Source organism: Pristis pectinata, chromosome 6 (assembly GCF_009764475.1).
Source record: "Pristis pectinata isolate sPriPec2 chromosome 6, sPriPec2.1.pri, whole genome shotgun sequence".
NCBI lineage: Eukaryota > Metazoa > Chordata > Chondrichthyes > Rhinopristiformes > Pristidae > Pristis > Pristis pectinata.
Genome location: NC_067410.1, coordinates 107623990 through 107761177, shown reverse-complemented (window position 1 = coordinate 107761177; position 137188 = coordinate 107623990). Strand labels below are relative to the sequence as shown.

The 137188-nt window shown below is 43.6% G+C and overlaps 1 protein-coding gene across 1 annotated transcript; it reads left to right on the top strand.

Annotated features, from left to right (window-relative positions):
• Window positions 1-32964: 32964 nt before the first annotated feature.
• dhx36 (DEAH (Asp-Glu-Ala-His) box polypeptide 36) lies at window positions 32965-128886 on the top strand. Its single transcript, XM_052018192.1, has 25 exons — window positions 32965-33212; window positions 42374-42501; window positions 46077-46239; window positions 47739-47777; window positions 55357-55527; window positions 58427-58506; window positions 61634-61708; window positions 61878-62044; window positions 63729-63810; window positions 64048-64191; window positions 68548-68653; window positions 72374-72461; window positions 80886-80941; window positions 83218-83282; window positions 93847-93990; window positions 102709-102826; window positions 104617-104715; window positions 109220-109393; window positions 110718-110804; window positions 111163-111246; window positions 115665-115764; window positions 115889-115979; window positions 119805-119925; window positions 123192-123344; window positions 126852-128886. The coding sequence occupies exons 1-25, from the start codon at window positions 33018-33020 to the stop codon at window positions 127023-127025; spliced, it is 2904 nt and encodes a 967-aa protein (XP_051874152.1). The 5' UTR covers window positions 32965-33017; the 3' UTR covers window positions 127026-128886.
• The last annotated feature ends 8302 nt before the right edge of the window (window positions 128887-137188 follow it).

Below are 137188 nucleotides of genomic sequence, written 5' to 3'. Positions count from 1 at the left end.
TCTCCTCTCCTCCCCCTCCCATCCTTTATTCCATGGTCCACTGCCCTCTCCTACCAGATTCCTTCTTCTTCAGCCCTTTCCCTCCTCTACCTATCACCTCTCAACTTATTACATCTTCTCCCCCTCCCCCACCCACCTACTTACCCCCCCCCCTCACCTGGACTCACCTGTCCCCTGCCTGCGTGTGCTCCTCCCCTCCCCCCACCTTCTTATTCTGGCTTCTGCCCTCTTCCTTTCCAGTCCTGATGAAGGGTCTCGGCCCAAAACGTCGACTGTTTATTTCCCTCCACGGATGCTGCCTGACCTGCTGAGTTCCTCCGGCAATTTTTGTGTATTGCTTCAGATCTGGCCTATCAGCTTTATCCCAGCCATCACTGGCACATCTAGCATGGCCCCATTCATTTGTTTTCTTTTATTTTAAATAATATTAATTTTAATTAATGTTATTGTGCTTTAAGTGAATGTATTATTTTATTACATATATGTTTTTAAAAATATTTTGTCAAGTGCTTCTAAAGGCCTTTGATTATTGGAAATTGTTGGAAACTGTGGAAAGGTTTTTGACGTTGTAGCCCTTCCGGGTGGTCGGTGGGCACAGCCTCAGTCAAGGTGCCCGAGGGCACATCACCACTCTCGATCCACTGGGTTCATGTGTCATCTGCAGCAGCAAGACCGTGAGGTGGTAGGGAGCTGTGCAAGAGGTTCCTACAAAATACAGGTTGGGTCCAGTGAGATCCACTCCAACATTCAGGTTGATGACCTCTTGTCATAATTAATATTTTGGTGAAACTCACACTTTGGTATTGGTCTTGGTTTATTATTGTCACTTGTACCGAGGTACAGTGAAAAACTTGTCTTGCATACAGTTCGTACAGGTCAATTCATTACACAGTATATTGAGGTAGTACAGGGTAAAACCAATAAGAGAATACAGAGTAAAGTATCACAGCTACAGGGAAGTGCATTGCAGGTAGACAATAAGGTGCAAGGTCATAACAAGGTAGATTGTGAGGTCAAGAGTCCATCTCATCGTATAAAGGTATAGTCTTATCACAGTGGGACAGAAGCTGTCCTTGAGCCTGGTGGTACGTGCCCTCACTTTGGAGGTTTGATAGAAGGTCGGTGACCTCAAAACATTGTTTCTCTCTCCACAGATGCTGTCTGACCTGCTGAGTATTTCTAACATTCCCTGATCTTACAGACTGTGACTAATGTTAACTACAACCCCATTGGTGATGCTCCAAATTCCTACTGCAAGAACAACACAGCTGTCTGGGCTAACACATCAGGCACGGTAGTGCAGTGGTTAGCATAACGCTATTACAGTGCCAGCGACCGGGATTCAATTCCGGCCGCTGCCTGTAAGGAGTTTGTACGTTCTCCCCGTGATTCTGCGTGGGTTTCCTCCGGGTGCTCCGGTTTCCTCCCACATTCCAAAGACGTACGGGTTAGGAAGTTGTGGGCATGCTATGTTGGCGCCGGAAGCGCGGCGACACTTGCGGGCTGCCCCCAGAACACTCTACGCAAAAGATGCATTTCACTATGTGTTTTGATGTACATGTGACTGATAAAGATATCTGAAACCTTATATAAAAAAGACTGCTGCACTGTCAGAGGGGCATCTCCTAGATGAGATCATAAGCTGACACTCCTCTGAGATAGACATAAAAAGCTCCAGTGATATTTCATTGAAAGATCAACGTGAGGGGTCTTCCTGGTGTGGTGGATGTTGGTCATCTTCCACTGGATATATAGCACCAGAGTGGTTAAGGTGCTGGGCTCGATCCATAGTATCGATCTAGAGAATTGTTTGAATCTCAGTGTGGTTCCTGGTGAATATAAATTTGAGTAATAAAATAAAATTAGAATTCAAAACGAGTAACAATAAGGGTGACCAGGGAACCGATGAACTGCAGTAAAATCCTTGTTGTCAGCAAGGAAGTCTGCCATCCTTATCCATTCAGGCTTGTGTCTCTGAACTACCTCCTGAAATGTTCTTGAAAGTATCTCTGTTTAGGAGCAGTATCTCTGTTTAGGCAATAAGTGTCTACATCCAATGAATGGATAAAAAGAGATTGTAACAAAAGCAAGGCAAGTCGAGTTTATTGTCATGTGCACAAGTACGGTGAGGTACAGGTACAATGAAAATCTTGCTTGCAGCAGATTCACAGGCACATAGATTCAGACAACACACAGAACATAAATTATACAAGGCAGTGAAGAAAAAAGACTGTGCAAAACAGGACATTTCTGCAAAAAAAAAAGCCAAATCAGGGACAAGTCCATGGTAGTGCAAGAGGTGGTCCGTAGTGTTCTGTTGCTGAGGTAGGGTTAGGGTTGTGCAGGTCGGTTCAGGAACCTGATGGTTGTAGGAAAGTCGCTGTTCCTGAACCTGGTGGTGTGGGACTTCAGGTTTCTGTACAGGTCATCTGGATCTCATCTTGTTTCAGGGAGCTTACTGTAGGAATTTGGTGTCAGAAAACAAGAGTGGGGGTGGGTGGCTGTAAGAGAAAACTGAGTTTGTCCATCAAAACGAAATTTAAAATGGAGGGGAGAACTGTGAGCTGGTCAGCACACAAATGTAAAAGAGCAGCCAAAGATTCATAAGGTGGAATCCATTACCAAGTGCAGTGAACAATAGGTAACAAAATTTATTTTCCTCATTAATCAGTGACTGCATTGGAATCGATGGTAATTTGGAAGGACTACTAAACTGACATTTGATAGGTAACTTTGCCTCAGATTTTGATACGGATTCAGTGTCTAATTATGCCACCCAAGTTATACCTTCTATTTTACAAAGCTGCATTCTTTCCATAATTTGAGCTGCATTTTTTAAATTAATCTGTGGGTTCAGTCTTTACCATTCAGTGAATTTCTGGGTGTTCTGTTGTGAGTTACAGTTTGCTTTTGCTAGATTTTAATTTACCATTTTGTACAGGACTGTATTTAACATGCTGTGTCATTCAGCTACAAGTACTGTTTGTGCTGCTGCTGTTTTGACTACTTAAATGTATGAAATAAAGTGGAATATTTGAGTTTTCTCCTTTGCAATTTTTACATATCACTGTCAATGTTGGTGGCTTGGTTGCTCATCCAGGAATTGTAGTTATGCAGTCCAAAGGAGAAGATGATTGGAAACTGGATCCCACAGAAAGGGAGGGAGGAACTCGAATTTTCAGTGTAGCCCATGGTCTACTTGAAGGTCCACTCCCTGGCTTTGATGGCTCAAGGATGCAATAATTGGATTGACTGACTCTATATTGAATGTGCATGTGTGAGCAGCCTCATTTGTCCCACCTTCCGTCAACCTGAAGTCATCCAGACCCTATCGCTCAGGTCATAGCTTGCACTAAATCTCTCTCACCCTTCACTCCTGTGCTGACCTCCGCGGGCTCCCTGCATTGGTTTGACAGTGCCTCCATTTTACGTTTCTCATCCTTGTTTTGAAAACCCGCTACGGAACCCAAGGTCCTATGATTTCCACAATAATGTATCCTCTAACCCTGCCTCCTTGTTCAAACCCGAATTTAATCGCTCCACCATTAGAGGCATGCCCTTCGGCTGCCTAGACTCTGAGCATTGAAATTCCTCCTGCATCCCAAAGATGAGTAGGTTGGTAGGTTAACTGGTCACTATAAACTGTGTAGGTGAGTGGTGTAAAGTGGGGGAATTGATTGGAATGTGGAAGAAAAAAATGGGATTAGTTTAGGATTGATGTAAATATGTAATTTTAGCTTTCTCAACCCGCCCTGTCACCCTCACCAAACTATACACATGTAGCCCCCAGATCTCACTGCCCTTTCAAAATGCATCCTCTAGCTTATATTGCCTCTTCTTATTCTTCCCACTAATATCTAATACTTCATGTTTTCTCTGCGATATATGTTATCTACCACCTTTTGGCCACCCCACCAGTATGTCCATGAACTCTATTACTAACCTCTTCATGGTCCAATATGTCTCATCCGTAAAGTTGGAAATGGTCACCTGAACATTCAAGTTCAAGTCAACATTCCCTGGAATGCTCGTCCAATAATGTAACCAAAACAGCACTGTACCCATTAAGCAATCTGCCGGAGGAACTCAGCAGATCAGGCAGCATCTGTAGGGGGAAATGGACAGTCGACGTTTCAGGTTGAGACCTTGCATCTGGGTCCAGGTGAAGGGTCTCAACCTAAAATGTCGACTGTCCATTTCCCTCTACAGTTGCTGCTTGATCTGCTGAGTTCCTCCAGTAGTCTGTTTTTAATGTTCTAGATTTCAGAATCTACAGTCTCTTGTGTCTTCACTCTATCCACTAATCTACATCTGCCCTATTAATGAAATGTGTGAGAATGCAACACAGTTAAATGCATCAGAAACATTAAGCCAGCTTCAGAGAAAGTCTGTACATGTCCTTGAATAAAAGGTGCACAAAATTCTAAGAAAATTCTTTCCATATGAGTGTTTTGACTGCAAATCTGGCTTTGCACATACCTTAAGCTTCACATTACAGAACAAAAGTATGTGCACTTAATTGTTGGATATATTATTGTCACTAGCTTTTCAAACCAATTATGAAAAAAGAATGAACTATTATTCTGCAGCACACTACCAAAACAGCTCTCTGCTTGAATAATATTTTCTTCATTCTGAGGATTGCATAACTGGCAGATAACTTCAAGGTCACCCCTGAAAAGCTTATTTTTATGCCACTTACACCCTGGGTATGTATGCCCATGACAATAAACTTGAACTTCCTCCCATGATTTGAACTCCTCTTCTTGGTTGCCTGGGTCAGCAGTTGAGGGCTTTTACCACTTCAAGATGCATAATCTCGATTACCGAATTTGGGGCAGGCACAGTAGTGTAGTGGTTAGCGTAACACTATTACAGTGCCAGCGACCCAAGTTCAATTCCGGCCACTCTGCAAGGAGTTTGTACGTTCTCCCCACGTCTGCGTGGGTTTCCTCCGGGTGCTCTGGTTTCCTCCCACATTTCAAAGATATATGGGTTATGAAATTGTGGGCATGCTATGTTGGTGCTGGAAGCATGGCGACACTTGCGGGCTGCCCCCAGAATACTCTACGCAAGAGATGTATTTCAATGATGTGTTTTGGTGTACATATGACTAATAAAAATATCTTATCCTATCTTACTGTCAGAGTGTTGCATTATTAGAGCTGCTAATTAACAAAGTCAAAGTTGCGTTCATTGTCATATGCACAAGTACACGTGTGCACAGGAGAAATGAAAAACTTACTTGCAGCAGCATCACTGGCACATAGCATCAGATAGGCAGCATTCATCAGAAAAATATAAATTAAACATAACTTGTACACAATTTTTACAACAATGATCTCAAGTATAATGCCTTTTATAAAGTAAATTAAATTGGTAAATTGGTTTATTATTGTCATGTGTACCAACCAAAAGATTTTCACAAGAAGTCCATGAGATATTAGGATGAACAAAAACTGGTTAAAGAGGCAGGTATTGAGGAGAGAGAGGCAAAGGGGCAGGGAGGTGGGTTATTATGTAGTTATAATAAAGAACTACAGTTCCCAGTAGGCAATGCAAGGGGTCACAGGGGGGAACAGGAAGTGACTGTAAAAACAGAGGGAAAGCAAGCCAGTCAGTGTTGGTTAATAAAATGTTCAGATGTTAAACCCATGTGGGATATAGATCAGTTGCAGATACGGGCAGAGAAATGGCAGATGGAGTTTAAGGTGTTAAGGACTGTGGTAATGTTTAGGATTGTGAGGTGTTGTACTTTGGGAGATCAAATGTAAAGGGACAGTACACAGTTAATGGCAAAACCCTTAACAGTGCTGATGTAAAGAGGGATCTTGGGGTCCAAGTCCATAGCTCCTTGAAAGTGGCTGCACAGGTTAATTGGGTGGTAAAGAAGGCATATGACACGCTTGCCTTTATTAGTCTGGGCTTTGAGTTCAAGAGTCTGGAAGTTATGTTGCAGCTTTATAAGACTGGTGAGGTCACATCTCGAGTATTCTATTCTGTTCTGGTTGCCCCATTATTGGGAAGGATGTGGAGACTCTGGAGAGGGTGCAGAAGAGGTTTACCAAGATGCTACCTGGATTAGAGGGTATGTGCTATAAGGAGTGGTTGGACAAACTTGGGTGTTTTCTCTGGAAATCATGCAAGGCACAGATAGAGTAGACAGCCAGTATCTTTTTCCCAGGGTCGAAATGTCTAATGATAGAGGGCACGCGTTTAAGGTAAAAGGGTGTAAGTTCAAAGGAAATGTACAGGGCAATTTTTTTACACAGAGAGTGGTGGGTTTACGCTTCGCTTAAATTTGAGGAATTTTGGAGCCCATTTATTCAGTATTTCCATATGATGTAAGCAGACCTTTTTCAAATCCCTTTCATTAACCTTCTATTTGAATATAGAGGAGCGGAGCTAACGACATCATAATGTTTTTCAGCCGAAGAAATATCAGTCCAGCTTTTTTTTTTGAAGTTCTTGGTTTGCTTTTGTTTATTATTATTTTTTTAATTTTGGGGTTCTCTTTTCATATAATGAAATTTCTTTTCAAATTCTTTTGTACCATGTTCATTTAGTAAGAGATTGGGAGGTTCAGATTATATATTTTACTCCCTTGTTTGTATATGTCAACTGTTATTATTGTAATCCCGATCTCTTCGCACCGTGTGTATAATCACCATTGCTATCTGTATTAATTTGAAATTCAATAAAAAGCTTGAAAAAGAAAGAGAGTGGTGTGTGCCTGGAATGCATTGCCAGGGGTGGTGGTGAAGGCAGACAGCATAGGAGTGTTTAAGAGACTCTTGGATAGACACATGAGTATGCAGAGAAGGGAGGGATATGGTCAATGTGCAGGCAGAAAGGTTTAGGAGTCATTAGCTTAATTAGTTTAGCACAATATCATGGGCCGAATGGTCTGTTCCTGTGCTGTACTGTTCTATGTTCTATTTTCTATGTCTACTGTTGAAAGTAAACAGATTGGGTGATAATTGGATACTTTGGATTTGTGGAGATTTTTTGTGGAAAATATTTTCTACAATTCGGCAATTTTCTGTATTTCTCAATAGGCAGTGATATTGTAGCTAAACTGCAACGGTTAAGAGTAAAGACACGACTGGTTCTGAAGACCAAGCCCTCAGCATCTCAGCAGATGTTGTCTGGAGCCATGGACCTCTGTGTACCCAGTGATCTCAGCCAGTTCTTGTTATAATATGGAGTGAATCAAACTCACTGCTTCTCTGATGTCGGTGAGAGGAAGGAATCTCAGAATAAATAGAAATGGATTATCCAGTGAACACTGCTGAATGGTGATAATGGTTAGACTCATAGAGTCATACAGCACAGAACAGGCCCTTTGGTCCATCGAGTCAATGCTGATCATCAACCTTCCATTTGCATTAATCCTACACTAATCTCATTTTATTCTCCCCACATTCTCATCAACTCCCTCCTGATTCCACTACTCAACTACACAGCAGGGATGATTCACAGTGAATAATTTACCTACCAACCCACACACTTTTGGGATGTGGGAGGAAACCAGAGCACCCGGAGGAAACCCACATGGTCACAGGGAGAATGCGCAAACTCCACGCGGACGGCACCCGAGGTCAGGATCGAACCCGGGTCGCTGGAGCTGTGAAACAGCAGCTCCACCTGCGGCGCCACCACCCTGGCTGTGAGCGCAAACTGTCCCCATAAATATAGGCAACGGTGCCCAGGAGTTGACTATTTGCCAAATGTTCAAAGGAATCACATGTTGTAGTTGGGTAAATCAGAAGTTGTAGTTGTAGAATCACATGTTGTAGTTGGGTAGAAATGAGAAGTGACAATTCCTGAGGACCTTCTGCCAAAGGAACTCCCTCATTATAGAGATGAATTCTCTGTTCATCTCCTCACTATAAGATATGTTCTCTGCATTTACTGGGTCTTCAGTCCAAAGACCCGTCCGGTTCTGATTGTTCACCATTGCAAACCTGTTCAACTTTTAGAACATAGAACATTACAGCATAGGACGGGCCCTTTGGCCCACAATGTTATGCCGACATTTTATCCTGCTCTAATATCTTTCTAACCCTTCCCTCCCATTTCTCTATCATTCATGTAGCAAGACTCTTCCTGGTAAGACAACATCACCTTCCAAACCCCCCTCCTCTACCAGCTAGAAGGACAAGGGCAGCAAAAGCCCGGGGAACACCGCCCCCTGGAAGTTGCCCCTCAAGCCACACACCATCTGGACTTGGAAATGGATCACCATGCGTTCACCGTCACTGGGTCAAAACCCTGGAACTCCCTCCCTAACATTGTGGGTATACTCACACCTCAAACACTCCAGCGGTTCAAGAAGGTGGCTCACACCACCTTCTCAAAGGGAACTAGGGATGGAGAATTAAATGCTGGCTCAGCATGTGCATCCCACATCTTTTGAATGAATAAAAAAAAGAGGCTGTTCTATTTCCATCTTTGCCTTGCCAGGTTTCCTGCTCTCCCCAGCTGTGCAGAGAGTTAGAGATTAATTAAACTTTGCAGAGCTGTGTCCTTGAACATACAGGTGAAATATTATTTTTTGGGAAAGCACACATCTCTTCAGGCACTGTTCCAGGATGAAACTCTTGCTTCTACACTGTGTTTTCTTTGGGAATAAAGGAGCAAGAGAGGACATTCATCAATGGAATGAGGCTGATTTGTAGTTGAACTTCATCCATCCACCTAATCCCCTCATACCTGAAAACTTGTTGGGAATTTTTCAGTTGACATCCCTGCACCTCCTGCCCCTCCGCCTTCCCCTCCCACCGCCACACCAGGTCTCGGTGGTTTTTTTGAGAGAACGGTTTCCAAATTTACACTCCCCTTTGTTGAAGGATGCTCCTTAACACTGTAACACAAAAGGCCTGGCTTTTATTTAAAGATTCGGCCCTCCAGATTCCACTCACCGTTGAAGTAGTCGATATCTTCTCTAAATCATCGTAAATAACTGAAGCCGTCACCCCCTGAACGCAAACTTAGTTTGGGGACGTGGGGTGGAAAGTGTTGCACAGAACAGGACAGTGGAACAGATTCTTAAGTCAGTTTACGGCCGAGGAGGAGTCTGTGGCCAGGAGGAGACAGTGTATTGTGTACATACAGAATGTGAGAGGTTGTGGCCTCTATCTGAGTATCTGAAGGGGCTGCTCCTCAAGCTTTGTCTGCGCTTCAGCCCCATGCTCCTGACCTTCATTCACCTGGTGTTGGGGGGGGGGGGTGGGGGTGGGTCGTTTGGGGGAATCTACTGGCCGGTTTGTTCCTGGGCCTGGTCAAGGTGCCCATTCGTGGGTACGGGCAGCGGGCATTTGAGGGTTCTGCCGAGTTGATTGCTTGCTCCTCTTCTGGGGTTACTTCCGTGCCCGTGTGTCCCTGGAGATGGAGCACATGGTATCTGTGTTATTCTGTAGTTATAATAAAGAACTACAGCTCCCAATAGGCAATGCAAGGAGTCACATGGGGGAATAGGAAGTGGATGTAAAAAGAGTGGGAAAGCGAGCCAATCTAGTGTCGCTTAATAAAAATTGTTCCGATGCTAAACCCACGTGAAGTTTGTCTCTTGATGAAGAAGTTGGTGTGAGGTCTGAACAAGGAGAGAAGATGACTACTGTGTGCAAGTGAGAAAGAGACTCAGTGAATACGAAAGAAAAGCTGTAATAAGACAGAGAAAAAGCCGGCCGGCGTGGCGAGGGAGCACATTGTTCCTGAAGTTCAGCAGTCACCGGATTTGCCGAGAGAGATTCAGGTGAGAGGCCGAGAGTTCCTGTTATGGGTAAGCTAAGTCCTCCCACGCCTGTGCAGTTTTACTGACAATCTACCTGATAATTGGAAATGCTTCAAACAGCGATTCAATATATATTGAGATGCTAGTGGAGCGGGAAGGAACGATGAAAAATTGGAAGTGTCTATTTTTCTGCATGTGATTGGCGAAGATGCTTTGGACATCTATAACAGCTTTCAAATTGAGGAGACAGCTTTTGAGTTGGGCACTTTGATGAAAAAATTTGAGAACTATTTTATCCCAAGTGAACACATCACTTTTAAGAGATATATTTTTTTCCTGTGACCAGAAACAAGGTGTTAGATTCAACCAATACTTAGCTGAACTTCACACACTGAGTAAGTCTTGTGAATTTGGAGATTTGAGAAACTCACTAGTTAAAGACAGAATAGTTTGTGGAATTCCAGATAATGGACTCAGAGAAGGACTGTTGCATGAAAAAGATTTGACCCTGGAAAAGGCAGTGAATATGTGTAGGTCAGCAGAAACCACATGAGCACAAGCTAAGGAGCTGCACAGGGGAGACACAACAGCACATGCTGTGAAAACACAGAAGCAGCACACAAAGCATTTCTGAAAGCAACAGCAAAGCAAAGAGGAAGGGTCAAACAGCAAATGCAGCAGATGTGGAGGTAGACACATTCCAAAGATGTGTCCTGCTTATGGGAAGTCCTGCAATAGCCGTGGAAAGAAGAATCACTTTGCAAGGTGCTGCAAAGCTGGGGCTAACAAGAGAAAGGTGCACGCAGTTGAAGAGGAAATGGAGGAATTATTTGTGGATTCTGTACAGACTGTGGCTGCTGGTAAAACAGAATGGATTGTTCCAGTAACTGTGAATGAGACAGTAATTCCATTCAAGCTTGACACCGAGCTCAGGTCAATCTGTTATCCATGGATGATTATAAGACTCTCACAGTAAAGAGTAAGATTTACCCTGTGAAGTTAAAAGTGACAGGCTACACTGGAGAGAAAGTTCCAGTAAAAGGGGGCTGTATGGTGACCTTTAAGCACAAGGGGCAGCACTTAAAATTACAGTTACTGATTGTAGAAAAGAGAGTACAGCCAACATTAGATCTGAGTGCATGTGAAAAGCTCAACCTAGTGAAAAGAGTTTTCATAGTAGCTTCACATACCAAAATTGACCACACAACACTCATGGAAGAGTATGCAGATGTCTTTGAGGGGCTCGGATGCTTACCTGGTGTACACAAAATTCACATAGATGAGGCAGTGGCTCCTGTTGTCCATGCATGCAGGAAAGTTCCGTTTCAACTTAGAGATAAACTTAAACAAGAACTAGCACCCATGGAACAGATGAATGTCACACAGAAAATTGAAGAATCAACAGATTTGGTGAGTTCACTGCTCATTATGCAAAAGAAAAATGGAGCATTGCGGATATATCTAGACCCAGGAGATCTCAATAAAGCCATCAAGAGAGAGCATTTTAAATTGCCAACACAGGAGGAGATCATGTCCTGGTTTTCAAGTGCCAAATGGTTTAGTAAGCTTGACGCATTGTCTGAGTTTTGGCAGATGAAGCTTGATGGGGCAATTTTGAGACTGTGTATTTTTAATGCACCACGGGGAAGATATCACTACCTTTGGCTGCCATATGGGATCCTGTCCGCACCTGAAGTCTACCATAAAACCATTCACATGATTTTTGAGGGCATACCTGGTGTCGAGACCATGATGGATGACATCATTGTCTGGGGTCCACCAAGGGGGGACATGATACTCGACTGAGACAAGTGCTTGATGTGTCAAGGAATGTCAATTTGAAATTAAATGAAGAGAAATGTGAGTTTGGTGTTAAGACACTGATCTTCGTAGGAGACGTCATATCTGAAGAGGGAATGAAGCCTGACCCAAGAAAGACGTCAGCCATTGAAAACATGGAGAGGCCCCAAAACAAAGAGGAGGTGAGATGTTTCTTAGGGATGGTGACTTACCTGGCTAAGTTCATCCCTCGATTGTCAACAGTGTCAGCACCACTTAGGTCACTACTCGAGCAAGAAGCTGAATAGATTTGGTCTCATGAGCAAGAAGAGTGTTTCCAGATGTTGAAAAGAGTCCTAACTGAAGAGCCAGTGCTGAAGTTCTATGATCCAGAAAGGTGTATCAGGATATCAGCTGATGCGTCCCGGCACAGCCTTGGATCAGTACTACTGCAGCAGCATGATGGCACATGGCAACCTGCGGTCTATGCATCAGGGGCTTTAACAAGTTTGGAAGCCAACTATGCACAGATAAAAAAAGAGCTTCTCGCCAGTACATATGCATGTGAAAGGTTCCATCAGTACATCTATGGGCAAGCTAGTTAAGTGGAGGCAGACCATAAACCATTGGTCTCAATTATGTCCAAACCACTGAATGACTGTCCCATGAAGATACAGTGCATGTTGATATGGCTGCAGAAATATGATGTGAAGATGATCTACACACCGGGAAAATATATGTTTGCTGCTGATGCACTGTCTTGAGCAGTTGAGAAGACAGAAAAGAGTGACCAACAGGTTAATGCAGATATACAGGCCTATGTTGACATGATTGTCACCTCTCTTCCAGTATCTCTGGATAGAACAGAGCAGATTAGGAAAGCAGAGCAGATGAAACAATGAAAGTACTCAATGATACAATACGGAAAGGATGGCCAGCAGCAAAGGATGACCGTCCAATGTGTATTTGGGATTATTGGGCATGCAGAGCTGAACTGTCAGTAGTGAAAGATATGGTCTTCAAAGGGAACAGGTTTGTGATTCCAGTGTCATTATGCAAGGAGATGCTCCTGAGGAAGTGAAGGGTTAAGAAACCATACCTATAACTGGCAAACAAAATATATATATATATGCATTTATATTTCTTTAGCAAGGACAAGCAAGCTGCTGACCCACTATTTAGGTTGGAATGTTAAGTATGTTAACTGCCTTTGTTTCGGGTAACGAACCATTCCAATATGTCAGACGGTGGTGATACTGAGTGTAATTAACAGCGAGGTGAAGACTTGGTCTGAACAATGAAGGGTGATACCTGCCTTTGAAAGCCTTGATTATAACTCAATTATACTAAGACAAAAAGTGTGATAGCTGTCTTGGGATCTCTATAGCTTGACTGAAACTCGTGGCGCTGTTTGCATGGAATGTGTGTGACAATTCCTGTATAAATGTCTGTCTGCCCTTTGTTCGGAGAGAACTCGGGATGCGACTCTTAATGAGTGCTGAAGAGAATTCTCCTAGCGGTGCACTGCTAATAAAGGTATTTATTCGAATCGACCTTGTGGCACTGTGTTATTTACAGCGGACAGAACGGGAAAATTGATTTTGGGACGACAATTTGGCGAGCCAGCCAGGAGTCCAAGACGAGGTTTCGGAAGCGGCGTGAGCGACCGACGGGGATAACGGCCACCTGAGACGGACGGGCCCACAAGGTACGATTCACCTTGATCCCTCTCAGGCAGTCGGACACCTGATCGATCCCTTCGCTTACCGACAATCCTCTGACGGACTCCTCGCGAACCTGTCCGAGTGCCACAGGTAAGGAGGAGTTCGAGTCCCCAGTTAAGTTCATTTCTGTTTGGGGTTCGAGTCCCCAGTTAAGTTAATTTCTGTTCAGGGTTCGAGTCCCCAGTTAAGTTTAAGTTAATTTCTGTTTGGGGTTCGAGTCCCCAGTTAAGTTAAGTTAAGTTAAGTTAAGTTCTGTTCAGGGCTCGAGTCCCCAGTTTTGGGTTTGGGATTTTAAGTTGTGAATTTCAAGGTTTTGAGCTCTAAGTTCTGAGATCGGTTCTCCAGTACTACCACCCTGCCTTAGACCGGTTCTTAAGAGGGGAAATCCCCCACGGGAAGGTCAGGAACCTGAAGTGGGTGAAGGAAAGAGACCAATCTGATAGGTAATCGCAGCGATTCGTACCGTCCGATCAGGTAGAATACAAAAATGGGACAAACTCTTGATAAGTCTGGGTCCAATACCCCACTATCTAAGTTATGTAAAGACGATCCGAAGAACGAGAGTAACTTCCGTAAATTATCAGCATGCCTCAATAAGAAATTGGAAAACAAAATATGGCCATTGGGGGCAACTTGGGACGTAGATAAATGCCTAAAGGCAGAAAAGGCAATTTGGGAGCGGAATACAAGGGAAAAATGGAAATTATTAATGTCTATTTGGAGAAAAACGGCCGAAGACCTAACAAATAAATCTAAGCAGGCTAGCTGGGAACATAATGCACGCAGAAGGGGAATTAGTGTGTGTGATGAACAGGGAAATCCTAAGAGTTGGGAAGTCCTGAAGTCTCAGTGCGGAGACCAGGATGCTGAAAAGAGCAGAAGGGAGAGAGGAGAGGTAAATGAAGTGTATAAGGAGAAGAGCAGAAATAAAAATAAAAGTAGTAAGGATAAAGTGGAAGTACCTCCCGACATGTCTGGCGTGCCCCTGTTGTTCCAAAGTAATGATACGGACGAAGAGGAGGAGGATTGGATGGTCCGATCCACAGCCCCTACTTACTCCCTCGTTTCATTGCCGCCCCCATATAATGCGGCTAGCCCACCAGCCATCTCGCCCTTACCACCAGCGACTGCTAGCCAAGTCCCGCCCACAGGACAAGTCCATGGCCCTATTGCATCCCAAACCAGGATGTGGCTTAGTCGAAGGGAAACCCCACAGACGGGTGGCTCTAAGGCCACAGACAAACGACAAAGCTTTTTGGCAAGGGACGATCCTTCAATAGATTCTCAGATGGACACTGACTCTGATTCTACCACTGATTATGGCGACCCTACAGATCCCAGACATTTGGGACCGTTTCTGTTCACTTTACGGTACCTATGCGGGGGAAGATGCCTACAACAGAGGCAATGCCTCCCCCCAGTTTAATGCCCCCCTACTACAATGCATCCCTGCGGGAGTGGCCTCAGCTATCCGCACTCGACAAGCCATGAGGAGGGCACTCGACAAGCCATGAGGAGGGCACTAGTCCACTTCTGGAGTAACGGGCGCGATACAAAAGCCACAAAGGTAAAACAGGAAATGGTGCAGAGACCCCCTCAGCCCCAACCTTCCTACTCCGACAATACAGGCTATCAAATGGAGCGGCAATTTTGCGTTCCAGAAGGGGTTGACTGGTCCGGTAAAGGATACCCACTGTACCCCAATGACTTAAGAACCCCAGTGTATGGGCCCCCCTGTGGACCACCACCACCACCCTCTCGTAATTCCCTAGGACCCATGGGGATATGAAAAGACCGGTGGCATACTACTCCACTCGGCTGGACCCAGTTGCAAGGGGACTTCCACCATGCTCACAAATGCTTCCAGCTATTTATTCCATAGTAACAGCAGCCTCCAATATAACCCTGCAACAGGCAGTGATGGTTTATTCCTCCCATACCGTAACGGCACTCTTAACCTCTCACCAGACGCAACACCTTACCCAGGCCCGCTAAAACAGATATGAGGTAGCACTCCTGAATAACCCACTCCTCACTTCTGCCTACTGTACGACCATTAATCCTGCCACCTTCCTAGAGGCCCCACCTGAAGATCTTGCGGACCCACCTCATGGCTGTCTAATGCGTAACCACCTTTTAACTGCACCCCGCCCGGACCTTTCAGATAAGGCCATCCAGTCAGCCGACTTAAACCTGTACGTCGACGGTAGTTCCTACATTTCTGAACAGGGCACCCACCTTAGCGGCTATGCTGTGGTAAACGACTCCCAGAGTGTGGAATCTACATCTCTGCAGCCCCCAGTCTCTGCCCAAAAAGCAGAACTCTTTGCCCTGACCCGAGCTTGCATTTTAGCCAAGGACAAAGTAGCTAACGTCTTCACTGACTCCCACTATGCTTTTGGAGTTGCCCATGATTTTGGCCAACTCTGGGCACACAGGGGATTTCTGACCTCTACAGGTAGCCCCATACAGAATGCGGCTTATGTAAAGAACCTCCTCCAAGCCATCCTCCTCCCAAACAAATAGGCCATCATTAAATGCTCCGCTCACCTTTCAGATGCCTCCCTCATAACCCAGGGCAATAACAGGGCAGATACAGAAGCGAAATTGGCAGCATGCCAGGGGTCTAAAATCGTTTCCACAATGGAAAAACAAGTAGTTGTTTGCAAGCCAAAGATAGCAACGCCGGGCACCCCAGACATGGTCACTGTGCAGCACTTACAGGGGGACGCCCCTGACTCAGAAAAACAAATGTGCAAGGAGCACCGGTATACGCACTCCGCACTACATGGCCTCTGGGTTACTCCAGTCGGTCAAGTATGTATACCTGATTCTTTGTTACCAATGCTTATTGACTGCCTACATTCTGACACCCACCTTGGCAAGGAGGGAATGAGTAACATTTTATTACATACCTGGTGGCACCCCAGATTGGAGGAAGCAGCACAAGGCAAAATACGGTCGTGTTTGATATGCCAACAAACCAATGCTGGGAAAGGGGTGAAGTGCACCCCAGGCAAAACCCCCTTGCCAGGTGGTCCTTTTGAATGTATACAACTCGACTTTATTGAATTACCGCGTGTACATTGTTACAAGCACTGTCTTGTTATTGTTGATGTATTTAGTAGATGGATTGAAGCTTTTCCAACCACCAACAGTAAGGCCTCAACGGTGGTAAAGTTATTGCTTACAGAGGTTATACCAAGGTTTGGGGTACCCCAATGGATAAGTTCAGAGGATGGCCCCCACTTCATAGGGAAAATAAATAAGGAATTGTGCGAGGCATTGCATATCGAACAGCAGTTCCACTGCACCTAGCACCCTCAAGCAGCGGGTGTAGTAGAGAGAGCTAACAGCACCCTTAAGAATAAACTAACCAAATTAGTGTCAGAGACAGGTCTAAACTGGTTGAAGGTTCACCCCTTAGCATTATACCATATGAGAATCACCCCCCACTCGGCCACCGGGGTATCGGCTGCCGAAATCGTCTATGGGCGTCAGGGAAGAACCCCATGGGACGCCACCACCCAACCCCCCACACAGGTTGACCCTAATATCATGGGGGATGAACTACAAAGGTATTTCAGACAACTTACGTCCTCTTTAAAGTTTCTTCATTCGCAGGTGGAGAGTGCCTTTAAACCACCTGAAGGGCAGAACATGGAATTGCTTGTCCCGGAAATCGGAGATTCGGTACTGATACGGGATTGGGAGCGCCCTAGAATGGGACCTCGGTGGAAAGGTCCCTTCCAGATACTACTCCAAACACCGACAGCCGTGAAAGTAAAAGGCCAGGAACGCTGGATTCATCCGAGCGACTGTAAACGATGGCCACTGGAGGAAAGATAATACTTTTTAAATTCGGACTCCTCACCATTACCAGTACTCTTGTGTGGGTGTTAGAGGATAATTTGTTTTACAAAATACATATGCAGCTACATGGGAATTGCACCGTTTGTTACCCTTGGCAGAGTCAGTGGAAGGCCTTTTTGTAGCCATGCCAAGCTGGACCCCCAGTGTCCTCTTAATGTATGAATTTTCAAAAACAAAGTGTGTTGGACAGATGGGAACTTACAGGAGGGTGCTGCCGGGTAAATGCTTGCAAGGAACAGTAACAGGACCTAGTAGTACAGCCCACCGCCAGTCCTTCACCCACTGTTTCACCGGCATAGGGTGGGGTTGTGGGCTAGCGATTGTACAGCATCCGATAGCATGTGCCGCCACTACGTGTACAGAGAGGAATTGCGGGTTTAAAGGGGGATGGTTTAGCTGTGAGTGCGCTGCCACTAGGCATGCTACGTTACTTGCAGGAGAGCGATGGGTTTGTGGAGAAGGGAATGGGACCCACGTGAGATTGTCTAATGTATCCTTAGAATGGCTAACCAGGGAGAATTACCTGAGGGAGCATGGGGGAAATGTTGCTGGGATCTCTTGGTATTCTCAAATGCCTAGTCCACGGCAATCAGGAAATGTAACCTGCTACCGGGCTAAGGAAGGGTATGTGTTCCTCTTCAGTGGCACTTTAGTGGCACCACAGCCACCCCCACTCTGCCAGCCTGGTTTGCAATAGGAACGATCGGGCCGGTCACGGTCCCCTGCCCCCAGAAGGCTCATGTCCGACGAAGACTTGTAGTGTGGTCAGTTAGTGAGGAATTCTGTGAGGATTGGAGGGATCCTATGTCATTGGGATCTCCCCTAGCATCGTTAGGCCATGGATTCCTGAGTACTCTCTCTCTGGGGGGTTCGGCAGGAACTATAGCCGCAAAAAACCGGAACTACCTTATTTGTGGACTGGCTGCACTGGGAAACAATACTATGGAGGGCCTGAAGGCAGTGAACCGGGAACTGGCAGAGCTTCGACTTTATGCCCAGTAGACCCGGTATGCTGTGGACTACCAGCTGGCTCAGCAAGGAGGAGTATGTGCTACAGTTGGGGACAAATGTATCACCAACGTGAGAGATGAGTCCTACAACATCTCCCATGCCATTCAGGACATTCAGACGCAAGTAGATAGCTTTAGACAGGGATTTACAGGAGGGACAAGTTGGTTGGGGTGGCTGCTAGGAGGGTCGTGGGTATCATACCTGCTGCATGGAGCTGTGGGACTAATAGTGATTATAATAGTATGCTGTGTGGTGTTGGCCTGTCTAAATACCTGTTGCAAGGTCCTTACTAATGAGCTCTTGGCCCCGTTCTCAGCGCCGCTCTAGTTTATCATGAAATGATAAAAAGGAGGGAATGAGGAAGTGAAGGGTTAAGAAACCATACCTATAACTGGCAAACAAAATATATATATATATGCATTTATATTTCTTTAGCAAGGACAAGCAAGCTGCTGACCCACTAGTTAGGTTGGAATGTTAAGTATGTTAACTGCCTTTGTTTCGGGTAACGAACCATTCCGATATGTCAGACGGTGGCGATACTGAGTGTAATTAACATCGAGGTGAAGACTTGGTCTGAACAATGAAGGGTGATACCTGCCTTTGAAAGCCTTGATTATAACTCAATTATACTAAGACAAAAAGTGTGATAGCTGTCTTGGGATCTCTATAGCTTGACTGAAACTCGCGGCGCTGTTTGCATGGAATGTGTGTGACAATTCCTGTATAAATGTCTGTCTGCCCTTTGTTCGGAGAGAACTCGGGAAGCGACTCTTAATGAGTGCTGAAGAGAATTCTCCTAGCGGTGCACTGCTAATAAAGGTATTTATTCGAATCGACCTTGTGGCACTGTGTTATTTACAGCGGACAGAAGGGGAAAATTGATTTCGGGACGACACTCCAGAAGATACACAAAGGGCATCTTGGGGAGGAAAAATGTAAACGTAGAGCACGTGAAGTGATGTACTGGCCAAGAATGAACCAAGACATCAGTCGGACCACTGCTTCATGTGAAATATGCCTTACCTACAGACCAAAGCAGCAAGCAGAACCACTTACACCACACCCTGTACCAGACAGGCCGTATTTCAAAGTTGGAGTGGATTTGTTTGACTGTAATGGGAAGAACCATATTGTCGTAACAGACTACTTTTCCAATTACCCAGAGGTCGCGACACTGCAATCAACATCTAGCAAAGCAGTTATCATGTTCCTGAAAGCTGCGTTTGCGAGGCATGGAGTTCCATGTGAGGTGGTATCAGACAATAGTCCACAATTTTCGAGCTGTGAATTTGAATCCTTTGCCAACATTTGTGGGTTTTGACATATAACCTCAAACCCACATCATCCAAAATCTAATGGCCTAGCGGAGAGTTCAGTTAAGGTGGTGAAGGGCCTCACAAAGAAAGTGCAAGATGGACGAGAGGGTTTCCGCAGAAGTCTAATGATTTACAGAAGTGCGCCACTGCAGAACGGCCTTTCACCAGCCCAAATGCTGATGGGTCGATACATACGCACTAACCTTCCAATACGTGAAAACCTGTTGACACCTGAAGGAGCACATAAGGTCAAACAGGCTAAAGAGGAAGGGAAAGAAAAACAGAAACAGAATCACAAGACAGTGAAAAGCCGACCAGTCCTGAAGCCTGGGGATCAAGTGCGAATCCGAGATCACGATTCTGGCACATGGTCCATGCAAGGAGTTGTGCAAGAGGAAGCAAATCCACATTCATACCAGATCCAGACAGAGTGAGGGACACCTCTGAGGAGGAACTGCGTGGATCTACGACCACAAGCTCCAACCCATGGCTGTGACCCGTCCCCTGTCAGTACACCAAAGGGGCCAACATATGGAGAAAATGAACATGTGAACCAGAGTTCCCAGGAAAACACCAATAGTAATGCAGCAAATGAAAGCAACACACCTGCGAAACCAAGTACCAGACCAAAAAGGACCATTAAACCACCTCAGAGATTGATTGAAAGCTGCTGAGTGGACAAGGGTTCTCAGCAGGTTTATAGGGACAAAGTATCGCATTTGGTTTTCTTTAAAGGGGAAAGATGTATTATTATGTGTTATTATGTAGTTATAATACAGAACTACAGTTCCCAGCAGGCAATGCAAGGGAACAGGAAGTGGCTGTGAAAAGAGAGGGAAAACAAGCCAGTCTGTTGTTGGTTAATAAAATGTTCAGATGGTAAACCCACACGAAGTTTGTCTCCTGATGAAGAACAAACGTAACAGGAGGGAGGAGGAGACATCCCAGAGGATCGATCAAAATGGCCAAACTGAGGCCGGACCAGAAGGAGCAGAGAACTCTTGGAACAGGTGGCGGCTGCCGAGAGGGAGTGGGATGAAGACAGAGAGGGATTTGAAACAAAGGATGAGGTATCGAACTGAGGCTCTCTCTGATTTTTCAGGTGAATATAAATTTCCACCAGCTCATAACAAAATTCTCCACCTTTCCTTCCTCCTTCCCGGAGTTTATATTTTTGAAAACCTCGTTTATTGCCCGTCAGTTTGGATATTTTGTGCCACCTTTAGCTCTGGAAGGATCGTTAATGAACTTGCAAGACAATATCTAATTGCAAATTCCACTTCACCCTGCCAATTGATCCTGGACTTTTTGGAAAATTTGGTATTTGCATTACAATGACAAATATACTTAGCTACTTTGGTAAGTTGGTAAATTGGTTTATTATTGTGACATGTACCGAGGTACAGTGAAAAACTTGTCTTGCATATTGTTCATACAGATCAATTCATTACAACAGGGCATTGAGGCAGTATAATGTAAAATAATAACAGAACGCAGAATAAAGTGTTACAGTTACAGAGAAAGTGCAGTGCAAGTAGATAATAAGGTGCAAGGACCATAGCAAGGTAGATTGTGAGATCAAGAGTCCCCTTTTTCGTACTAGGGAGCCATTCAATAGTCTTATATCAGTGGGGTAGAAGCTGTCCTTGAGCCTTGTGGTACGTGCTTTCAGACTTTTGTATCTTCTGCTTGATGGGGGGGATGGGGAAGAGAAGAGAGAATAGGCAAGTCACCTCATGGGTAGAAGTTCCCAGGCAGACAAAGAAGGAAAATTCAAGGATGTGCTCAAATCTTCCTTGAAGAAATGAAAAATCCTCACTAACTCCTGAGAATCCCTGGTCCACAACTGCTCTGTGCTCTGAGAGAGGCATTCAGGATGAGAAGGGATTGAGAACCTCAAGGTCATACATAGGGAGCACAGACATGCCCCGCTTAAACAGGAAAAGGAGCGCACCACCACACAAATGACTCACCCAGCTACTGCAACAGCCACCTGCATGCCCAAGTTTACATTGGGGGATCGGCAGTGGACAGAGTTAGCAACTTTAAATTCCTGGGCTTTAACATGTTGGACGACCTGTCCTGGGCCCAGCACACAGATGCAATCACAAGGAAGGCATGGCAGCGTCTTTACTTTCCTAGGAGGTTAAGGAGGTTCGGCTTGTCACCGAACACTCTAACAAACTTCTGCAGATGTACTGTTGAAAGTGTCCTGACTGATTGCATTATGATCTGGTACGACAATTTGAATGCACAGAAATGTAAGAAACTGCAGGGAGTAGTGGACTCAGCCCAATACATCATGGACACATCCCTCGCCACCATCGGTAGTATCTACAGGAGGCGCTGCCTCAGGAAGGCAACATCCATTATCAAAGATCCCCACCATCCGGGCTGTGCCATCTTCTCACAGCTACCAGCGGGCAGGAGGTACAGAAGCCTGAAGTCCCACACCACCAGGTTCAGGAACAGTTACTTCCCTTCAGCCATTCGGTTGTTGAACCAACTGGCCCAACCCTAATCACTGTCTTCAGTATAGTGACACTATGACCACTTTGCACTGCAAAGGACTTTGTTTATCTTTTACCTAAATGTGTTCTTTCTTATATAATTTTGTATTATTTATGTTTAGTTTAATGTTTTTCTTGTGAATATTGTGTCTCTGATGCTATGTGCCTGTGATGCTGCTGCAAGTAAGTTTTTCATTGCACCTGTGCACACTGTACTTGTGCATGTGACAATAAACTCAACTCTGACTTTGACCTCCTGCCTCGTCTGTGGAAGAGTCTGCAATTCCCACTTTGGCCTCATCAACCACCTCAGAACTCAGAGAAATGGAGTGGAAGTCAATCTCAGTCCCTAGGCACTGCTGATGTCGGAGAGGGTTCAGAGGAGATTTACGAGATGATTCCCGGAATGAAAGGGCTTACGTATGATTAGCGTTTGTCGGCTCTTGGACTGTACTCACTGGAGTACAGAAGAATGAGAGGGGACCTCATAGAGACATTTAAAATGTTGAAAGGACTGGACAGAGTAGATGTGGCCAGGCTGTTTCCCTTGGTGGGTGAGTCCAGGACCAGAGGGCACAATCTTAGAATTAGAGGGTACAGTTTCAAAACAGAGGTGAGGAGAAATTTCTTTAGCCAGAGGGTGGTTAATTTGTGGAATTCCTTGCCAGGTACAGTAGTGGAGGCCAGATCATTGGGGGCGTTTAAAGAAGAGATAGATAGATATCTAAATAGTCGGGGTATCAAGGGATATGGGGATAAGGCTGGAAATTGGGATTAGAATAGTTTTGTTTTCCTTCCCCCCCCCCATTTCTCATTTCTTTTTCTTTTTTCCCTTTTCCTTGGAGCAGACTCGATGGGCCGAATGGCCTACTTCTGCTCCCTTGCCTTGTGATCTTGTGCACAATATTGCTTTCTGCAGATTGGTCAAAGTCGAGTTTATTGTCACATGCACAAGTCCATGTGTACACAGGCGCAATGAAAAACTTACTTGCAGCAGCATCACAGGCACAGAGCATCACATAAGCAGAATTCACAAGAAAAGCATAAATTAAACAAATTATACACAACTTTTTCAAGAAAGAACACAATTAGAACAAAAAAATACTGGGTCCATTTTAGTGCAAAGTGATCAAAGTGGTCACGGTGTTTGCTATACTGAGGTAGTGATTCGGGTTGTGCAGGTTGGTTCAAGAACTGAATGGTTGAAGGGAAGTAGCTGTTCTTGAGCCTGGTGGTGTGGGACTTCAGGCTTCTGCACCTCATCGTTCCCTGCTCATGTGGCTCACAGTTTTCCTGCATTACAACAATCACTGCATTTCATTGGCTGAAAATGATATCTGGAAAGGGGTGTTATAGGTGCTATAGAAATGCAGGTCTATCTTTGCACATAGCCGTGCTAAGAAATGGGAAGGGTTTGCTGAACTACCAATTGGTGATATTGGAAATGCGTACTGTTTGCATATGTAAAGTATGGTAAAAAACATGCAAAAGGACTGGCCATTCAAGCATTCACAAGAAGTTTGGAGTAGGTGGTCATAATTTACATCAGCAACTTTCTCATAAATGAAAGTCAGAAGAATAGATAATTTAATGGCTTTTGCAGAGCAAAGAGAAAAATCCAGGAAAAAATAGAACTGAAAACATTGCATGGATCCAGGAATAATAAATGCCTGATCAATCAACCTCTTCAAAAACTGTGTAGGAACGCTATAACCCTGAACTCCCTCCGCCTCCGGCCCTCTTGGGCTTCTGACCTTCCTCCACGTTTTCAATAATACACTTACTGAATATTAATGCTGTTCCTGACTGAACAGTTTCTCCAGGCACACTGCAGATGATTGACTGAGCAGTCGAAATTAGAATGAACAGGTTTATCATTGTAGTGCTGGGGTGCATCTACATGCATGGACATGCTGATTTTATTGTAACGTCTTGTGGTGTGAAAAATAAAAACCCACAGATCCTGGAAATCTGAAAAATTTGTGCTTGGAAAGACATTGACCTGAAAGGATAACTTTTGTTTCTTTCACCACAGATGCTGCCTGACCTGCTGAGTCATTTAGTCTGTGTGCTTTGTATCTATGCAATAATGACACTGACTGGACCTTGATGGGTCAACATGTAAATTAATTGAAATGTAAAATGGTGGAAATATTCCTCAGGTCAGGCAGTATCTGGTCACCCATATCCCTCTAAACCTTTTCTATCCAAGTACTTGTCTAACTGTCTTTTAAACATTGGAATTGAACCTACCTCTATCTACCATTGCATGCAGCTTCCTAATTCGCCATAGTCAACAAGGATGTAAAGAACAAACATGCTTCACAACAAGTAAGAAGCTTACCTGTGAAGCCACTGTAGCGCTGGGTATGGCAGCAGTTTGAGGCTTTGGCAGCTTTGGTGAAAGTAGCAGTGTTTGAGAGGGTCCTGTGCAATGTTGTGTGTGTGTGTGTCTGTGTGTGAGTGTGAGTGTGTGTGTGTGTGTGTGTGTCTGTCAGTGTGTATGCGTGTGTGTGTCTGTGCGTGTGTGTGTCTGTCAGTGTGTATGTGTGTGTCTGTGTGTCTGTGCGTGTGTGTGTGTCTGTCAGTGTGTATGTGTGTGTGTGTGTGTGTCTGTCTGTGCGTGTGTGTGCGTGTGTGTGTGTGTATGTGCGCGCACGCACTAGTATAGGTAAACAAGACAGCTGCTTCATCTTCATAGATTAAGAGGACAGTAATTTTTAACAAGGACATAGTACCCTTTGCTTCATATAGAGATGATCTTTATGGCCAATATTATCACAGCTGTGAATGAAGGGTGTGCAAAAATGCTCAACGGTGCAATACAAGAGACCAAGAGAGGCAGCACACTTGGTGACCCAGTTTCAATCCCGACCTCCGGCACTGTCTGTGTGTAGTTTGTTCATTCTCCCTGTGACTGTATGGGTTTCCTCCGGTCTCCTCCCACATTCCAAAGGCATTGGGGTTGGTAATTTAGTTGGCCACTGAAAATTGCCACTGGTGTGCAGGTGGATGAAAGAATCTGGGGTAGTTGATAGAGATGTGGGGGGAATAAAAGGATTAGTGTAGATGGCTGCTTGCTGGTTGATGAAGATTACTGGGCCAAAGTGCCTGTTTCCACACTGTGTGGAGACACAAGGGACTGCAGACACTGGAATCTGGAGCAACAAACAATCTGCTGGAGGAGCTCAGTGGGTCGAGCAGCATCTGTAGGTGAAAGGAATCATTGACGTTTCAGGTCGAAAGCCTGCATCCACCCTGTGTGACTCTAGGATTCTAAAACAAACCTCTTAATTGAAATTGGACTGGAGATACAACACCAACTAATTTACATCTACCTTAAAAACTAATGAATGTAACCTTTGCTGATGTGTTAAAGGAATTAAAAGACCACTTTAATTTTAGATACCTAGAAATAACTGAAGGCTACAAATTGAGAATGTAGATTCAGAAGCTCATCGATTCTACTAGCTATCAAGTTGGTGAAATGAAGGACTTTTCTATTATGCTGCAACTTCATTGAGTTCCCTAATAGAGCCCTACCATGTCGGTTGATTTGTGGATTGATTTATGTGATGATCTGGTCCAAATTATTCTGAACCTGAGTTGGCAACATTGCATACCAACAGAACTGATTGTGGACTTCAGGAAGGGGAGATCGGGAGAACACACGCCAGTCCTCATTGAGGGGTCAGCGGTGGAAAGGGTGAGCAGCTTCAAGTTCCTGGGCGTCAACATCTCAGAGGATCTATCCTAGGCCCAACACAGTGATGCAATCATGAAGAAGGCACGCCAGTGGCTCTAATTTGTTAGGAATTTGAGGAGATTCGATATGTCATCAGAGAATCTTACAAATTTCTATAGGTGTATAGAACATAGAACAGTACAGCACAGGAACAGGACCTTCGGCCCACAATGTTGTGCTGAACGAATTACATTAGTAATAAAATGTCCAACTAAACTAATCCCTTCTGCCTACACAATGTCCATATCCAAACATTTCCCTCACATTCATGTGCCTGTCTAAGAGCTTCTTGAACACCCCTATCGTATCTGCCCCCTCCATCACCCCAGGCAGCACATTCCAGACCCCCACCATTCTGTGTTAAAAACTTGGCCTGCACATCTCCTTTGAACTTACCCCTTATTACCTTAAATGCATGCCTTCTGGTATTAGACATTTCATCCCTGGGGAAAAGATACTGGCTGTCTACTCTATCTATGCCTCTCATAATCTTTTAAACCTCTATCAGATCTCCCCTCAGCCTCCGCTGCTCCAGAGAAAACAACCCAAGTTTGTCCAACCTCTCCTCATAGCACATACCCTCTAATCCTGGCAGTATCTTGGTAAACCTCTTCTGCACCCTCTCCAAAGCCTCGACATCCTTCCTATAATGGGGCGATCAGAACTGAATGCAATACTCCAGATGCGGCCTAACTAAAGTTTTATAAAGCTGCAGCATAACTTCCTGACTCTTGAACTCAATGTATTGACTAATAAAGGCAAGCATGCCATATGCCTTCTTTACCGTCCTATTAACCTGTGTAGTCACTTCCAGGGAGCTATGAACTTGGACCCCAAGATCCCTCTGCTCATCAACACTGTTAAGGGTCTTGCCATTAACAGTGTGCTGTCTCTTTACATTTGATCTCCCAAGGTGCAACACTTCACATTTGGCCAGGTTGAACTCCATCTGCCATTTCTCTGCCCATACCTGCAACTGATCTATATCCCACTGTATCGTTTGCCAGTCTCCTACGCTATCCACAACACCACCAATCTTTGTATCATCTGCAAACTTACTAACCCACGCATGTACATTTTCATCCAGGTCATTTATATTCATCGCAAACAGCAGAGGTCCCAGTACAGATCCCTGAGGAACACCACTAGTCACAGACCTCCAGCTAGAATATGTCCCATCGACTACTACACTCTGTCTGCTATGGGCGAATCAGTTCTGAATCCAAACGACTAATTCACCGTGGATCCCATGCATCTTAATCTTCTGATTAAGGGACCCCTTCTGAGGGACCTTGTCGAACACCTTACTAAAATCCATGTAGACAACGTCCACAGTTCTACCTTCATCAATCACCCTCGTCACCTCATCAAAAAACTCAATCATTAGTAAGGCATGACTTTCCCTGCACAAAACCGTGCTGACTGTCCCTAATTAGGCTATGGTTTTCCAAATGCTCATAAATCCTATCCCTAAGAAACCTCTCCAGTAACTTCCCTACCACTAACATGAGACTCACCAGTCTACAGTTACCAGGATTATCCCTGTTTCCCTTCCTGAATAATGGAACAACATTAGCTACTCGCCAGTCCTCTGGGACCTCACCTGTTTCTAGAGAGGATACAAAGATGTTGGTCAAGGCTTCAGCAATCTCATCTCTTGCCTCTCTCAATAACCTGAGGTATATCCCATCAGGTCCTGGGAACTTATCCATCTTAGGTGCTCTTTAAGAGACCCAACACTACCTCCTCCTTTATCTTGAAATACCCTAGCATATTAGCATGCTCCACACTGATCCCCCATCCTCCGTTCCTTTTCCTTGGTAAATAGATATATATTTAAGATATTTATTTATTAGTCACATATACATTGAAATACACAGAGAAATGCGTCTTTTTGCATTACTGAGAGTGTTCTGGGGGTAGCCCGCAAGTGTCACCACTCTTCCGGTGCCAATGTAGCATGCCCACAGCTTTGGAATGTGGGAGGAAACCGGAGCACCCGGAGGAAACTCACACAGACACAGGGAGAACGTACAAACTCCTTACAGACAGCAGCGGAATTGAACCCAGGTCACTGGCGCTGTAATAGCGTTACAGTAACTGCTACACTAAAGTACTCATTAAGGACCTCTGCTTACAAGCACCTGTTCCCTCCTTTATCCTTGAGTGGTCCTACCCTCTCCCTAGTTATCCTCTTGCTCTTGATGTATGTATAGAGTTCCTTGGGATTCTCTTTAATCCTACTTGCCAAGGACTTTTCATAGCCCCTCCTGGCTTTCCTAATTCCCTTCTTGAGTTCCTTTCTGACTTCTTTATAACCCTCAAGTGCTTTGTTTGTTCCTAGCTTCCTAAGCTTTACATCCTTTTCCTTTCTCTTCTTGACTGAATTCACCACCTCTCTCGACATCCAAGGTTCTCTTATCCTGCCATCCTTGTCCTTCCTTCTTACTGGAACATACCTGTCCTGTACTCTTTGCAGCTGGTCTTTAAACACCCTCCACATGTCGGATGTGGACTTGCCCAAAAGCAGCTGTTCCCAATTAATTCTCCCTAGTTCCTGCCTAATGCTCCCGTAATTTGCCTTGTTCCAATTTAATACTCTCCCGCAAGGCCCACACTTATCCTTATCTATAGCTATCTTAAAACTTAAGGAGTTGTGGTCACCGTTCCCTAACTGTTCTCCCACTGAAAGGTCGGTCACCTGGCCAGGCTTATTACCCAACACCAGGTCCAGTACGGCCCGTTCTCTCGGACTATCTACACATTGATTTAAGAAACCCTCCTGGATGCATTTAACAAATTCTGCCCCGACTAAACCTCTTACACTAAGGAGGTCCCAGTCTATACTAGGGAAGTTGAAGTCCCCCATGACAACAACCCTATTAGTTTTACGTCTTTCCCTAATCTGCCTGCATATCTGTTCCTCAACGTCCTGGTGGCTATTGGGGGTTCTATAGTATGATCCCATCAGAGTGATTGCACCTTTCTTATTTTTGAGTTCTACCCATGTAGACTCAGTGGACGAGCCCTCCATTATGTCCCCTCTGAGTGCAGCTGTGATATTGTCCCTGATTAGTCACGCAATGCCACCCCACCCCCCACACTTTTACCTTCGTCTCTATCTTTTCTAAAACATCGAAACCCTGGTTGAAAGCACCCAGGGGAAACCCACACGGTCACAGGGAGAACACATGATGGAAAGCATTCTGATTGGTTGCATCACCGCCTGGTACAGAGGCTCCAATGCACAGGATTGCAAGAGGCTGCAGAGGGTTGCAGACTCAGCCAGCTCCATCACGGGCACAACCCTCCCCACCATTGAGGACATCTTCAAAAGGCGGTGCCTCATGAAGGCAGCATCCGTCATTAAGGACCCTCACCACCCGGGACATGCCCTCTTCACGTTACTACCATCGGGGAGGAGGTACAGGAGCCTGAAGACCCACACTCAATGATTCAGGAACAGCTTCTTCCCCTCCGCCATCAGATTTCTGAACAGTCCATGAACCCACGAACACCACCTCACTATTCCTTTTTTAATCACTATATTTATTTTTATAATTTATAGATTTTTACATCTTTGTGCTGTGCTGCAACCACAAAACAACAAATTTCACGTCATATAAGTCAGTAATAATAAATCTGATTCTGATTCTGAAGAGGCAGGTTGTGAGTGGTGCCAAAGTAAGACCTCTGTACAACATAAGGTCATGGGAGCAGCAAATGTTCGATAGGCCAAGCTCGCACTGTGGATGTTGTATGAAATGATATCAAATAAGTGAAAGAGGAAGAAGAATAGGAAATGCATGGTCTGCCAGTTATCCTTTCCCAAAATTGGACTACTTTTTAAAGCAGTCCTTAAACTGTGTGCATTCAAAGGTAAGCTGTGAAGTCAATGCTCAGCAAACAACAACAGAATGCAGAATATAGTGTTACAGTTACAGAGAAAGTGCAGTGCAAGCAGACAATAAGGTGCAAGGCCCATGACGAGGTAGATCTTTATCGTGTAAGAGGTCCATTCAAGTAGGATAGAAGCTGTCCTTGAGCCTGGACATACGTGTTTTCAGGCTTTTGTGTCTTCTGCCCAATGGGAGAGGGAGAGAAGAGAGAATGACCAAGGGACCACACTTGGTTAGACCACACTTGGAGTACTGTGTCTTGTTCTGGTCGCCTCATTATATGAAGGATGTGGAAGCATTGGAAGGGGTGCAGAGGAGATTTGCCAGGATGCTGCCTGGATTGGAGAGCATGGATTACGAGGAGAGACTAAAGCTAGGGCTTTACTCTTTGGAGAGAAGGAGGATGAGAGGAGACATGATAGAGGTATACAAAATATTAAGAGGAATAGATAGAGTGGACAGCCAGCGCCTCTTTCCCAGGCCACCAATGCTCAATACCAGAGGGCGTGGCTTTAAAGTAATGGGTGGGAAATTCAAGGGAGATATCAGAGGGAGGTTTTTCACCCAGAGGGTGGTTGGTGCATGGAATGCGCTGCCTGGGGTGGTGGTAGAGGCAGGTACGTTGGTCAAGTTCAAGAGATTGTTAGATAAGCAAATGGAGGAATTAAAAATAGGGGGATATGTGGGAGGAAGGCGTTAGACAGTCTTAGGCGTGGTTTAAAGGTCAGCACTACATGGTGGGCCGAAGGGCCTGTATTGTGCTGTGCTGTTCTATGGACTCTTTCCTTATATTTTATGCTGTTAAATCATTTCCTAGAATTATCCTGCCAACGTGGTTGAAATTTTACAAGGAATAGATCAATACTTATGTAATTGGGAGGATGTCTTGATATCCATGTGTACTGAAGTGGAGCTTCTTCAAAATCTGTTGGGGACGGGGCAAAAGACATCATACAGGGACAATGTAGAATTAAAGAGGAAATGTGCTTTTGCAATACAAGGTGTTTATCTGGTCTAAGGTTTGATGCACATGTTTTGCAGTATGGAAAAGCAAAATTACAAGCTGTTGTAAAGGTTTCAAGACCAGAGAGTGCGTCTGATGTTTCTACTGTAATTATTGTTATTATCATCACATAAGACAATATGTGTAGTAGTTAGCGTGACGCTATTACAGCTCCAGCGATCCGGGTTCAAATCCGGCCACTGTCTGTGAGGAGTTTGTACGTTCTCCCCGTGTCTGTGTGGGTTTCCTCCGGGTGCTCCGGTTTCCTCCCACATTCCAAAGACGTACAGGTTAGTAGGTTAACATGGGTGTAATTGGGTGGCGTGGGCTCGTTGGCTCGGAAGGGCCTGTTACCGTGCTGTATAAATAAAGCTTAAAGTTTAAAAAGTTTATAAATGACAATGCTAATTCTTATAGGTAGGGCTTTAGGAGTTAATTTATGTGGTTTTGCTGTACTTGGGTGGCACAGTGTTACAGCGGGTAGTGCAGCTGGATCACAGCTCTGGCAACCTGGTTTCAATCCTGACCTCTGGCGCTGTCTGTGTGGAGTTTGCACATTCTCTCTGTGACTGTGTGGGTTTTCCAGGGTGCTCCAGTTTCCTCCCACATCTCAAAGACGTGCTGGTAGGTTAATTGGCCACTGTAAATTGACAGTAGAAAAATCAGGGGGCGTTAATAAGTGTATATCTTTGTGTATCTGTGTGTGCATTTGTATGCTTGTGTTAAAGTTTTCATGTATGGGATTCAAATCTCTGCTCCCTGGTGATTTCTGCATGGGGTTTGAACCAGAGATCTCCACAGGTTTCCTCTAAAACTAGTCCTGCAGTGGGATCTATCCAATACACCTGCTGAGTCTGCTGGGATTATTCCTGCAATAGGATCTGTTCAGTTCTCCCCACTGTGCTTGGATTGTTCCTGAAGTGGAATCTATCCAAATGACGCTGCCGATCTGCACTGGTATTATTCCTGAAATGGGAATATCCAGTAGACCCTACAGGTCTGTGCTGGGATTATTATATCCCCCATTCCCTGCTGGTCTGTGCTGGTAATGTTGTTATATGCCCCATTCCCTGCTGGTCTGTGCTGGTAATGTTGTTATACCCCCCATTCCCTGCTGGTCTGTGCTGGTAATGTTGTTATACCCCCCATTCCCTGCTGGTCTGTGCCGGTAATGTTGTTATACCCCCCATTCCCTGCTGGTCTGTGCCGGTAATGTTGTTATACCCCCCACTCCCTGCTGGTCTGTGCCGGTAATGTTGTTATACCCCCCCATTCCCTGCTGGTCTGTGCCGGTAATGTTGTTATACCCCCCACTCCCTGCTGGTCTGTGCTGGTAATGTTGTTATACCCCCCCATTCCCTGCTGGTCTGTGCCGGTAATGTTGTTATACCCCCCCACTCCCTGCTGGTCTGTGCCGGTAATGTTGTTATACCCCCCATTCCCTGCTGGTCTGTGCTGGTAATGTTGTTATACCCCCATTCCCTGATGGTCTGTGCTGGTAATGTTGTTATACCCCCATTCCCTGCTGGTCTGTGCTGGTAATGTTGTTATACCCCCCATTCCCTGCTGGTCTGTGCTGGTAATGTTGTTATACCCCCATTCCCTGCTGGTCTGTGCTGGTAATGTTGTTATACCCCCCATTCCCTGCTGGTCTGTGCCGGTAATGTTGTTATACCCCCATTCCCTGCTGGTCTGTGCTGGTAATGTTGTTATACCCCCCATTCCCTGCTGGTCTGTGCTGGTAATGTTGTTATACCCCCATTCCCTGCTGGTCTGTGCCGGTAATGTTGTTATACCCCCCATTCCCTGCTGGTCTGTGCCGGTAATGTTGTTATACCCCCCATTCCCTGCTGGTCTGTGCCGGTAATGTTGTTATACCCCCCCATTCCCTGCTGGTCTGTGCCGGTAATGTTGTTATACCCCCCACTCCCTGCTGGTCTGTGCCGGTAATGTTGTTATACCCCCCATTCCCTGCTGGTCTGTGCTGGTAATGTTGTTATACCCCCATTCCCTGATGGTCTGTGCTGGTAATGTTGTTATACCCCCATTCCCTGCTGGTCTGTGCTGGTAATGTTGTTATACCCCCCATTCCCTGCTGGTCTGTGCTGGTAATGTTGTTATACCCCCATTCCCTGCTGGTCTGTGCTGGTAATGTTGTTATACCCCCATTCCCTGCTGGTCTGTGCTGGTAATGTTGTTATACCCCCATTCCCTGCTGGTCTGTGCTGGTAATGTTGTTATACCCCCCATTCCCTGCTGGTCTGTGCTGGGTCAGTTCCTCAGGCAGTGCCGGTGACGTCAGGCAGTGAGGGCAGAACTGTCTGTGACGCCATCAGCGGTGGACGGGCGGCCGTGACGCCATCGGGCGGCGCCGGTGCCGGGCGGCGTTGACTGGCGACGGCTCCGGGCGGCCTGGGGATGAGTTCGGGTCACTGGCGGGGCGGCGGCGGCGGCTCCTCGGCCGCGGGGGGCTGGTTCGGCCCGGGGGGCGGCGGCGGCGGCGGCGGCGGAGGGGGCCGGGGCCGGCACCCGGGCCACCTGAAGGGCAAAGACATCGGGCTGTGGTACGCGAAGCGGCAGGGCCAGAAGAGCAAGGAGCAGGAGCGGAAGGAGGTGAGGGGGAAGGGGGGAGGGAGGGAGGGAGGGAGGGGGGAGGGGTGAAGGGGGGAGGGGGAGGGGTGGGGAGGGGTGAAGGGGGGAGGGAGTGGGGAGGGGTGAAGGGGGGAGGGAGTGGGGAGGGGTGAAGGGGGGAGGGGTGAAGGGGGGAGGGGGAGGGGTGGGGAGGGGTGAAGGGGGGAGGGAGGGGTGAAGGGGGGAGGGGGAAGGGGGGAGGGGGGAGGGGAGGGGGGAGGGAGTGGGGAGGGGTGAAGGGGGGAGGGAGTGGGGAGGGGTGAAGGGGGGAGGGGGAGGTGAGGGGGAGGGGTGAAGGGGGAGGTGAGGGGGAGGGGTGAAGGGGGAGGTGAGGGGGAGGGGTTGGGGAGGGGTGAGGGGGAGGGGTGAAGGGGGGAGGGGTGATGGGGGAGTGGGGAGGGGAGGGGGGAGTGGGGAGGGGAGGGGGAAGGAGGCGGACGGGGCCAAGGAGAGGGGAAGGGGGGAGGAGGGGGAGGTGAAAGGAGGGGGGAGGGGGAAGGCGGGCGACGGAGTGGGGGGGAGGGGAAAGGGGGAAGAGGGAGGGGGAACAAAGGTGGGGGGAACGGGGATGGGGAGGGGAAGGACCGGGCCAAGGAGGGGGGGAAGGGGAGGGGGCAGGGAGGTGAGGGGGAAGGGGAGGGGGGAGGCGGGCGACGGAATAGGGGAAAGGAAAAGGGGGAGGAAGGGGGGAGGGGGAACAGGGGGATGGGGAGGGGAGGGGGGCAAGGAGGGTGGAAGGGGAAGGACGGGGCCAAGAAGGGGGGATGGGGAGGGGAGGGGGCAAGGAGGGTGGAAGGGGAAGGACAGGGCTAAGGAGGGGGGAAGAGGGAGGGGAAGGGGAGGGGGAAAGGGGGGCAAGGAGGGGGGAGGGGAGGGGGCAGGGGTGAGGGGGGAGGGGAAGGCAGGTGATGGAGTGGGGGGAAGAGGGAGGGGGGAAGGTGGGCGATGGAGTGGGGGGAAGGGGGAAGGAGGGGGAGGGGGAAAAGGGGGATGGGGAGGGGGGCAAGGAGGGGGGAAGGATGGGCCAAGGAGGGGGGGAAGGGGAGGTGGAAAGGGAAAGGAGGGGGGCAAGGAGGAGGGGAAGGGGAGGAGGAAGTCGGGTGATGGAGTGGGGGGAAGAGGAGGGGGAAAGGGGAATGAAGGGCGAACAAAGCTGGAGAGGGAACAGGGGGATGGGGAGGGAAGTGGGCGGAAGGGGAGGCAGGGCGGGGCAAGGCGAGGGGGAGTGGGTGGGGGAAGGGGGAGAAGAGAAAGAGAGGGGGAGGAGAGATGGGGGAAGGGGGAGAGGGAAGAGGGGGATGGATGGAGAGGGGATATCCTCTAAATATTTAAATGCTGTTAGAATATCTATCTCCATCATCCATTCAGGCTGTGTGTTCCAGATTTTAACCACCTGGATGTAAACAAAGGTTTTCAAGTCTTCTCTAGATCTTCCATCCCATACAGTAAACCAACAGCTCTGATAAGGAGAAAAAAAATTCTCAAAATATATATCCTATTTTTCCCCCGATCTGTTTTGTATCACTTAATTGTCTCAAAAGAAAACAAACCCAGCCTATTCAATTTCTCCTCTAAACTGAAAAGCTCCATCGGGGGCAACATCCTGGTGAATCTCCTCTGTGCTCTCTCCAGTGCAGTCATGCCCTTCCTATAGTGTGGCGACCAGAACTGCACGCAATACTCCAGCTGCGGCCTAACTGACATTTTACAGTTATATTATAACCTCTCTGCTCTTGTATTCCATGCCTCAGTTGAAGAAGGCAATTAACTATCTACCTGTGAAGAGGGAGAGAAACAAAGGACTGCAGGTTCTGGAATCTAGATGAAAAACACGATGATGCTGGAGGAACTCAGCAGGCCAGGCAGCATCTGTGAAGAAAAGCAGGTGGTCAACATTTCGGGTCAGGACCCTTCTTCAGGACTGAAGATAGGAAAAGGGGAAGCCCAATGTATAGGAGGGAAAAGCAAAGCAGTGATAGGTGGACAATAGAGGGGAGGCGGGGTGGGCACAAGGTGGTGATGGGTAGATGTAGGTAAGAGATAGTGATAGGCAGGTAGGGAGAGCAGATCCACTGGGGGATGGGTCAAAGGTAAGGAGAGAAAGGGAAAAAAAGGGGGTAGAAAAAGAGAGAGAGGCTTGGAAAAGGAAGATGATAAGCGGGGTGGGGATTACTTAAAGTGGGAGAATTCAATGTTCATGCCACTAGGCTGCAAGATTCCAAGACAGAAAATGAGGTGCTGTTCCTCCAGTTTGTGCTTGGAGGAGGCTGAGGACTGACTGACATATATATTGGGCTTCCGCTTTTCCTAACTTCAGTCCTGAAGAAGGCTCCTGACCGGAAACGTTGACTGCCTGCTTTTCTCCACGGATGCTGCCTGGCCTGCTGAGTTCCTCCAGCATTATCGTGTTTTGCATTTATCTATATGTGCTGCTGCTACCTTTGGGGATTCTTGGATGTGGACACTCATACTTCCTAGAGTCCTACCATTCATTGTGCATATCGTAGCCTTGTTATCCTCCCAAAATACATCAACTTGCATTTTTCTGGATTAAATTCCATCTACTATAGCTCTACCCAACTTATCAACTGATCACTACTGTTCTGCAGCCAAATGCTGCTCTCACGATCAACAATGCCACTGATTTTCATGTCGTCTATGAACTTAGTAATCGTACATTCTACATTGTTAATGTATATAACGAAAAGCAACGATCCGGGGTGCAATCACTGGGGCACATTGGTTATGTGTTTTCATTTGCACAAATAATCTGCCACCATCAGCCTCTGCCTCCTATCACCAAGCGAATTTTGGATCCAATTTGCCCTACATCCTGAGGGCATCAGTCTTTCGGACCAATCTCCCATGTGGGATCTTGTCAAAGGCTTTGCTGAAGTCTGTGTTCTCGACATCAGCCACACCATCTCCATCAACACACGGTCAAAAGTCAATCGAAATAGACTGCATTTCCCTGTAGTAAAACCATGCTGACTATCCTTGAATAATCCCTGTCTCTCCAAGTGTGGATTAATCCTGTTCCTCTCAATTTTTTTTCCAATAGTTTCCCTACCACTGATGTTAGACTCCCTGGCCTGTAATTACCTTGCTTATCCTTGCCCTTGATTATAGGTACCACATTTGTTATTCTCCATCTGTGGCCAGAGAAGATTTGAAAAATTATGTCCAAGCCCCAGTAATTTCCTCCCTTGCCTTCAATTATAGGCTGGGATACATCTGGTCAGGCCCTGAGGATTTACAGTGAAACTCTGACAATCTAGAAGCCTTTAGGCTCTGCCAGACCAGCAGATTTTCTGGACCATGGGATGTTGCTCTTTATTGCTCCAACACTCTTTTATTGGGCTTTATTCTTATACATTACTTTACTATAATATACTTTCCCAGTGAATCAGGTGAGTTTCAGGGGAGCATGGGAAAGAACCCCAGTAAGTTCTAGCTTGGAAGTTTGAGCTTGTTTGACACTCCTTGCCCTGACTCTGGCCACACTCTGCGTAACATGCAGCCAACCTCGCAGATATACAGGTAGTAGACCGGAAGTATTAATGAGAGAGCCCGATGTGGAAGCATTGGGATTTCTGAACAATCGGATACTAGTTTATTGGAGTTTTATTGTATCCATCTTTAAACTCACTAAGTTGAAACTCTCTCGTCCAGTACCCTGGGGACCTGACTGGTGCTGAACCACAGGAAGCCCTGACTACAGAAACTGTCCCCTGATCATCTTCCTTTGAGCAGGGCAACTGTTTATGATAATTATGGTGGGACAGTTGTGGAAAATGCAAGCTGGAGGTTTCTGAGAACTGTCTGTGACCCAGAGTTTCCTTAAGTTGGAAACATTGTCGGCTGAGATTGCGAAAGTTGCATTGGTCGGTTAATTAGCTACAGATTAAGCTAAAATCTAAAATTAACTGAAACCTTTGTTACAATTAGTTAATTGGTACAGAGCTGTACTACAGATTCAAAAAATGCCAGACCACGGGAGTTGCTGGACCACAGAATGCCAGAGCAGAGAGTTTCAACCTGCACCACCTCTATGATGGTAATTTGTTCTCGAATTCCAGTGTCCCCTTACCTGAATTCTTCAATCACTATGTCCTTCTCCATAGAGTAGGATGCACTACCCCATGTCTACTCAAATTAATTTGTATATTGGGAAAAATAGCATTTGTGCTGAGATGCCACAATACACCATAAGATATAAGAGAAGAATTAGGCCATTTGGCCCATTGAGTCTGCTCCAGCATTCAACCACAGCTAATCCTTTTTTCAACCCAATTCTCCCGCCTGCTCCCAGTAACCCTTAACCCCCTTAACGATTAAGAACCTATCAGTTTCTGCCTTCAATACGCCCAATGACTTGGCCACCACAGTCCTCTGTGGCAACAAATTCCACAGATTCACCACCCTCTGGCTGAAGAAATTCCTCCTCATGGAAGAATATTTCCGCAAGATTTTACAATTCATTTAAAGAAATCCCTGATAACTTGACACTGTGTTATTGCGAATGAATTTAGATTTAAAACTACGAGTAAGCTTTTTCAGGCTGTGTACCTCAGGATGGAATAATCCTCTTTTAAATGACAGAATCTAACTTTTAAAAGCTAATGCATAACCATTTACAAGTTGTATTAGTGTAGAGTAGTAAAGTTGTTAGTAAATAAACATTTTCAGAAGGTGCCTACTTGTGTCTTTATAAATAGAAAAGATACTTTAAAAGTTCTTACTAGTTCTCCTCTGTGCAAGTTTAATTGCCAGCAGTTTAATTCAGACTAGGGCTGTGGCTAGTTTTGTAGACATGGCTAACATCCAGAGCCATATTTTGCTCAGCATCGTGAAAGGTCATGGAAACTTGAGCGGACTGAATGTAGTGTACTTAAAATGCTTTTCATCTTTTGAACTGGTTTGGCTGATTTCTGGCAAATTCCTCCATGCAACTCAAAAAAAAAAAGCCCTGCTCTGAATGTTTGCTTTTGTGTGAGCCAGTGATGTCATTTAGGGACCAGATGTCCTTGTCACACTATTGTGTTTAATTTTCTGAGATTTAGAATGAATACCTGGGATTCCCATTTGTCAAATTTGCTACTGATATTGCAGAACAGTTTAATTTTGATTTCAAGTGATGACTGCTTGCTGAGGTCCCATCCCACAGATGGCCTCAGAATCCACAGGATGTTTGACTGAAGTTTTATTACAGTCTAGCCTGATTGTTTCCTGTCTCTTGTGGGGTGCTGGATAGTTATCAGAAAAAAGAACTCTGGCATATTTTATTCTCCCTAATCCTAGAGAGAATCCAGTTTCAGTCAAAGCTGTACCATTGCTGCTCTGCAGAGTGAAGTCTGTTAACTCTGGATAGATTGAGACTGGACCTAGGGACTTCTGTATTTGCTGAATAAACCCACCGAGAGATCAAGGTGAACCAGTATAAAAGCAAAATGCTGCAGATCAGATAAAAGGGATTGGAATTGGTTTATTATTGTCACATGTACCAAGGTACAATGTAAAACTTGTCTTGCATATCGTCCATACAGATCAATTCATTACACAATGCATTGAGGTAGTACAAGGTAAAACAATACATAATGCAGAGTAAAGTGTCACAGCTACAGAGAAAGTGCAGTGCAAGTAGGCAATACGGTCAAAGTCATAATGAAGTAGATTGTGAGGTCAAGAGTCCATCTTATTGTACTAGGGAAATGTTCAATAGTCTTATAACAGCGGGATAGAAGCTGTCCTTGAGCCCGGTGGTCTGTGCTTTCAAGCTTTTGTATCTTCTACCTGATGGGAGAGGGGAGAAGAGAGAATGTCCGGGGTGAGTGGAGTCTTTGACTATGTTGGCTGCTTTACTGAGGTAGCTAGAAGTGTAGACAAGGGTCCATGGAGTGTTTCTGTGATGTGCTGAGCTGCGTCTGCAACTCTCTTTAGTTTCTTGGGGTCCCGGGCAGAGCAGTTGCTGTACCATTGCCGTTTGTGAGAATTGGCTATGCAGAAGTTACCTACTGTGCTTCTGTACAATTCCATTGTCTTCTGTTGTACTGTTGGTGTGGAGGTGGAATGCCCAGCAGGCCAGAGAGTGTGTGTGTGTGGGGAGAATGAGAGGAGCTGCGACCTTTGGGGATCAAGCACAAGTGGGGGAGATGTGTCTTGAAGTTGGTTTATTGTTGTCATGTATACTGAGATGCATTGAAAAGCTATTGTCTGTGTGCTATCCCGCAATGCATAAATACATCGAGGTAGTAAAAAGAAAAACAATGCAGAACATACTGTTAGAGTTACAGAGAGAGTGCAGTGCAGGTGGACAAATAAAGTGCAAGGGCCACGAAAAAGTAGATTGGGAGATCAAGAGTTCATCTGTTAGCGTACGAGAGGTTTCTGGTGTTAATTGTGTGTGATTATCAGGCACTGTCTATTACAGACCTCCACACCGACAGTACAACAGAAGACAATGGAATTGTACAGAGGCACAGTAGGCAACTTCTGCATAGCCATTTCTCACAAATGGCAATTAGGTAACCAGAGAATCTGTTCATTAGGGCAGGCGCAGTAGTGTAGCGGTTAGTGTAACGCTATTACAGTGCCAGTGACCCGGGTTCAATTCCTGCCGCTGTCTGTAAGGAGTTTGTACGTTCTCCCCGTGTCTGCGTGGGTTTTCTGCGGGTACTCTGGTTTCCTCCCACGTTCCAAAGACGTACGGGTTAGGAAGTTGTGGGCATGCTATGTTGGCGCCGGAAGCGTGGCGACTCTTCTGGGTTGCCCATAGAACACTCTACGCAAAAGATGCATTTCACTGTGTGTTTTGATATACATGTGACTAATAAAGATAAAGAAATGTTACGTGGGTCCCTGGTGAAACTGCACCTGGAATATTGTATGTAGGTCCACTCTACATTAGGAAGGTGTACTGCAAGGGAGGAATGCAACAAAAGCTTTCCCAATTGATCCCTGTGATGGAGCAGTAGGGGAAATTATAGAAAGGTAAATGAAGCAGACTGTTACTACAAGAAATGTGGAGGAATGAAAGAGATCTCATTGAAACGTGTAGGGCTCGACAAGGTGGATGCAGAGTTGATGTTCGCACTGGCTGCATGTCCAAAACCAGGGGTCAGAGTCTCAAAATGAGGGGCTGACCATTCAGGACAGGGAGGAGATGAAACTCACTTCACCTGAAGAATGGTGACTCTTTAGAATTTTTGGTCTGAGAGTTTAAGTCATAGAGTTATACAGCATGGAATCAGGCCCTCTGGTTCAACTTGTCCACATTGACCAGGATGCCCTCCTGAACTAGTCCCATTTGCCTGTATTTGGCCCATGTTTTTCTAAACCTTTCCTATCCATGTACCTGTCCAAATGTCTTTTAAAGTTTGTAACTGTACCCTCCTCTACCACTTCCTCTAGCAGCTTGTTCCATACACCCACCACCTTCTGTCTGAAAACTTGCCCCTTAGGTCCCCTTTAAATCTTTCCCCTCTCACCTTAAACCTCTGCCTCCTAGTTTCAGACTCCCCTGTCCTGGGAAAAAGACTGACCATCCACCTTATCTATGCCCCTTATGGTTTTATAAACCTCTGTAAATGTCATCCCTCGGCCTCCTACGCTCCAGGGTAAAAGGCCCCAGCCTTGTGGAGGCTCAGTGGGTGAATACATTCAAGACAGAGATGAATGTTTTTGGCTATCAAGTGGTTTGAGATTCATGCAGCAAAGTGTGCAAGTAAAAGATGAGCAGTGATCTTATTGAAGGCTGGAGCAGGTGTGGGGGCCAAATGCCAGATCCCTGTTCTTGATCTTGTGTTCAGTAGAAACTAATGAGAGGTAACTTCAATTGGCAGCGAATACTCATGCATGTTTTGAGTGGAAACCAATTTCTCTTCCTTTATCCTTAAAGAGGAAATAAAATCTGTCACATGATGATTGGAGACATGGCAAATCTGACAAGATAAGGGAATTACAGAGCTACAAACTACCACATAATAAGCAGTTGCCTTGATGTGCTGACTCTACTGTTTCAAAAAAATACATAAATATCGATGAAATTAATTGTTAGTTTAGACTGTTCTGTTGAATATATTGTCTAAGAGGAATTAGAAATTTTGAGTTCTGTAATTGAACTGTGGTACAGTAGTGTTAAATAGTAGAATTAAAGTAACATTTTAAATGCTTGAAGTAGTAGGTTTTAAAATTAGATCCAGAAAATTAGACTTTCAAATAGCAATACACAGAGTAACAATTGAGCCATTAGTAGTTGTGCGATTGAGATCTGGAGACATTTTTCTCATCATGACCAGGTATTAGATGCATTCTGAATTTTCTTCTGACGTCTTAACACCCCTCTCTTTCCCCACCCAATTACAGTTTGAAACTGGCCTTTGCTAACAAATGGGAAATAGTTGTTTTCTTTGAATGATTTGTGAATAATAATGATACAATTGAGATACAATTTTGCTCTTGTGACATTAGCCTTGCCAAAAATGTCCCTTACCTCATTTACAGAGAAGATGGCAGGTGAAGCACTCGTTAGATTCCAGCATGGAACAATGTTGGGAAAGCCAAGTATTTCCTGGAATGTCCTGCACAGGTCCAGTTTCCCCATACTGCTCCTGAATGAGCATTGTATGGGGATTGACATTACTTTACGTGCCCTGAAACAGAAGTTTTGGTGTCTAAGGGTGACTCAAGCCTTGAAGTGTCCAGTGGAATTTTGAAATGGCGCAGAATGACCCAGGAATGGATGTCCTGCTTCGCTCCAGAAGAATTTGATTTTCAAATGCATACATTTGAAACAAAAAAAAATTGCATTGTGCAATTGAATTTCTAGGCGTACGTACTTTTTCTGACTCTTCCATGTTGCTAGTGATTCGAGAATTTGGCAAGTTAGCATTTAATTATTCTCCTAAGTCCAAAGCAAATGCTGTGGATGTTGGAAACTTGATATAAGAAGAGAAAGGGCTAGCGTGAGATGGTCTGTGGGACAAAGTATAATTGATGGCTTGGATTGATAACCTTCCACTAGAACTGGAACATCCTGTGTTTTTATTTTTAACTCAACAATGACTTGTTCTTTTAATCGATACTTAAACTGCGATGTTTTGGCTGAAATGAATTCATATACTGCTTATTTTTTCCTTCCTTAGAGAGCAGTAGTGCAGATGGATGAAGCTCGAGAGGAGCACATCACCCGACTACTGAACTCTGTCCAGACGCGGAGTGACTACAAAGACCAACGTTCCTCTGTGTCAGCCGACTCGAGCTGGAACTGGAGGTAACTCGGTTGGATTTTGTTCTAAACGGTGTTTCTTTGAAGCAGTATTTCTCAACCTGTGGCCCAGTCAGCACATTGCTGTAGCCCGTGTGCCATGCTGATTTTAAAAACAAGTAAAGGTTGCCCACCTCAGCACCCCTGTTGTTAGAATGGAGCTGTGAAGTAGGTTAGATAACTGTTCGAAGTAGAACAAACAGAATTGTCATATTCTAATATGAGTGTCAACCCAGATTTATTTGAACAGCCCATAGCCTCTGCTTTTTTGATAAGTGAGAAGTATTGCAGAATATTAACTTGCATTACTGTCAGAGAACCTAAATATTTTCTCAGTGGATGCATGGGAAATAAGTTGATTGGATGCAGTGCACATTAACATTTAAGTGGGAGAGTTGCCACTATGGCGTGTTGGTTGAACTCTGCTGCTCTGAAGTAAAGGTTTATTGAACTTGGATTCACTTTTATCCCATTTATTTGGATGGTCTGCTGCACATTTTTCTAGAGAGCATGAGTTCAGACTGGTCCAGGCTAAAGCAACAATCCCATTGCCAGTTTAAATGTGCTTTCTCCTTTTTCCCTTGATCTCCACCTGCATCTCCATTCAGAATGGTAAATACCCTACTCCCATCCCCCACTGTGACTGTTTGCTCAAACTATCTCACATGCCTAATTCAGTTCACTAGTTTCTGAATGTCTGTTTAAAATTTAATGTCAGAGTCCTGTTTTTCTCAAGAGTTACTTAGAACTTTGGAAAAATTTGTGACGTAGGAACAAATAGGAAATAAGAGTTGGAGTGGGCCATGTGGCACTTCAAGTCTCCGCCATTCAGTAAGCTTCATTTGCCTATTCTCCATAATCTTCAACACCTCTACTGTACGCCTCTCTCTGCCTTAAACACGTTCAGTGATTTAGCCTTCACAGCTCTCTGAGGTAAGGAATTCCAAAGACCCAAGACCTATTGAGGAAGAAATTTGCTACATTCCAATCTTAAATGGGAAACCACTTATTCTGAAACGATGCCTCTGGTTCTTCGTTCCTTCCAAAGGAGAAACAGCTCAGTATCTGTATTCTGGAATTATTTAAAAAAACAAGACTCAGTCCATGGAATGTCATGTCCCATCCTTCTTAGTTCTCCAGGATTGTCAAAGTCGAGTTTATTGTCATCTGCACGGGCTACAATGAAAAACTTGCAGCAGCATCACAGGAAACATAACATCATATAAACAGCATTCACAAGAAAAATTAAACATCAATTGCACACAACTTTTACAAGAAAGGGCACAATTAGAACAAACAAAAGTCCATTTTAGTGCAAAGTAATCATAGTGTTGTTAAACTGCAGTGATCAGGGTTTTGCCGGCTGATTCAAGAACCAAGTGATTAAAGGGAAGTAGCTGTTCTTGAACCTGGTGGTGTGGAATTTAAAGCTGCTTACTCTCTCTACTGCTGATTCCCCCAATGTAGACTGGCGCATGTTTACCCTCCTTCCCCTTCCTGAAGTCAACAATCAGCTCTTTAGTTTTGCTGAAATGACCAGTACCGACAGATTTGTGTATCTTAACACCCATTATTTTCTCCTTCACCATCTTCTCTAACTGTTGTCCTGTGTTTTGTGGGTAGCAATAGCACTTGCTGCTCCCAAAGATGTAGGGAGCTCTGTGGCATAGACTTTTTCTGGTGTTAGTTGGTGTCAGGGATCAGCTCAGTGAAATTACAGATGTTCAAGAATATTGTTATTACGCTAGCTGAGCAGCCAACCATGTTGAAAAATGTTTACAGACTAGGAAAAATAATGCACAATTTTAAACATTTTGCAGAGCATACAACTAATTTTGAAATGTATACTCATGATTAAGACAGAATTGAAATCCGGCGACCTGGGTTCAATTCTGGCTGCTGCCTGTAAAGACTTTGTACATTCTCCCTGTGTCTGTGTGGGTTTCCTCTGGGTGCTCCTGCTCCCTCCCACATTCCAAAGACGTACGGGTTAGGAAGTTGTGGGCATGCTGTGGTGGCGCCGGAAGTGTGGCGACACTTGCGGGCTGCCCCCAGAACACTCTACGCAAAGATGCATTTCACTGCGTTTCGATGTACATGTGACTAATAAAGAAATCTTATCAAATCATTTAACAAAAAAAACTGGAGAGCCCAGAATTTTGGATCTAACTTGAACAACAATACACTAACTTTTAGGTTTATATTAGAGCTAGCATGCTTGAAAAGAAGTAATTATAATGCAGGATGTTATTAAAATATCACTTGTGCCTTGTGCATCAAAGTGTAATGATTTTGTTTGTTGAGAACAGTTGAAAGTTTTCTGATGAGAATATTAAATGTTTGATTTTCCTTGATCGTCCTGGAAGTAGGTGCAAAACAGTCTGTCTGGCATTGGAACTATGAATCAGTCACAAACTACCTTGGATGTATTCCAGGAACTGCTGTCAGATCCGTGATGTAATGATGAAAAACCCTTGACATTTTCACTGTCATTATCATTACAACTTGATAATGTGAAGGTTCAGAAAAGCTTCACAAATATGTTGCCAGGAATGGAAGGCTTGAGTTTTAAGGAGAGATTGGATGGGCTGGGACATTTTTTACCTGGAATTGCAGAAGGCTGAGGGTTAACCTTACAGAGGTTTATAAAAGCACGAGGAGCATGGAAAGATGGATAGGGGAATTTAAAAGTAGAAGGCATGGGTTTGTGAGAGGGGAAAGATTTAAAGGGGACCTCTGTGGAAAAACTTGCCTCACAGAGTGGTGGGTATATGGAATGAGCTGCCAGAGGAAATGATGAGAAGCATGTACACTTACGATGTTTAAAAGACATTGGTACAGGTACATGGGTAGGAAAGGTTTAGAGGGATGAGGACCAAGTGCAGGCAAATGAGACAAGCTCAGGAAGTCACCTTGGTCAGCATGGATGAGTTGGGCCAAAGGCCTATTTCCATGCTGTATAACTCGATGATTAAACACAGTATTGCATCTGCTAATTTTTTACATTTGTAATTTTAGACTCCCTTGTAATGCTGATATTTCTGCCTTCACAGTGGAAAAGTAGACTATTTCTTAAAATCTTTGAATCTGCCTGATCAAGTAATTTTCTAAGGGACCTGTTGCTGTGTCCTCAATGGATTCCAGCCATCTCCCAACAAGCAGAATCAGGATGACTGTAATTCAGTTGAAGAGTATGTACCAATGCCATCCAAAGCACCACGGGTTCATTCTAATCCCTGGCTTGGGAGGCAATTGCATTGATTGAGGTGTTAAACTTGAGGCACATGTTTAATTTCAAAGATGGTGTGTTTTGGCAAATATTTATCCCTGCTCACCTGAAATAATTATCTTTTCATTATTGCCGTTTGTACGTTGGCTGCTGTGCTTTCTTTAATGGCTGTATAATGCTTAAGGACGTCCTGAGGTCACGGAAGGAACTGTGGAATTGCAAAATCTTTTAAGTTCTAGCATGAATAAAGAAGATTATTTATCTTGCTGCTATCTGTGGCCAGTTTCTATTTTTATTAATGGTTAGTTATTTTATTCCTTTCTGGACATAACTGTCCTTTCCCCATTCCTAGAAGTCCAAGTTCTTCCACTTCAGTCAACAAAGAAGTTAAACCGGAGACCAGTGCTGACCTGGAGTACCTCTTTGAAACCATCACTCGGGATGTATTTTTGGATGAGGAGCTGAAGGAAGACCTTCTGAAGAAGACAACTAATTCAAGATACCTGGAGATGAAGGTATTGCTCTTGAGATTTGTGCTGGGATGTCGAGAATAAGTAGGGAATATAAATCTAGCCAAGGCTAAATCAGTGAGGCATTTATATTCCTTTCCCATCTCTCTGATCTGTTTCACCTTCCCAGTTACCTGCTGTATTTTATATAAAGTTTCTATCGACAGCAGAAAGGGAATGAATGTTCTAGGTGGTGTGGTTGGTTTAATGTACCTTGCCATCTCATCATGAGAAGCTTCAATTTAAATCCAACCCAAATTATTGGGACATATCTTTCTAGTATTTGCAGGTGTTCTCTGCGAATTGAATTATTTGATGGTTACTCATAATTTAGTAATCTCATTCAGAGAGCCCACGCAGTAATTACAGGAAACGGGAAAAGATTTTCAAGGCTGCTTTTAATAGGACTCCTATTGGACTAGGACTAGACTTAAGGAGTCATGGGACCAAGGCACTTTTCAATAGCTATCCAATTAACTCCACACTCGCTGCTTTCCTATTGTCCTGAATATTATTGATAATACGTTGGCACATCAAAACAATTTACAAGATAGCCACTTCCAGCCTTGAGAGAGAATAGCAGAAACTATCAGCGTAAAAAGAGCCCATTGTACCAGTGTTGCCTCTAATAGATTAAATAGAAAGTCATTCAATCAGAATGGTGTTCAATTTGCAGAAATACATTCATAATGCTTTTTTTTTCCTTTTTTGGCAACATTCATTTATATTACACATGAACATTTCTTGATGACATACCAATTAAAAAGCTGAATTTGTGTTTGTAAACATTTAAGAAAGGTGCTATCATTCTGAATTCTCCTGCACAGAAAATGATGAAGTGAGTGTTGATTCCTCTCTTTGAAGAGGATGCAAACATCTGACTTCTAACGTCTGAACCTTTTAAGTACATGGCCCAATTATTTCCCATTACAACAATGCCATCAATCAGAACTTGTGTTTGCATAGTGTAGGAAGAACATCCTAAGACACAAGGCAGAGTCACACAAGGCCAGCTTATTGGAAACTTTGTTGAAAAGGTAATTCAAGGAATATTTTGAAGGAGGAAAGAGAAATTAAGGTGACAATTGTAGAACTTAGGGTTGTAGCTGAATGAATGGTCACCATTGGCTGAGAAAGTAATCATTGATGCATAAGAAGTGTGCAGTAAAGAATTAGTTACATCTGTATTTCAAACAAATTTCATTTCCTTCCTGATGAAATGTCTTTGACATGAAGTGTTAACACTGATTTCCTTTTCACAGATGCTGCCTGACCTGCTGAGTGTTTTCCAGAATTTTCTGTTTCAGCATCTGCTTTCTGCCATGCTCCTATTCAATCATCAATGTCTTATTATAACTTAGTACATTCAATTCATGTTACAATCTACAGCTAAACCAATTAAATACTTTTAACAATCCAATTTTGTTAATTTATTTGCTGCCTTTGAACATTGACAATAACATTTTGTGTTTTCTTAATCAGTTTTATTCCCTTTATTTTCTCAGAAATTTCGGGAAAAACTCCCCTCCTACTCCATGAAACATGTAAGTGATGTTTTTTAGAATTATAATATACAGAGAAGTTAAGTAGGTAAATTAAAATTGATAAATTGGTTTATTATTGTCGCATACTGAGGTACAGTGAAAAACTGTTTTGCATGCCATTCATACAGATCATTTCATCACATCAGTGCATTGAGGTAGTACAAGGGGGAAACGATAACAGAATGCATAACAAAGTGTTACAGTTACAGAGAAAGTGCAGTGCAGGCAGACAATAGGGTGCAAGGCAATAATGAGGTAGATTGTGAGGTCAAGAGTCCAGCTTATTGTGCTAGGGAACCGTTCAATCGTGTTAGAACATAGAACACTACAGCACAGTACAGGCCCTTCAGCCCACAATGCTGTGCCGACATTTTATCCTGCTCTAAGATCTATCCAACCCTTCCCTCCCACATAGTTCCCCATTTCTCTATCATTCATGTGTCTAAGAGTCTCTTAAATATCCCTAATGTATTTGCCTCCACAACCTCTGCAGGCAGTACGTTCCACACACCCACCACTCTGTAAAAAAAAAACTTAACCCTGACATCACCCTTATACCTTCCTCCAATCACCTTAAAATGATGTCCCCTTGTGTTAGCCATTGTCGCCCTGGGAAAAAGTCTCTGACTGTCCACTCGATCTATGCCTCTTATCATCTTGTACACCTCTATCAAGTCACCTGTCATCCTCCTCCTCTCCAAAGAGAAAAGTCCTAGCTCACTCAACCTATCCTCATAAGACATGCTCTCCAATGCAGGCAACGTCCTGGTAAATCTCCGCTGCACCCTCTTTAAAGCTTCCACATCCTTCCTATAATGAGGCGACCAGAACCGAACAATACTCCAAGTGTAGTCTGACCAGAGTTCTATAGAGCTGCAACATCACCTCGCGGGTCTTGAACTCAATACCCCGACTAATGAAGGACAACACTCCATAGTCCTTCTTAACAACCCTATCGACCTGTGCGGCAACCTTGAGGGATCTATGGATGTGGACCCCAAGATCTCTCTGTTCCTCCACACTGTTAAGAGTCCTGCCATTAACCTTGTATTCTGCCTTCAAATTCGATCTCCTGAAGTGTATCACTTCACACTTATCTGGGTTGAACTCCATCTACCGCTTCTCAGCTCAGGTCTGCATTCTATCAATATCCTGTTGTTATCTACAGCAACCTTCTACACTATCCACAACACCACCAATCTTTGTATCATCAGCAAACTTACTAACCCACCCCTCCACATCCTCATCCAAGTCATTTATAAAAATCACAAAGAGCAGAGGTTCCAGAACCGAACCCTGCGGAGCACCACTGGTCACAGACCTCTAGGCAGAATACGCTCCATCTACCACCACCCTCTTCTATGGGTGAGCCAATTCTGAATCCACACAGCCAAATTTCCCTGGATCCCATGCCTCCTGACTTTCTGAATAAACCTTCCATGAGGAACCTTATCAAATGTTTTACTAAAATCCATTATAGTAGCAGAATGGAAGTTGTCCTTGAGCCTGGTGGTATGTGCTTTCAGGCTTTTCTGTCGTTTGCCCGAAGAAGAGAGAATGCCCAGGGTGGGTGGGGTCTTTGATTATGTTGGCTCAATATTCATTGGAGAGTGCACGTTGTGCATCAACAATGTCTGAACCTATGTCCAGAAGATCCTGCTTTATCCTAATCTCACAGTCGGAGTAAAGGATGATTTGTCTGGAATTGTAAAACAATCCTGAGATGTACAATCTGCGTTATTGCTGGAGGTACAGTGGTGGCTGTTAATAACTTTTTAGAGACAGGAGAGACTGCTGGTGCTAGAATCTGGAGCAAAAAATGTGCTACTGGAGGAACTCAGCGGGTCGGGCAGTGCAGAGGGAAATGGACAGTTGACATTTCGGGTCAAGCGCCTTCGTCTAGACTGATCCCGATGTAGTCCAGGTGAAGGGCTTCCAACTCGAAATGTTGACTGTCGATTTCCCTCTTGCCTAACCTGCTGAATTCCTCCAATAGCTCATTTTTTAATCCACTTCTTATCTGTATACTAGATTTTCGAGCATAAGAACATTCATGGCTGTCATAAATCTGTAGCTGGTCAGAATCTGAAGCAACACAAGATGGAGTGGGTGTCACCAAAGGAATAAGTTCAACTCCAGGTTCTGCTTGCAGCCTGGTTTCCCGTTCTCATTGTGCATTTAGCGGCACTGTTACGTGAAGAAGCTTTGCACTGTAAGTGCCCATGGGATGGATACTTGACGGTGACTGCTGTCATAACTAAAGCCCGTTGCTCAGAAACCTGCAAACTCTAATTCTAAATGGAACAGCTGTTAGTTGATTTACTGCCGATCTCACAGATTAAAAATTTGTCCCCATCCCATTATTCAGTGCAGAGATATGATCGCATTACTGAACATGTCATTCATCAGGTCATTCCAGAGAGGCTGCAGTATCAGCAGGCTTTCCGAATTTGGCAGTGAAGTGGTGAATGGATAATGTCTTTGCTTCAGTCACTAGAGTAACCGCTATTGCTTGTGAAATTCTTTTGCATTTAACCTGCTATTCCAGGACGGAACTTCAAGGGGCAACATTATCACTACTCAAGGTTACTTGTGGAAAGTGATTCAATATTGGCCCGTTCGCCTCAATTTGCGTAAACGTTTCACTCTTTCCATGATTTCTCTTTCATTTAAAGCTTCCCTTGAATTAAATTTACTGAACTGAATACATTTAAGAAGGAAATAGATAAAGTTCTGGGCATTAAATGCATTAGAGATCATGGGGCAAGGGGAGAATGTGGTATTGAGATAGATGATCAACTATCATAGAGCCCTTCAGCCCAACCAGTCCATGCCGACCACAATGCCCACCCAGCTAGTCCCAATTTCCTGTGTCGCGGACAAGACAGTTTAAAATGTCATTGGAGTTTGGGATATATTTAGTTTATTGTACAATATACAGGAGTGGGTAGTTTTATTTAGAATTATCGGGTGGTTTAGCTGGGAGCTGTATTTATGACTGAGCATAGGGTTGGCTAAGGTTACAGTAGTGTAATGCTTATATGACTGGACAGATGATCCAGAGGCCTGGTCTAATGGTCTAGAGACACGAGTTCAATTCCCTCCTGGGGAGCTGGACGAGCTTAAATTCAGTAAATTAAACAATCTGGAATTAAAAGCTAGTATCTGCAGTGGTGAGTGTGAATCAGTCAGATTGTTGGAAAAACCCACAGGATTTCCTCATGAACGTTGAGGGAAAGAAACCTCGCTTCCTTTCCTGACTGCAGACCACTGCAGTGTTTCTCCTTCTCATCTACTGTCTGAAAATTTTTGGATGTCTCAGCTAAAAGAAAACAACTCCAACAATCTACCTAAAGTTCCAGAGACCTCAACCTCAGTTGTCCTAAAAGGTCGTGTATACCAGGATCTACTGTGTCCCTCTGAGAGATGACAGGGCTTTGGTTGAGCAATTCATCTGAAAGGAACACAAGAATATGAAATAAAAGCAGGAATGAGCCTGCTCCACTGTGCAATCTGATCACGTTTGATCTGTTACCTCTGTGCACTTTTCTGGACTAACCCTATGTCCCTTGATTCACTTTGTGTTTAAACATCAGTTTCTGCCTTGAACATGCTTATCTACTGAGCCTTAAGCTCTCTTGGGTAGATACTCTACCCTGCGTGAAGAGATTTTTTTTTATCTTGAACCTGATTGGCTGGTCCCTTATTTAAAAATTGTGATCCCCAGTTAGAACATAGAACAGTACAGCACAGAACAGGCCCTTTGGCCCACAATGTTGTGCCGACATAGCTAATCCCTCCTACTTACAGGATGCCCAAATCCCTCCATTTTCCTCTCATTCATGTGCCCATCCAAGGCCCTCTTAAAAGCCCCCAATGAATTTGCCTCCACCACCCCATCAGACAATGCATTCCAGGCATCCACCACTCAGTAAAAAACGTACCCCTCACGTCCGTTCTGAACCTACCCCCTCGCACCTTAAATGCATGCCCTAGTTCTAGACACCCAAGCCAGGAGAAACATCACTCATATAACTGTACGAATTTTGTATGTTTCAATGAAATCATCTCGTTCTTCTGAACTGTAGTGTGTATTGGTCCAGTCTGCTCAATCTCTCATACAAGCGCTTCATCCCAGAAATCAATCTGGTACATCCTTTTTTCACTTTTATCCCAAGTATCTCCTTCCTTGGGTAAAGAAACTAGACAGGTACACAATATTCCAGGTGAGGTTTAAAATTCCAGTAAGGCACTTGTACTCTTGTACTCATCCCATTGGAATAAAGACCAACGTACCCCTTTACCTTGCCTAACATCATATTGAGCACTAACCCTTTCTACCTTCCATAATTTTCTGTTTTCTCTGATGAAGTGGATGACCACAGATTTTTCCTCATTCTACTGTCCTTGTCCATTCACCTGACTTGTCTTTATCCCTTTTGAAGCCAATGCTTCCTTCAGGAAACCCATATACTAACACCAAGGTTTGTATCATCGTCAAACTTGGATATATTATATTTACTCTTCTTATTGAAACCATCAATGTACTTTGTGGACAGTCGGGGTCCCAGCAACAATTCCTTGGGACTCTCCCTAACAGCATTGTGGGGATACCCTCACCTCGGGGACTACAGCGCTTCAAGAAGGCAGCTTGCCACCACCTTCTCGAGCAAAGTTAGGGACGGGCCATTAAATGCTGGCTCAGCCTGCGAAGCCCACGTCCCTTGAATGAAAGTCGCTGTGGCACTCCGCTAGATGTAGCCTCCCACCCAAAAGTGATCCATTTATTCCTTCTGTTTTCCTGTCCATTCGCCAATCCTCAATGAATGTCAATTTATTACCTTGAATCCCATATAGATTAAGTTTATCAGCCTTCTGAAAGTCCAAGTATACCGCATCCACTCGTTGTCCCTTATCTATTAAGTTAGTTATAACCTCAGACATGATTTCTCTTTCCTGAATCCGTGCCTCATTGTGTTAGTATTTTCTCAGAGCTCTGACGTCACTTAGCATCTTCTATATTCCTGACGTCCGGCGAACAGTCTGAAGTACTCAGTTTTCTCTCTCACTTCTTTATTAAATACTGCAGTTACATTTTCCACCTTCCAGTCTGTGGGAGTGGTATGGGAATCTATGCAATTTTGGAAGATGACAACTAGTTCATGCTCCGTCTCTATAGCCACCTCTTTGAATGCCTTAGGATGCCCATCGAGGGGTCTAGGAAATTGGTCAGCCTTCAACCGCATTAATTCCTACAATATTTTGTTCTCAGCCAGTGCTGATTTCCTTCAGGTCTGCATTCACGTTAGACCTGTAGTTCTTCGTTATTTCTTGGTTTTCTGTAGCTTCTTCTGCTAAGACGGTCATAAAATATTTCCTTAATTTCTTTGCCTTTTACTCAGTCCCCAATATAATTTTTGTGTCTGTCCCATATTAACTTTTTCCAATCTTTTTCCTACGTGTATAGGAGCTTTACGGTTTTTGACGTTTCTTGCCAGATTACTCTTATCAATTTCTTGCTGTTGTTTTTGCAAAATTAAGAAATTTTCCCAATTCTTAGTTTGCTGCTCTCTTTGGCTCCTTTTGTTTTGATCTAATACTATCTTTACCTTTTCATTGGCAGTTCTCAGACTACTTTTCATGCTGGGGTTATGTGCCTTAATGGGATATATTTGCTGTAAACCATTCTTTAAATGTTAGCAATTGCACGTTTGCTTCCATACCTTTCACTATTTACCATGGCCAGTTCTCATCTCTTAACCTTGTAGTTTCCTTGGATAGATGCAAGACCCAGGTTTCCGATTGAATTAAATTCCAGTCTTCACATAAAATTCTATCCTGTGATAACTATTGCCTAAAGGCCCCTAAATTACCAGGTTCTCAATTAACCCTTTCTCATTGCACAATACTAGATCGAAAATAGAATGTTCCCTTAGTGGTTCCTCAACATTATGAAGAAAGACTTGTGCCTTTCGAGACTTCAGGCTATCGCAAAGCCTTCTACGGCTGGTGAATTAATTCTGAAATGGTGTCATTCATGTTAGGGGAAGAGGTCTAAAGTTGAGTTTGTTGTCACATGCACAAGTACATGTATGCACAGATGCAATGAAATACTTACTTGCAGCAGCATCAGAGGCACATAGCATCATGTAAGCAGCAGTCACAAGAAAAAACATAAACATAAATTATACACAATTTTTACAAGAAAGAACACGATTAGAACAAAGAGAAACAAAGTCCATTTTGGTGCATAGTGATAAAAGTGGTCATAATGTTGCTAAACTAGTGATTAGGGTTTTGACAGTTGGTTCAGGAAGTGAATGGTTGAAGGGAAGTAGCCGTTCTTGAACCTGGTGGTGTAGGACTTCAGGCTTCTGTACCTCCTGCCCGATGGTAGCTGCGAGAAGATGGCATGGCCCGGACGGTGGGGATCTTTAACAATGTTTCCTCCTTGAGGCAGTGCCTCCTGAGGACACTACTGATGGTGGAAGGGATGTGACTGTGATGTACTGGGCAGAGTCCACTGCTCCCTGCAGCTTCTTGCGTTCCTGTGCATTCGAATTGCTGTACCAGACCATGATGCAACCGGTCAGGACACTTTCAACAGCACATCTGTAGAGGTTTGTTAGAGTGTTCGGTGACAAGCTGAACCTCCTTAACCTCCTAAGAAAGTAAAGACATTGGCATGCTTTACTTATGATTGCATCTGTGTGCTGGGCCCAGGACAGGTCATCCGATATGTTAGCACCCAGGAATTTAAAGCTGCTGACTCTCTCCACTGCCGATTTCCCCCAGTGTAGACTGGCGCATGTTTGCCCTCCTTCCCTATCCTGAAGTCAACAATCAGCTCTTTAGTTTTTCTGAGACTGAGCGAGAGGCTGTTGCGGCACCTCTCACCTAGTAGAGTAAGTTCTGGTTCCACGAATGCAGTTGGCCAGAATCTTTACTGTGTGAAGAGTTGGGCGAGGGATAAGTACTGGCTGGGACATCAGGGAGCATTCAGATCTCTTATCTTCACCCAGTGTTTTATTTGATTGACAGCATCTCCATTAGTTCAGTCTTTCCCATGTGCATGTCAGTCAGAATTATGTGCTGGGGTCTTTGGAGTGACACCTAATGCTGCAGTTCTTTATTAGTCACATGTACATCGAAGCACACAGTGAAATGCATCTTTTGCGTAGAGCGTTCTGGGGGACAGCCCGCAAGTGTCGCCACGCTTCCAGCACCAGCACAGCATGCCCACAACTTCCTGACCTGTACGTCTTTGGAATGTGGGAGGAAACCAGAGCACCCGGAGGAAACCCACGCAGACACAGGGAGAATGTACAAACTCCTTACAGACAGCGGCCGGAATTGAACCCGTGTCTTAGTTCTTCTGACAGGTGGGAGCAGTAATATTGAGCTACAGCTGACTCTTTAGAGATGGGAATGAATTGAAGCACAAACCAAAGGCTGCAGAACATGACACAACCTTGTTCCTCAAACTGTAATGGAAGATCAGGAACATTGATGTAGCACTGTAATGTCTCAGATGTAGTCCTTTACTGACCTTTTTCTTTTTACAAAATCTGTATTGCAGGAAGTGGTGGACTTGATAAACGGGAATCAGGTGGTTGTCATAAGTGGAGAAACGGGTTGTGGGAAAACCACACAGGTGACCCAGTTCATCCTGGATGACTACATCGAGAAAGGAATGGGCTCTCTGTGCAGAGTCGTATGCACCCAGCCTCGTCGGATCAGCGCCATATCTGTGAGTCCATTCACTCCGTGATACCTAAGTGACCATTGTTATGCCATTGGGCAAAGTTTTGTGACACAAAGTGAGTAAGTTCAGTATGAATGAGGGGAGAAATGGAAGCATCTGCTAAAAGTTTGGAAACTAGATGAAGAAATGAGTGCTGTTCATGAATAGTAAAAAAAAAGTCATTGTTCCTGTGTACGTTCTATAGAATCATAGAACAGTACAGCACAATACAGGCCCTTCGGCCTACAATGTTGTGCTGACGTTTAAACCTCACCTAAGACTATCTAACACCTTCCTCCCACATATCCCTCTTATTTTAAATTCCTCCATATGCTTATCTAGTAATCTCTTGAATTTGACCAATGTACCTGCCTGCACCACCGCCCCAGGCAGCACATTCCATGCCCCAACCACTCTCTGGGTAAAAAAACCTCCCTCTGATATCTCCCTTGAACTTCCCACCCATTACTTTAAAGCAATGCCCTCTTGTATTGAGCATTGGTGCCCTGGGAAAGAGGTGCTGGCTGTCTACTCTATCTATTCCTCTTAATATTTTGTACACCTCTATCATGTCTCCTCTCATCCTCCTTCTCTCCAAAGAGTAAAGCCCTAGCTCCCTTAGTCTCTCCTCAATGTATCCTCTCTAAACCAGGCAGCATCCTGGCAAATCTCCTCTGCACCCTTTCCAACGCTTCCACATCCTTCCTATAATGAGGCGACCAGAACTGGACACAGTACTCTTAAGTGTGGTCTAACCAGAGTTTTGTAGAACCGCATCATTACCCCACGGCTCCTAAACTAGATGTCCTTATTGTACTGTATATAATTTGCAATGGAGGTGCCTCAGAAAAGGTTCACAAGATTGATTTCTGGGGTGAAGGAGTTTCTTGGGAGGGAAGGTTGAACAGGTTGGGTCTACACTCATTGAAGTTGATAAGAACACCTCCGATTTGGTTGGCGTAGATCTGGGGGGCGGACAGACTGTTTCTGTACTGAGTGACTCGGTGACTCATTCTTCTAGAAGAAAAATAGGGAGCTCTGTGGGAGGGAAGGGATAGATAGATCTTAGAGCAGGATTAAATGTCGGCACAACATTGTGGGCCGAAGGGCCTGTACTGTGTTGTAGTGTTCTATGTGCAAGGGTCCATCGGACTTGACAGGAGAGAGAGAACATAGACCAGTACAGGCCCTTCAGCCCACAATGTTGTGCCCACCTATATAAACCTACTTCATGATCAATCTAACCCTTCCCTCCCACGTGTTGAGACTTTTCCCTTTTGGGGGGTATTTAGAATTGGGCATTGTTTCGGAATTGGGAAAGATGGGATAAGGTTGATTCTTTGGAGCTGTGAAGGCTGAATCATGAACAATAGTCAAGGCTGAGAGATTTTTGGATTGTGGGGCAGGTGACTGTCATGGGTAACAGGCAGAGAGGCAGAACCGAGGCCAAGGTCCAATTGGTCATGATCACATTGAATGGCAGGGTAGGACCAAAGGGCCACATGGTCAACTCCTACTCTTATGTTGTCAAGCAAATTGATTCTCATTATCCTGTAACTATTCCTCGAGAGTGCAGCATAAAGTACATTCTTAATTAACTTGCCAACAAATTGAATGCTAACCTATTTTAAGTTAAAATAATGCTTCAATTCAGTGTTCTTGGTGTGTTTTGTAATTAGTCATGTGCATTCTGCAATAAGTAGCTAAATGGGGAAGAAAAGACCACCTTGACCACCCTGGTGTGGAGTGTGCTCTGTCATTTTCTTAATCATTTCTGGGTGAAAGAGATGATGAGCTTTCAACTATCTTAATGTACGGTTCTGCAATCTCATCATTTGCTTTATATGGGAGCCCTGGTTGTTTTGAGGTTCCTGTGGGTAGCTCTACACCACGTGTCAATCTTTCCCTGGGTTTGCACGAGACAATCTAAGTGGCAACAGGAACCAGTGGTTACCTATTTTGGCAGCTGTTCTACCTACAAAGCTCTCTTCCTAGTGAACACATCCAGGCTAAATCGCGAGGGCAGATTGCAATAGCAAGAATCATACAGCATAGAATAAGGACCTTCACCCACCAAGACTGTGCCAACCATTAAGCACCCATTTATGTTAATCTTGCATTAATCCCACTACAGCTCTCTAAACCCCCTGCCACCATCACCACCCCCCCCCACCCCCTACCAAAGGTTATGACAGGGTTCTGTTCCTGAGAACTGTTCATAACCTAAACAGTTTGCACATCGTAAGTGTGGCCGCCCTGGCAATATATTTAAATAAAAACATAAGGCAGTGTATAATTAAACCAGGCTGTTTAACTCAACCATTCAAATGTAGCCACCATCCGAGGTTCCACAGCAGAAGATGCCTGCAGTCCCGTAGCAGCTGGCAAATCCATTCTGCTGGTCTCCCAAGTGCTCGTACAGGCTGTACATAAGTCAGGTGTTCGTAATCTGGCGAGATCCTGTCTTCTCCCCACATCTCCATCAACTCCTTCCCAGGTTCTACCACTTAAACTAGGGGCAACTTGTAGCAACCAGTTAATCTACCAATCTGCTCGTATTCCTTTAAGTTTTCAAGGGGGGAGTCTGATCAAAGTGTTAACCAGAGTTATTGAGATAATTATGGGGGAATTAAGAAGAATGGGACACTATCCCAGAATTAGGCCATTTCGGAGGAAAATCAGGAAGCATCTATGCACATGGGATTCCAGGATTGTCTCCTAATAGGCAGTGGATGTTGGAGGTTAATTGTACCTCAGAGTGATGTTTTGTTGGTCAAAGGATATGGAGCAAAGGTGGGTAAATAGAGTTGCAGTACAAATTAGCCATAATCCAGTTGAGTGCTGGAACAGACTCGAGGAGTTGAATGGCCTGTGGTTAATGTTGTTGACCTTTTTGTACTTTCAGATAGCTGAGAGAGTGGCAGCTGAAAGAGCTGAAGCCTGTGGTGAAGGAAACAGCACTGGTTACCAGATCCGGTTACAAAGGTCAGTATCAGCTGCTCCTGAACTCTGGCAGAAGAGGTTAGCTGATGAGCAATGCTTCTGTAATGCCAGAAGTGAAATCAGTAATCGTTTATCGTGCTGTTGAACGTCTGATGATTTTGCTTTACCTGTTGGCTGGATTCTTCTGGTTCCTTTGATGTTTTGTGAACCGTATGGTATCTTAAAAGAGCAAACTGTAAGCAAGGTGGATTTGACTCATCCAAGATTGTTATTCCGCCTGTTTTGCTGATTGCAGCTGTGTGCTATATTGAAATGAGCCCACAGAACATTTACATTGGGCTTTTCACAACCTCAGGAGGTCCCAAGGCACTTACAGCCACTTTCATGAAGCACGGTTGCTGTTGTAATGTAGGAAGCACGGAACAGAGTGAACCCTCAAGATTGTCAGATAAAAATGATGTTGGTTGTGTGATAGATATTGTTACATTTAACAGAAATCAGAAAGAAAACATATTTGAAATAATGTCAGCTCACCCTTGCACTCATGTTACTTCGACTGCAGACACCCTTGCAGCACATACTTGTCTTTCATTCTTTTGCCTCCTGTGCAACAATGAACTGTTTTGTAAAGCTATATTTAATCCTTTATCTTCTACCAGGCTGCCACTAACTCAATTTAATTATATAAATTGTAGCTAAAAATGTTTGTTCTGCACACTAAGTAATCGTATGCATCACTTTTGCAGTGAATTTGAACAGTTTATCTAAAATTAGTTGCAGTGTCTTCAACTAACTGGTGGAAGCATGTTATATTTGTCTTTCTGCTCCTTCTTGGTACCACATTTGGGTTATTGATCGTTGTACCCTGGACATGCATATATAAATTCTCAACCAGAAATCAAAACTGTATAAATTGCAAATGATGTGATGGAAAGTCTTGTATTTTTTTTAGAACATCTTTTTTGATCTCAGGGGTTCACAGGTGCTTTGCAACGAATAAAGTACCTTTTTTTAGTGTAGTGGCTCTGGTAATTTTGTTTAATAACTCTGCTGTAAAATGCCTTGGGGGAAATTTGCTTTGTTGAAAGCACTTTATAAATACAAATTATTATTATTATTGGAAATGTAACGGCCATTTGATGCAGCCAATCTGTCCAAAATATCACCTTGCAAAGAGCAGTATGTTACAAGGATTGAAAGTGTGTCTGGTTGAGGGATACGTATTAGCCAGGACACTGAATAGAATCTTCAAAATTGTGACGTTATTTTTGGATCCACCTGAGAGGAAAGACTAGTTAACAATTCAGTTGAAAATTTGCTTCTTCAGTAGTTCAATGCTTATTCTTTGGAGCAGTCTTCTAGCTTGGAAGTGATAAAGCTATCCACTTGGCCACCGGTATAATTGTAGAAGCTGGTGAGGTGAACTGAACTGCAGGCCACTCAAACAGCCCCTCACAATCCAGGAAGGGTAGTGGGTGCACAGGAGCACAGCCACCTGCAGATTCTTCTTCAAGCTGCACACCACCCTGACTTGGAAACATAACGCTGGTTCTTCTTTGACACCAGATCAGAGTCCTGGAACTCCCTGCCACACTGCAATATTGGAGCATCTTCACCGCAAGAACTGCAGAGTTTCAAGAAGATAGCTCACCCCTACCTTCTCGAGGACAATTTGGGACAGACAGTTGTCTTGCTAGCTTCAGCATTCTTAAAAAATGAATAAATAGGGGTAATATTGTGCTCCTGAAAAGAAATGCATATCCATTATGTCAAGAATATTTAATGTTCGAGAACTGATAAAAAGGTGTCTCACTTCTGGAAACATTAGGAGATTATATTTATACAATTACCAGGAAAACCTGCATTGCATCATTTTAAATTTATGTTTAGCCATTATTGGTGTGTGTAGCTGCAACCATGGAATGGACTTCTGACACTGATGCATTATCACTTTGATCTTCCTATTCTTCAACTCTTGACTTAGTTGAATCACATCATCCATTCCAATACCACTTCGCCACCATTTTGTTCTCTGCACTTTTTATCCAGCCTGTTTGACAACAGTTTGTTAATCTCCATTTCAAACTTCTCTCTTCTGCACCTGAGCCATCGTCTATAGGGAAAAAAACAACTGCTGGAAGAACTCAGTGGGTCAGGCAGCATCTGTGGAGGGAAATGGACAGTCAACGTTTTGGGTCGAGACCCCTCAATCTGGAGGGTCCAGATGAAGGGTCTTGACCCGAAATGTCGACGTCCATTTCCCCCTACAGATGCTGTCTGATCTGCTGAGTTTGTCCAGCAGTTTGTTTTTTGCTCCAGATTCCAGCATCTGCAGAATCTTGTGTCTCCATCATTTATAAGAGGTTCAAATTATGGGGTCCACCTTAACGTCACTAAGGTGTAGCCGTAGTTACCTGCTGCCATTTGATTGGGTGCGATATGTTTGCAGATATATCTTTTGCAGGCATGTCTTTTGCCATTCAACTAACCGTCATTGCTTTTCCAACCCAATGGTTCTCCAAGATGTCGGTGTTCTTTCCCTGCCCCTTCCCCCCCACCCCCCTTATTTCCCTCATCCTGGCATTGGCAGCCATGACTTCAGTTAATGATGCTCTTGAATTCCCTTCCTAAAATTGCTCCCATTTGTTGCAACTTGCCTTAATTGCCAAGCCTGGCCTAACGTCACCTCCTTTGACTTGAAAATCTTTCTCATCTTGTAGCCTCTGAAGGGCTCTGGGAAGTGCTCCTTTTAAAGGCACTAGATAATTATACATTGGCATTCCTAGTTTAAATAAAATCAAAGTTGAGTTTATTGTCACATGCACAAGTACATCTATGTACAGGTGCAATGAAAAACTTACTTGCAGTGACATCACAGGCACATAGCATTAGGGAACATTCACAAGAAAAACATAAGTTATACAAGAAGGAACACAATTAGAACAAAAAACAAAGTCCATTGTAGTGCAAAGTGGTCATAGTGTTGCTATACTGAAGGAGTGATTAAGGTTGTGCCAGTCGGTTGAAGAACTGAATGGAAAAGATTAAAGGAATATATAAATGCCTGTAGTGTTATTGAATGCCCAGTTCTGAACAACATGACTTGTAATTTGCTGGCTGTAGGGTAACATTTTGCTTTTCTAATGTTAACACTTGTCTTGCTTCACAGTCGTTTCCCACGCAAACAAGGTTCCATTTTGTACTGCACTACAGGAATTATTCTCCAGTGGCTTCAATCAGATACGTAAGTATGCATTCAATTAGTACGTTATAGCACAGTTATGTCTATCAAATTTGATTCCACTGCAAGAACATAAAGTCGCAAATGCTCTTGACTTGACAAGTCCCAATGTGTTTTCCCAAACGCTGCTCTTGGCCTGGTCTTGTTAACAGATTTAAAAATCTCTTTCCAGTCTCTTGTCCACCATCAGCCACCTTGTTTTGGATGAGGTTCACGAGAGGAGCTTGCAGTCGGACGTGCTGATGACGATTGTGAAGGACGTTCTGGCCTTCAGATCGGATTTGAAAGTGATATTAATGAGCGCAACTCTCAATGCTGAACATTTTTCAGAATATTTTGGTGAGTGGAATAGAAAGTTTCCACTGGAATCTCAGCCTGGTAGATTGTTATGTACACAGGTTGACTCTGTGGTTAAGAAGGCATATGGTGTATTGTCCTATATCAGTTGTGGAATTGAATTTAGGAGCTGAGAGGTAATGTTGCAGCTATATAGGACCCTGGTCAGACCCACTTGGAGTACTGTGCTCTGTTCTGGTCGCCTCACTACAGGAAGGATGTGGAAACCATAGAAAGGGTGCAGAGGAGATTTACAAGGAAGCTGCCTGGATTGGGGAGCATGCCATGAAAACAGGTTGAGGGAACTCGGCCTTTTCTCCTTGGAGCGACGGAGGATGAGGGGTGACCTGATAGAGGTGTATGAGACGATAAGAGGCATTGATCGAGTAGATAGAGGCTTTTTCCCAGGGCTGAAATGGTTGCCACAAGAGGACACAGGTTTTGAGTTGCTGGGGAGTAAGTATAGAGGAGATGTCGGGGGTAAGTTTTTTTTTACTCAGAGTGGTGAATGTGTGGAATGGGCTGCTGGCAACGGTGGTGGAGGTGGATACGATAGGGTATTTTAAGAGACTTTTAGATAGGTACATGGAGCTTAGAAAAATAGAGAGCTATGGGTAAGCCTAGTAATTTCTAAGGTAGGGACATATTTGGCACAGCTTTGTGGGCCGAAGGGCCTGTATTGTGCTGTAGTTTTTCTATGTTTCTATGTTCTGATAACAGTGTCATTTATTTTGTTGCCATGGGGTGAGTATGACTTGCAACAGTCTATTGCACACCAAACAAAATCAAATATATATAGAGGAAGTTGAAACCACAGTTTCTCCCAATAAAAGCAGGGACATTCCTTCATAAGAAAATGTAACGATTGGAGGATTGTTAATTATAAATTCTGTATATAAGATTAGTCTTATTCACCTCCAGTAGTGTGGTCACCTAGTTTGATTGACAGAAGAATTACCCAGTCATCTCCATTCTGGAGACCTCCTGTCTGCTGTATGCAAGCCCTTCTGCTTGGGAACCCCTGCCAATGGCAAGGGCATCACTGCATGTATTAGCTTTCTGAAGTTGGTGTTTAACAGTTGCCTGTGGTTGCTCCTTTGGAGTAATAGAGCCCTTTTTAGCTATGCAAACCTCGGCAAACAGTTCGCAAGAACCAATCTAATGGAATGGCGGTATCAAAACAGCTTTCTATGCCTTACACAATTATGGGTGAAAACTAGCAGCATCTCTTCACCCTTTGAACAAAACAATTGTAAGTCTAACAAACATGCACTAACACAACATATTGAGGTCGTCTGTCGGTACGCTTAGACTTCCATATGGGAGTAGTCAGTGCTAATTCATCTATTTTACTTGGAGTCCTGTCACATTAGTTGGGGAGAGCTGTTGTCTTTTAAATCTAGCATGAGAGATCGTGGATACTCCACTGTAAAGTAGCATCGACACGACTCATTTGAGTTTAAAATTCCCCAGCCTTTTGCATCATTCTCATGTAACCTAACCCAAATTGTTCTGGTATCAGGGTGAATATCATTCGAAAATGTTAAAAAGCAACTGTGATAATATATTCCAATATGACAATTCTGAGTAATGGTAGAGACAGTGAACCTTTGTGACTGATTGTTATGGTGGGTAAATATTTTATAATTCTGAACAATGAATTATGCTTTGCTATGTTTTCCTGTAGGCAACTGTTCCATGCTGCATATCCCGGGGTTTACCTTCCCAGTGAAAGAATACATTCTGGAGGATGTAATTGAGTTACTTCAGTAAGTCTCTTTGTTAATGGTTTGCTTGAAGTTGTTATATTGAGATGCACACACAATGCTGTGTTCCCGTTGCTAGGAGTAAATGTTTTCCTTTTCTCATTGAAAAGGATGGAATGCATTACAATGAGCAAGTGTGTTTTAAAATCTCAAACTTGCTGAAGATCGGTGAGTAAGGGTATTATGATTAAAATTCATTGGCAGTCTCTTTAATATTTCTGTATTTGCATTTCTCGTCAGTTATCATCCACAAAACCAGGAGGTTCGAAGACCATCCTCCAGGAGAAGGTTCATGCAAGGCTGCATGTTTCGACCAGAGAAGGAACGAATAGAAGAAGAATACCAGCAGCAGTGGCCAGTGTATCTAAGAGAGTTGCAAGGAAGGTATGAACTGACATTGGAGGTATTGGTCAACTTTACATTCAGTTTTTAAAACCAAGCAGAAAAAGCTTGAATGACACAGCAGATCAGGGAGCAGCTATTGGAGAGAGACCGTTTAACTATGCAAGATGGTGATCTACCATCAGCATGGGGAAAGGTTAAAGATAAAAGTTTTTAAGGTATGAAGATGGGGCAAAGGTAACAAAAGGAAAGGTCTGTGGTCGCGTGGAGGGCAAGAGAATGAGTGACAAGGACCAAGTGCCGGCTTTTGGGCCTAATATGGAAGGGTGCCAACTGGTCAGCATGGATGAGTTGGGCCGTATGGCCTGTTTCCATGCTGTGTGACTCTATGTGATGATGGAGCTGAGTGAAAAAATGTGGTGGGGATGATAGTAAAATACAGAATGTTTTGTTTCTATTTCTCAATGATGAATCAGAAAATTGAGGTGAGCTGGTGTGATTACAGTGATTTGGGCACTGTAATCCAGCCTGACACTCCATTCTGCGTGGGGGGCAAGGAGAGGTACTTTTTTCCAGAAAATTTAACTAGTTGTACGCTTGGATGGATTTTAAAAATCCAATTGAACGATCTTGAATGGCAGGGGAGATACTTTGAGTGACTTGGGTGTTATTTATCCCTTATTGGTATTGGTTTATTATTGTCACTTGTACTGAGGTACAGTGAAAAACTTGTCTTGCATACCGATCGTACAGGTCAATTCATTACACAGTGCCGTTACATTGATGTAGTACAGTTAAAAACAATAACAGTACAGACTAAAGTGTCACAGCTACAGAGAAAGTGCAGTGCAATAAGGTGCGAGGTCACAACAAGGTAGATCGTGAGGTCATAGTCCATCTCATTGTATAAGGGAACTGTTCAATAGTCTTATCACAGTGGGGTAGAAGCTGTCTGGTGGTACATGCCGTCAGGCTCCTGTATCTTCTACCCGATGGAAGAAGAGAATGTCCCGGGTGGGTGGGGTCTTTGATTATGCTGGCTGCTTCACCAAGACAGCGAGAGGTAAAGGCAGAGTCCATGGAGGGGAGGCTGGTGTCTGTAATGCACTGGGCTGTGTCCACAACTCTCTGCAGTTTCTTGCGGTCCTGGGCAGAGCAGTTGCCGTACCAAGCCGTGATACATCCAGATAGCATGCTTTCTATGGTGCATCTGTAAAAGTTGGTGAGAGGTCATCTGACCATTATCACTTCTGTTGAACATAAAACTTATAAACAGTACAGCACAGGAACAGGCCCTTTGACCCACATTGTCTGCCTACCATGATGCCAAATTAACCTAAACCCATCTGCTCACACACGAACCGTATCCCTCCGCTCCCTGCTTGTTCATGTGCCTGTCTAAATGCCTCTTAAATGCCGGTATCATGTCTGCTTCCACCACCTCTCCTCAACTCACCTACCACTCTGTGTAAAAACAAAAATACTTGCCCTGCATATCTCCTTTGAACTTCCCCCTTCTCACCTTATAACTACGTCCTATAGTATTTGACATTTCTCCCTTGGGGAATAGGCTCTGACTACCTATCCTATTTATTGTGGATTTTCTGTGCACAAATTGGATGCCACATTTCTTGCACAGCAAAAGCAATTACGCTTTGAATGTATTGCATTAGAGGTAAAGCTGAGGTGGTGAGATGTGAATGATTCCATGTAACTGCCTTCTTTCCATCTTTCTCCACCCATCCTTCCATTATAAAGGTATCATCCCTGGTCCAATTAAAAGCCAAATCTTCATTATTTTCATTCCAGTTAGTACTGGATTCACAATTGTTATTATTCTTGTAAATTTTGAAAGAAGGTTTGGTAGGTGCTTAAAATCAACTTTATTAAATTTTGCTTTACATGGACTTTTGGTCCTTACTGTCTGACGTGCAGATCTAGAGGAAGATCGAAATTTTTGACAGTACAGGTCAATTTGCTAGTTTCCAAACTGACAAGACATACTTTTGAAATGGATTAATGAGATGCCATATGCCAACACAAAAGATGCCTTTTTTTTGACGTATAGGTGTTGTTGGCAAGGTCATTTATTCATTACCTTTCCCTAATTGTCTTTGAGAAGGTGGTATTGAGGTGGTGCTGTTGCAGAGTTGCTGGATGGGGAGTTTTTCAAGAATGATGTGTGACTTGGAGAGGAACATGCAGGTGATGGCAGGAAGGATGTGGAGGCGTTGGAGAGGGTGCAGAGGAGATTTACCAGGATGCTGCCTGGATTAGAGAGTATTGAATATGAGGAGAGGCTTAAGGTGCTAGGGCTTTATTCACTGGAAAGGAGGAGGATGAGAGGAGACATGATAGAGGTATATAAAATATTGAGAGGAATAGATAGAGTAGACAGTCAGCGCCTCCTTCCCAGGGCACCAATGCTCAAGACGAGAGGGCATGGCTTTAAGGTTACGGGTGGGAGGTTCAGGGGAGATGTCAGGGGGAGGTTTTTCACCCAGAGAGTGGTTGGTGCATGGAATGCACTGCCTGGTGTGGTGGTGGAGGCAGATACATTGGACAGGTTCAAGAGCTTGTTGGATAGGCATATGGAGGAATGTGAGATGGAGGGATATGCGAGAGGAAGGGGTTAGGTAGTGTGAGGGTGGTTTGATGGACGGCACAACATGGTGGGCCGAAGGGCCTGTTCTGTGCTGTATGGTTCTATGGTTCTATGGCCCTTGCTGGTAGGGGTTGCAGATTTTGGGGGTGCTCTTGCAGTAGCTTTGGTGAATAACTACACTACAAAGGGTTGCATACAGTGTGGGTGTGAGGGATGAACACTTAGGGTAGTGGTGGGGTAACTAGTTAAGTTGGCTGTGTTGTCTTTGGTATTAAGGTTCAGTATTGCTGGAGCTTCACTCTTCTGTCATATTCCTGATTTGTCTTGCAGACCATAGCCACAACTAATCTATTGTCATGCATTGTAGGACTTTACTTTCTGTTCCCTGGGATTCTCTGAGGAAAAAAAGGTTGGAATAGGTTCTGATGACCAGACCTTTGGTTTTATTCCATTGAATATGTTTGAGTGTTATACTTAAGTAGAGGAGGCAGTGTAGAGCTGGGATTCATCAACTTTATTACTGAAGGAGAAATTTCTTCATGTAGAGGATGGTGAAGCGAGCAATGCTTAATCTTGGAGACTGAGACGAGACCATTTATGTTTTAAAAGGAAGATTCTCAAATATTTGAACTGGTAATAATTCACAAGACGTGTGGGGTGGCTTAAATTTGGATTGTTTCAGCAGTAAACCAGCACACATGCATTGGATTGAATGGCCTCCCCCAGTACTGCAAATTTGTACGGTTCTAGAGAGACAGGCTGCAGATGTTGGAATCTGGAGCAAAAAATAAATTGCTGGAAGAACTTGGCAGGTGAGGCAGCATCTGTGGAGGCAAAGAGGTGGTTGAAGTTTCAGGTCAAGACCTTGCATCAAGACTTCCAGCTTGACTCATTGAGTTCTTCCAGCAGTTTATTTTGCTTGTGTGGTTTTAGTTGATTCTCCAAAGTGTTTCAAGTACATGGTACGAAAATTCATCTCCTCATTTACCATTACAGTTTGCTGAGATTCAGGTTGCAACACTGAGAGTGTAAGCTGTGCTTTCACTGAAATATTTCTAACAATATTTAATTGATTTTTTTCCAATCTTCAATTTGACTTGTATTCAAAAAATCTGTTATTCAGTGCAAGAGGCTGTGAGTGTCACCAGCAAAGCCAGCATTTACAGCCCCACTTATACTTCAGAGGATGTTGGTAGGCCAGCTTTTTCAATCACTGCAGTCCACGTGGTGGAGGTGTTCTCCCGCTCTGTTCCAAAGGAAATTCCAAGATTTTGCTCCAGCAATGAAGAAGAGATGCTGATTCAGGATGGTGGAGGATTTGACAAAGAACTTGGAGGTTGTGTCCCCTCAGGCTCCTGCTCCCATAGTCCTTCTAGTTATTAGAGGTTATGGATTGGTAAGGTGGTGTGGAAGAAATAGCGCCAAGTTGGATTGGCGTGATCGGCACAGACATCATGGGCCAAAGGACCTGATCCTAATCTGTATTGTTCCATGTTGTATCATTGTAAGCTATCACACATTGTACACAAGTTAGACTGATGGTGGATGGGGTTCCAGTTAAGTTGGCTGCTTTTATCATGGATGGTGTTGAACTTTTTGAATGTTATTGGGTCAACAGGGTCGTGAAAATTCCATCACTTATCACAGAATGCCAATGTGTGACCTTTTTGCTATTGGTCAGTTAAATAAAAATCATGTCACCAAAGTTGAAATTGATTCCAGAACCATATTGAGCATGATGTACCAGTCAGGACCACTGATTAACGTCCCTTCATCTTTCTATTCTCTTTCAGGTATTCTGACAGTACAATCGAGACCTTGGAAATTCTGCATGATGATGATAAAATAGATCTTAATCTGATTGTAGCTCTTATAAGGCACATTGTTCTCTCTGGGGAGGTAAGATTTTTATTTTAATAGATGTATGAAATTTTTGAACTGTAATCTATTCAGTTTGAAGACAGTGGGTCAGAATAAAATATTGATTGATAATTTGTCTTGAAATGCTGTATATTTGGATATATTTGAACTGTCATCAGCAGCTGTAGTTCTTGGTTTGTAGGTCAGTCCAATTCCTAGCTTTATTCTTGGCACATAGATGAACTACTGAGAAGGGATCATTATTTTTAAATGCCATGCAAACCAGCTGTTCTTTAACATAGTCTTGAGGTTTATTTGTTATGGTTTCCTATCTCACAAGAGTTTGGCATTTTAGGAGGGCTTTCAGTCATCTTTGCTTAGAATCCCAATCTAATACACTTGTACTTTTATAGTATCATGGAGCTTTAGCTAATTATCCTTCCCCTTCAGAGATATGATCTTGCATAAGCGTGACCTCAGCACAAATTCAATGCCCTATGTGCATTGTCTGTGGAGTGTGGACTTAGGGGTATAAGAGGGAGATTTACTTTTCAAAATTTATTGATTTAATTGGGATTTACAATAACATTTTCTTAAGCTTGTACCCATAAATTGCTGTGATAAACAGGTAGCCTTAGTCTCCCAGGTAACTGGGTAACCAGATTGGACTGGTTAATCAAAATCGGATAATGCAAGGAAATGATAGTTCACAAGATAAACCCCACCTAAGAGCATAACTTGTCAGCACAGCCTCTAACAAGTTATGTGGATTAGGAATGTGACAAAACTAAATTTTCTCAGTTCAGCAGAGGATGCGAAAGAGGAGGAAAACGGTTGGGATTCATGACAACTATGTTTGTAACAGGAGTCTGCAGCTTGAGGAGCTTTGGCTCAGTTAATGAGCGTGAGCTGTAGACTCATTCTCCGCAATGCATCAGAAAGTGAAAATTGTCCGTTTGCTTCGCACCAGGAGGCAGTCAACACCCTTCAGAATTAGTTAGTCCTGTTTCTGCTGATTGAGGTTACCAAATGTGACCCCACTATTTAACAAAAAAGGGAGCTAAAAAGCAGGGAATTACTAACATTAGGAGAAGGGAAAATTGTGCAACCTATAATGAAGAGCACCTAAAAGAATAATCAAAAAGAACAGCATTGCTTTATTGAAGGGAAGTTAGATTTCACTAAGCTGTTGGAATGCTTTGCGATGTGACTAGTAGAATGGGTAAGGGGAACTAGTGCATGTGTACTTGGACTTTTGAAAGGCTTTCGATAAGGTTCAGAGCAGGATGTTGGTCAATAGGATTGAGGGTGTGGAATTGGGGGGAGATATGTTAGTATTTTTTAGTATTGTGAATCAAAGGAACTAGGATTAGTACAGGAAGATTGTGCTGTTAAAAGATCTGCCAAGATCTTATTGAATAGCAAAGCAGGCATAAGGGGCCAAATGGCCGATTCTTTCTATTTCTTGCGCTCTTACTTGAGTGTATTGAAGAGAACATGCAACGTGATAATAGTTCACAAAAAGACATCATCATTTACTGAGTTAAAGATTGCCCAGCCATTTCGGTAAACTGTTCTAACAAAACCCTGGCCAATTTCAAGTGTAATTAGCTGGCGAACTTGGTTCCTTGTTAGAAATTGACTTTGGCACCTTACCTTATGTATAATTGCTATGTATTGACCACATCCCCTCCCCACAGCCCATGTGTATCATATGTGAATTCTAATATCTAAGCTCATGTACTCTCCAAATAAATGTATGCTTTGACCTTTTGAGGGCAACATTCAGCTCATTATGAGCAGTTTGCATTCAGTCTTCAGAATTAGTATGTCAGGTCGAATGAAACATCGAATACATTAGACGGCCTCCTTCAGTTGAAGTCTATCCTTCATGTTAAGAATCTTGTCTTCTCTCCTTCAATGTCTATTTGAAATTTGATGAATGGATAGTTATAGACATCAGCTTGCATCGCTTCAGCTAAAAAAAGGATAACAGATTGATCCTTGATCACGTGACTGATGTAGAACTGCACCAGGAGCCCTATGCATTCATATGTTGGTTTAAGCATTGACAGCACATGTTGCAAATGCAGATTTTCACCTGCTGAAATCCCATATGTGGTGAGCTGGTATTCGCTGATCATATTCTCAGTGAGTAAACTTCATGTGTTGCTATGTAATAACTCATTTCACCTATGTTTTCCTTTAATAATAGTAGTAGATTGCCTTTTGGAGAAAAAAAAGTTGTTAATCTAGGAATCTGTTAGTAAAAGTAACCATGATACTGTCAGATCATTTAAAACTGCAACGGATGCATTAGTGTTCTTTCAGGGAGCCTGGCATCCTTGCTGATGTGTGACTCCAGTCCCACACCAATCTAGTTTGACTATGAATTGCTGTCTGGAATAGCCCAAGCAACTACTTTACTGTACAGGAGCATCTCAGATGAGAAATGCTGGCTAAAGCCAGTTGTGTTTCCTGTCTAGCTATTTTGTAGAAATGGCATACGAACAGTTATCCAAATAGCCTTCCTTTGTGCTATAACTTTAAGATCTCAGATGTATTGGTGTTGTTCAAACTTATTTCACTCAGAGTTGATTAAGTTTTTAATAACCCACGGTCGATTTCAATAATGTTCAAATTTTTTTTGTGCTCTCATCATTTGCCTTTCCTGTTTTCCTCAAAGTCTGAGAATTGTTAACTGAGGAGCAAAATTCAATAATCCAGTGATGTCTTCTTGAAATTGAGCTTTCCTGCAGTTATTTAAATAAGTTCATACTCTGACATTATGCCAAAGGGCTTTTGTAACGGCCAACACATGCTTTTTAACTTATACCCATGTATTCCATGAGCTGGTCAAGTGCAATTAGCTTTAAGACCCAACTGTGCTTTTAATAAGATGCTTGAACAATTTATCCCCAAGTTAAAAGGTTGATCTTTTAAACTCTGCAATTTGGTTACATGTGGAACTTCATGTGTACTTTCCAAAGAGTCTCAAAGTGCTGCTGGTGATTGAAGAACAATTGAGACTCAGCAAAATGCTGTCAGATAGCAATGTGTACCACATTAATGTTCTTGATCATGGTGTATTGGGATATATGCTAAAGAATTTATCATAGGTATATGTTAAAGAATTTTGATGTCCTCTTTGCAAATGATGTCCCTTTTTCTCCTAAAAATATTGGATGCTATTGTGGCCATGGAACTGAGAACAGGAGAACTGATGGTAGGATATCCTCAAGATGGCATTGGTACAGAAGTGTTTTATCCACTTACTGAATCCCACTTTTCCCAATTTTCCCGCTATCTCACTTTTCTTAATTCCAACATATTTCAAACAAGTTCTTAAAAGATTGCCAGTTGCCTGTGAGTAACTGTGCAAGTTTTGCATTATTGCAATTTACTCATATCAGAGCTAATTGACTTGATGTTTCTGGGAATGGGTGAGTGTTTTAGTTTTGTTTATTTAATAAATATTCTGGATGCAAAGGCTACAAATTTCTTAATCATGGAGCATTTATTGATTGGGGTCCAAACAGTGGGATTCTGCAGTTATGTAATGCAAATATACACCAGTAAAATGGTCTAGCCATGGATTTATTGGGTCTCTGATACCAAATGGGTACTCCTTGTATTCTAATATAATAAAATAACCATCTCTCCAAAGCAAGTTGGTCAAGCAACTTATTTAGCATCTGTTTTTATTTGTGTCTAACCAATGTGCTGACTACAATGACACCTAAATTTCCTATTTTGTAGGATGGTGCCATATTGGTGTTCCTTCCTGGCTGGGACAATATCAGCACCTTGAATGACCTTTTAACTGCACAACCCATGTTTAAGTCAGGTAATAACACTTTTTGCTGTTGGGTCTTGGTGACAAAGAGTAATTTTAATGGTGTATATGTTATCTAATTCTTCCATTTTGGATACACATCGATAGTGCCAGTCCTGACCTGAGACCTCCTATAAATGGGAGTCTTGGTGTATTCTAATTGGTGTATTGTCACATGTACCCTGAACAGCTTTTGTTCTGTGTGCCATCCAGGCAGATCATGCCATACATAATAACCTTGAGGTAGCAGAAAGAAAACAGAATGCAAAATATAGTGCTGTGTTTACAGAGAAAGTGCAGTGCAGCTAGGCAAATAACGTGCAAGGGCCGTGATGAGGTAGAGTGAGAGATTGAGTTCTACGAGAGGTCCATTCAAGAGTCTGATTACAATGGGATAGAAGCTGTCCTTGAGTCTGGTGGTTCGTGCTCTCAGGCTTGGGTATCTACTGCCCAACGGGAGGGAGGAGAAGAGAGAATGATTGGGGTGGGGGAATCCTTGATTATGTTTGAAGTGTAGACGGAGTCAATGGAGGGGAGGCTGGTTTGCATGATGGACTGGGCTGCGTTCACAATTCTCTGTAATTTCATACAAACTGTGATGGCATTTCAACTAAATTGTAAATTGGTTTATTTTTGTCACATGTACCAAGGTACAGTGAAAAACTTATCTTGTATACTGTTCATATAGATAATTCATTACAACAGTCCATTGAGGGAGTACAAGGGAAAACAATAACAGAATGCAGAATAAAGTGTTAAAGTACAGAGAAAGTGCAAGCAGACAATAAGGTGCAAGGTCATAACGAGGTAGACTGTGAGGTCAAGAGTCCATCTTATCGTACTAGGGAACCATTCAATAGTCTTAACAGCGGGATAGAAGCTGTCCTTGAGCCTGGTGGTATGTGCTTTCAGGCTTTTGTGTCTTCTGCCTGATGGGAGGAGGGGAGAAGAGAGAATGTCCGGTGTGGGTGGGATTTTTGATTATGCTGGCTGCTTTACTGAGGCAGCGAGAAGTGTTGACGGAGTCCATGGAGGGGAAGCTGGTTTCTATGAGGTGCTGAGCTGTGTCCACAACTGCATATAATTTCTTACAGTCATGGGCAGAGCAGTTGCCATACCAAGCCGTGATGCATCTGGGTAGGATGCTTTCTATGGTGCATGGGTAAAAATTGGTGAGGGTCAAAGGGCACATGCCAGATTTCTTTAGCCTCCTGAGGAAGTAGAGGCGCTGGTGAGCTTTCTTGGCTGTGGTGTCAACTTGGTTGGACCAGGACAGGCTATTGGTGATGTTCACTCCCAGGAACTTGAAACTCTCAACTCTCTCGACCTCAGCACCGTTGATGTAAACAGGAACATGTGCACCGCCCCCCTTCCTGAAGTCAATGACCAGCTCTTTTGTTTTGCTGACATTGAGGGAAAGGTTGTTGTCATGACACCATGTTACTGGACCCTCTATCTCCTTCCTATGGTCATATCATCTGCAAACTTGTAAATGGAGTTGGAGCAGAATCTGGCCACGCAGTCATGAGTGTATGGTGAGTAGAGTAGGGAGGGGGCTGAGTACACAGCCTTTTGGGGCACCAGTGTTGAGAATAATCGTGCTGAAGGTGTTGTCGCCTGTCCTTAATGATTGTAGTCTGTTGGTTGGGAAGTCAAGGATCCAGTTGCAAAGGCAGGTGTTGAGTCCCAGGTTTAGGAGTTTGGAGATGTTTGCTTGGAATTATAGTACTGAAGGCGGAGCTGTAGTCAATAAACAATAGTCTAACATGAGTGTCTTTACCGTCCAGATGTTCCAGAGATGAGTGTAGGGCCAGGGAAATGGCATAGTCTCTTGATGGCACCGAGGAGGCAGTTCAACTCTTTCAACATCATGCTGGTTGCTGTTAGATTCCTACTCAGTAGGAGGCTGAGTTTCAAAGCTGCCCTGCAATCCTTGTGAAAACCTTTAATGCTTTGAACTAATAGTCTTAAACGTCAACAGCATGGGCTGCAACCACTCATGTTAACTGTGTGAGCCAGTGCATCCAACCTCAGAAGCTTTGTCTGGGTATTAAACAGACTTGGGACATGGTAATGACAGTTTCTAATGTTTCAGACACTTGACATTGAAGATGGATGCAGCTGCCCTGTGAGTTTGGCTTTACGCTACGTAACAGTCAGTGAATTCTAATGAAAAATAATAAGAGTATGACAAACAAATGGGTGATATGAATTGTGTGGCTTTTCCTTGAATTATGATGTGGCATTTTGTTGCATCCATCTGCGAGAATAGATGGGGCCTCACTTTAATGTTTCATTCAAAGGGACATAGCAGCTGCTTGATAGGCACCCCACCCACAACCATTCGCTCCACCACCGACACACAGTAGCAGCAGTTTGTATCATCTATAGGATGCACTGCAGCAACTCTCCAAGACTCTTTAGACAGCACCTTCCCAGCCTATGACCTTACCAGCTAGAAGGACAAGGGGCAGCAAAAGCATAGGGAACACCACCCCCCGGAAATTGTCCTCCAAGCCACACACCGTCCTGACTCACCGTTCCTTCACCTTTGCTGGGTCACCATACTGGGACTCTCCCTAACAGCATTGTGGATATACCCACACCTCAAGGACTGCAGTGGTTCAAGAAGGCAGCTCACCAACACCTTCTCAAGGACAACTCAGGATGGGCAATTAAATGCTGGCTCAGCCTGAGATACCCACATCTACTAAAAGAATATTTTTAAAAAATCTACAGTGCTGCAAGCATAGTATTGCAATGGATAGAGGCATGTTGGCACAGTGCTTAAGTTACTAGTTAAGGTCCCAGAAGCCTGGATTAGTAATCCTTGGACAAGAATTTGAATCCCACAGTAATAGCTGGGGAATTTAAATTCAAGCAATTCAATAAATCTGGAATTAAAGAGTTGGTGGCTTTTGAATCCAAAATCAGGTTAGCGTCGAGCAGAAAAGGAAATTAAGAACACAGAACAGTACAGTACGGGGCCAGGCTCTTTGGCCCGCAGTGTCTGTGCTAAACACGAAATCAAATTAAACTAAGTCTCTTCTGCCTACACATGATTCATATCCCTCCATTCTCTGCATATTCGTGTGCCTATCTAAAAGCCTCTTAAGCTACTTCATTGTATCTTGCACCACTATCCCCAGCAGCCTGTTGCAGGCACCTACCTGTTTATAGGTTAAGAAAAAGGTTATACCTTGCCCGGCACCTCATCCTTAAACTCCCCCGTGCTCCCCCCAACCTTAAATGCATGTCCTCTAGTATTAGACATCTGGGGGAAAAGATTCTGTCTGTCTACCCTATCTATACCTCTCATCATTTTATAAACCTCTATCAGGTCTCCCCTCAGCCACTGACGCTGCAGAGAAAACAACCCAAGTTTGTTCAACTTCTCCTTATAGCTCAAACCCTCTGATCCAGGCAGCATCCTGGTGAACCTCTTCCGTACCCTTTCCAAAGCCTTCACTTCCTCCCTGTAATGGGGTGACCAGAATTGCACACAAATTGACTGAAGGTCAGGAACCAGTGCCCTTAACTTCATGACTAAGCTGATTCTAGATTTAACTTGCCACACTCCCTTGGTTGATGGGTATTTTAGTGAATGGAAGGCAGTGCGTAGTGGGGTTCCACACAGCTCAGTGCAAGGTCCCATGATTTTTGCAATGTATTTCAGTTGTTTAGACTTGAATGCAAGAGGCATGATTTAAAGAAAAAGACAGCTGTGTAACTGATGGAGGAAGAGAGCTGTAGACTGCAGTAAGACATTAATAAAGTAGTTGGTTGTGCAGAGATGTGCCAAATTATATTCAATCTGTGCAAAGTAGAAAACAAAGCCAGTGCCCAGAGAAGTGTAAGTGGGGGAGGTAGGTAGGTAAGATGGTATGTGGGGTATTTAGTTACTGAAGTATATCATTCAAAAGCAGGGAAAGAGGGACCATTCTGAAGTTGGTTAAACTAGAGTTGGAACATTGCTTTTATTCTATTCACAACAATGCTGGAAGAATCTGATAACACTGGAAAGGATGCAGAGAAGATTTATGAGGACATTATCATAGTTGGAGAGGTTTTGTTGATGGTAAACAAAAACAAAATATGCTGGAGATACTTGGGTTGAGTAGCATTCATGAAGTGATAAACAGTTAATGCTTCAGAACTGTTATTAACCTGACACATTAATCTGTTTCTCTCTCCACAGGTGTTATGTGACCTGCTGTATGGGTCCAGCATTTTCTGTTTATTATAAATTTAGGAAGATGGGGGGGGGAAAATTAGAGGGGAATTGAGGAAAAATGTGTTGTGAGGGTCTGAGACTAATTCCTTGATAGGGTTAGGGAGAAACAGATTCTCAATGGGCAGCACAATAGCACAGCTAGTAGAGCTGCTGCCTCAACACCCGAGACCCCTGCTCAATCCTGACCCCTGGTGCTCTCCCTGTGACTGCGTGGGTTTCCTCTGGGTGCTCTGATTTCCCTCCATGTCCCAAAGATGTGCAGCTTGGAAGGTTAATTGCCTGCTAACAATTGCGCCTAGTGTGTAGGTGAGTGGTACAATTTGGAGACAATTGAAGAGAATGTGGGGAGAATAATAAATGGGATTAATGTAGGATTGGTGTAAAAATGGGTGGTTGATAGTTGGCATGGTCTTGATGGGCTGAAGGGCCTTTTTCCATGCTGTATCTTTCTTTGACTGTATACCATTTAAAGTTTCCACATGGTCCTGTAGGTTAGGCAGACATGAGAGACTGCAGATGTTGGAATCTGGAGCAACAAACTAACTCAGCAGGTCAGGCAGCATCTGTGGAGGGAAATGAACAGTCAATGTTTCAGGTTGATGTCCTATTGGTTATGGCGTGTTGAGAGATGGATTGCGGAACTGTACGTGTTTTGGCTGTCGTGGGTGCATTGAAGCTAATGATGTTCTTCGTTATGAATTTCTGATTCTCTGCAAGGGGGCTTTTTGAGAATTAGAAAATAGTGATTTTGTTCCAATACTGGATGAAATGCCACGCTGTATGTGACTGGTGTTCTAAATCTAATCAGCACTGCTGACAAACAGACCTAATGCTTTCACCAAATAAAATTTCTCTCCAGAGGTTTGAATGAAAGTTAATACTACAGAACGCATCCAATACCTATGAATTTATTGTAATAAGACTAGTCTTCCATCATTTTTAGCATGGTGGTACATCTCCATTTTCTATCGTATTTATTAAAACGCAGCCTGCTACTGAAAGGCTAGGTTTAGTTGTTTGGCAGTAATTTGGTGAAAGAGAGATACAAAGAGACTGCAGATGGATGAACTTGGAGCAAAAAACAAGCTACTGGAGAAACTCAGCGGGTCAGGCAGCATCTGTGGGTGGAAACAGACAGTTGAATGTTCGGGTCGAACCTCTTCATCTTGGTTCAGATGAAGGGATATGGAGCCGAAGTGTGTGGGTGGAGTTAGGATAGAATTTGACAGTGGATGATGGAACAAACTTGAGGAATGGCTAATTCCCTTTCCTATGGACATAAAATTAGGAAATAGTAGGAAGAGGCCTCCAGTACGCTCTCCTATTAAGTAAGATTGTGATTTAAATGAAAATCAAATAAAAACTGCAGATGCTGGAAATCTAAAATAAAGACAGAAAATGCTGGAAGTTCTCATCTGTGGAAAGAGAAACAGCTAATGTTTCAGGTGGAAGATCCTTTGCCAGAGCCCTCTTGTCTCCTTCACATTTCTGACGAAGGGCCTTCAGCCTGAAGTGTTAGTCCTGTTTCTCTTCCCACAGGTGCAGCGCAATCTGCTGAGTATTTCCAACATTTTCTGTTTCAAGATTGTGACTTAGCCTAAACATCCTCTGCTTTTCCATCCCATCCTTGTATTCCATGATTCATTTTGACAGTTGAATTCCAGGTTGAATATCATGGAAGGAGGCACTACAGGCTGTCAATTCTGCACCAGTTCTGTGCAAGGGTAATCCAGCCAGCCCCACTTCCCTGCTCTCTGCAGATCCTGCAGTTGTGCATCCACGGATCTCTGGATAAAAGTGTTAATGATTGACCACTCCAAGGGATGAAATTATTCAGCCACATGCTCCTATAATCCACTAAATCCTGGAATTGTGATTGCCTCCAGAAAATCCACATCGGCTTTAGAGCTCCTTGTGGAATTGGAACTAAAATTCCTATTTCACGTGCATATAGATCAACTGGGAAAATGGGCAAAGAAATGGCAAATTGGTTTATTATTGTCACATGTACTGAGGTACAGTGGAAAAACTTTGTTTTGCATACCATCCATACAGATCATTTCATCACATCAGTGCATTGAGGTAGTACAAGGGAAAACAACAACAATGCAGAATAAAGTGTTACAGTTACAGAGAAAGTGCAGTGCAGGCAGACAATAAGGTGCAAGGCCATGACAAGGTAGATTGAGGTCAAGGGTTTATCTTATTGTTCTATAGTCTTGTAACAGTGGGATAGAAACTGTCCTTGAGCTTTAAGGCTTTAGAATCTTCTGCCCGATGGGAGGGGGGAGAAGAGAAAATGTCAGGGGTGGGAGGGGTCCTTGATTATGCTGGCTGCTTTACGGAGGCGGTGGGGGGGGGGGTGGGCGGTGCTGGTTTTTGTGACCTGCTGAGCTGTGTCCACAACTCTCTACAGTTTCTTGCAGTCCCGGGCAGAGCAGTGGCCATACCAAGCCGTGATGCATCTGGATGGGAAACTTTCTGTGGTGATTATAAAAGTTGGTGAGGGTCAATGGAGACATGCTGAATTTCTTTAGCCTCCTAAGGAAGTAGAGGCGCTGGTGCACTTTCTTGGCCATGGTGTCAATGTGGTTGGACCAGGACAGGCTATTGGTGATGTTCACTCCTAGGAACTTGAAGCTCTCAACCCTCTTGAGCTCAGCACCATTGATGTAAATAAGAGCATGTGCTCTGCCCCCCTTCATGAAGTCCATGGCCAGCTCTTTTGTTTTGCTGACATTGAGGGAAAAGTTGTTGTCATGATACCATGCCACTAGGCTCTCCATCTCCTTCCTGTACTCTGACTCATCGTTATTTGAAATTTGGCCTACTACAGTAGTGTCATCTGCAAACTTATAGATAGCGTTAGAGCAGAATCTGGCCAGTCGTGAATGTATAGGGAGTAGAGTAGGGGGCTGAGGAAACACACTTGTGGGACACCAGTGTTGAGGATAATCGTGGCAGAGGTGTTGCTGCCCGTCCTTACTGATTGCGGTCTATTGGTCAGGTAGTCAAGGATCCAGTTGCAAAGGGAGGTGTTGAGTCCCATGTCTCGGAGTTTGGAGATGAGTTTGTTTGAAGTTATGGTATTGACAAGGTGGTGCAGAAGGCATATGGCATGCTTGCCTTCATCTGATCGGGCACTGAGTACAAAGAGTTGGGACATGTTACAGCTGTACAAGACATTAATGAGACCACAGCTGGAGTATTGTGTGCAGTTCTGGTTGCCATACTATAGGAAGGATATGACTGAGCTAGAGAGGGTACAGAAAAGATTCACAAAGATTTTGTCGGAACTGGAGGGCTTGAGTTATGAGGAGAGACTGGATAGGCTAGGACTACTTTCTCTGGAGTGAAGGAGGTTGAGGGGTGACCTTAGAGGTTTATAAAATCATGAGGGGCACAGATAAGGTGGATGGTCACAGTGTTTTTACACCTGGGTAGGGGAGTTTAAAACTAGAGGAAATAGGTTTGAGGTGAGAGGGGGAGGTTTAGAGGGGCAAGATTTTCCACACAGGGTGGTGGGTATATGGAATGAAATCCCAATGGAAGTGGTAGAGGTGGGTACAATTTCAAGGTTCAAAAGACATTTGGACAGGTACATGGATAGGAAAGGTTTAGAGGGATATGGGCCAAATGCTGGCAAATTGGACTGGCCCAGGTCAGCATGGACAAATTGGGCCAAAGGGCCTGATATTGTGCTGTGTGACTCTATGCAAGGACCTTAGTGTAGCAGTCAATGAATTCTGCACTGTCTCCAGTTTCTGTGTTACTTGTTCTAGTTTTTATGCGTGGGCCATGCTCCTGGTGGTGTCAGGTCCTGTGATGTTGTAGGCTTCTTCAGGAGATGGTCCATCGTTTGTCTCCCCTGATAGACACTGATCAGACATGTAGGGGCCTCAATATTTGAAGTTGCTTCAGAAAAATCCTACTCTCCATCTGATCTGGTACTGCCCTGTGTGCCATTTATGATTAGAGTTGGATGCTAATTCCATGCTGGTTCCAATCAACAATTTTGTTACCTGGTCTCTCATTTCGTGAACTTATTCTGGCAATGTGATCAACAGTACCATAGAGGATGGCAGTGCCCATGTAATGACTGGCAGTCTTACTTTTGTAGTTGTCACAGTGCTACTGTTTTAACCCAAAGCATCAGGATTTTCAGTGAGAATTCCTTTAATTTGTACTTCATTGCCCTGCAGATCGTTTTGTGATCATTCCCCTTCACTCTCTCATGCCTTCGGTGAATCAGACAGAGGTACGTTAAATCTGTTGTTTTATACCTGCATTTTACAAGTAAACATTTGTTTTGTGGTTTTCGTAATGTTTTGCTTTGTCTTGAAGCAATCAGTTTCCTAGTTAGAGTAATAATTTGATGTCGCTCCCAGTTAAAATTAGGTTAGAGCCCTGAAATAAAATATTGCAACAATCCCACGTCCTAATCCTTGGCCTCAGTATTAATAATTGAATGGTGGTGTTTTGGAGAGGAGTAAATCAGAATCTGATTTATTATCACTGACTTATATGATGTGAAATTTGTTGTTTTGCGGCAGCAGTACAGTGTAAAGACAGAAAATTACTATAAATTACAAAAATAAATAGTGCAAAACAAAAGGGAATAATGAGGTTGGGTTCATGGACTGTTCAGAAATCTGAAGGTGAAGGGGAAGAAGCTGATCCTGAATTATGGAGTGTGGGTCTTCAGGATCCTGTACCTGCTCCCTGACGGTAGTAACGAGAAGAGGGCATGTCCTGGATGGTGAGGGTCCTTGATGGATGCTGCCTTGAGGCACCGCCTCTTGAAAATGGTGGGGTGGGTTGTGCCCCTATGGAGCTGGCTGTTTCTACAACCCTCTGCAGCCTCTTGCAATGCATTGTAGCCTCCATACCAGGTGGTGATGCAACCAGTCAGAATGGTCCCCACCATACATCTGTAGAAATTTACAAGAGCCTATGATGACAAACCAAATCTCCTCAAACTCCTAACGAAGCAGAGTCATAGGCTGCAATTTTTACTCTGCATTGTGTGTACCTTGGCCCTGACATGTTCCACATGTGCTGTGAATCCTGTGGAATTGTGGCTATATAGAGGACAGAAAAAACCTACCCATTTTTATCGTAGGCTAAATCTGACTTGTCCTTAGCTGTCAAGTAAGCAATATTTCTGACTTTCAGAAACATCCAAGAACTTTCCAAAAGTATTTTTTTTAAATTCACACTTAAACAAAAATGTACAAAAGTAAACTTGAATTTTTCAATTCATATCATTTAATTATTTTGGTTGCATTATTGTAAATAAAATTAATCTTTAGATTCAGATTAGTTTATTGTCATACACACCAGGGTGCAATGAAATTCCTTGAGTAAACAGTATACATGGTAATAATAAATGCAGTAAATACAAGGACAAGTGCAAATCAGCAGGATGGTGTAAAGATAGTAATGCAATCTGAAGTAGTTCAAAAAGAAATGGTACCGTGATCTTGTATAGTAATCTTCGTATTTTGTATGTAAATCTATTGCCATAAATTCTGTTTCCTCCAATACTTTGAATAAATTGACTGCTTTTGTTCTGTAATTGCTTTGAGCTCAGACATTCATCTCACCCCAAACGCAGCTGACTGCGTTACTAATAAACATTGGTATTTATAACTGCACAGATGACTGGCTGAATGACCTCCTCCTGGGCAAATTTTGGTCATTGTTTCTGTTGACAACTATATTCAGTGTGAGTAGTTCAAACTTTGTTTGCAGTATGGCGAATTGGTAAAACGTAATGCCCCAAACTTGTTTGAGAGACATTGCTGATGCAGACTTCAAGGTTTACTTTATATAAAAACAATGTCCTTTAACACGCTACAAACTGCAGTTGATTTCTAACCAATACTGGGGGGTGAGATCTTCAGTGCTGCTTCTACGGTACAATTTTTTAAAAATTGAAAGCTAAATTGACTCAAAGCCCTTTGATACTAATGACTTAAGAGTCCCTTGCTCCCTCCCATTATTAATAGGTAAGGAAACTATTGCAAAAATTGGCTCCTTGTGTGTTTAATATGCCAATCAACAAGAAACCCAAGGATTCTCTTCAATTTAGCGGTGACAGAAACAAAACAAAAATTTAAGGGACTTCATCCACAAACAAATGGAAAAAAGGTCCAGAAGTATGTATTTACACTTGCATTTGTAACTGAAGCATAGCTCTGTAACTGACAGTTTACGGACCAAGATCTTTGTGGTAGAAGCCTCTTTTACATAACCTGCAAAAGTGATGGGGGAAACTGGAAATTTTAAAAGGCATATTTGTCAGTCATTAAATGAGAATATTTGGGCAACTAAACTCTCTAAAAATCTGCTTTGAAGAAAGGCAGTGATTGTCGTCTTCTGTCTTCAGGCATTTAAAGGGAAAATGATAGAAGCAGTGAATCCTATTTCTGATGTATTTCACATTATACTTAAATTACACGCTGTCAGAGGATAATGATTTGTCTATTAGAGATGCAGGATCGGTATAATTTACAATGGTTATATTCGCAGGTTTTCAAGAAGCCACCTCCAGGAGTTCGCAAGATTGTAATTGCCACTAACATTGCAGAGACAAGGTAATGGAACACACATAATCACTCTTGCAGTGGGAGAATTGTTCTCCAAATAACTCTTTACAAAATACTTTTGCTCAGTCTAGAGTGATGAGTTCCTTTCCTCAACAAATCTCAAATCTCCCATCATTTGATGTGTGAACTCCCATCATTTTGTTTATTCCTCCAAGGTTTACATCTTACGAAGTTTCTTGACTTCACTCCAGAATGGATTTTCAGTAAATGTATCTGAGAGCCAGTCCTTAAGCAGAATACTAGATCTTGAGGGGTGGATGTAAAAATGTTTCATTTAATGGGAGAATCTAGAAATAGGGGATCACTGTTTAAAATAAGGAGTCATCTATAAGATAGAAGTGGGTGAGGATTTTTGCTGAGGATTGAGTGTATTTGGAACTCTTCCTCAAAAGACAAAAGAAGCAGAGTCCTTGAATGTTGCTAAAGCAGGTGTCGATGAATTTATGATAAGAAAGGGGTGGGGTGGACAGCAATGCAGAGTTGATGGGAGGTCACACAAATGCAGATGCTGGAATCTGGATCAAAAAACAAACTGCTGGACGAAAATGTGGAAGGAAGTGGACAGTTGACGTTCTGGGTCAAGACCCTTCATCTGGACCCCAGATGAAGGGTCCTGGCCCGAAACATTGACTGCCCATTTCCCTCCACTGATGCTGCCTGACCACCTGAGTTTCTTCAGCAGTTTGAGTTTTGAATACAGGGTTGATATTTACAATCAGACCAACCATCATCTAATTGAATGGCAGAACAGGCTGGTGTTGCCAAGTGATCTACTCCTGCCCCAGGTTCGTAGGTACGTAAGTGAAGTCCCTTTGCTAATGATGATGAAGAAAAACCATACTATGGGATGAGGTACCAGAGGCTATCAAAGTCGATGGAACCCAACTAATATAGGGTGTTTGCAGAATGGAAGAGAAGATGTTTAATTAAATCCTTGAGAGTGGAATGAGTCAGTCCCGCTTTGAATGGTTGCAGAAATAAAGCTAAAGGTTGTGACTCAAAATTGAGATAGCTTGAAGTACCACAATATAATACTGTCTTTGAAATTCTAAATCCTCTGTCATTCTTGTAGGGATACTGTAGGGACATTCTGGTATCTCTGAAGTATTGAAGATCGAGTTTGCATTTGTATCAACTCACTCATATCCTTGAGTCATCACAAATATGGACCAGAGAGCTGAACTCTTGAGGGAAGGTGATGATGATTGAGCTTGACATTAAGGCAACATTTATTTAAGTGTCACGTCAAAGAGCCCTGGTAAAGTGGGGGAAAATGATTGAATGGTTGCAGTCATATTTCATACAAAGGAAGTTGATTGTGGTTGGGAGGTCAATGATCATGATTATTGCCCTGGGACTTGACTGCAGGGACTCTTCACAGCAGTGTCCTAGGTTCAGCCATCTTCTGTTGCATCACCTTTCCATCATTAGATCAGAAGAAGAGATGTTTGCTGACAATTGCATCGTACTCATTTCCATTCGTTTCTCTTCGGTAAATGAACCTGTCCAGGTGGGCTTGGGCTAATTGTGGCAAGTAACCTTGGTGCCATAGAAGTGCTAAGCTATGACCATCTCCAGCACCAGAGTCAAACCACCTACCCTTGACGTTCAATGGTATTACTATCTCTGAGTCCCCGACCATTAATGTCTAGGGGTCACCACTGACCAAAACTGAACCAGTCAGATAAATGCCAGAGCTTCAAGAATAAATTGCCTTCTGACTCTCCGGAGCCTTTCCATCATCTACAAGGTTCAAGTTGTGGACATGGTGGAATAGGTTGCACTTGCCTGGATGATTTGAGCTCCAACAACTCTCAAGAAACCCAATGCCATTTAGAACTGTACAGTCCACTTGATTAGCATTTCATCAGCCTCTCTGGGCATTCATTCTCTCTGTCTCTGGTGCCCCGTGGCTATTTGTATGTGCCACTGCAGTTACTTGCCGATGCTAATCCAATCGCCTTCCAAACCCATGTCTTCTACCACCAAGAAGGATAAGGACAGCGGGGGGATTGAAACACCACCAGCTGAAGGTTCTGCTCTAAGTTGCATATTATCCTGATTTAGAAAGATGTCATGAGTCCTTTGTTACTGGATCTCAATCATGAACTCCCACACCAGCACTGTGGGAGTACCTTCATCAGAAGGACTGAAACAGTTGAAGGCGGCGACTCATCACCACCACCTCAAGTGCAGTAGAGACAGGCAATAAATGTTACTCTTATCAGCAGCATCCAAAACCCCAAAAAATCAATGAATAAAAAGGTATTAAAGTATTATGTACTTAATGTATAGTAAAATCTTACTTACAGCAATGATATGGATCAGATGACCTGATTTGGAGATATTGAAGGATAAATGTGATCCGAGGACAAGGATAGGGATCTATGTCCCCCTCTTGGAATTTTGACAATATTCTAGTATAAATTATTCCATCTTGGGTTATTTTACATCCACTTTTGAAAATGGGCAGTCCATAATTTAAGGTGAGAAATGTTTAAGTTCACAGTTCAACTCCTTTAGCAGTGCAGAGCTCGGTACTGTCAGAATCAGGTTTATAAGATAAGAGATATCTTTATTAGTCACATGTACATCGAAACATGCAGTGAAATACATCTTTTTGCATAGTGTTCTGGGGGCAGCCCGCAAGTGTCGCCACGCTTCCGGCGCCAACATAGCATGCCCACAACTTCCTAACCCGTACGTCTTCAGAATGTGGGAGGAAACCGGAGCACCCGGAGGAAACCCACACAGACACGGGGAGAACGGTTTATTATCACTGACTTGTATGTCGTAAAATTTGTTGTTTTGCGGCAGCAGTACAGTGAAAAGATATAAATTACAATAAATAGTGCAAAATAAAAAGGAATAACGAGGTAGTGTTCATGGGTTCGTGGACCGTTTGGAAATCTGATGGAGGAGGGGAAGAAGCTGTTCCTAAATCATTGAGTGTGGGTCTTTGGGCTCCTGTACCTCCTCCCTGATGGTAGTAACAAGGTACCATCCCATCCCAGTATCATATATATGGAGTACCATTATTATTAAGTCTACCTACATTTAAGTATTCAGTCTTTTAACTCAAACAAAAATGGAAGCAGAAATGGACCATTTGGTCCCCTGTGCCTGCTCAGCCACGATCTTAATGAACAAATGGTCTTGTACCTCGAACCCACTTTTCCTTCACTAGCCTCCTATTACTTGATTCCCTTAATATCCAAAGGTCTACCAGTCCTTAATATACTCTGCAGCTGAGCCTCTGTAATCCTTGAGATGAAGAAACTTTGTCCCTCAGTCCTGAATGGCCACCCCTTTAATTTGAGACGTTAGCCCAGACTTCCTAACCAGGAGAAACGTTGTACTTGCATTTACCTGTCAATCTCTGTGAGAACTTAGCGCACAGGCTCAGGCTGTTCAGTTCATTCTCAATAGGGCAAGCAGATGAGGGTGGCCAAAAGCTGACTGATTAACAATGGAAAATGTGTCCTATGACAGTATTTGTACACTCGTGATTAAATCCAGGAGGTCAGGCTTAGCATCCAAACTGCTTGAATTTCCAGCAGAGTCTTCAGTAAGAGTGGCTGCCCATTACATTTCTCACACCTCCAAATCCTGCTCTTTTGCTTTTACATGCAATGTATTTGCATCTAAAATGGAGAAAATTGAATAGATCATTGGCAGAACTGTTGGGAACAATGGCATGGTGATAATGTAACTGGACTAATAGTCTTGAGAGCTGGATTAAAGTCCTGGGGTTTTAAGTTTGATAAAATGAATGTGGAATTTTTTTTAAAGAAAAGATATCAGTAATGATTATGAAACTAATTCCAAAATGGAACCAACTTGGTGAAACCACAACAAAACTACATACCTATTTAATGGTAGAATCAGTGTGCTTTTGAAAAGCTAAGGGATCGCGGAATCAATTAGCCTGTCAATTCTGTATTCTTTTCACAACCACCTGTAAATGCAGCTGCACCATAAAGCAGCCAATTGGAGGCTCCAAGAACCTTACCACCCTCAGTGAAAGAAGAGGGTCAAAACTGAGACTTTGATCTTTGCAGTGCTGAGTGGATGATCCGTCTTGAGGTCTTCAACCAATTTATTATCTCCACGAGAAGTTGAGGAACAGCTGAGAGCACTGGATACAGAATAGGCTAGAAACGTCCTGGCCACAGCTTGCACTCCAGAAGTTGTCATACCTCTGGCCAATGTAATGCAGTACAGCCAAAAATTAGCAGTCGCCATCAAATGGGAAATTTGCTCAGGTCTGCAAATGCATGACTAACCCAATCAGGCTAATTACCAATTCATCAGTGAATTTCTCAGTCATCAGCATAATAACAGTGTGTCCGCGGCAGTAATCAATTTAGTTTGGACCTTGCCAGGTTCAGTCTGCTCCAGACGTTATTGCAGCCTTGGACCAACGAGCTGAATTTCAGAAGAAAGAAGAGAGTGATTATCCTGGCTGTCAGAGGCATCATTTGATTGAGTTTGGCAAAAAAGGTAAAATTGGAATTAATAGGAATAAAAGCCAAAACACTCTACTGGTTAAAGGCATACCTCACACTAAGGAAATGGGTGTGTTTGTGGAGGCCAGTCACCATAGCCCAAGACTTTGTTACAAAAGTTCCTCAGGACAATATCCTGTCTTCATCTGCTTTGTCAATAACCTTCATTTGATCCTTGGGTTAGATCAGCTCATAGAGTGTTCACAGAACCCCTTGTGTTCATGCAGTGAAAAATAATCTTCGGATTAACCCAGAGAGTTATGCTCTTTTAGTGTACATCCAGGCACTTCTTCACTGTGGTGAGCATCTCTGCCCCGACTCCCTTTCAGCTCCATCACCGTTTGGTGAAAAGATATTCCTCGTCTCCCTTCCATTCCTTCAACCAATTAATTTTAATCTGTGGTTGTTAGTTTATTGTCCTCTCTGACTGTTCCTGTTTAAGCTTCTTAGAGCGCTAAATTCTCTTCACTTCTGTTCAGAGCTACTTGGCTAATGAAGCAGTTAGCTCTGGACAGCAGTCAGGTATGGAGTGATAAGTGGCAAGTAACCCTTGGGTAAAACAAGTGAAAGGGATTGAGAAACTTCAAGAGTTTAATCACTTCCCCAGTTTGTTCATCAACTGCTTCACCATCACTGGGCCCCTTCATTGTCCAGCAAGGTCACTATTGTGTTGGGCAGGCTCCTATTTTCGTGTGTGTGTATGTATGTATGTATATATATTTGACAATAACTATTGACAATGGTGGTCGAGCTGACTGGCACCCGATCCACCCGCTGGTGCACCACTCCTGCAGTGTTGCGGCAACACACTAAGGCTTCTTCAACCTTGCCTCTTAAACCTGCAACCTCTACTGCCTTCATCCTCAAGGGCCGCAGGCAACTGGGAGCGACAAATAAAGATTCCCGTCCAAGTGACAAGCCACCCTGACGTGGATATATATTGTTGATCCGACATTGGTTCTGGGTTTAAATCATTGAACTCCCCAACCAATGACACTGTGGGAGCTTGTGAACTGCAGCCATTCAAGAAAGTGGCTGACCACCCTCTCTTTGGGGGCATACAGGGATGGCTGTTAAATGGTGCTCACATCCTACTAATGAATTTAAAAACATAGATCCAGGAGACATATGGCCTCTTCCTGCACTTGCTGGAAAGGGCGTAGAAGAGATGTGCAGTGATGTTACTAGGGCTGGAGGGCTTGAGTTGTAAAAAGAGATTGGATAGGCTGAGGCTATTTACCCTGGAGTGAAAGAGGCTGAGGGGTGACCTTATAGAGGTTTATAAAATCATGGGCATAGATAAGGTCACAGTCTTCTTCCCAGGGTAGGGGAGGCTAAAACTAGAGAGCACAGTTTTAAGGTGGAAGAGTTAAAGGGGACCAAAGTGGCAACTTTTTCACACAGAGGATGGTGGATACATGGAATGAGCTGCCAGAGGACATGGTAGAGGTGGGTACAGTTACAATATTTAAGTCATTTTGACAGGTATATGGATAGGAAAAGTTTAGAGGGATAGGGGCCAAATGCAGGCAAATGGGACTGGCTGAGGTAGGCATCTTGGTCGGCACACACAAGTTGGGCTGAAGGGCCTTTTTCTGCGCTGTATGACGACATGTTGTCATTTGGGTGGATGCCAATTCGTGTAGCATACGCTTCATTTCTTTGTTATACAACTCTAGCTCCTGGTCACCACCGGTCTGTCTCCAGCCTGAAGGTGGTGTCTACACCTGCCTGAAAACTCTGCAGTATAACTGAGGGAATTTTTGGAATTTTTTTTTGTAGCACTTGGCACCAGTCCTGCACCACTAATCAGAATTAGAGAGACAAACTTATTCCAATTTTATTTTCTTTTAAATCCACGCCCATTATCTTGCTGTCTGTCTACTAAAATCTTTTGAAGTGTTGCTATGTTCCTGTGTATAGGCAGAAATTTTGCAAGACTGTTAATACATAGATGATTACAAGATATTTTTGGTCGGGTGCATTGTTATTGCTGTGCATAAGAAGACTGTTGAGTCTGATGTTTTTGTATGCTACTATGGACTGTGTGGTCATAATTGCCATTGATCAGAAATGCAATGCATTCCAGACTGCAGATCTTGAGATCCTGTATGTGAAAAGCTGCCCAATAATAATCGAAACACTTCCCTGCTCTTTCCCCATCTTCAATGGTTTTCTTTCTCAATGTATGGTTTGCTTCTGTAGGTATTGAATCTGCTTTCAACAGTCACTCAGTGCATTTAAAACCATCATAATCCAGTGCTTTTAAAAAGTCTCCGTTGGATTATTTAAAATTAAAACATTCTGTTCATGGGTAACTGCCATCCTAGCAGTGAATAGTATTGGCCTTTATTGATTAGCTAGCTTTTTATAACATGAGTCAACAGGATCTTTAAATCAGTGCATGAAACAGCTATCTGAAAAATGCCCTTGGGGAACTGAAGCATAAAAACTTTGCCTCCTGATATTTAAGCCTTCATAGCCTTTCATCTTCTTTATAAACCAAGCCATCAGTGGTCTTATTGCTCTCTTCATGTGCATTTTTGGCAGTTGCCAACACTGACATTAACCTTTGCTGTGGGGCAGCATCATTCGTAAAGAAACCAGAGCTGCCATTTCAATTTGGACAGTTCGCAGATGACAGAAATCTCCTCATTCAAAGGGTACAGAAAATCTGGAATCTAGAGTCTGTGTCCGTTGAACATTTTAAAACTGGTTGATGGATTTTTGTGAATTGACTGTATTAAAGATCACAGAACTAAACTGTAATGCATCCAGATGAATGCTTTCTGTGGTGCATCTATAAAAATTGACGAGGGCCGAATTTCCTCAGCCTTCTGAGGAAGTCGTGGCTCTGGTGTGCGGCGGACTGGAATAAAAATAGTAAGTGCTGTAGCTACTCAGGTTACACAGCATCTTTGGAGAGAGTAACAGTTAACATTTCAATTCTGGTTTTTCTTCAGGACAGGAAGATGTTAAATAATGAACAGCTTTTAAGCAACTGTGGTCAGGGGAAAGGAAAAGCAGCAGAAAAATAGTCTTTGACAGTGTGGAAAGAGGGAATAATTAAACATTAAAATTTTTGGAGCGTTCTCTTGTGTGGTCTTCCCAGATACAATGAAGAAATGAGACTGGTAGATGCTGCCTGACTTGCTGAGTTCCTCTGGCATTTTTTCTGTGTTGCTGGTAATCTGAATCTTATATATAGCCAGGAATGGGATGTGAAGAGAGTTCTATATTTTATATTAGCATTGACAGCTTGGAGTTGGTAAGAACAATCCCCTGATGGATTGCAAAGGGATCCTGTTGCAAATCAAGTTCATCAAGTGTGCAGCATGGAACAAGCCACTCAAAACTGATCAGTTCCTTTCTCCCTTATGTGCCTCCCATAATTGCATTTGTGTTCAGGAGGACACACACAACAACACTGCAGTTTGAGGGAATGTAAATATCAGATAAACTTTATTTCACAAACCCCTTAAGTTATTCTCCACTTTTTGCCAATCTCCCTTAGAAAAGTAAAATGTCAACTAAATCAGATGTCTTCATATTTACTGTTTTATTTAAAGTATTACAATTTTATTCAAGTAATCCAAAATTAAGGAGCATAGCATAGGTTCAGAGTGAGAGGGGAAAGATTTTAAAAGGACCTGAGGGGCAACTTTTTCATGCAGAGGGTGGTGAGTATATGGAACGAGCTGCCAGAGGAAGTGGGTGAGGCAGGTACAATGGTATCATTTAAGAAGCACTTGGAGGGATATGGACCAAATGCAGGAAATTGACACTAGTTGGGTGGGCACCGTGGTTGGCCTGACTCGTTGGGCCGAAGGGCCAGTATCTGTGCTATATTGCTCTTTGACTCTAATGCAATGGGTAAATGGACACAAATTTTATTGTAGCCAAATTTGCTGACTGTACAAAGATGGGTAGGAAAACTGGCTGTGAGGAAGATGCTGTCTGCAAGTGGATATTAATGGGTGAAACAAGTAAGCAAACATTTTGACAGGTGGAGTATAATGTGGGGAAACGTGAGATTATGCACTTTGGGATTAAAAGTAGAAAAGCAGAAAATTGTTCAAATGGAGATAGACTCTAGAACGCTGCTGTACAGAGTCATCTGGATATCCTCGTGTGTGAAACACAAAGTTAGCTTGTAAGTAATTAGGAAGGTGAATGGAATGTTGCTCTTTATTGCAAAATGAATGGAATATAAAAGTAAGGAAGTCTTGGCTACATCTACAGGGCATTGGTAAGAGCTGGGGTATTGTGAACATCAGCTTATTTAGCAAGTTGTATATTTGCTTTGGTGGGGGAGGGGGGGGAGTTCAGAGAAGGTTCACAACATTGATTCTGGGAAACAAAGCCTGACCTATGGAAAGAAGGTGGATGCGATTGGGTAAAAACTCATTGAAGTTTAGAAGAATGCAAGTTGATGTTATTAAAATATTCACAAGGTAGATGCTGAGAGGATATTTTACCTTACAGGTGAAATAATAACAGAGCAGAGCTTTAGAATGGGGAGGTCACCTATTTGAGTGAGATGAGGTGGAATGTCTCTGACAGTGCTGTGGAAGCTGAATCTGTATTTGATTCTATAGCTGAAACGTATTTGCAACTGAGGGAGGTTTTTTAATCTACAGAGGAGTCGACAGTTATTGGGACAGCAGAGAGTAGAGTTGAAGCCAAGATCAAATCAGCCATTATTGGATGGCCAAATACGCTGGAGGGGATAAATGACCTACTCCTTTTAAGTTCTTAGAACTGAAGCACTTGGGAAATGAATGTGGGAAATGTCAAAGCGCATTACCTTCTGAAGGACAGTTAACGTTTTGAATTGAAGGAGTTAATCGGATCACGTCTTGGTTAGGTATGAATACGGTGACTTCTTATTCCACAGCTGGATTTGAATTCCGAATCTAGGTTAATGCTCCCCACTGCATTGGCTCCCAGTATTCGGGGGTTATCCTTTGGGTGGGTGCGGGTAGATCTTCTGCTCTGAGAGGATCAGTCACCTGCATGTTTACTTCCAGCATGGTATAGGACGCAGCCTACTGCTGGGTGTCCTGCTCCCAGCTTATTGAGCTGCAAGACAATGCATCATGTCCCTTAGATGGTGCTGTACTGAATGCAGAGTTGCACTCCAGCCTCCCCTCAGGAGTTCCCCAATTATGGGCACACCTTCCAGCTGATCCACGTGGATCTTGGCTGAACCTTTGCCGTATTGCCCCCTATTCATGTTGCCATATATTAGGTGGACTTCAGAGATCCCATGGTTCTGTTAAAAGAACAGGAATATCCCTGAACAGCAATCCTCCCACAGCACCAATTCAAATTGGTAATTAGTTTATTATTGTCACATACTGAGCTACAAGAAGCACTTGGATAGGTACATGGAGGGGTGGGGCTTGGAGGGACATAGGCCGGAAGCAGGAAATTGGGACTAGCTGGGTGGGCACCATGGTTGGCATGGACTGGTTGGGCCGAAGGGCCTGTATCCGTGCTGTATTGCTCTGACTCTACACAATGAAAAGCTTGGTTTGCGTGCCATCCAGACAGATCACTCTATGCAACTGAGGAAGTACAAAAGGAAAGCAATAATAGAATGCAGAATAAAGTCTTAATAAAATTACCAGATGTATTAGTCACTCCATAAAGGGACAAACACTTATCCCCTTTCACAACCTCCAGGCATCCCACAGCAATTTTACAGTCACTGAAGTTGTACTGTAGTCAGTGCTCTACTGTAGAAAACAAAGCCATCAACCTGCCCACAGTAAGGTCCTGTACAATAGCAATTTATAGCAGACCTATTTTCTGGCTTGCTGCATTTGGCAACTAAAAGCAAATAACACTGTGAAGCGTTCTCAGACATGAATGGCTGACCTATTAAACCTTCAACTAACTTGTGTATCCCTAGGATTATCATCTTTCACGTAAGCACTGGTAACGTACGAGGGGGTGTGATTGAAATACGTTAGTATGGATAAAAACCCACAGCAGAAAATGGTTTGTTTAAAGATGGTTTAAAAACTTTTATCTTCCAGTATCACCATAGATGATGTGGTCCACGTGATAGATGGAGGGAAAATAAAGGAAACTCACTTTGACACCCAAAACAACATCAGCACAATGGCTGCAGAGTGGGTCAGCAAAGCTAATGCCAAGCAACGGAAAGGTCGAGCCGGAAGGTAAAGCAGTCTTCTGCATCTGTCAACTTGTGTTACATGACATAGTACAGCAAAACACTATTTACAGAGCACAGTCAGTGGATACTCACAGAATTAAAGGTCATTGGTAGTAAGCTGGGACTTAACTTCCAAGCCTCTGGCAAAGCTTTCCATCTTTGGTATGGAGTAATCTTACATCTTCTAATGTTTATTCTGAGTCTATGCCACAGTCTTGCAGATGGAGACCCAAGAGGCTGCACATGCTGGAATCTGGAGCAAAAAAAAACAACCTGCTGGAGGAACTCAGCAGGTCAGGCAGCATTGGTGGGGCGGGGGGTGATAGGAATTGTTGATGCTTCAGGACAGATTCAGGGTCTCGACCTGAAACATCGACAATTCCCTTCCCTCCCCCTCCACCCCCAACAGATGCTGCGTGACTAGCTGAGTTCCACCGGCAGTTTAGTTTGCTTTTTGCACCTTCTTACAGATGTTGCCAGAAGCTTTTGCTTTTTTACCATTTGCCTCTTGATATTAAATGCTCCAGTGAAAACAACAAATTTTCATTCACTCTTTTGCAACCAATTTTAATCCTGATATTATTCAACTGAAGATATACCTCTGACAACATTATTGTCTATCTCAAATTGCTAATGGTACACTGACACTGCAAAAACCATTTCTCTCTGTTCAAAATTTAAGGCTTCTATAAGATGCAGAACGTTAGATTTTGGCTGTGCATTTTTAGTTAAGATTTCACATGTTCTCACTTTGTGACAAATGGATCACATTTGTGTCACTTTTCAGTCTGACAAACTTTAGGCAAGGTTATTTGAATCTGAAATAAGATGTGGAAATTTCCTACAATCTTTAACATAATTGTGGACTTTGAAAGAGTATTTTTTTAGTTGTATTGTGCACCATTGGATACCCTTAATGTGCAATCCCAAATGATGAAGGTGTGTTCTAAAGACAATTAAATTGGTAAGTTAATGGATGCATTTAATGTGCAATTGAACTAACTGGTTTATCAATTTCATCTGTCAATTGTGTCCATGATAAAACCGACTGTGCAGTATGACCATGGTAGATGTAAATAACCCTGTGAAAGCTAGCAGTAGAAAGAAAAACAATTGGATACCATGACGGTGTACTAGAGCAGTTGTCTTTCAGGTCCAGAAGATGACGTAGTTTAATGTTTTATATAATCTCCTGAACAGACACGTTGCTAATAGAAAAAAACTTGATTGTGCTGTTTATTTTCAGATAATGGTCAATAATATATACCTGCATTGTGTATTTTGTCTCAGTACATTGCCATTTAATATTAGTTATCCATTAATTGTATGGGAGCATCACATTGCCAAGTTAGTTATTTGAAAGTGCATTACAGGTGCTTGCATTTTCATTTGCAGTTCTTTTTAAAAACCATTAAACCACTATTTTTTTTACTGTATTAACTGTTATTTTCATCCTGTCTCAGCATATAATAGAAGCAGCTTTGAAGGGAAAGTGACTTAATGAAGTGAATAAAAGCTTTGTTCCTAGAAAATTGTGTAGAATGGTTGTCAGTCTTAAATGTAAGGAGACAGTCTAAGTGGATCGAGCCAGATGAGTGACACTGATCACTGCAGCTTCACTTCAAAATGACGAAACCATTTGCAGCAAAGACACAGCCTTAATGCAGAGTTGGGACCTGACTTGAGACTGAAGCAAAGCTGAATCAGTTTGGACTCCAACCACATGTGTACATCACCCACACCTCACATCTGTGCAGAGCCAAACATATACTATGCATGTAGTGAAGGTTCACCACACACCTCATTTATAAACCTGAGTGAGGGTTGTGGTAAATGCAGATAATTTTACTTGCATTTCAGTTCTCTTGAAAGGTGCACCACCTTGGATAAATATTGCAAGGACTCAAGTAGTAACATGATATATGTCCAGTACAGTTTGCAGATGCACTGTCTGAAGTACTCTGGAATAATTGTGATGTATCCAACTCTTTCTTTAAAAATTGCTTTTAGCCCATCTAACCCCCACATAGCCTCTAAAAGTAGTGATTAGATTTGAAGCCTTTACAGCTCCTGCCCACATCCAAAACAGGATGAAGCCATGTTTTCCCATGTCACTGCTATCTTGGTGCAGCTTTGTGTACTTGGTGGTCAAAAGGGGAAATATATTTGTCAGATCACAAGAAAAAAAAATATACAAAGGTGTTTTTGTCTGTCTTAGTCAGGCATTTAGCACGCTGGCCTTTATCAGTCAGGGCGTTGAGTATAGGAGTTGAGGTATTGTGTTGCAGTTGTATAAGTCGTTAGTGAGGCCATACTTGGAGTACTGTGTATGGTTTTGGTCACCCTGTTATAGGAAAGATGTTGTTAAAATGTAAAAAAAAATGCAGAGAAGATTTACGAGGATGTTGCCAGGATTAGAGGGCCTGAGTTACGGGGAGAGGTTGGCCAGGCTAGGTCTTTACTCCTTGGAACGCAGGAGAATGAGGGGTGACCTTATAGAAATGTTTAAAATTATGAGAGGCATAGATAAGGTGGACGGTAACAGTCTTTTCCCCAGGGTAGAGAAGTCCAAAACTAGGGGGCATAGATTTAGGGTGAGAGGGGAAAGATTTAAAAGGGACCTGAGGGGCAACTTTTTCACGCAGAGGGTGGAGGGTATATGGAACGAGCTGCCAGAGGAAGTGGGTGAGGCGGGTACAACCGTATCATTTAAGAAGCACTTGGATAGGTACATGGAGGGGCAGGACTTAGAGGGATATGGAAATTGAGACTAGCTCGGTGGGCACCGTGGCCGGCATGGACTCGTTGGGCTGAAGAGCCTGTATCTGTGCTGTATTGCTCTGTGTAGTCTAATTATTGAGGAAAAGTTTCCAAATTAATCATTTTGCTCTGATACTCACTGAATTGAAATTACAGTCTATTAGCAGTCCATTCAGCCTGAGTGATAAACACTGGTAGTTACAGTTTATAGGAGTCCCTCCTCCCCTGCATCAGCTTGCCCTATCAACATATCATTACGCTCTTCCTCCCTCACAGATTTATCCAGAATTCCCTTAAAGGCACCTTTGATAATTGCCTCAACCCTTCTATTTGGGAGCAATTCCCTCACTCTCTGAAAAATGATTTTGTTAGGATTCCAGATCAGTGTCTATTTTGCATCTATGCTCTACAGGCTGTATATTAAATCCTAGTACAGCTCCTGGCATTAACATTGGCAAACCTAGCTCCCTTTGTCTTTGCAGTGGGCTTGTAGACCGAGTGAAAAACAAGAGCTGTTAGAAGCTTGATTTGCATTGCTAAATGGCAGAGCAAGATGCATGGAAACAGGTTGCCTGCAATTTGCACTGAAACATTAAACATAGCACTTATTAATTTCTCTTAGACATTGGCATATGGGAAAAGTGATGCAAAATAATATTGTGGTCCACCCAGTTTACTGCTTTCCGTTCTGATTGCTGCATAATATAAAGATAATGGAACAGTTGACTGATCATACCTGTCAGTCCCTATAAATTAGTCTGCCACAGATTTAATTTGCAAGGATCTCACCTTGTTGCTAACTCTGTACTTCCTCTTTAAAATGCACCTGTCCATGAGGCAGTGGTACTAACATAGTCTTTCTTTAAACTTTGCAAGTTTCAACACCAAGAGAACTGCACTGCCTGGGAATTTGGAATGTTAGTGGGACTTGCGTGTGGTGCATTGGCCGTGATTTGCCTTACCCTGGTGTTAAACTGTTGATACAAATTCGTGCCACAGAGCTAGTTGGTCTGAAGAGGATCTTGTGCTTTTCATAGAACATAGAACAGTACAGCACAGAACAGGTCCTTCGGCCCACAATGTTGTGCCGACGTAGCTATTCCCTCCTACCTACAGAATGCCCATATCCCTCCATTTTCCTCTCATTCATGTGCCCATCCAAGCCCCTCTTAAAAGCCCCCAATGAATTTGCCTCCTCTTCCCTATCAGGCAACGCATTCCAGGCATCCACCCCTCTCTCAGTAAAACACATACCCCTCACGTCTGTTCTGAACCTAACCCCTCTCACCTTAAGTGCATGTCCTCTGGTATTGGATCGCTCAGTAATGGGGAAAAAGATATTGCTTGTCCAGCCTATCTATGCCTCTCATAATTTTATACATTTCCAGCAGATTACCCCTCAGCCTCTGACATTGCAGAGAAAAGAGCCCAAGTTTGTGCAGCCTCTCCTGATAGCTCGTGCTCTCTAATCCAGGCAGCATCCTAGTAAACCTTCTCTGCACCCGCTCAAAATCCTTCCTATAGTGAGGTACCAGAATTGCACGCAACACTCTAAATGTGGCCTAACCAGAGTTCTGTATTTCCCACTATTGTGTCGGTGGAAATGCTTAATCTCAGTAGACATTCCACCTACGTTTGTGTTGGCCACGATTCTAAGAGAAGTGTGTTCTAGGTGTCCACCATCTACCACCCTCCCCTTTTTATTTGGGGAAATCATTATCAGACCCCTCATCACATCAAACCTTTAATAGTAATGTAGTGATACAGGCGGTCCCTGGGTTCCTGAGAACTGTTCATAACCTGACATTCTTAATTGGGAAATGACCAAAAACTGTGTTTGGGAGAGCATCACAGAAACAGCGGTGAAGAGGGAGCGAGCAGGCGCTGAAAGAGCAGCCGCCAGCCGACCTTGCTGACTCAGTGAGCCTGCTCGGTGCTCCCGACTCTGCTCAGGTCCACCCAGACCCTGATTGTTGTGGCTCGGGTGGGTGGAGAGGTGGGGGAGAGCAGGCATGTGGGAATGCACCACCCCTACTTGGCAGAAGGTGCTTGCAGCAGCTGACAAATCCACCCCCATCCTTCCCGCTGTTCTTCCAAGTGCTCCTTTGTACGTACGGAGTGTCCATAAATCAGGCATTCGTATCCTGGGGATTTGTAATCCAGCTGCCTGATTCCAGATTCAGGAACCTGCCTCTAATGTTTTTCTCATGACACATTCCAAATTCCCTTTACTACTGTCATAGATCTCAAAACTTATGGATTGTCAGAGGAGGAATTCTTCTATCCCTGCCCTATCTGCTTTTGTATGACTCTGGACCCACAAATGTGTTATCTGAAATTGCCTAGTAAAACATTTAGTTCAGGGGCCAGTTTAAAAATGAATAAGTCTGGCCAGTGCCATTCACACTCCATGGAAAAAAAATTAGGATTAAAAAAAAGTCATTAAGTGTACTTTCCCTCAATTCCACTCCCTTGACCTTTTCCCACACGATTCCACTTATTTTCCAATTCCCTTTTGAAAATTGCTGTTGAATCTGCTTCCACAATGCAGGTAGTGTGTTCAAAGTCATTAACAGCTTGGCGTGCTTACATAAAAGATTGCACATCTTATTTGTCCCTGCAACTTCTTTCCGCTCTTGGAACTTGTAAGAGTGAAAACTGTCTGGCATGACACCCTGGAGTGTTTGTGGTCTATTATTCAGGAAAGCTCATCAATGAAAACAAGCAGGAACGCAAGTGACTCAAGATACTATTTTGTATCTCAGTGCTTTATCAGTGTATTGAATCCCTATACGTTATACTTGATGGCCTTGAGCACAGTCTGTGCTGTATTTGCAGGCAACAGCACACAAATATATTTGCAGGGGGAGGGGAACCAGAGTGTTAGAACAGATAGTGAGGTGGAGGAGGGAAAAGGTCATGTGAGGACTGCAAGTATAAACAGAAACCAAAGGTTCGTACGTGATAGAAATGTTCTCAGGTGCATCTATTTCAATGCAAGGAGTATTGTAGGTAAGGCAGATGAGTTTAGGGCGTGGATTGACACGTGGGATTATGACATTATTGCTATTAGTGAGACTTGGACCGGCAGCTTAATGTCCCGGGGTTCCGTTGTTTCAGACGTGATAGAGGGGGAGGGATGAAAGGGGGAGGAGTGGCGTTACTAGTCAGGGAAAGTCTCACAGCTGTGCGGAGACAGGACAGCCCGGAGGGCTCGTCTACAGAGGCCATATGGGTGGAGCTGAGGAACAGGAAAGGGGTGGCCACACTAATAGGGTTGTATTATAGACCGCCCAATAGTCAGAGAGAATTGGAGGAACAAATCTGTAGTGATAGCAGACAGATGTAAGAAACAGAAAGCTGTGATAGTAGGGGATTTTAACTTTCCACATATTGACTGGGACTCCCACACTGTGAAAGGGCTGGATGGCTTGAATTTGTCAAATGTGTTCAGGAAAGTTTTCTAAATCAATATATAGAGGTACCAACGAGAGAGAATGCAATACTTGATCTCCTATTAGGGAACCAGACAGGTCAGGTGACAGAAGTATGTGTAGGTGAGCATTTTGGGTCCAGTGACCATAATGTCATTAGTTTCAAGTTACTTATGAATAGGGACAGGTCTGGTCCTCGAGTTGAGGTTCTAAATTGGAGAAAGGCCAATTTTGTGGAAATGAGAAAGGATCTAGGAAGTGGATTGGGATGAGTTGTTTTCTGGCAAGGATGTGCTCAGTAAATGGAAGGCCTTCAGAGGCGAAATTTTGAGAGTACAGAGTTTGCATTTTCCTGCCGGGATTAAAGGCAAAGTTAAAAAGCACAAGGAACCTTGGTTTTCAAGGGATATTGGCGATCTGCTCAAGAAAAAGAGAGAGGTGTATAGCAGGTATGGGCAACTCGGAACAAATGAGGTACTTGAAGAGTATAGAAAAAGTAAGAAAATACTAAAAAAAGGAAATCAGGAAGGCAAAAAGAAGACATGAGGTTGCTTTGGCAGATAATGTGAAGGTAAATCCGAAGGGTTTCTAATCCGAAGGATAGTAAGGGACAAAATTGGTCCCCTAGAAGATCAGAGTGGTCGTCTATGTGTGGAGCCTCAGGAGATGGGGGAGATCTTAAACAATTTTTTTGCATCAGTATTTACGCAGGAGACGGGCATAGTGGATATGGAAGGAAGGGAAACAAGCAGTGGAGTCATGGAACATATAGAGATTAAAGAGGAGGAGGGGCTTGCTGCCTTACAGCGAATAAAGGTAGATAAATCCACTGGGCCAGATAAGATATTTCCTCGGACATTGAGGGAGACTAGTTTAGAAATTGCAGGGGTCCTGGCAGATATATTTAAAATGTCCTTAGCCACGGGTGTGGTGCCGGAGGACTGGAGGGTAGCTCATGTTGTTCCATTGTTTAAAAAAGGATCTAAAAGTAAGCCAGGTAATTTCAGGCCGGTGAGCCTGACATCAGTAGTAGGTAAGTTATTGGAAGGTGTTCTGAGAGATCGGATATACAAGTATTTGGACAACCAAGGGCTGATTAAGAATAGTCAGCATGGCTTTGTGCGTGGTAGATCGTGTTTAACGAATCTTGTAGAGTTTTTCGAGGAGGTTACCAAGAAAGTAGATGAAAGAAAGGCTGTGGATGTTGTCTACATGGACTTTAGTAAGGCCTTTGACAAAGTCCCACATGGGAGGTTAGTTCAGAAGGTTCAGACACTAGGTATCCATGGAGAGGTTGTAAACTGGATTCGAAATTGGCTGTGTGGGAGAAGACAGAATGGTAGTGGACGATTGTTTCTCAGACTGGAGGCCTGTGACTAGTGGTGTGCCTCAGGGATCTGTGCTGGGGCCATTGTTGTTTGTTGTCTATATTAATGATCTAGATGATAATGTAGTAAATTGGATCAACAAGTTTGCTGATGATACTAAGATTGGAGGCATAGTGGACAACGAGGAAGGCTTTCAAAGCTTGCAGAGGGATCTGAAACAAATGGAAGAATGGGCCAGAAAATGGCAAATGGAATTTAATGCAGACAAGTGTGAGGTGTTGCATTTTGGAAGGACAAATCAGGGTAGGACATACACAGTAAATGGTAGGGCACTGAGGAGTGCGGAGGAACAAAGGGATCTGGGAGTTCAGATACATAATTCCCTGAAAGTGGCGTCGCAGGTAGACAGGGTTGTAAAAAAGGCTTTTGGCATCCTGGCATTCATAAATCAAAGTATTGAGTATAGGAGTTGGGATGTTATGGTGAGGTTGTATAAGACATTGGTGAGGCCAAATTTGGAGTATTGTGTGCAGTTCTGGTCACCTACCTATAGGAAGGATATCAGTAAGATTGAAAGCATGCAGAGGAGATTTACTAGAATGTTGCCGGGTCTTCAGGATTTGAGTTACAGGGAAAGATTGAACAGGTTAGGACTTTATTCTTTGGAGCGCAGAAGAATGAGGGGAGATTTGATAGAGATTTACAAAATTATGAGGGGTATAGACAGAGTTAATGCGAATAGGCTCTTTCCACCTTGATTAGGAGAGATAAGTACGAGAGGACATGGCTTTAGGGTGAAAGGGAAAAGGTTTAGGGGGAACATTAGTGGGAACTTCTTCACTCAGAGAGTGGTGGGAGTGTGGAACAGGCTGCCATCTGATGTAGTAAATGCGGGCTCACTCGAGTTTTAAGAATAAATTGGATAGATCCATGGACGGGAGAGGTCTGGAGGGTTATGGACTGGGTGCAGGTAAATGGGACTAGCGGAATAACGTTTCGGCACAGACTAGAAGGGCCGAATGGCCTGTTTTCTGTGCTGTAGTGTTCAATGGTTCTAAATGGCTTTTTCTCTTTACTGTCTAGACAGTTCAATAAACATCATGTTTTACAGTTACCTTGCATAGTGGAAAAACTGCAGCTAGTGGTGCATGTCCATTCATCTTGTCAGTACCAGTTAAACATCATTGTGTTCTCTTCCAGGGTGCAGCCAGGTTCCTGTTACCACTTGTACGATGGATTGCGAGAGAGCCTCCTAGATGACTATCAGTTACCCGAAATCATGAGGACTCCACTTGAAGAGCTTTGCTTACAGATCAAGGTTAAAAATAATTGCTGTTCAGCTGTATTAACCTTCCAAAGTTTTCATTTTAATTTTCAGCAAAATGAGAATGTTCTTGGGCAGGCAAGGTAGAGTAGTGGTTACCGTAATGCTATTACAGTGCCAGCGACCCAGGTTCAATTCTGGCCGCTGTCTGTAAGGAGTTTGTATGTTCTCCCTGTGTCTGTGTGGGTTTCTTCCGGGTGCTTCGGTTTCCTCCCACATTCCAAAGATGTATGGGTAGGAGCTGTGGGCATGCTATGTTGGCGCTGGAAGCGTGGCGACACTTGCGGGCTGCCCCCAGAACACTCTATGTAAAAGATGCATTTCACTGTGTGTTTCACATGTGACTAATAAAGATATCTTATCTTAAATACTGTAGCATAAGACCAACTAGTTTCTTCAATGGGAATGTAGTGCCAGAAAAAAAAAATTGTTCGATCTCAATATCAAACACTCTGACCTTCTGTGACAACACAGACCCAGACCATTTGGTCGAGCAAGTGCTTCCTGTTCTTATGCTTCACATGAACCACCTCAATCCTCCTCCATTCACTCCTGTCAGAGACAGAAGAGGAGAGAAAACAAAATGGGCGAGGACAAGGGACAGGGGAGGAACATGTGGAGACTTGGAGATCTAAGCAAAAAATGAGAGCTGCAAAAGAGGGAAGTCTTCCCACAGAAAGAAGGGGCACTTGGAGAGAATGTCCCCCAGCTCACAGTAACACTTGAGCAAAAAAGCTGCATTGAGCATAGTTTTATTTGTTTAAATGCAAAGTATTGTGATGATGCAGACACAAGAGACTGCAAATGCTGGAATCTGGAGCAAAAAACAAACTGCTGAAGGAACTCTGGGCCAGGCAGCATCTGTAGAGGGAAATGGAGTGTTGGTGTTTTGGGTTGAGACCCCTCATCTGGACTCCCAAAACGTCGACTCTCCATTTCCCTCCGCAGGTGCTGTGTGACCTGCTAAGTTCCTCCAGCAGTTTGTTTTTTTTTGCTGACTGTGATAATGCGGCTGGAAATCAGCTGTATTCAATCTGTACCAGTTTGGTAGCAGGTTACACCATTCACGTGGCATTAAAATGTGCCTTAACCTGGCTTGTGTTGCAGAAGTCTGCTAGTACACCTACACGTGTAATCCTTTTATTAATTCTTGTATTATCAGCTGGAAATATTGGATATAATACCTTGTTGCTGACCAACCAGTAAATCATATTTTCATTGTATTGTTCTTCAATATAAATTTTACCCCATATCATCACACTTCAATTAAGATCCTCAAGTTCTTTTTTTATATATACATACATAAGCGCAAAAATTCTTATCATTTACATGTGAATTCTTGATTTCTTTTTGTCTACTTAAACAACTTTAGTTTTAAACTTTGAGGATTCACATGTGAGTGACAAGAATTTTTGCATTTGAGTAACAATTTGACTGGAACTCCATTGAACTATGATGATATTAAAACAGAAAATGCTTGAAACACTCAGCAGGTCAGTCTGCACCTGTGGAAAGAGAAACAGTTGATGTTTAAGATCGGGGACCCTGCAGGACTGGGGAAACTAAAGAAAACTAGTCGCTTGTTTCCCCTTTCCCAGTTCTTATAGAGGATAGTTAACCCCTGAACCTGAAATGTTAACTGTGGTTCCCCCCCTCACTACAGATGCCACCTGTCCTGCTGAGTGTTCCCAGCATTTTCTGCTTTTATTTCAGATTACTAGCTTGTTTTTTTAAATTAATTTTCATTTACTGTTCTTTAATTGCTGTTTTTAATATTATTGTAGATTTTACGTCTTGGTCGTATTGCTCAATTCCTGGAAAAGGCGATGCAGCCTCCGTCAAAGGAAGCAGTTAACCTAGCTGTGACCCACTTGAAAGAGCTGGTAAGGAATTGGTTTCCAGGTTTTTCTTTGCAGCCTTTTTTAAATAAAGGCACAACATTTGCCACCCTCCAGTCTTCCGGCACTTCACCTGTCACTAACAATGATGCATATATCTCAGCCAGAGTTCCCTCAATTTGTTCTCCAGCTTCCCACAGGGTTCTTGGATATACCTGATCAGGCCCTGGAGATTTATCTACCTTCATACATAGAACAGTACAGCACAGAACAGGCCCTTTGGCCCAGAATTGCTATTCCCTCTACCTACAGAATGCCCATATCCCTCTATTTTCCTCTCATTCATGTGCCTGTCCAAGCCCCTCTTAAAAGCCCCCAGTGAATTTACCTCCACCACCCTATCAGGCAACACATTCCAGGCATCCACCACTCTCTCAGTAAAACAAAACGTACCCCTCACGTCTGTTCTGAACCTACCCCCTTTCACAAATGCATGCCCTCTAGTATTGGATCGCTCATACATTTTAAGACATCCAGTACCACCTCTGCTGTGATGTCGACTATCCCTAAGACCTCCCCATTAACTATCTCAAGGTCTGAAGTCTTTATGCCCTTCTCCACAGTAAAAACAGAGGAGAAATATTCATTGAGGACCTCACCACACATGGACAGAGTGAGGGCTTCTCCTCCTGCTGGCTGCCTGCAGAATTGTAGATCTGTCACAAATTATCTTCTCCCCCTTTTTGAAGTGTTATGTACCAGCAACAAAAGAAACACACCGAGTCATGTATCAGTGGTAAAAACTACTTTATTAATAACTACTTATGATAATAAGAAAAATAAAAGTAAAAATGTTAGAATGTTAGAATAAAAATGTTAAATCTTAAACATTAACCCCCAAAACTAAATTCGTAGTGTGTGGCAAATTCCCAAACTTCAAGTCCAGGAATAGATCTTAAAGTTCAGTTCAGCAAGCCATAAGGTGAAACGTGATCAAAGGCTTCTTCAACAACCACCGTTGACTGAAGACAAAACATAGATGTAGAGAGAAAATAGAGAGTAATTACAAAATCCATATGTTCCACAATGGAACCCATAGGACACCTTAGTGTCTACTCAGCAGTGACCACTCCACCGCATCTGCCTCACCCCGAAAGGCACTCGAATCGTGGCCGTCCACACAAATACCTGTTTCCTTCTACAGGTCAACCACAACAGTGAACTCCGCTGCTTTGTTTCGAAGTATCTGCCACCCCAAAAAGCATCCGAGACGTGGCCGTCCACACAAGTACCTGTTTCCCTCTACAGGTTAATGACAAAGTGGACTCCACCGGATTACTCCAAAAATCCATACGTGGATAGTAGTGACAGGCACAGTTACTGTTTCTCATCCATCGATAGAGAAACTAGCAGGCTGGTCTCCCTTTCTCTCTCCTCCGACTGACTGCTCCAAAAATGTCATTACGTCCTTTATCTTCTGTTGTCGTAACCATGCCAACACACACACACACACACACACACACACACACCACTATGCTCTATCTTAAAGGGACATTCACCAATTGTAACCTAGTTCGTAACACAAGTCTCTATGCAACCCAGGTCCAGAGACATAACAGCCTATAAAATTGCAGCAGAGAGTGAGTGCAATCGAGCAGTCTAGGTAGTCCCACCCTCGCCTTTCAGCACAAGGGTCAGCGACCTGAAAAGTTAACTTTGTTCCTCTATCTGTAACCGCTGCCTGTACTGCTGAGTGTTTCTAGCATTTTGGGGAGACGAGAGATTCTGCAGATGCTGGAATCGAGCAGCACACACAAAATGCTGGAGGAACTCAGCAGGTCTATGGAGGGAAATTTATATCCCTCCATAAGTGCTGCCTGGTGTTGTGAGTGAGGAAACAGGTTCGAGGGGTCTCAAACGCAAGGACTCTGAACACAGTCTGGCAGTAAATGATTTATTTACAAAAGAGAAGTGTGGGAAAATGGTAACGGGAATAACACACGTGCACAGTTTATAGCGAGCATGGGAAAATCTCACCAAGGATAAAGCGCGCGCGCGCGCGCGCACACACACACACACACACACACACACACACACACACACTGAATTAGGCACACACAATCAAGGAAAAACAATACGATATCCGCCACCCCTTGACTCAGTGCAGGCATGGCTCTATGCTACTAGGGACACTAACTAAAATGCTCCCAACCCTTTAACAGTGCACACCTCACCAACGATTTCTCCAGTGCCATTCCACGGTACTCGGCCTGGAGTGAAGTAGGGTGGTCCCTCAAAGATGGCAAAGAGAGCGAGCCGAGTACACGTGGCCCCTTTATAGGGCTGGGGGGGTGCCCAGGTAATTTACAGGGGGCCAATGGCTCGGTGCCAGCAAGGACTAATCAATTACAAAGGCCAATGGCCCAAGGCCAAGTACAAAGGTACTTAAAGGGGCCAATGGTCAGGTATGCGCTGATGATTGGGGCAGGGTCAATCCTTGATTGGCGGTGGTGTGTCATCCGACCAGGTAGTGGGCAGTGCTGTCACGTGACAGTCACGGCCCTCCACAATACACCTGGCCTGTTGAGTTCCTCCAGCCTTTTGTGTGTGTTGTTTCTAGCATTTTTTATTTTTATTCCAAATTTCAGCATCTGCAGTGTTGTGCTTCGGTATAATGGGTAATGAATCCTGGTTTTGCCAGCTACACTCATAAGACAAGATTGATTTGTTTTTGCTTAAAAGTTAAATTTGACAGGAGATGTGTCTGTAAATGTAATTCCATCATTATTGATCTATTTTAAAAAATGGATGCATTTATTCATTCTCCGGGCCCTTCGCCAAGCAATACTACAAATGAACAGTTTGGAAGCTAGTGGGTCTGAATGTTTCAAGCCTAGCATTTCAAATCATCACATGTATTGGTTTGTTATTGTCACTTGTACCGAGCTACAGTGAAAAACTTGTCTTGCATACCGTTCATACAGATCAATTCATTACACAGTGCATTGAGGTAGTACAGAGTGCATTGAGGTAGTACAGGGTAAAAACAATAACAGAATACAGGGTATAGTGTCACAGCTACAGGGAAGTGCATTGCAGGTAGGTGCAGGGTCAAACAAGGTAGATTGTGAGGTCAAGAGTCCATCTCATCGTATAAGGGAACCATTCAATAGTCTTATCACCGTGGGATAGAAGCTGTTCTTGAGCCTGGTCGTATGTGCCGTCAGGCTCCTGTATCTTCTGCCTGATGGGAGAGGAGAGAAGAGAGAATGACCCAGGTGGGTGGGGTCTTTGATTATGCTGGCTGCTTCAAGGCAGCGAGAGGTGTAGATGTAGTGAAAGTATTTCCTTAAGGATAGGCAGCAACATCTTATTGTCCGCCTGCACTGCACTTACTCGATAACTGTAACATTTATTCTCCATTCTGTTATTGTTTTTCTCGGCGGCACGGTAGTGTAGTGGTTAGCGTAACGCTATTACAGCGCCAGCGACCTGGGTTCAATTCCTGCTGCTGTCTGTAAGGATTTTGTACATTCTCCCCGTGTCTGCGTGGGTTTCCTCTGGGTGCTCCAGTTTCCTCCCACGTTCCAAAGACTTACGGGTTAGGAAGTTGTGGGCATGCTATGTTGGCACTGGAAGCATGATAACACTTGTGGGCTGCCCCCCAGCACATTCTCAGTAACGCAAAAAGATGTATTTCACTGTGTGTTTCGATGTACATGTGACTGATAAATAAATATCTCATATCTTGTACCACCTGAATGCACTGTTGTAATGAAATGATCTGTATGGATGGCATGCAAAACAGTTTTTCACTGTACCTCGGTACATGTGACAATAATAAAGCAACTTACCAATTTAATGTCGATGGGAAGTGAGTTCCAGCAGTGATAAAAGGATGTCTGGTGAAGGTCCAGAATGAGAACCTGTACAACCTGGGTGTACTTGCATTACTCTTTTTCCAGTTTTGTATTGTGTGAAGTGCTTTTGAAGAAGCTTAAGTCACTGTGTAGATAGGATGAACTCCTGACCTCACAATATTCCTTTATTGTGGCCCTTGCACCTTGTTGTCTGCCTGCACTGTAACTATAATTCTATAACTGTAGCACTCTCTGTAACTACTCTTTAACTGTAGTCATTCTCTGTAACTGTAGCACTATATTCTGCATTTTTTATTGCTTTTCCCTTGTACTACGAAGTTTTTCACTGTATCATGGTACACGTGACAATAATAAACCAATTCCAATTCCGATACTCTAGCTGCATTGCACAGTACAGAGAGTAGAATGTTTTCCCTTTGACTTGTATGTCTCATTACTGACCTAATATCAATTGTGTGTGTGTGTGTGTGTGTGGGGTGGGGGGGGGGAGCGGTGTGGCAGGAGGAAGCAGGGGCAGCCTTTTGGAAACTCCTGTGCACATTTGTAGGTGGTTATGACCCTAATGGGCAAGTAGCTGGTTCATTTTTATCTCTCCTTTTGTCCTGTATTGTGTGGGGCTTATTTAAGTTAGTAAATTTTTAATTCTTGTCTCTTTCCTTTTCTTTCAGAACGCCTTGGATAGGAACGAAGAGCTCACACCACTTGGGGTCCATTTAGCTCGTCTGCCAGTAGAGCCCCACATTGGGAAAATGATCCTGTTTGGAGCGTTGTTGTGCTGCTTGGATCCTGTACTCACCATTGCAGCCAGTCTCAGTTTCAAGGATCCATTTGTGATCCCATTGGTAAAGTGTCAAAATTATTACCAGAATGATACCTGGGCTGAAACCAAGGGCGGAGACTGGCATTCTCTTGTATGTAGAAGGACTGATTACTCTGCACTGTTTAAGCTTATTAAGGGGATTGATAAAGGTATGGAATGAAATAGTTTCCTTTGGAGGAAGTCCAGAACAAAGGTTGTCCTATCAAGAGAGGCTAGACAGTTAAGGTTTGCGTTCCTTAGAGTTCAGAAGAATGAGGGGTAACCTTATTCAAACATATAATATCCTAACAGGGCCTTGACGGTGGAAGTTGAGATGTTTTCACCAGTGGGAGAGTCAGAAACAAGGGAACATAGCTACAAAATAAGGGGCTACTCATTTAAAACTGATGTACATCAAAACTTCTCTCAGAGGGTAGTGAATCTCTCAAATTCTCTGCCCTCAAGGGTGTTGGAGGCCAGATCGTTTGATCTATTTAAGGTTGCGATAGATAAATGTTTGAAAGATTGAGGAATTGAGGGTGATGGGGAACTGGCATGGAAGAGGCCAGCATAGATCAGCCATGATCATATTGAAGGGTGAGACAGGCTTGAGGGTCCGAGTGGCCTACTCCTGCTCCTATTTTCTTGTGTCTTCTGTTCAAAGAGATGTAACGTTAGAAACTGGGCTGTTCGGCTGTGATATTGGGAAGTACGCCTTCACAAAAAAGGTAATGGAAGTAGAATTGTGTCTCAAAAGTCCATTGATAATGGGGGTCATTTGAAAATTCTAAAGTTGCTTGTTGATGATTTTCACGTTCAACCCGGGCAGTTAGGTAAATGAAGCCAAGGGGGGTAGATTGAATTTGGGTACGGGTCAACCATGCTGTGGATAAGTAATAGAACAGGCTGGAGGGGCCGAATGGCTTTCTGCTCTTGGATGGACTGAGTTTCTACGAAGCTACTTGAAGCAGACTCGGGGCTGATATGTTATTGAAACACTTGAACCACTGTTAGGCTTTCGTACCTCTGTGTATTTCAACTTCATTTCCTTCAGGTCAGGAGGTTGGTCTCTTTCAGGGTTTATTCCCCACCCAATATCACAATGTCCAACTGCTTTGAGGAAATCGAACAGAAAGAAATATATATGCAATATCTTATCACTTGAGACACTGAATTACTTCTGCAGTGCAGTATGAACTGTAGAGGGAAACATTATGTGGATTATTTTCATGGGATCTTTTAGTTTTACATTTTATTGAGGATAATCCTTTCCCTAAGTGAGTTTGGTTGGGACAAGGGGTTTGACGTTGGTTCTGTGGCAAGTAAATGCCTCGTGTCTCACCTTCCTGTTTTGGTGTTGCTGGCAGGGTAAAGAGAAACTGGCAGATGCAAAACGTCGAGAGTTGTCCAAGCAATCCCGTAGTGACCATCTGACTGTAGTCAATGCATTTAAGGTAGGTGGGACAGATGAAAAGCTACAACTATCGGGCTAAAATAGGAACACTAAATGCCGTAGAAACAGGTCAGTCAGCATCTGAAGAGAAAAATAATCATCTGAAGTTTTGATGCTCTGCAACAACTTATTGACTAGCTTTTCCCTTTCTTTTAAAAAAAAATCTAAATTTCTCCTTCCTCTATCTCCCTGCATAGGTTTGATTTTTCCCTGCCATTTTAGTTTAACCTTTTGCATGTTTGTTTTAACTTGGTGAGCTGTATACTTTGAAGCGTTCTTCCTGAAGGTGATCCAGTCGATGCTTGGTGTTGCAACCAATTGGCGTGTGCTGTCTGTTTGATGAGTGCTTCTATTTTCAGGGATGGGAAGAAGCAAAAAGACGAGGTTTCAGGTCAGAGAGGGATTACTGCTGGGAGTACTTCCTTTCTCCAAATAACCTTCAGGTAAATGGACTCTTGAAATAATGAGAGAGTCTCCTCAAAACGGACGTTAAGGGGCTGTTTAATCGAAGTGTGCAATATCTTGAAAAAGGGATAACTGTTTCTGTAGAACCAGAGGACATGGATGTTTAGTCAAAGAACTAGAGGGTTTGTGTTTTTAATGCAGGGTAATCTTGTGATCTGAAAGGGTCATGAAAGTTAATATTAAATATGTTTTCAAAAGGAATTGGATTTATAATTGAAAAGAAAACTGCAGTGCTGTGTGGAAAGAGCTCATAGTGGGGATGTTGCATATTTTTTTCAAGGCAGCCATGGTGGAGCAAATGACCTCTGGTAGTGAGGGAGGGATGATTCTATAGTTCTATTATATTTTCCAAACATTTATACTACTAAAGATACAAAAGAACCATGCGTGTGTGGCTCAGACTTCACAGAATAGTATTGTAAATTGGTTTATTATTGTCACATGTACCGAGGTACAGTGAAAAACTTGTCTTGCATATCGTCCATTCAGAGCATTTCATTACACAGTGCATTGAGGTAGTACAAGGCAAAACGATAACAGAATGCAGAATAAAGGGTTACGGTTACAGAGAAAGTGCAGTGCAGGCAGACAATAAGGTGCAAGGCCATAACGAGGATGGTTGCGAGGTAAAGAGTCCATCTTATCATACTGGGGGCCGTTCAATAGTCTTATAACAGTGGGATAGAAGCTGTCCTTGAGCCTGGTGGTACACGCTTTCAGGCTTTTATATCTTTTTTGGATCACCAAGGTGGAAGTGAACCCTGTCAGTGGGCTGTAACGTTGAAGATATTGCTGGTCACGTTCTGGAGCTGCCTTTCCAAATGTGGAAGCATGTCATCCTTCGCTCCATCTTGTGAACTTGGCTGGAATATACTGGGGCTGATATTTCAGGCCCTCCTCTGATCCACTGTTGGACAGGAACAAAGTGCCTGGGACGTGGAATCTATTCAGATTGAGTTGACCTGATGTCAGTGACCAGGACAGTGGTGGTCTGCACTCACAGTATTTGTCTTATTTTTAAACCTGTTCAGTGGCATGGTGGTTAAGTTACTGCACTACAAGGCCTGGACTTGAATCAGAGTCATACAGCACAGAAACAGACCCTTTGGCCCACTACATCCATGTTGACCATCAGGTACCCAACTATACCAATGCCATTTGTCAGCACTTGGTGTGCAGCTTTCTGTGGTTGCTAATCAAGAAAATGGAGTTCAAACTTGTCATGGCAGTTTTGGAACTTAAATTCGAATAGTTAACCATGGAATGAAGTTCTGACTTTCTCACTGACAGGTGTTACGTACCAGCAACAATAGAAACACAACGAGCCATGTTTAAATGTTAGAATCTATTTATTAATGACTACTTGTAATAATAAAGAAGAAAAAAGACGTTAGATATCAGACATTGACCAAAATAAACCAAAGTGTGTGTGTGGCAAGTTCTCAAACCCAGTCTAGGAACAGTTCTCAAAGTTCAGTTTTGTCAGTCACGAAGCAAGACGATGAGCAAAAGCTTCTGAAAACCCACGTTAGAGTGTAGAGAGAATGAGTTTACGAATTCCACAAGTTCCACGATGGAACCAATACGACACCCCAGTCGCCGAAGATCTCCGTTGCTTTTAGTCAGAAATATCTGCCACTCCGAGGGCACTCGATACGTGGCTGCCCACAGATATACCTGCTTCCCGGTACAGGTTAACGACAAAGTGGATTCCACAGATTACTCCAAAAATCCATGTATGGATTGCAAAGTGGCAGTCACAATGATCGTGCTTCACTCAAAGATGTAGAGACTGGCAGTCAGTGCTACCAACTCTCCCTACCCCCCCCCCCCCCACATCAGTGTCTGCAGTTGCCAGCACCTCAGTGAATCCTCCTTCAGACACCTGCTACATTCCAGTTATAAAAGCTTTTCGCTCCCCCTCGCAACAGTCAGACAAAACCACACGCTACCGCTTAGGCGCCTTAAAAGGGACACTCACCAAGTAGCAACCTGGCTCGTAACACAGGCTAAGTGACAGGCTACCTTATCACTTCAGAAAGGTCCTGACACCAAGTCTTCACACCTGTTGGCGACACGAGAAACTGCAGACGCTGGAATCTGGAGCAACAAACAATCTGGCGGAGGAACTCAGCAGGTCGAGCAGCATCTGTGGGAGGAAAGGAATTTTCGACATTTCAGGTTGAAACCCTGCATGAGGACTGAGTGTGAAGAGTGTGCACTTCTTTATACCAGACATCTCCCCTCTCCACACTCAGTCCTGATGCAGGGTTTCGACCCAAGACGTCGACATTTCCTTTCCTCCCACAGACGCTGAGCTCCTCCTGCAGATTGTTTGCGGCTTCAACCTATTACTCTGCAGGGCACCTGATCTAAGCCCTAGACCATCTCTGGGGTTGGTCCGCAATGGGTTACGGATTTGCATTACTCATTCTCAGGACACCTTGAGGGCTTGTGTTTGATTAAATTACTTTCACATTTAAACACGGTTATTGTCCTTGGAGCTCTGTCCATGGAGAGGCTCGGGTGCAGTTCGATCTGTAGTCGACACTCAATCAAAACATGGCCTAATGGGGTAAGGGAACCAGTCATCAGGTCAGGCTGGGAGAAGTTAGGAGACTGGGGGTGCTGGGGTGGTAGAATGGTCTTGTGCACCCATCTCGCTTTCTGTAATGCATGGTACGGATTTGATGATCTCATTAGCTAAGGTATCAAAGAGCAAAGGCAGGAAAATGAAGTTGAGGTACAAATTGGCACAATCGGTTTGAATAGTAGAACAGACTGAAGGATTGGAACGGTTTCACCAACCTTTCACCTCACATGCCTGCTGATAACCTGGAGAGACAAAGAGACTGCAGGTGCTGGAATCTGGAGCAACAAACAAAATGCTGGGGGAGCTCGAGCCAGATTAAGGGTCTCGACTTGAAACATCGACTGTTCTCCACCACGGTTGCTGCCTGACCCACTGAGTTCCTCCGGCATTTTGTTTGTTCCTGCTGAGAACTTAGCAGTGTGTGGTGGTTGTTACTGAGGGTTTTCCCATTGATCCAGCTGGAATAAAAAGTCTGTATTAGCAATTAAACTACTGGATTTTCATTAAAAAATCTAATCTGGTTCAATAATGTTCCTTGGGAAAGGAAGTCTCATTTACTTATGACATAGCAGGCCATTTGAAAAACACGATGATGCTGGAGGAACTTAGCAGGCCAGGCAGTATCCGTGGAGAAAAGCAGGCGGGTCAACGTTTCGGGTCAGGACCCTTCCTCAGGACTGAAGATAGGAAAAGGGGAAGCCCAATATATAGGAGGGAAAAGCAGAGCAGTGATAGGTGGACAAAAGAGGGGAGGGGAGGTGGGGTGGGCACAAGGTGGTGATAGGTAGATGCAGGTAAGAGATAGTGATAGGCAGGTGCGGGGGAGGAGGGGAGAGCAGATCCACTGGGGATAGGTCAAAGGTATGGAGAAAGAGGAAATAAAAGGATAAAAAAGGAGAGAGAGGCTAGGAAAGGGAAGAAGAGAAGCATGGTAGGGGGGTGGGAATTACTTAAAGTGGGAGAATTCAATGTGCGGAGCCGTTAGGCTGCAAGCTTCCAAGATGGGTGTATGCTGGTTCTTGGCACTGTCCCATTCTCCCACTTATTTCCCCATGATCTATTCTCTCTGAAATGCCCATCATCTCCGCCCTGATCGTCCTGTCACGCACTTGTGGGGGGGAGGCAACGTACGGTGGCTAATCAGCCCACCTACTTGCAGCCCCTTTTCAGTCTAGCCCATATGTGACTTCTAGCCCAAAGTGGTACAGCACGGAAACAGGCCCTTCAGCCCAATGTATCCATGCCGGCCTTTGTACCCATCTACACTAACCCCACTTGGCCACATTAGGACTGTGGGAGTGATATTATCTGCTCCCTGCTTCATTCCAGTGGGGCAGATGTAAAATGACAGCAATGTCCACAGCCTGTGAGCAAGTAAATTATCGTCAGTTTACCGGCCAGAGATTTGTAATATTGAATGATAGGAAAATAGGGGGCTACGTGGGAGGGAAGGGTTAGATAGATGTTAGAGCAGGATACAATATGGAGAGAGATATAATTTGGATAGGTATATGAAGGAAAGAGGCCTGGAGGGTTATGGACCGAGTGCAGGTCAATGGGACTAGTGGAATAAAGTTTCAGCACAGACTAGAAGGGCCGAATGGCCTGTTTTCTGTGCTGTAGTGTTCTGTGGTTCTATAATATCAGCACAACATTGTGGGCTGAAGGGCCTGTACTGTGCTGTAGTGTTCTATGTTCTAAATGGTAATTGAGGGTTCTCAGTATTGTGGGTGGGGGTCGCTTTCAGCATGGTGATTAAAAAGTATTTTTGGAAGTAACCTGTGGCTTACTTCATCACTATAGATGCTTCACAACATGAAAGGACAGTTTGCTGAGCACCTGCTGGTGGCTGGCTTTGTGAGCAGCAAGAATCCCAAAGACCCCAAGGCGAACATAAACTCAGGTAACGAATGGAAGGAAAGCCCATCAAAATGTCAGCGGGGATCAAGGGATGTTGTCCGTGTTTCTCCTCTTGTGTCTCGCCACCCTGTCTCCCTTTCAAGTGAATATCTGTTCTCTTTTGACAGACAACGAGAAGCTAATTAAAGCTGTGGTCTGTGCGGGCTTGTATCCCAAGGTGGCAAAAATCCGGCCGAGTTTCAGCAAGAAGCGGAAAATGTGAGAGGATTCGCTTTTCCACGTCATCTCATTATATTAACCCAGGTCATAAGTGTGAGATAGTCCATAATAAGTCAGAATCAGGTTTATTATTACTGACCTATGATGTGAAGCAGTACAGCGCAAACTAAGTAGTGAGATAAAAAGGAATAATGAGGTAGTGTTCATGGTTCATGGACCGTTCAGAAATCTGATGGCGGAGGGGAAGAAGCTGTTCCTGAGTCATTGAGTGTGGGTCTTCAGGCTCCTGTACCACCTCCCCGATGGTCATAACGAGAAGAGGCAATGTCCTGGATGGTGAGAGTCCTTAGTGATGGATGCTGCCTTCTTGCATCCCGCCTCTTGAAGATGCCTTTGAGGGTGGGGAGGGTTTTGCAAGGGGAGTTTAGGAGATTGCTGTTACCTGTTGAGTAGTGGGGATACAGAACCTGCCTTCACCAACAGTAGCTCAACGGACTGGTTTTGATTGAAGGAAAGCTAGATTAGCCTTGTGGGGTTTGCATGTTCCTCTGTGTGAGGTTTGCAGGCTTGCACATTGTCCCTGTGATGTGTGGATTTCTCCCAGGTGCTCCAGTCTCCTCCCGCATCCCAAGGACATGTAGGTTGGTGGGCTAATTGGTCTAGTGTGTAGATGAGTGGTAGAATCTGGGAAAAAGTCTCCGACTGTCCACTCGATCTATGTCTCTTATCATCTTGTACACCTCTATCAAGTCATCTTTCATCCTCCTCCTCTTCAAAGAGAAAAGCCCTAACTCACTCAACCTGTCCTTATAAGACATGCCCTCCAATCCAGGCAGCATCATGATAAATCTCCTCTGCATCCTCTCTAAAGCTTCCACATCCTTCCTATAATGAGGCGACTAGATCTGAGCACAATACTACCAAGTGCGGTCTAACCAGAGTTCGAAAGCGCTGCAATATTACCTCGCCGCTCTTGAACTCTACCCCGACTAATGAAGGCCAACACACCATACGCCTTCTTAACAACCCTATCGACCTACGTGGAAACCTTGAGGGATCTATGGACGTGGACCCCAAGATCCCTCTGTTCCTCCACACTGCTAAGAGTCCTACCATTAACCTTATATTCTGCCTTCAAATTCAATCTTCCGAAGTGTATCATTTCACACTTTTCCGTGTTGAACTCCTTCTGCCACTTCTCAGCCCAGCTCTGCATCCTATCAATGTCCTGTTGTAACCTACAGCAACCTTCTACACTATCCACAACACCACCAACCTTTGTGTCATCAACAAACTTACTAACCCACTCTCTCACATCCTCATCCAAGTCATAAAAATCTCAAAGAGCAGGGGTCCCAGAACAGATCCCCGCGGAACATCACTGGTCGCGATCACTGGTCACTGACCTCCAGGCAGAATATGCTCCATCTATCACCACCTTCTGTCTTCTATGGGTGAGCCAATTCTGAATCCACACAGCCAAGCTTCCCTTAGCTCACTCAACCTTTCCTCATAGAACATGTTGTCTAATCCAGGCAGCATCCTGATAAATCTCCTCTGCACCCTCTCTAAAGCTTCCACATCCTTCCTATAAATAGGTTTAAAGTACCGTAGATGGGTATCTAATGGACGACAGGGCCTGGTTGGCTGAAGGACCCATTTCTGTGTTGTATGACTCTGAACCTAAAAATAGAATGCTTAGACCTGTTGAATGAATGGCCAGTTGTGTAAGTTGGTAAATTGGTTTATTATTGTCAAGTGTACCAAGGTACAGTGAAAAACTTGTCTTGCATGCCATTCATACAGATCATGTCATTACAATAGTGCATTGAGGTAGTACAAGGTAAAACAATAACAGAATGCAGAATAAAGTGTCACATCTTCAGATAAAGTGCAGTACAGGCAGACAATAAAGGTGCAATGTCATAACGTGGTAGATTGTGAGGTCAAGAGTCCATCTTATCATACTCGACAAACGTTCAATAGTCTTATAACAGTGGGATAGAAGCTGTCCTTGAGCTTGGTGGTACATGCATTCAGGCTTTTGTATCTTCTGCCTGATGAGAGGGGGGAGAAGAGAGAATGTCCAGGGTGGGTGGAATCTTTGATTATGTTGGCTGCTTTACAGAGGCAGCGAGAAGTATAGACTGAGTCCATGGAGGTGAGGCTGGTTTCCGTGATGCGCTGGGCTGTGTCCACAACTCTCTGTAGTTTCTTGCGGTCACGGGCAGAGCAGTTGCCATACCAAGCCATGATGCATTCAGAGAGGATGCTTTCTATGTTGCATTGATAAAAAATTGGTGGGGATCGAAGGGGACATGCCAGATTTCTTTAGCCTCCTGAGGAAGTAGAGGTGCTGGTGAGCTTTCTTGGCTGTGTCATCTACATGGTTGGATCAGGACATGCCATTGGTGACAGTGCTTGTTGGTGGTACTGGCATGTAAGGGGTGAGATGTCTGTCAGTAAAGCAGTGCGGTGATCGATTTATTATCATCCTATCAAATTTCTGACCTTGTCTTCCTCTTGCAATTGCATTATCCATGAAAATAAGCACTAGTAGCTGAATACATTACAAGATCAGGACAAAAATAAGTTACATAACTAATGTAAATTACACTCTCACGTGCAAAAATAAACATGACAACACTTGCGCAAGACTGAGAGAGAGGAAAGAAAAATATAGTCCGAGGTAGTGTTAAGTTCTTCCAGCAGTTGGTAGCTCTAGAACCTGGCATCTGCAGTCTCTTGTGTTTCCATGATACCATTTACTTCGCTTGTTTCATTCTGGGTAGGATGTTTGATCCAGTTCCTCCTCTTTTTGAAGGTGATAGCGGATACCTTTGGGTAGGAAAAGAGGAAAAAGTCCTAAGACAGCTTTGGTAATTTTCAGTGGGGTTTCTCCTGTGTGCTCACCATAACCTTGGGACTGGGGTTTAAAGAGAGGAATCGACTTCTGGAAAGGGGACGGTGTACATGCACCTGTCTACATCAATGGTGCTGAGGTCGAGAGGGTTGAGACCTTCAAGTTCCTGGGAGTGAACATCACCAATAGCCTGTCCTGGTCCAACCACGTAGATGTCACGGCCAAGAAAACTCACCAGTGCCTCTACTTCTTCAGGAGGCTAAAGAAATTTGGCATGTTCCCTTTGACACTCACCAACTTTTATCGATGCATCATAGAAAGCATCCTATCTGGATGCATCACGGCTTGGTACGGCAACTGCTCTGCCCGGGACCACAAAAGAAAACTGCAGAGAGTTGTGGACACAGCCCAGCACATCACGAAACCAGTCTCCCCTCCATCAACTCTGTCTACACTTCTCGCTGCCTCGGTAAAGCAGCCAACATAATGAAAGACCCCACCCACCTGGGTCATTCTCTCTTCTCTCCCATCAGGCAGAATATACAGGAGCCTGAGGGCACATACCACCAGGTTCAAGGACAGCTTCTATCCCACTGTGATAAGACTATTGAACGGTTCCCTTGTATGATGAGATTGATTCTTGACCCTCACAATCCCTTGTTATCCTTATTGTTTACTTGCACTGCACTTCCTCTGTAGCTGTAACACTTTACTCTTTATTCTGTTATTGTTTTTACTCTGTACTACCTGAATGTATCTGCACTGTAATGAATTGATCTGTACGATCGGTATGCAAGACAAGTTTTTCACTGTCCCCTGGTACAAGTGACAATAATATACCAATACCAACGAGAACAACATGGTTTATGATTCTTCTGCTGAAAATCAGTGGAGATTTTCCCATTAGCGGAGGTCCACGCACCCCTACTTCTTTAGGGACCCTAACTGGACTCGCTGTCTCAACGGCTGGAGCCTCATGGCCCTGTGTTGTGCACTTTCAGGGTAAAAGTCTTCACCAAGTCAGACGGACGAGTCAACATTCACCCAAAATCAGTGAATGCGGAGGAAGGGGAATTTCAGCACAGCTGGCTGATCTACCACTTGAAGATGCGTACAAGCAGTGTGAGTATTCATATGAGAGTCATTGGCTGTCTGGTTTGTTTGCTGCCTGTAGCCTTGGTGTGCTTCTACACCCCTTTTGTTACACCAGAAATCTCAAGTACGCTTATTTTAGAACATAGAATACTACAGAACAGTACAGGCCCTTTGTACCGACATTTTATCCCGCTCTAAGATATATCTAACCCTTCCCTCCCACATAGCCCTCCATTTCTCTATCATTCATGTGTCTGTCTAATAGTCTCTTAAATGTCCCTCATGTATCTGCCCCCACAACCTCTGCCAGCAGTGCGTTCCACGCACCCACCACCCTCTGTGTAAAAATAAAACAACTTACCCCTGACATCCCCCTTATACCTTCCTCCAATCACCTTAAAATTATGGCCCCTCGTGTTAGCCATTGTTGCACTGGGAAAAAGTCTCTGACTGTCCACTCGATTTTGGAGCTGGACTTTGGATTCTGAGCATCTGGTTTTTCCATGTTATTTTAACTGACAGAGAATTACAGTGCAATCACTGTGTAGCCCCGTGCAAGGTCTGTGTTATAAAATTACCTCAAATGGTTTTTGTGAAATATTCACTGTCCCAAGATACGTTTTATAGGATTCATCTGGCGTATTGTAGACAGGAGGATTGCTTTGGGAAGCATCACTGCAGCAAGCTCCTGTGGGAGTTGGTTGATGGATCGTACATACCATTCACTTCCTAGTAGCCCCTGGCTGCTTTGATGGTCTTGAGCTGATGAATGGTAGAGGTTTAACAATTGTTAAATTGAAGTATTTTAAGGGTTTGATATTGGTCTTGACCACCGGTCAAAACATCCAATATTAAGTTGACAAACTGCCTGATTCTATTTGATGTCCACAGAATTTTTTTAAAAAAGGGCAATGTGTAAAACAGGCTATTTCCCACTGAGGGTTTTGCACTACAACCCTGCCCCTCCCCTCCCTTTTCCCATTTTATTTTATCCAATTATTTGGAAAAGAATGCTGAAGTAAACCACTGGGGCCAGAATTTCAGAATTGATGGTGCTGTCTTGAGTGGGGCAAGGCTGATCACTTGTATTTTTATTACTAATTATTAGGAATATTGGAACTGAACTAGGTCACTTAGTTCCAGGAGTCTGTTCACTCTTTCATTGGGATAATGACTCATTATGTGCTCGTCACTCTCTCCTCCAATTTAAAGTGGTCCATAGAGCTCACTTCTCTAAAGATAAACTATCCCGGTTTTATTCCGATATATCTCCTTATTGTGATAAATGCAATAACGGAGTGGCTTCCTTAATTCACATGTTTTGGACGTGTCAGAGTCTTAAAAAATATTGGACAGAGGGCTTTCATACTTTTTCTGTACATTTTAAACTTAATCCTTTGACTGCACTATTTGGGATTGTTGGAGAAAAAGATATAACTTTGAAGGCTTCTGATTTACATATTCTGGCTTTTATTTCTCTTATAGCCAGGAGAGCTGTGTTGCTTAAATGGAAGGAAGCTACTCCACCTACGCATGTTCAATGGTTATGGGATGTTATGTCATACTTGAATCTAGAGAAGATTTGCTGTTCAGTTTTTGAATCTAACCTAGACTTTCAAACCCTGTGGGGACCCTTTTTGAATTATTTTCAAAATCTCTGATTTGGGGCCTAAAGCGCAGATATTGGCTGACGCTGTTATGTTTTTTAAGGTTTTTCCTTGCTGTTTCTTCTATCTAACAGCTTCGGGTTTTGGTAGTGGGGGTAGATTTTTTTTTGTAATAAAATATTTCAATTTTTTCTTTCCTTATTAACTAACTACTATATGTGATTATTGATTTAGAGTATTGTAATCCTAAGTATGACTTATTACAATGTATTCAGTAGTATTTTTACTTTCTTTTTTGATGCATGTACTCTTTTTTTTCATGGATTTAATAAAAAATATTGTAAAGAGGGATAATGACTAACTTTGGACCAAGCACTGTCCGTCTCCCATAACGATCAGTCTCTGGTTTAAGGTTAACTTACTTTGCAGCGTGTTCCAAGCTCCTACCATGCTACGTATGTATCAGTGATGCTTCCCAAATTCAGCCTTGAAAAGGCCTGGCTTTAAATTTTTGTCATCCCAGCCTTCCATCCAGCAGATGTTGTTTCCCTCTTTCTGCCCATTAACTTCCCCTTAAAATCTGGAAATCTTTGATTCAAACTCCCTTTAACTTTATAAATTCTAAGGACTGAAGCCACAGTTTACGTAATTTGCATTTGGAATTTAATCCTTGGAATCCCATATCATTCTGGTTACATCTCATCCAAGACTTTCCTTGCTATACTCCAGGTCTGGGCTGATTATTGAATGATGCAGATTTCTGGGACCCAGACATATTTTCACTAAATTTTCTCCTATCGCCAGAACGCTGCTACATATGACCAGAGTATACTCTGTTCTATCCAGCTCAGCACCTCTTGAGTATTTACATAGCAATTGGACATTGATAGAGTTTCTGCAGCACTGCAACCCCAGATGGTCATTTTTCTTTAGAATTTGATCAGAGTCTTGGTGTCATTTTGATAAATACTTCGCACTGCATCCAAGTTAAATATATTCTTCCTTGTGGCACTGTAAGGTCTGGTCTAATGAGGTCTTTGTTTGACTTTGGTTAACATTGACTTCCTCGGACCCAGCAGGCATATTTCTCCTGGATTTTTTCTCTGTCCTTGCCAGGTCACAATGTTATATTTAAGACCAGAATATGTTTCCTTCTCCCCATCTCAGCTCCTCTGGAATATTGACATTTGATGACGCAGTATAGATGGAGTTCCCGTAAAAATATTGCTGACATGCTTGGTGTTTTGATTGTTTGCATGGACTGGTACAGCACAGGAACAGGCCCTTCGGCCCACAATGTTGTGCCGAACTAATTAAAGTAGTAGTGAAATTCCTAACTAAACTAATCCCTTCTGCCTACACAATGTCCATATCCCTCCTGCACATTCATGTCCCCATCTAAGAGCCTCTTAAACCTCTTTATTGTATTTACTTGCACTTTACTGCTTGCTTGATTTGTTTTTGCTGCTTACTTGCACTTTTGCAGGTAACATTTGTTTACCTGCTCTGCACTTTCTCTGTAACCCTAACGCTACACTATATTCTGAATTCTGTTTTCTTCTTACTACCTCGATGTACTTGTGTATGGCATGATCTGCCTGGATGGCACGCAGAACAAATGTTTTCCACTGTATCTCCTCCGTACATGTGACAATAATAAACCGATACCAATTTATTGCTTTACAGATCTACCTATATGATTGCACTGAGGTGTCCCCTTATTCCCTCCTTTTCTTTGGAGGTGATATTTCAATACAGAAGGAGCAGGACCAAGAAACCATTGCTGTCGATGAATGGATTGTATTCCAGTCACCATCCAGAATAGCTCATTTAGTGAAGGTAAAATGTGTTGTGTTGCCAATAGTTTGAGGTTCAAACTAAACTGTCTTCACTGATATGCTCTTTATTTCCAGGTTGATAGTTAATTTAATTTGTATGTCTGGAAGACTAGGTATTATAGAGTGTTACAGCACTGAAACAGGCCCTTCAGCCCAACTGGTCCATGCCTGTCCAAACTAATCCCATTTACCCCTGCTTGGTTCATATCCCTCCAAACTTTTCCTATCCAGGTACCTGTCCGACTGTCTTTCAAAAGTTCCTGCCTCAACCACTTCCTCTGGCAGCTCATTCCATATGTGGACCACCCTTTATGTAAAAAAAAAAGTTGCCCCTCAAATTCCTACTAAATCTTTCCCCTCTCACCTTAAACCTATGCCGATTCCTCAACTCTGGGAAAAAGACTGAGTGCATTCACCCTATCTATGCTCGTCATGATTTTGTACACCTCTATAAGATCACCTCTCATTCTCCAACGCAACAAGGAAAAATGTTCTGACCTGTCCAAACTCTCCCTATAACTCGGTCCCTCGAGTCCTGGCAACATCCTTTTCTGCACTCCCTACTGTTTAATAACATCTTTCCTACAACATTCTTAATTTGAATATACAGGGGTTCCCTGGGATACGGATCCTGACTTACAACGATCTGACTCTACGCAAATTCTCCCTTGAATTTTTCAAGATAGTAATAAAGTATTTTATGGTGTTCATTAATGACTGTGCACAGTATATATTCCATTAGTTGTGCAAATGAACATTATAATCTACTGTTAGAGTTCTAGAGCTCTAATTTGTTTCAAAAAGAGTCCCTCTTCAGTGAAATTTGGGAAGTTTTCACATAAATACCATAAAAGAGTTTCCAAGTTCAAGGGAACCAGTAAAAAGTACACAGATTTAAGACCACAATAAAAAGAAGGTGGTCATTAATAAATTTGGCAGGGAATTTGGGTCCCAATTCACTCCAGAGAATGGTTGGAATGTGGAACCCACTACCACAGGGTGAATATCAGAAGATGCACATAAGGGATAAATATCTGATGGGGAAAGGAATAGATGATTATGCAGTTAGGTTGGGCTGAAGACTGGAAGGTGGTGTGTGGCTGAGTGACCTCTGCTGTAAGTTACAAGCAGGTTGGGCTTGGAAGATGGAAGATCCATCAGGTTTCTGCCTCCTATTTATAGGCTGTGGTTACTGCTGGGAAGTGCTTGTGTTCTGGGCATAGTGTGAGAATTGAATATGGCTTCAAATCCCTCAGTTAAACAGTTATTAATCAAGGGTTGGTAACTTGAGCACAGCACTTGGTGGGTAACTGGTGCCTGGGAAGTCGAAGCTCAGAGGGGAGGAGGCAAAGAAGAACGGGGGAAGAATCCTCTGAATGAAAACTGCACAGACCACATGCTGCACTCAGAATGAACAGGTATGTTATGTTCCAGCATGGTAGTGTAGTGGTTAGCGTAACGCTATTACAGTGCCAGCGACCTGGGTTCAATTCCCGCTGCTGTCTGTAAGGATTCTGTACGTTCTCCCCGTGTCTGCATGGGTTTCTTCCGGGTGCTCCGGTTTCCTCCCACATTCCAAAGACGTACAGGTTAGGAAGTTGTGGGCATGCTATGTTGGCACTGGAAAAGTGGCGACACGTGCGGGCTGCCCCCAGCACGTTCTCAGTAACACAAAAAGATGCATTTCGCTGTGTGTTTTGATGTACATGTGACTAATAAATAAATATCAAATAAAGCAGCTGTTGAGTGAATTGGTGGGTTAATTGGCCACTGTAAGTTGCCCCTAGTTGTGTAGGTGAGTGGTAGACACAGGTGGCACAAGAGACTGCAGATCCTGGAATCTGGAACATCAAACAAAGTGCTGGAGGAACTCGGCGGGTCAGGCAGCATCTGTGGAGGGGTTGAGTCCAGATGAAGGCTCTCAACACGAAATGTTGACTGTCCGTTTCCCTCAGCAAATGCTGCCTGACCCGCTGAGTTCCTCCAGCATTTTGTTTGTTGCAGGTGACTGGTAGAGGCCGGGGAGTTAATGGGAATTTGAGGAGAATATGATGGGATTGGTGAAGGATGAATGCAACTGGGAGCTTGCTGGTCAGCAACACTCTGAAGATCTTGGACTGTTGTAGATACCCATCTGCTTCACTGTGTCCCTTGGAAGGAAATCTGCTTTTCTTACCCAGTCTAACCCATATTTGAATGTGGTTGCAAGAAACTGCAGATAGTTGTGGACACAGCTCAGCACATCTTGGAAACCAGTCTCCCCTCCGTGGACTCTGTCTACTCTTCTCGCTGCTAACATAATCAAAGACCCCACCCACCCCGGACATTCTCTCTTCTCCCCTCTCCCATCGGGCAGAAGAATCAAAAGCCTGAAAGCACGTACCACCAGGCTTAAGGACAGCTTCTTACCCCGCTGTTATAAGACTATTGAACAGTCCCCTAGTACAATAAGATGGACTCTCGACCTCACAATCTACCTCATTATGGCCTTGCACCTTATTGTCTCTGTAACTGTAACACTTTATTCTGCATTATATTAGTTTTCCCTTGTACGACCTCAATGCACTGCTGCAACAAAATAATCTGTATGGATGGCATGCAAAACAACGTTTTTCACTGTACCTCAATCTATATGACAATAATAAACCAATTTGCCAATTTAATTAGCGTTGGACAGCAAATGGTAGCATTGCAAATAATGTTGACACCTTAAACAAATAAAACAAAAACTTCCAACAATAGGGTGGTCAGTAAAAAAAAATTAGACCTCAAATAGTAATACCAGATCAATTCCAGTATCTGTAGATTACCTTTTGGGGATCAAGGCTATTAAGGGATATGGGCTAAAGATTTATAGATGGGCTGCAGTGAGGTTGCTTGGTAGACAAGGCGCAAGATTTATCCCTGAAGCAGGTGAAACAATGAGAAACAAAAACACACTGTACAAATGAGCAGTAATGTCCTTCATTTGACAGCAGAGTATCAGGTGGGCTAACTTGTGCTTGTCACAACTATAGCTTTCCAAATTGATTACAATCTGTGGGCTGTCAGCCCTCTGAATGAATGTTTCAGCCAGTCACTGACTCACATAGAACCTTTGCTGTGTTACTTTGCACTTTGTATTTCTGGTAAAGTTTACAGTTGGTGGCTGGAATTGCAGTGACTGAACTAGCCAGATTCTGTTGTTATTTGTATGGGATAGTGCTAGTTTTGCCAGTGCTTTGAGGAATTGAATTGCATATTTTTTATGTGATTGGATTGCTAATGAATTGAGAATGGAGCAGAGTTCAAAGTTGGTGCCATTGGAGTGGGGGGGTTTTCCAGTGCTTTGAGGTATTGAGTTGCATTTTATTGATGTAAAGACTAAAAGCTGCCTTCTGGCACTTTGTTCCTGAAATGTAATTGTAGGATTATCCAAAGATCTCCAGGTAAAGTTATGGCACATGTTGTAGCTTGGATTGTTTAACATGCACTCTGTATTCATGCTGAAGTCTGTCTCTCATCGCAGGACCTGAAGAAGGAACTGGATGCCCTCCTGCAAGAGAAGATTAAGAAGCCCCGGCCGGTGGATTGGAATAATCGCTCGAAAGACTGCGCTGTCTTGTCAGCGATCATAGACTTGATAACCACACAAGATAACACAAGCGCAAAGAACTACACGCCTCGATTCCAGAGCTACTGAAGCTGTGATCCCTGTGTATGGATCCTCGGCAGGTCGAGAGGTTGAGCCTGAAAAAGCATTTCATAGCTCACAAGTGCTGAGTTGTTTTGTGTCATTAACCCCTTTTTGGCTATCTTGAATAGATGTTTGGAAAATATGCCCGGAGGTCTCATTGGTAAGACTACGATGGCCTGTAACCATAGAATAAAATACCTGGCATGTTAAGAAGTCTAATTACATTCTAGTGTAGTATAGGGGACATTAAGGTGGGGGAGGTTTTGATTGAGAAGAGTGCAGTGGCAGGTGATTTCACTGCATCATCACTGGAATGCAGACACAAGATGCTGTGCTTTCCCATTCGAAGGAGAATCTGAAAGCGTTGCCACCCCTTCAAAGCAAAGCTGAGGTTGGTCTTCACTTTCAGAATAGAGCCAGTGGATATAACAGCATCAGAACCAAGGCAAGGCATAGTACTGTGTAGGCATTTACAGAACCTGACCAAAAATCATAATCCAGAACGTCAACGCATTTGTACAGATGTGGGCAGACTTGTTGAGTTTATTCCATCTGTACTTTCATTGTTGTTTCTTTGCCATTTACATATTTTTGTCTTTTTGATTTTAGATCATTCAGAAATGGTTCAGCAGACTTTATTGTTGATTTATCTCAGAGCAAGTTCTACATTGCTTACCTTCTTTGGAAACAAAAGTGCAGAGGCTCAGCTTTTTTCCCCCACTGCTAATAGACATCCATTGGACCTATAATCCCAGTGCAACACCTTGTGTGCAACTATCTTGAAGGACTGCTGGACCCTCCTGTACTGTAGAGAAATGTCCACTGTGGGGCCCCTCTTTGATCTCCATTTTGTGTCATCAGCAGAAACCATGGGGGGAATCATTTTAACCTAATTTGCTGGTTAAACTGTAGGGAATGGATAGGTGGTTTTGCACCCTGACTTGAGGGGGAAATCAGTGTGTGCTAAGGGGAGGTTAAGCAGCATTTTATTCAATCTGGTCAGTTTTCTGATGGACAAGGTTCTTTCTGGGGGGAACTGTTGAGAATGTGGGTCATATAACAAAATGGGTTCAATGTAGGATAACTATAAGTGGGTGCTTGATAGTCAATGCAGACTCAGAGACACAGAAGACCTTTCTCAGTGTTATATGATGCTGACTTGCCTGATATAAGTGGCTCCTTTTTGGTCTGTGACCCTAAAGGGAAGAATAATATACCAATACCAATTAGAAGCTTAACCCCTCAAACCTGTTTTACCATTCAACGTAGTGACAGTCAATCAGTGACCCAACATGTGCCCACCTTTATCCCATAGCCCTTGTTCTCTGGGAATCCACTCAATACCAATTTTTGTATCAATTGTAAATTCGCAGAAAAGGGTTCCAGACTTGCTCCATGCTTCACTCTTGTAAGACCTAGCTCTGATTCTGCGACTGGCCTTGCCTTACATCCTCTGTATGATAGTTTACATCTCTTCACCCAGTCAGTTTCCCTTAATATCATAAAGTATGATTAAATTGTAGTGGATAGGATGGTTTTGTATAATTTTGCAATGCAGTTAAACTCTTGAGTACTATAAAAAGTTAATTACTTTTCACTTAGATTGGGATGTGTAAAAGTTATATTGTTGTCTTTTAAGTTGCCTTGCTACAACAGGACTTGGCTTGCCATTGGCTGCAGACACTCTGTCTAGTCTAGATCATCGTGGTTCCACCTGGTGTTTCAGTGGGCCAATATTGCAAGAGTGTGTCTTGTGGAGTTTGGCCACAACATATCCTGAGCATGGGGTCAACGCCATTGGAGGCCAGTGCACATATATCGTCACAGTACTGAAGCTTGCAATCTTGTTCGTTTGTGTAGTTTGACTATTGGGTGGGGGGGGGGGGGGTGGGGGGGTGGGGGGGGGGTGGGGGGGGGGGGGTGGGGGGAAATACCAGGGGATGTATTGTAGAAGATGCATTCACTTGCTTGTGGTTCTTTTAGATACCAAAAGGAAAGCAGAGTTCTGACGCTCTGGTCAACATAGCAGTGACACCAAAGCAAGGTTTAATTTGCTGGTTGTCTCAATACCATTTGTGGGATCTCATTGTGCAAAATAGCTGCTGAATCAATCCACATACCGGTAACTTTTAAAACGTTTAATGATTCAAGTATTTAGGATTGTTTCTAAGAAACGAAGGGCGTTTCTTGTAAACGAGCTGACATTTATGGACCACCTCTCAGTGAATATGTTGAGCTTGATGGGGTGGTTTTCAAGCCTTCTGATTGAGGGCTGATTAGGATCCCATTCCCTATGCAATCACGTTAAACATCTCGATGTAGTTCTGCTTCACCCCAGCATCACGACAGGCCACGTAGGCAGTCAGAGAAGTAGTAGGTGTTGATGTAAAAGTGATATTTGGCTCGGTAGACAGCCATTGTAAACAGAAACTAACCACAGTATCAACCCCCTAGCAAATGCCTGCTACGGTTAGCCAAGTATACGTAATGTCAGTTAACTATCTGCTTCAAAGAAGGACTAGGGTAGATATTCCAAGCTTCGGACCCTCCCCCTTGTCTCAATCATTTGGTGACACAGGAAGCTCGTCTTTCAAAAAGAGCGAGATTTAGACTGGTAGCCAAAAATTGCCCATTATGTTTGTTGTCTGGACGTCTGGAAAACCTCGTCTACCAGCTGCCTGTGGCCCATCGATGGCTGGCAGCAAAGTAATTGAACTGCCAGGAAGCCATTTGCAGAGATAGTGTGCAGGAGCACCCTTGTTACCTTGTACTCGAGGCCAGGCAAGGAAAGGAAGCAACTTTAGTAATGTCCAGAGTGACTTTTAAGTAGGAAACTGAGGGTTACTGCTTGCAATGGCACATCGGTTTGTTTACCTGCACTCATGAGCTGTTGAGGCCAATGAAATGCATACAACTGCTGTGATGTTTGGTGCTGTCAAAGTGTCCAATGCCTTCTGCCATACGGTTGCTATTATCATTCCTGGTAAGTGGATAAATGTTTTTTTTTGTAGTTTTGTAGATGTTCTGGCTTGAATGTTCCTCTGTTTTCCAAGTAGTATTTATTTCTGTGACCATTTATAAGATGCAAGGGCTGTTTTTTTTTAACGTAATGCAAGCATATGTATTTTCTCCCATTAAACTCCTTGCTGTACCCAAATTTCTTTGTCTTTTGCCTACCAATAGTTTGTGATTGTGTCTTAAATAATTAGGCTTGTAGGAATTGGTGGACGTCTTGAGGAGTAGAGTGACAGTTCCGACTTTGTGTCCTTGCGTTCTTATAAACAAGAAGCACAAAGTGTTTTATTTAAATTGCATCCCCCCCCCCCCAACTTAATTGCTAAATATGAACCCCTGCATGAGGCAAGCGTTTTGTTGCTGGATTGTGGTTGTGGAGCCATAGCGTGATGTTAGGAAGCAAAACACCGCCAGTCCAAAAAGAGAGCAAGCTGTAAATGTACAACAGGTCAGTCATGGAGAGACACAAGGTGGAGACAGGCCCTTCAGCCATTGATTCAGCACTGTGTGACCCATTTACACTAATCCCATTTTTTTATTCTCACATTCTCATCAACCCACAATTCTACCACTCATCTACACCCTAGGGGCAATTTACAGCACCCAGTTAACCTACCAAGCCACACGTCTTTGGGATGTGGGAGGAGACCCATGGGTTCATCGGGGGAACGTGAAAACCCCACACAGACAGCACTGGAGGTCAGGATTAAACCCAGGTCTCCAGTGCTGTGGAGCAATGTGTTTACCAGCTGCACCCACTGTGGTACAGTATCTTTCAGGCTGCATCTATGGAACAGTAAATCAAGTCGTATGTCATACTCTGGAACCTTAGTCAGAAGCCAGAGACAAGATCTGTTTCCCTGCAGATGCTGCCTGATCTGCTGCTCATTCTTTGGATAGTGCATAACTGGGAAGGCCAGCATTTATTTGCCATCCCTGGTTGACAATAGCCCACCTTTTTTTGAATAGAAACTGCACTGAAGTGACTTCAGGCAGAAATTAAGAGCCAACCATTTGGTGTTTTCACCAGTGTGAAGGAATTGGACATTGCTGAATCGTTGCATTTTAACCACAATCCAACATACCAACATTTTCGATGCCATTTCTAAGTTTTCCGAACAGAGCTTGAATTCTCAAACTCTTTGAGGTGGAATTTGGTCTCCTTTTCTGAAGTATTGAACCCTAAGTTACTGTTTTGAAAAAGAGCAGAGGAGTTTTAGTGCTTTAGTGTGTATTCATCCCTCAGCTAAGGCCACAACCAGGCGTTTGGCGTTTGTGGGTGCTTGCTCTCTGTCAATTGGTTGTCATGTTTTCAACATTATAGCAGTGGCTACACTTCTATAGTACCTCAGTGAGTGCAAATCACATCGGGACAGCTTGAGGTTGTGAATAGTATTAAAGGAATGCATTTTACTGCTTCCCAGAATAGGCCGATCAAACAAAGAAATGGACCTCTGTTGATTCATAGTTCATCACTTTAATGTGAGCCAATTGTACATCTTTTCTGTGGAAAGGTGTTCAAGAAATCTTGAAATGTGTCACTTGCATTAAATTTATTAAAGTTCTTAGCCCCACATTTTTGGATTCTTTCACTTTCTCATTCATAGTTTACTGGACACCGGGACCACCTTGCTCAAAACTATGCCCCGGGCATTGAGTATAAAAGTCGGAAAGTCATGTTCCAGCTATATTACACTTGGGGTATTGTGTGCAGTTCTGGTTGCCCCATTACAGGAAGGATGTGGAGGCTTTGGAGAGGGCGCAGAAGAGGTTCACCAGGATGCTGCCTGGATCAGAAGGCATGTGCTATAAGGAGAGGTTGGACACACTTGGGTTGTTTTCCCTGGAGCACTGGAGGCTGAGGGGAGACCTGATTGAGATATATAAGATTATGAGAGGCACAGATAGGGTAGTCAGAATATTTTTCCCAGGTTGGAAATGTCAAATACCAGAGGGTAAAGCTTTAAGGTGAGAGGGGGAAAGGTTCAAGGAGATTTCGGTGGCAAGTTTTTACAGAGTGATGGGTGCCTGGAATGTCATGTGAGGGGAAGTGGTGGAAGCAGATGCGATAGTGATGTTTAAAAGGCACTTAGACACATGAATATGCAGGGAATTGGAGGGATATGGATCATGTGCAGACAGACGGGATTAGTTTAATTTGGCATCATGTTCAGTGGAGACTTGGGCACCAAAGGGCCTGTTCCTGTGATGTACTGTTCTATGTTCTAAAACATAGAGGTGGATAGTGCTACAATCACTGAGATAACTTTTTTATGGCTAAACTTACTGAGAGTTATGAAGTTGGCACAATAGTGGAGTTGAGATATTTGCCAGCCATGATCTGAATGACCTGTGGAGTAATTCTTAAGGGATGCAGGAACAGGAGGAGGTCATAAACCTTTCAAAATTGCTTAATCGTTCAATTAGATCACAGGTAACCTGTATCTTAAATCCATACTCTGTCTTAATATCAGAGAATAAAATGGAACAGATCAGGAGCATTTAGTTTCTATTCCAGCCCTCTTGAAATCAGCAAGTAGTTGGTTTTTAGATTGTCCACTAATACCTATCCACAGATTGAAAGGTTAACCCTTGTTCAAATGTTCTCCATTGGGACAACCCCTTTCAAAGCTGGTTCAAGCAGGACAGACCTGTGATGACACAGGAGACTGCAGATGCTGGAATCTGGAGCAACGCGCAATCTGCTGGAGGAACTTAGCGGGGTGCCGGGTAATCGGAAGCTGTCAAAATGGTGGAGGGCATGTGAGGTGTCCTAGATGTAGGAGGGAAGGGACTGGGCAAGGGGAGACGGGATACAGTCAAGGTATAAGGAGATAAGTTCAGTGGGGCAGGAGCAGGCAGAAACAATGGGTTTATGAGGACAGTTCTGTTTGTGGATCTTGGGTAAGAGATGGGTTGGGGCACCATCAGGTTGGAGACCTGTGGTCCCACAGCTGTGCACCAGAGAAAGCATCCTATCTGGATATATCACGGCTTGGTATGGCGACTGCTGTGCCCGGAACTGCAAGAAACTGCGGAGAGTTGTGGACACAGCTCAGCACATCATGGAAACCAGCCTCCCCTCCGTGGACTCTTGTGTATACTTCTCGCTGCCTCGGTAAAGCAGCCAGCATAATCAAAGACTGCAACCCATCCCTTACCCAAGATCCACAAACAGAACTGTCCTCATAAACCCATTGTTTCTGCCTGCTCCTGCCCCACTGAACTTATCTCCTTATACCTTGACTGTATCCCGTCTCGCCTTGCCCAGTCCCTTCCCTCCTACATCTGGGACACCTCACATGCTCTCCACCATTTTGACAGCCTCCGATTACCCGGCACCCCACTGCTTTAAAATTCCTCCCACCCCCCCCCCCCGGACATTCTTCTCCCCCCTCCCATTGGGCAGAAGATACAAAAACCTGAAAGTAGCTACCACTAGTCTCAAGGGCAGCTTCTATCCCGCTGTTATAAGACTATTGAATGGTTCCCTAGTACGATGAGATGGACTCTTGACCTCACAATCTTCTTCATTATGACCTCGCACCTTATTGTCTGCCTGCACTGCACTTTCTCTGTAGCTATAACACTTGATTCTGCATTCTGTTATTTTACCTTGTACTACCTCAATGGGCTGTGTAATGAATTGATCTGTACGAATGATATGCAAGGCAAATTTTTCACTGTACCTCGGTACAAGTGACAATAATAAACCAATTCCAATTCCTTGATAACATAAAACCGGCCACTAGGTGGCAGGAGCACTACATCTATGAAGACATTTTCCCAGTTCACACAAGTGGCCAATTTTATTACGGATCAGAATATTCCTCCAAAAACAAACATGATGGTAAAGCACTGTGTGACCCAAAGATGACAACCTGGTCAAAACGTAACAACGCAACATACCTAACAATGACTATCGCATAGATGCAGGCAAGATAGATCGGATAGATACAGCTTCTTTCCCTCCACCATCAAATTTCTACCTCATTATTCCTCCTTTTTGCAATATTTATTTTTTTGTAACTTATAGTAATTTTGTCTTTGCACTGTACTGCTCAGAATCAGATTTATTATCACAGATGTATGACGTGAAATTTGTTATTTTGCGGCAGCAGTACAGTGCAAAGACACAAAAATTTATAAATTACAAAATTAAATAGTGCTAAAAAAAGGAAAAACGAGGTAGCGTTCATGGATCTTTCAGAAATCTGATGGCGGAGGGGAAGAAGCTGTTCCTAAATCGCTGAGTGTGGGTCTTCAGGCTCCTGTACCTCCTCCCCGATGGTAGTGACAAGAAGAGGGTGTGTCCTGGATGGTGAGGGTCCTTAGTGATGGATGCCGCCGCCTTGAGGCACCGCCTCTTGAAGATGCCCTCAATGGTGGGGAGAGCTGTGTCTGTGATGGAGCTGGCTGAGTCTACAACCCTCTGCAGCCTCTTGCGATCCTGTGCATTGGAGCCTCCATACCAGGCTGTGATGCAACCAGTCAGAATGCTCTTCACTGTACAGCTATAGAAATTTGTAAGAGCCGCTGATGTCCCTTTTAAATTTCAGCTTCTGATCTTACACCTGTGCCCTCTTGTTTTTAGCACCCCCTCCCTCGAAATATGTGCTTTCACCCTGTCTATGCCCTTCATGATCTTATATACCTCCATCAGGTCACCCCTCAATCTCCTCCAGAACATGGTTTCTACCCCAGGGTTTTTAAAAACATTTATAAAGGAATTGCAATTGATTACAATCTTCTAGAGCCCCTCTGCAATCAGGAAGTGTGGCATGTGGATTAGAAAACCCACTCTTATCATAAAAGAAATGAGCCAGGTTTAGAGAGAGTAGTCAAGTTCAGGTTTATTGTCATGGGCATACATACCCAGGGTGTAAATGCCATGACAATTAGTTTTTTGCAACAGCACAGGACATTACAAACTTAAGTTAACATAAACTTAAATTCACATGAATTATACACAACTTACACGACACAATATACAGAAAAAACATAACAGCAGGTGGAGGGAAATTGAGTCCGAGATAGAATAAGGGTTTTTCGGGTCAGTCAAGAACCTGATGGCAGTGGGGAAGAAGCTGTTGTTGAACCTTGAGGTGTGGGTCTTCAGGCTCCTGTACCTCCTGCCTGATGGCAGCATTGAGAAGAGGGTGTGGCCCGGATGGTGGGGGTCCCTGATGATGGATGTCGCCTTCCTGAGACATTACCTCTTGTAGATGTCCTCCTTGGTGGGGATCAAGGGCTAGATAATGTCCTTCTGTGACCAACGTAGACAGTGACCAAAGAATTTGATAGCACACTCCCATTCATTGGGTATTGGCTGTGGTAAACAGTAGTGTAGAACACCAAAGGTAAGATTAATAAGATAAGATATCTTTATTAGTCACATGTACATTGAAACACAGTGAAATGCATCTTTTGCGTAGTGTTCTGGGGGAAGCCCGCAAGTGTCGCCACACTTACGGCGCCAACATAGCGTGCCCACAACTTCCTAACCTGTACGTCTTTGGAATGTGGGAGGAAACCGGAGCACCCGGAGGAAACCCACGCAGACACGGGAGAACGTACAAACTCCTTACAGCTGCCAGAATTGAACCCGGGTCACGGGCGCTGTAATAGCATTACGCTAACCGCTATTGGCGTGGATGTTGAAAGAATGCAAACAGTTTCTCCTTGCTGTACTGAGCCCATCTCAACCCATCCTAATTTTGGACAGCTCTCCAACATCTACTTTCAATCATTTCTACTACGAAGGGGAATGAGTCCGGCATCTCCTGCCTCGTATGTGAAGAGTAACCATTTGGACAAGGGTGTGAAACCAGAAACCCAACCAAAGTCAACACCCATGGAGGAACGGGTAACATAAACACACCTTGTTAACAAGAATAGATCCTCAAATGGGAAATGATGGAAACTAATTTGGATTTGGTAAGTAACTATCAATAAATCATTAATTTGAAAGAATATGTTGATTTAAAACATGCAGTTTCTTCGAATGTGGACATGCAGTGACAGAAATGCTAGTGTTTTTGGATGTTGGTAAAATTTTCAACGCTCTGCCACAGTTGAATTGTTGATATTTTACTCATCATTATTTAATCAGAGTGACAGTGTTGATCCATCTGGTGGCAAATTTGCCTCTGAGTCTGAAGGTTGTGGGTCTGGGTATGATGAAGGTGGTGTTGTCCAGTCAGAGACACCGTCTTTCAGACATGTTCTTAAAGCAAGGTTCCTTCTGGGCGCTCAAGGGGATGTAGAAGCCCTCTCAGGAGTAGAAGCAGTGATTCCTCCCAACAATTACTCAATGAACAACTAAAAATCTGCTTATCCCAATGCTATGTACACAAATTGGCTGCCACTTCCCTCCTTCCAAAAGTGACACCGTTTTCAAATATGGTTGTAATGTCCTTCAGGGAAGGAAATTGGCCATCCTTACTAGTCTGACACATGTTCTGCATCACCGCACCATGTGGTGACATCTTTTCGCATTATATTTTGCTGCTGATATGATGCTGTGTGCCTGTGATACTGCTGTAAGTTTTTCATTGCACGTGGACTTGTGCATCTGAGAATAAACTGGACTTGGCAATAGAGCGCGGAAGAGAGTCACCAGGATGTTGCCTGGAATGGAGGTGCTGTAGCCACAAGGAGAGATTGGACAGGCTGGGTTTGTTCTCACTGGAATGTAGAAGGCTGAGGGGTGACTTTTTAGACGTTTATAAGATTATAAGGGGCATAGATTGGATAGAGTACGCTGGAATCTTGGACTAGAGGGCACAAGTATTGGTTTATTATTGTCACTTGTACTGAGGTACAGTGAAAAACTTGTCTTACAAACCGATCGTATGGTTCAATTCATTACACAGTGCAGTTGCATTGAGTTAGTACAGAGTGCATTGAGGTAGTGCAGGTAAAAACAATAACAGTACAAAGTATCACAGCCACAGAGAAAGTGCAGTGCAATAAGGTGCAAGGTCACAACAAGGTAGATCGTGAGGTCATAGTCCATCTCATAGTATAAGGGAACCATTCAATAGTCTTATCATAGTGGGGTAGAAGCTGTCCTTAAGTCTGGTGGTACATGCCCTCAGGCTCCTGTATCTCCTACCCAATGGAAGAGGAGAGAAGAGACAATGTCCCGGGTG

What these genes read in the sequence shown, in the direction of transcription:
- dhx36 (XM_052018192.1), top strand. Translation starts at nt 33,018, where the DNA reads ATGAGTTCGGGTCACTGGCGGGGCGGCGGCGGCGGCTCCTCGGCCGCG. An exon ending in GACTCGAGCTGGAACTGGAG is followed by an intron (nt 42,502 to 46,076) that starts GTAACTCGGTTG and finishes CCCCATTCCTAG; the next exon opens with AAGTCCAAGTTCTTCCACTT. An exon ending in CTAAGAGAGTTGCAAGGAAG is followed by an intron (nt 64,192 to 68,547) that starts GTATGAACTGAC and finishes ATTCTCTTTCAG; the next exon opens with GTATTCTGACAGTACAATCG.